This window comes from Zootoca vivipara, chromosome 12 (genome assembly GCF_965207765.1).
Source record: "Zootoca vivipara chromosome 12, rZooViv2.hap1.1, whole genome shotgun sequence".
Taxonomy (NCBI): domain Eukaryota; kingdom Metazoa; phylum Chordata; class Lepidosauria; order Squamata; family Lacertidae; genus Zootoca; species Zootoca vivipara.
Window position 1 is genome coordinate 43,403,045 of NC_142595.1, and position 124,838 is coordinate 43,527,882.

General features: G+C 41.7%; 10 protein-coding genes across 11 annotated transcripts; all 10 read left to right on the forward strand.

Moving 5' to 3' along the window:
• Positions 1-2,345: 2,345 nt before the first annotated feature.
• Positions 2,346-7,272, forward strand: LOC118078241 (vomeronasal type-2 receptor 26-like). Its single transcript, XM_088655303.1, has 3 exons — positions 2,346-2,507; positions 3,820-4,716; positions 7,216-7,272. Exons 1-3 carry the CDS (start codon positions 2,346-2,348, stop codon positions 7,270-7,272), a joined length of 1,116 nt encoding a protein of 371 aa, XP_088511429.1.
• Positions 7,273-9,960: 2,688 nt separating this feature from the next.
• LOC148684049 (vomeronasal type-2 receptor 26-like) lies at positions 9,961-10,860 on the forward strand. Its single transcript, XM_088654787.1, has one exon. The coding sequence runs from the start codon at positions 9,961-9,963 to the stop codon at positions 10,858-10,860; it is 900 nt and encodes a 299-aa protein (XP_088510913.1).
• Positions 10,861-21,045: 10,185 nt separating this feature from the next.
• LOC148684050 (vomeronasal type-2 receptor 26-like) lies at positions 21,046-32,056 on the forward strand. Its single transcript, XM_088654788.1, has 5 exons — positions 21,046-21,777; positions 24,460-24,915; positions 26,464-26,691; positions 29,616-29,742; positions 31,155-32,056. Exons 1-5 carry the CDS (start codon positions 21,046-21,048, stop codon positions 32,054-32,056), a joined length of 2,445 nt encoding a protein of 814 aa, XP_088510914.1.
• A 2,743-nt stretch (positions 32,057-34,799) lies between these two features.
• LOC132592983 (vomeronasal type-2 receptor 26-like) lies at positions 34,800-51,568 on the forward strand. Its single transcript, XM_088654789.1, has 6 exons — positions 34,800-34,975; positions 35,906-36,032; positions 37,668-38,558; positions 40,693-40,920; positions 49,903-50,029; positions 50,667-51,568. The coding sequence occupies exons 1-6, from the start codon at positions 34,800-34,802 to the stop codon at positions 51,566-51,568; spliced, it is 2,451 nt and encodes an 816-aa protein (XP_088510915.1).
• Positions 51,569-54,347: 2,779 nt separating this feature from the next.
• Positions 54,348-56,563, forward strand: LOC148684051 (vomeronasal type-2 receptor 26-like). The gene is made up of 2 exons (XM_088654790.1): positions 54,348-54,559; positions 56,242-56,563. Exons 1-2 carry the CDS (start codon positions 54,348-54,350, stop codon positions 56,561-56,563), a joined length of 534 nt encoding a protein of 177 aa, XP_088510916.1.
• Positions 56,564-57,338: 775 nt separating this feature from the next.
• LOC148684052 (vomeronasal type-2 receptor 26-like) lies at positions 57,339-64,621 on the forward strand. Its single transcript, XM_088655643.1, has 4 exons — positions 57,339-58,166; positions 60,373-60,600; positions 62,889-63,015; positions 63,689-64,621. Exons 1-4 carry the CDS (start codon positions 57,339-57,341, stop codon positions 64,588-64,590), a joined length of 2,085 nt encoding a protein of 694 aa, XP_088511769.1. The 3' UTR covers positions 64,591-64,621.
• Positions 64,622-70,482: 5,861 nt separating this feature from the next.
• On the forward strand, positions 70,483-81,299 carry LOC118095566 (vomeronasal type-2 receptor 26-like). Its single transcript, XM_088655050.1, has 4 exons — positions 70,483-71,310; positions 72,474-72,701; positions 79,597-79,723; positions 80,325-81,299. Exons 1-4 carry the CDS (start codon positions 70,483-70,485, stop codon positions 81,224-81,226), a joined length of 2,085 nt encoding a protein of 694 aa, XP_088511176.1. The 3' UTR covers positions 81,227-81,299.
• Positions 81,300-86,182: 4,883 nt separating this feature from the next.
• On the forward strand, positions 86,183-87,568 carry LOC148684053 (vomeronasal type-2 receptor 26-like). Its single transcript, XM_088654791.1, has 2 exons — positions 86,183-86,358; positions 87,247-87,568. The coding sequence occupies exons 1-2, from the start codon at positions 86,183-86,185 to the stop codon at positions 87,566-87,568; spliced, it is 498 nt and encodes a 165-aa protein (XP_088510917.1).
• A 595-nt stretch (positions 87,569-88,163) lies between these two features.
• LOC118095565 (vomeronasal type-2 receptor 26-like) lies at positions 88,164-97,432 on the forward strand. Of its 2 annotated transcripts, XM_088654965.1 has the most exons (4): positions 88,164-88,991; positions 93,000-93,227; positions 95,712-95,838; positions 96,530-97,432. In XM_088654965.1, the coding sequence occupies exons 1-4, from the start codon at positions 88,164-88,166 to the stop codon at positions 97,429-97,431; spliced, it is 2,085 nt and encodes a 694-aa protein (XP_088511091.1). In that variant the 3' UTR covers position 97,432. The 2 variants fall into 2 exon arrangements, 1 of the variants encoding a protein (XP_088511091.1); XR_015946526.1 differs by lacking the exons at positions 88,164-88,991; positions 95,712-95,838; positions 96,530-97,432 and adding an exon at positions 89,420-89,770 and having other exon boundaries at positions 93,000-93,136.
• Positions 97,433-100,971: 3,539 nt separating this feature from the next.
• On the forward strand, positions 100,972-107,039 carry LOC148684054 (vomeronasal type-2 receptor 26-like). Its single transcript, XM_088654792.1, has 5 exons — positions 100,972-101,036; positions 102,029-102,320; positions 103,055-103,642; positions 105,800-106,027; positions 106,941-107,039. Exons 1-5 carry the CDS (start codon positions 100,972-100,974, stop codon positions 107,037-107,039), a joined length of 1,272 nt encoding a protein of 423 aa, XP_088510918.1.
• Positions 107,040-124,838: the final 17,799 nt, after the last annotated feature.

Genomic DNA, 124,838 nt, shown 5'->3' on the forward strand with positions numbered 1-124,838 from the left:
CCCATCAGCCTACCACTGACCATTATTATCAAGGATGGGGGTATCCATAGTGCAACAATATCCAGAGGGAACCATATTAGACATCACTGATTTACACTTTACAAGCCTTTCAGTCTACTGAATTATATTTCTTATCTGAGTGGAACACTGGTGGCAGGGAGCATCTCAACCATGACAGATTGCCTCAGATCAGATGTGTTGTTTCTAAAGTGGTTAGACACTATTAACCAGTGTCCCTACCTCCTGGTAACATTAGAACTTTCTCCAGTATTTGTTTCCAGTATGCAGTTAGTGTGATAGCAAACAATGTCCAATGAATCTTACATAGGTGGAAGAGTGTACCAGCCCCCAGTTGTAACAAATTGGGCAAGCGGGGAAAGGATGGGGTGGGTTCAACACTAAAAATATTCTTAGGAAGGGATTTTTAGGAAGTGGATTGATGCCTGCCTATCAGTGGGTTTTATTACAGTGGTACCTTGGGTTAAGAAATTAATTCGTTCTGGAGGTCAGTTCTTGACCTGAAACTGTTCTTAACCTGAGGTACCACTTTAGCTAATGGGGCCTCCCACTGCTGCCGCGCTGCTGCCACACGGTTTCTGTTCTCATCCTGAAGCAAAGTTCTTAACCCGAGGTACTATTTCTGGGTTAGCGGAGTCTGTAACCTGAAGCGTCTGTAACCTGAAGCGTCTGTAACCCAAGGTACCACTGTATTGTGGATGTCAAGGATTGGCATGGAGTGGACTAAATGGTAGGTCCAATCCTAATCTTTGATTCTGTGATGTGACAAATACGATTGTCATCCCCTACTGCAGATGTGCCATAGACTCCAAAAGCACTGCACAAGTGGTTCTCTTCCCTGTAATTATTAAAATCACCATAATCAATTCTCCTGGCTGAAACTCCAGAAGCCAGAGTGGAAAAAAGAATCAACAAGCAAGTCTAACATGATTATATGTTATTCAGTTCTCCATATACAGCTGCGGTAATGGGGTGGGGAGAGAGGCTGGGCTCTGTTGCTTGTCAGTTATCAGCTTCCCTCTTTCAATCTACAAATCTTGAATCAAATTATGTATTTGAGGCTCCTATTTTATTTGGCATCCATGGCATTATATTGTGACAGAGTTTGAGTTAACAATAAGTTGGGTACATGTCGGTTTAAGTACCAAATTGACAGCGTCAACTGCCCCCAAATCTATCTTGTTCGAAGGAGGTGGACGATAGTAATAATTGTAGAGGGAAATAGAGAAGCCCATGTATAGAATACTGTGGCTCCTGCTGCTTCCCAATCTGGTGTCTCAAGTCCAAAGTGTTAAATGCACAACAAACCAATCTGTTCATGTTCCACACGAGTGGCATGAGCCAGGTGACCTGGTCATAGGTGCAATGGCATCTCATATCTATTACACAATCGCCAAGTTATCCTTCAAGCAACACCCTTTTCAAACCTTAATTGGCAGCCCAATGTAAGTAATTGGTACTTAATGTTATTTTATTTATTGTTTATACATTATATCTGACTGAAGAAAACTTTGATTGATTTGGCAGGGAAATAGCATTAGAACTTTAGTTTTTAAATGAATTGGGAAAAAAATTTATTAGGAATCTCCATGTACATTTGCTATGCACATATGGTCTGTTAACATTAAGTGCTTTTTTAATCCAATGCTGTAAAGACAGAGTGAAAAGAGAGTAGGAGAAAGGGAAAGGGAATAGAATTTTTTTTTTTAAAAAAAAGATAGCCCTTCTACATACAGCCAAGAAGTGAGGTACTCAGTTTTGCTTATGATACCAAAATGTTCAGGACAGAAAGAACAAACAAGGATTGTAAAGAGCTCCAAAATGATCTCTTCAAACTGGGTGCATGGGCATTGAAATGGCAAACCCAATTCACTGTAAGCGAGTGTAAAGTGATGGATCTAAAATAGTAATTTCACTTCTATGCTCATGGGGTCTCAACTGGTTGTAAGAAATCATCAATGAGATGGTGTGGTCCAATAGATAGTTTTATGAAGATGTCAAGGAAGTGTGCAGCAGCTGTAGAGAACACTTTGATATATGTTTTTAAGAAACAGCAGTGTCTGAATATTGTCTAAACAAACAAATAAACATTGCTGGCTGTGCTGTCTCATTGTTGGCAGGCAGATTAATCTCTCATATATAGGTTATGTGCACTGTTTAATTTTCCCCGTGAAATGGTAACTCACTTCATTTGCAGGGTGACGACCAAGTTTTACCAGCACATGCTGGCCTTGGTATTTGCTGTTGATGAGATCAATCAGAATCCCAGGATATGGCCCAATGTCTCTCTTGGGTTCCACATCTATGATAGCTATTTGGATTCAAGAATGACATACCGAACCACTTTGGACCTGCTCTTTAAATCACATCACTCTCTTCCCAACTACAACTGTGTTATCCAGAATAATGTAATAGGAGTCATTGGGGGACTTGGCTCTGATACTACCTGGTGCATGGCAAATGTGTTAGGCCTTTACAAGATTCCACAGGTAGATTATGGGTTTTGGAAAATGAAGATTTTGTACCATAATTCACTGTTTCCTTGCAGTAGGAATCTACTAATTCATAAATATGGAGTGTCTAAATGGAAGAAGGAAAAGGAGCTGTAATATGTGGATATATTTGGGGTGGGAGCAGCATAGTATGCATATCCAACAATGTGTGTAAGAAGGGTGATGTGTATTTAATAGATTTAATGGAAGATTGTTGCAAAGGTGCCAGGTTTGTAAATGAGGCACCTAGATGGGTCCATATTACCTCAATCCTGAAAGGAGTCCACTTGCCTACTTGTGAGCTACCAATCTCAATTTATGGCATTGATACTGGTGTACAAAGGCATAAATAACTCGGGACACATTAACTAAGAATGTTCCTATGAAATTCCCTTCCTGGGGAAGAATGATGTTATTCAGCACTGTTCACTTTCAGAGGCTAATTACAAACACTGTTTTCTTGCTATTGTTCTGTCATTTGGCATTTCAGAGAGAGAGATAGGGGTGCCAGTATTATGCTGTCGCTGCATTGCTGGATTTCATTACAGTTGTTTTGAGTTTTGCTGAAAATGGTTGGTATGGTATTTTTGTATTTTAGTGGTATTTTATATGACGTGGTTTATTGTGGCCAGAGAACAATAACATATATAATCTTATGGGTATCTTCAGGATTTCCGAATACAGTGGTACCTCAGGTTACAGACGCTTCAGGTTACAGACTCTGCTAGCCTGGAAATAGTACCTGGGGTTAAGAACTTTGCTTCAGGATGAGAACAGAAATTGTGCAGCAGCAGTGGAAGGCCCCATTAGCTAAAGTGGTATCTCACGTTAAGAACAGTTTCAGGTTAAGAACGGACCTCCAGAACGAATTAAGTTCTTAACCAGAGGTACCACTGTAGATCTTCCTGGATGAGCTCTTAGTAGATGGAGTATCAGCCTCTCTCTACAGTCACTATAAAGGTTACAGAGCAAAAGAACATGATCAACAGTTTCTGTTGCTCCACCTCCACCTTGGAATTTGGCTCAATCCACATAGCAGTACATTTAATTGAACAATGATAAATGCTGCTCTCTATCAATGTGTACAAGCATGAAGCTGTAGTGATGCCATAACAATATTAACAATACTAAATATCTACAGAAACAATTGAGCCAGGTTCTCTGTGGTTTTTATATATAAATTGAGGTTGCTGCTCTCCCTAAATTAAGCACATTTCGGGTATATAGGATTTCTATTTATATTCAAAGAAATTGGAATAGCACGAGTTCTTGTTTCCATTTGGAAAGTGTTGGCTTTTCTCTTTTTCAGATTTCATATGGCTCATTTGAACCATCCATAAATGATCAAACCAAGTTCCCTTCCTTTTACCGCATGGTCCCCAATGAAGGCCTTCAGTATCAGGGAATTATCCAGTTACTTCTGCATTTCAGGTGGAAATGGGTTGGGCTCATCACTCCAGCTAATGATGCTGGAGAGCGCTTCTTACAGACCATTGAACCAATGCTTTTCAAGAATGGAATCTGTTCAGAATTCACAGAGCGAGTTGAACCAAATATGCGTTATTCTGATAACATGGTAGAAATGATGGGTGAAAAAAGGGTTCTGTTACCAAATTTCATGAAGAGCAAAGCCAACGCAGTTCTTGTATATGGAGACAGTCTATCTATTATATGGTTGTCAAGTGCTATAAAGGCAATGGAGGTAGCTCAGCTACTATTTTCTCCTAAGAAGTCACGTGTAGGAAAAGTATGGATTACAACAGCCCAAATTGATTTCATATTATATGTCCTTCAAAAATATGTTGGCATTAATACACAAATGTTCCATGGTGCTATCTCCTTTGCGATTCAATCCAAGGAGATTCACGACTTTCAAGACTTTCTTCAGGAGATACATCCTCATTGGACAGACACAGATGGTTTTATCAAAGATTTCTGGGAACATGCATTCGATTGCTTATTTTCAAACGCCAGTGTCTTAAAAGAAACAAGTGTCGCATGTAGTGGAGAGGAAATGCTGGAGAGCCTTCCGGCACCAGTTTTTGAAATGAGCATGACTGGTCACAGCTACAGTATCTATAATGCTGTCTATGCTTTGGCACATGCCTTGAATAGCATGCACTTGGCTGGAGCTGTCCGCAAAGGAAGAGATGCTGGGGGGAGACTTGCCCTGCAATATGTAGAACCTTGGCAGGTAGGGTTTCCTGTTACAAAGTGTTCATTTTGCAAATTGTCTAGTGTTGTGTGCTGTGCTGATTTGTTATGTGAGCTAGTGTTTAATTATAAGTAAAGAAATAAAAAAATAAAGCTAAAAACAAACCTTAAGGAATGTTATTGTCACAAATGTGGGAATTAGGATATTTTTTTTAAAATACATATACCGAATGAAAAAATTGATAAGTGGGATGCCACAGGAAACTGTCCTGGGCCTGTTGTTGTTCAACGTCTTTATAAATGACTTGGACGAAGGAGGATGTTCATCAAATTTGCAGATGACACCTATCTGGGAGGGGTAGCTAATGCCACAGAAGACAGAATCAAGAGTAAATGTGTTCTTAACAGATTGAAGAACTGGGCCCAAACTAACAAAATGAGTTTCAACAGGGGCAAATATAAGGTTCTGCACTTAGACAGGAAGAACCAGCTGCACAAATATAAGATGGGGGACACCTGTACATGTGAAAAGGATCTAGGAATATTATGGACCACAAGGATAACATGAATCAACAGTGTGGTGCAGCAAAAAAAAACCAAAAAAAAACCTGACGCTATTCTAGGCTACATCAGCAGGTGTATAGGGAAGAAATGGTACCACTCTATTCTGCCTTGGTCAAACCACACCTGGAGTACTGTGTCCAGTTCAAATAAACACATTTCCAGTTCATGTCTTCCAGCCACAAGTTCAGCGCCTTCTCTGCCTTCACCAAAGCCTTGTCCTGCACCTTGCTGTCATCTTTGCAGTCAGTGCTGGACTTGCTGACACACAGCCCCATGGATCTCCTTCTCATGCACCTTGATGGCATGGATACTGGATTTGCTGTGGCCAAATTTGCATATCCCCAGCACACACAGACATGCCATCCCACAAGCAGTCAAGTGCAGCTAACATCTCTTCCAGTGTAGGAACCACCTTCCGCTTCTTTGGTTTCTCAGCAGCTAATGGTGATGACAATGATGGCTTGTGTTTGGGGACTATTCTGCAGTCTGAAGTTCTGCCAACCACCTTCTCCACATTACAAACCCCTCAGTTGTCTCTCCAACTCCTTAGCAAGTCTCTCCTCCAATTGCCCTCACCAACTCCCTCTTGCACACTCTATACTCCTCTGTTGTCACTACACACAGACACTCAAGCCTTTCTAGCCTCTGCATATCACCCTCTTGAATTGCATCTTCAGCACTCCAACCTCCTCCATTGTCTCCAAACCCCTACGGAAGTCTCTCTGACTTCCTCCGATGACTCCCCAACCACCTCTTCTGCACCCAAACACCATTATGAAAGCTGCTAAGGACTGCTGGCCATTTTTTCCTGCTCTCCGACTCACTCACTCACTCCCCGCTTCATTCCATTTTCTTATTTTTTTTCCATGTGCACACCATTTTAAAACAAATATTTTTCGCCAGACACATGAAGCTGCAAGTGTGTATGTTAAATAAGTGTAAGTGGGAGTTAACAGGTATTAATTCTTAAAGTACAGGTAAGTAACAGCAGCTATCCAAAGAGTTAGAGTTACCTACGACTGTCCCAAAAATTCAACTGCCAGAAGTTAGACCATTTTTTTTTTTAATTGGAGGGCGGTGTGCATGGCGCTATCAGAAATCCTAACCATATTTGAGTGGGGTGTGTGTGTAGAATTTTTTTAAGAAATGTGTATGGGAGCTTGCCTACTAATTTCCCCACTTGGTTTATGTCGCGGTCACTCTGACCTGCACATCACCCCCCGGACGTTTGACGGTCTATTGGTGATGTGCCTACGGCAAACAAATACGTTCAGTCACTCACACACCTCAGACCAGGATATCTTAAAATAAAACAAGATAGTTTATTTGAATGTTCTTATGCGTATTGGTTACTGTACAAAGCTTAAACGGTTTCAAATAACAGATGGTTCCTATACCGGCCTAATACCTCTAAATCTGAATTACCGGCCTATTACCTCTAAATATAACTACTAATATTTATCACTAATCTCATCACACTGTATCCTGTCTGTCTATCTCCCTGTTTAACAACCACCTCAATAGTAACCAGTTCTTATCTTCACACCAACTCTAACCTGACTGACTTCAACCAACAACTCCCTTCAACAACCACTGACTCCAGGGTTGGGGTTTTTATATTCCCCCAGAGCCCTCCCCCTTGGGTTCTTAGGGTTCTAACAGGGTTAACCCTCTACAGCCTGGCTAATTTTTAAACTGATCGCCACAGTTTCTCTTAACAGCATGAATTTGTCAAGTGAAGTGCTTGTCAAACTGTCTCAAATTATACCCTTGCAACATTCTGTAGTTTGTCAGTGCCTGTTGGCGTGTTCATGGAAATGCTTTATAGACCTTCCAATTCTCTTTCCACCTAGCTCCACTCATTCCTGCAGAGAATCTCATTCAACAACAGTGCTGGGGATGAAATCACATTAAATGAACACGGAGAATTAACAGCTGGCTTCGATATTACAAATTTAGTCACTTTCCGAAATGGATCATATGTCAGGGTCAAAGTGGGGAGGTTGGATCCTCAGGCCCCTCCTGGCAAAGAGCTCACCATTAATGAAGACAGAATCAAATGGCACAGGCGCTTCACTAAGGTATGGAAATAAATGCACAGTGGCTGAAATGCCATAATAAGTGGTAACCCACAAAATGGGTAGCAACAAAAGCACTTCACGCGTTATTAACTTTGATATTCACTATTAAAATATAGGCTTAAAAAAGAGGATTCCCTATCTAGATGGATAGTACTTGGTTGGATGGATGGTTGTATGGTTGGTTGGATGGTTGTATGGTTGGATGGATGGTTGGATGGTTGGAGGGATGGTTGGTTTGATGGTTGGATGGATGGTTGGATGGTTGGATGGTTGGATGGTTGGATGGTTGGTTGGATGGATGGTGGGATGGTTGGATGGTGGGATGGTGGGATGGTTGGATGGTGGGACGGTGGGATGGTTGAATGGTGGGATGGTTGGATGGTTGAATGGTGGGATGGTTGGATGGTGGGATGGTGGGATGGTGGGATGGTGGGGTGGCTGGGTGGCTGGGTGGCTGGATGGCTGGATGGTTGGCATCCGTCTGTCTCAGAAGACAATGGAGAAGTGCACCTTTGGGGCTGAGGTCAAACTTTTGGAAGGTTACAGCACCAGCTGTGGCTGTAGAGACCAATGTGGGTGAGATATTCTATTTGAATGACTTTTCCTGTATGTTAGCACCTTCAGCTTCTGAGGCCCTCTTTCTTGGTCTGCTGTTTTGTTGGTGGCACTTTTCTTGCACATGATATTATATTGCATGTAATACTGACATTATAAGCCATCAAGGAGAAAACATCATCCTTTAAGAAATGCTGTAAGGTCTACCAATACATGAACAGGTGACCCACAATACCAAAAAGAGCAACATGCACAGAAAACATCTCACACAAATGAGGACCAATGACTACCAGAGAGTCTACAATTGTCCAGCATTCTTGATTGTGAAATTCCTGAAGCAAAGGCTAAGCTAGCTGTATCATTGTTTGGGCTGAGAATGAACATTATAATCTTCTTGAGTTTGTATGATTCTAAGTTCAGGATATATACATCTTGAGACAGTTGTAGCTGGTGAATAAGCACTCCTTGGCACCAAAAAGAAACGTAGAAACTCCTGCTTCAGAATGAGTGCAACCCCTCCCATAACAAGTTTTGCACATAAAAGTTTTGCAGCTTGGCTCCATAACCATGGGTGCCCAGGGCTGTGGGTGTCGTGCAGTGTGAATAGCCCTGGCACCAAATTTTGTGGGTGCCCAGCCCCTTCAAGGGGAATTTTGTGGGTGCTTTCCAGCCTACAGATGACACTGTGTTCCAGATCCTAGGATATGATTCTGAAGAGTTTCATACAGATGATAAATGGCAACAAAGGACACAATGGGTCCTAAAGGGACACCAAAGCCCAAAAGCCATAGAGTGGTTCCCTAGTACTTGTTTCTCAGAGTGACCCTGCAGGTAGGAACAGAACCAGTGTAACGGGGTACCTTTAATTCCCCTCTCCTTGAGTCACAACAAAGAGCATATATAAAATCCTTATAAGGAAAATGCAGTTAGGTTGTGAGGTGAGACAAGACTGAATTCTGGTGCAGCTGTAAGGGTGGATGGTCTAGGTATGAATGTTGCAGTTTTCTTGAGTTTGTATAATGCTTAGAGGAGCAGCTCTTTACCGCACCGTATGTGACATCTGTGCGCATATGGAAGATATATTTCACACTATTAGTCCTCGTATTTACTGTTAAATCACCTGATATTGGATACTAGATAAATCCCCAAAACGTTTATCTCTACCTACCTCTTTGGATAGGTGCCACCCCCTTCAATATGTAATGACATCTGCCATTCTGGATACGGGAAGAAAAAGAAGGAGGGGAAGAAGTTTTGCTGCTATGATTGTGATCCATGTCCAGAAGGAATGATCTCAAATGAGAAAGGTGGACAATGTCATCTTAAGACAATACCAAACAATGCAATTTATTTTAGTAAGATCTGGGTTCTTCAGCAATTTTGTTGTCATTAATCTGCTGGAGGAGGGAAGGCTTAAAATATGGTGTGCTGTGTTTTCTCATTGTTTATAGATAACATCAATATAATTTTATCTTTAAAACATCTTGAAGAAAATATTTTAAAATGTGAGGTAATATATTTTACCTCCAACTTTTATAAAGTCTTGGGGGGAATAGAAGCGGTATTTTCTCCTCTAAGAACAAGGTTGTTTGAGGAGAGGGTGAAATTCTCATTAGACTCACCTTTCTGGGCCTCAGAGATTTCAGCTGTAATGTACTCTTCATTTTTCTATGGAGTATATGATTTTAGGGAAAAGGAGGGAGGGGTTTTCCTTCATGGAAAAAAAATCCAGATTGAATACATGAGCTTTATTTTTTCTTAATCTAAGGCGGTGGTTCCCAATTAGTGGTCTGTGAACCCCATGGGGTCACGTAACCAACACATAGTGTCTGTGGCACCATATGCACAATAAAAACTACTAGAGATATACCAAAATTCTCAAAAGTAGGGGGTCCATGTTTGACTTTTGAAAAACAGGGGGTCCACAGTACTTAGCTAATTAGGAACCACTGATCTAGGGCAAAAGCATTTGGGCTGGAAGTTTTGAAACATTTTGAAATGGAAAACATAATGTTGGATGGACTAATGATGAGGAAATTCTTAAGAATACTATTGGTTGCTTCAAATTGTCATGCATTGTTTGTTTGTTTTCAGAAATGGAAACATGTGTCAGTTGCCCAGCAGATCAATATCCAAACAAAGACCAGAATCTATGCATTCCTAAGATACCAAACTTCTTAGCTTTTGATGAAACGTTGGCCATTGTTTCAGCTACCTTGGCACTTTTATTCTCTCTGATCACAATTCTGGTGCTCAGCATCTTCATTAAGCATCGGGATACAGCCATCGTCAAAGCCAACAACAGAAGCCTCACCTATATTCTTCTCATCTCCCTCTTCCTGTGTTTCCTCTGCTCTTTGTTGTTCATTGGAAAACCTAATAAGGTGACCTGCCTTCTCCGACAAAACGCTTTTGGCATTGTCTTCTCTGTGGCCCTCTCCACCATCTTAGCCAAAACTATACTGGTGGTTTTGGCATTCATGGCTACCAAACCAGGATCCAGTATCAGGAGATGGGTAGGCAAAGAACTGGCTTATTCCATAGTCTTTTCCTCCTCTATGGTTCAAGTAGGAATCTGTGCCTTCTGGCTTGGAACCTCTCCTCCTTTCCCAGATTTGGACGTGCACTCAATGAATGAAGAAATTGTAGTGTTATGTAATGAAGGATCAGCCATCATGTTCTATTGTGTTTTGGGCTACATGGGCTTCCTGGCCACTGTCAGTTTCACTGTGGCCTTTTTAGCCAGGAAGTTGCCTGACAGTTTCAATGAAGCCAAGTTCATCACCTTCAGCATGCTGGTCTTCTGCAGTGTTTGGTTCTCCTTTATTCCCACATACCTGAGCACCAGAGGAAAATACATGGTGGCTGTGGAGATCTTCTCCATTTTGGCTTCCAGTACTGGTTTGCTGGCTTGCCTCTTTTTACCTAAATGCTACGTTATTGTGGTGAGACCTGACCTGAACAACAGAGAGCAGCTGACACACAAAAAAGTATAAATGACAGAATAATTTGTGGTTCTGTTGGATCAAGCTATGTGGATTTGCTTGTGGGTATCATTTTCCCTGTATCTTTCTCAGCAGGAAATTACCAGAAATTTTTATTCCCCTCCCTACCTTCTCCTGCATCTCTATAGGTGTCCCACATTTCTGCTCAAGGGGCTCTGTCTTTCCTGGGCAAGTCTGGGGCGAACATAGGTAGTTGCAGAGAGAGGAGAGGGAGAGAAACACAGGACTATTGCCTAATACTGAGAGCAGTTGCCTATCTAGAAGGATTGTGCATTGGATTTGGCAGTCCTGAGCCAAGTTCGGTCTATTTGGAAGGAGTATGGCATCAGTCAAGACGAATTGGAGCAGCTATGGATTAACTTAGATGCCCTGGATTAAGTTAGATGTGCTGGTTAACTTAGATGCCCCAGAATTGTCTGTAGTTGTCTGCCAGTGAATCAAGCAGGAAGTGTACACAGGCATCAGGCTGGAAAACTTTGACATGGTCTAGCCCTAACTGGACTCTGGATGTGTCTTCCCAGGAAAATGTAGGAGACTCAATGCTTGATTCTGCTTCTCACCTGATGCCCCACCCCACAGCAACCCTGCCTTCATGCAACAGCTATTAAGGAGAGAGAGAGGGCTCCTGTATCGTGCTTAATCAATAACAGCTTCCCCACAAATAAGTTGTTTGCAAAGGACCACCCTTCAGAATTGAAACACCTCCTCAGCTCTCAATCCTGAATAGGAAAGAGATGCAAACTCTCCCCCACCCATCCCCCTCCCAGCCATATGTTTAATTAAAGCTTTCCCCACAAATTAAGCATTAGGTCAGTTCTTGAACTAAATCAGGACTAGATCTGAGATAGTGCCAGAGGAGTTTCCTCAGGCCTTGCTGAGTGATCATGGTGTGTGGCTGGCTACTGGCTCAGGAGATGGGAGAGTTGAAATGTTCCCATCAATCCTCTTCACCAGCCAGACCTCATTGGTATTGGATAATTTGTCTGAATTATTCTGATTGCAGATTCTATCTATGTCAATAAATATAACATGTTACCAGTGTTTCTTGTCTTGAGTTTTCTTGGGCAAACGACACTGTGTTAATTACTAAGCTTACCATGCCCCCTACATAATCAAATTATTTTAAGAAATGAATGACAATTTCATGGGGACAGTAGTTCTATTAAATCATGGGCCATGTTTTGTGTGGTGCATTTTGAAGCCTCTGTATGTATTCATTTATATTATTCATAACATCTTGACAATCACCGACCCCCACTGAGCCTCAATAACCAATTGAAGCAGAGCATTTAAAAATACTCCAAACTGGAAATCACATGGTCACTCCATTAGAAATTCTAGGTGCAAAAACACTCCTCTAACTCATTTTAAAACAGGGACATCAACATTTCTAGAATCTCATACCTGGATTGACAGAGGGCTGGGAAGGAGAAAGGAAATGACTCACCTTGCCATAGATACTGCTCCAGGCTCAGAGGGGTCTAATACTTGACAAAGCCTTGACAGTTAAAGATCACACCAGACACGAGGCCCAAACCTTCCTTACACCAAGGGTTTACAATCTGTGGCCCTCCAGATGTTGCAGGACCACAGGTTCCATCAGCTTGCAATTGACCATTATTATCAAGGATGGTAGAAGCTATAGTCCAGAAACATCTGGGATGGTGCAACATTGCCTATCACTGCCTTACACAGGTGGGCCACCCTGACAGCCTTCAGAATTATCACTTCATTCCAGAGTAAGAGGGATGGCACAGACGTTCCCAAGCATGCCACTCTGCTTCAAACAATATATGTGTGCTCTTTCAAAAGTAGCTAGACTGTATCATCCAGGGTCCCAGGGCCGTCTTGAGCAGATCGCGCGCCCTGGTGCTGAGGGGCGGAGATCGCTCCGCCGCCCGCCCCACCCTCGCAGGGCGCAATTGGTTTCCGTGCGGCTTTGCCGCGCGGCGCCCTCCTTTCCAGGCTGGCGCCCAGCTTACCAGCCACGCCCCATGGTGCGCTGCGCCACCGGGGGTCTATGAAGAGCCGGCCCTGCAGGGTCCCTATATGGTTTGAACCCTTTCCATCCTTGTTCCCAAGATCCAGTAAGTGTCACAGAGTGTAGGCTTCTCTATCCGTAGGAAATTAGACAAGTGGGGAAAGGATGAGGTTGGCTTATCTCTAAAAATTATTTTGCCCAATATGGGGCTTGAACTCTGAGGGTATGCTGTATCAACTGAGTTTTTAGATGATGCCAGAGAAGTTCCCATGCATGCCAAATTGCTTCAAACAGTACATATATGTTGTTTCTAAAGTGTCTAAACTGCATTAGTCAGGGCCCGTACATTTGGATATGGTTAGGAATCTCTCCTGCATTGTACCCAAGATCTAGTTAGTGGGGTGGATAGCAGTGTCTGATCAGGGTCACCTAGTTGAAAGAGTGTATGAGACCCCAGCAAGGTATTATAGGAAGAGGTGGTGTTTTGTTTTGTTTTGTTTTGTTTTGGGTGGTTTTTTTATAGTTATGGGTGTCCTGCATTAGCAAGCAGATTGGGCAAGATGGCCTTAGAGCAGGCGTCGGCAATCTTTTTTGCCCCTGTGCCGGAGGATTCCCATGGACTATTGTCTGTGGGCTGGACATGGGCTGCACAGGCGCAGAAACGATTTCTGGTGGCGCTGCGGACATTTTGGAAATGGGCAGTCAGCACCGGAAATCGCTTCTGCGCAGCCACGGACATGCGCAGAAGTGATTTCTGGCGCTGCGGACATTTTGGAAATGGGCAGCACAGCACCAGAAATCGCTTCGTAGACACGATTTTCGGCGCTGCTCAGCGAGTCCCCGTGCCGCGCTGCGCCGGTTTACCACAGTGCGTGGGGAACTTGCCGAGTGGGCAGCTCGGTTCACGGGCGGCCTGTGGGCCGGATAAACAGCCTCCATGCCATGGGCCGGAGGTTGCCGATGCCTGCCTTAGAGATGCCTTCCTAACCTTTGATTCTGTGATGTGACAGATATGTTTACTTCAGCAGTTCTCCTACTGGTGATGCAACGTAAAGTCCAACAACATTGCATAAGTGATTATCTCCCCTGTAATTAATAAAATTATTATAATCAATTCACCTGGGAAAGCTCCAGAAGGCAAAATGGGGGGGGGGATAAATGAAAACTTAAATCTGAAATGATTTAAAGTACCCTGGTGTTCCATAGAGAGCTAAGGTAAGGGAGGAGAGGTGAGGCCAGGCTCTGTTATTTCAAAGAGTTTTGCTTTTCATTGCATTGATTAGATCTCAAATCATGATATTTTATATAGCATTTTATCAAATTTTTGACATTATTGAAGTTAATGAAAAGGTTGATACAGGTCTGTTTAAGTACTGAATTGCCAGAGTTGGCTGCCATCAAATCCATCCTGTTCAAGTCAGGCTGATGATAGTAACAATATTGTAGAGAAGCAAAGGAGAGTCTATGTGTAGAAGGATATTTGTTATCAGGATGTTGTTGCTGCTGCTTCTCCTGCTGCTTCCCAATATGGTGCCCAAAGTGCACATTGTTGTTTGCCTCAGAAATAATCCTGTGCATATTCCACATGAGTGGTATGAACAAGGTGACCTTATCATTGGTGGGATAGCATCTCATATCTTTTACATGTATCCCAAGCTTTCCTTCAATAGGCACCCTTCTCAGGTCTTTATTGATCTCCCAATGTAAGTAAAACGCCCTTAACATTATTTTATGTGTTCTTTATACATTGATATCTGACAGAAAAGTACTTTGACTGCTTTGGGGAAAAGTTTTAGATTTTAAAAAACCAAAAACAAATGGAAATTTTATATAAGAAATATCCATGCACATACCGTAGGCCAGGGGTGGCCACCTCCCAAGAGACTCTGATCTACTCACAGAGTTAAAAACTGGGAGTGATCTACCCCCTTTTGGGGGATTCAGGTCAAAGCTGTTGAGTTTTTTTAAGGAAGGGAAGCCCTGTTTTTTGGGGTTTAGGCCAAACTTGTTGAGCTTCTTTTAGGAGGGAGGGAGGCCCATTTTTGTTTAGGGCTTCAGGTCATAGTTCAGCTTTTTTTAGGGAGGAGGAAAATTTTGGGTGAGCTTTTTTTAGGGGTGCCAGTGATCTACCACAGACATCCAGTGATCTACTGGTAGATCACAATCTACCTGTTGGACGTGCCTGCCGTAGGCTATGCCTAAACTGTTAATTAGACATCAGAAAACATTCACCTTCACCAATTCTGGAAAGAGAAAGAGAAAGGAGAGTAGGTGGGTAAGATAATATAAGAACTGCTCTCCAACATACAGCCAAGCAGTTAGCCAGTCGTGTTTGCTGATGATTCTAAAATGTTTAGTTATTAAAAAAATAACACAGATTGCAAAGCACTCCAGAATAATCTCTGCATACTGGTTGCATGAGCAGTAAAATGGCAAAGGTAATTCAATTTAAGCAAGTGTAAAGTGAGGCTTATTCCGGGCGAAAAATATATTATTTTACTTATATACCTGAACTAGTGGAGAATGACCAGGAATGAGGCCTTGGGTCATAGCAAATAACACAGTGAAAATGTGGACACAGTGTGCAGCTGTGCTACAATTCCATTCTAGCAAACATCACTTAAGGAACTGCCAATATCATAATGCAGTTAAACTAATCTATGGCGTGACCACACTATGTACGGTTCTGGTTAATTCACCTAAGAAGGGATGGTGTAGAGCTGGAAAAAGCTTAATAATGAGGACCTTCTTCATGTGCCTCCTCCATGAGAGGTCTGGAGGGTGCCAAAACAACAATGGGTTTTTTTTGCAGTAGCTCCCCACTTATGGAATTCTCTCCTCAGCTGCCACCTTCGTTACATATCTTTAGGCACAAGGCAAAAACTCTTCTCCCAGGCCGTTGGCTAATTGAACAATCTATGCCATTTTAAACTGGGGGGCATTGTTTTTAGCTGGTACTATGCTATATACTTTGTGTGGTTTTTTATCCATGTGATCCTCAGATGAAGGGTGATTAATAAATTATTATTATTATTATTATTATTATTATTATTATTATTAATGACTAAACTGATGGGCTGTACCCTCTCCTTTCAGTTCAATATTTTATGCTCTGTTTAATTCTCCCATAAAACAGTAACTCACTTCATTTGCAGGGTGATGACAAAGTTGTACCAACACATTCTGGCCTTGGTGTTTGCCATTGATGAGATCAACGAGAATCCCAAGGTGTTGCCCAATGTCACTCTTGGGTTCCACATCTATGATAGCTATTATGATTCAAAGATGACCTACCGAACAACTCTGGATCTGCTCTTTAAATCACGTTACTTTCTCCCCAACTACATATGTAGCATCCAGAAAAATGTAGTAGGAGTCATTGGGGGACTTGGCTCTGAGACTTCTTTGTGCATAGCAGACATCTTAGGTCTTTACAAGATTCCACAGGTAGAATATGGGAATTAAAATAATAAAAATAATGAAATTTCACACAATAATAAACTCTCCCCCTCTCCTTCCACTAGAAACCTGTTGATGCATGAATATGGACTGGTAAAATGGGAAGAATAAAAGAGACTGCAATATATAAATATATTAGGGAGGTATAATGTGGGTGTCAAGCAATGTGTGTGAGAAGGGCAATGTTCCAAAGAATGTGTGTTCAATGCATGTAATGTAAGATTGCTTGAAAATTTCCAAGTATTGGTGGCAATGGAAAGATGAAATATAGAAAACAGACTTCCCTGGGTGGCAAGATCCAGGTTTGGGGTAAGTACTCTTTGATGAGAGAATCCCAGTAGACATTTAAAACCACAAAACATGCTGTCCAGTAAAGCACAGAAATATAAGCTGTTAGACCTTTAAAATATGTCATTGTGAGTTCCAGAATTTCCCCCTTTCCCCCCTGCATAGAAAAAGACCTCACATTTGTTAAATTAAACATGGTTTACTTATAAACTCTCTGAAGGTCAGGTTTGTGTTCTTTTCCATACAATAGTCAGAAAACACAGGCTTAGTTACAGTTGTGAAAGTTCGTAACTTGGTATGGCCTGTTAGAGTCATGTGGTGTGAGCTTGGAGTCACCAGCTCAGACCTCTCTACATGCTAAGCTTCTCTGGTAGACTGAAGGACAACAATAGGCTTGATTACTATCCTCCCAAGATGAGGGAGTGACCCAGCTAAGCCTGGCAGCACAGCTTACTCTATGATATTAACTCCTCCATGCACAGTATGCATTTGTGGGTAATTGTCTATTTGTTTGGTTGTGAGTCGTTTGGGGTTGCCCCGGGCAAGGAAAAGCAACTGACAAATTTAATAAATAATAATAAAACTAAGGATGTCTCTCCCTGAGAATAATGAAATTCACTTCCTGGGGCAAGTATGACGTTATTCAGAATTGTTGGCTTTCTGAGGTTAATTGAAAACACTGTTTTGTGCCGTTCTGCTGCATTATTTGATTTCGTCTTAGTTGCTTTTAATTTTTGCGGGGAATGATGGTGATGCTTTTTTTGGTAGTTTACTAATAATTTATATGTTGCTATGGCCAGTGGCTAATGTGAATAAAGATTATTATTATTATTATTATTATTATTATTATTATTATTATTATTATATGCTTTATTGTGGTCACAGACCAAAACCATACATACTCTTCTAGAGATCTTCCAGACTTCCCAGAAGATCTTCCCAGGAGAGTTCATAGTAGATGGAGTATCAACTTCTCTCTACAATCACTATGAGGGTTACAGAATAGAAGAAGAGGATCAGTGGTTTCTATTGCTCCAGCTCCACACGAAAGTTTTGTTGAATCCTGGCTTCCGGTGGCGGTGCCCTAGAGAGCGGGTCGGGAAGAAAGAGCTCCGCGATCGCAGGAGCAAAAACGGCGGACAAACAACTATTTGAGGGGGTAGGCGCCTGGAATCCCCCTCTATATAGAAAGCAAGGGTACGGGTCCCTTGCGGAGGAAAGAAAAGCGGCGTGAATTGCGGCGGAACTTGGCAGCGGCACCTTAAACGGGTGAAAGCTGCTGAGAGGAGCCACACGCTACGACGTTAACAGCGGCTGCATAGCTACAAGTGTCCGTTGTTCGCGGCGCCCCAAAGACTCGCCTAGGAAGCACCAGATCTCTTCGACAAAGAAGACAAAAGAAACACCGCTCCGTGAGTTCACAAAATAACTGAGAGGGTTTGACAATTCACGGGCGGGGATTAAAGTCGGAGAAACTTTTTAACATATTGCTACAGTCTTGCGGCTGACAGCCCTGTGGGGGAAGGAGAGAGGCTTGAGAAGAAAAGATCGTGGACTGTAACATTGGGGGCTACATTGTAATTGCTGAATAACTGAGTTAAAAAAGAGGGAGAAGAGCGAACCCCAGAGTTATGGACTCACAAACTTTGCTTTAAAATGGAGATTTGGACTCATGCCAAGCCACGCTGAAGGGTTCTTTTCCGGCTTAGAAGGAAAGACGGGGAGAGGAGGAGGGGAGAGGAGGGAAAGGAGACGTGACTGCTAGCACAACTAAGAAGATCAAAGAGACGGCTGTGGATAGTAACCTAGCGACAGATCTGGGAAGGTCTGGAGGCTATAGATTTACAAACTGACTGACTGCTAACTAACAGCCAGACATAAGAGAGGAATTGTGTTTTTTAAAGACCCCGCAAAGGCTCTATCCCCCTCTATCCCCCCCAGCCCGGGTCCCATCTCCCCAGTTTGATAAATCCGACCCAATATAAAAAGATGTGTGGCTAAAGGTGGGGAAGGGAGCTCCCAAACTGAGAGAGGAACAGGTCTCTGTCACAACACAGAAAGATTGTGTAACAGCTAAATAACGACAGAGAATGCCTTTAAGGAAATATAAAGAGCAGCAAGGAAACACGACAGCAATGGCAGGAATGCAGCAGAGAAGGCAATCTATATCAACACCAGGGGAAAATGATGCCTTGGCAGACTTGAAAGAATTAATTACAGGGATGAATAAATCCTTGAATGAGAAATTGGACTCTGTTGAATTTAAGATCGCATCTGTTGAATCCAAAATGACATCAGTTGAATCTAAGATCGAAGGAAATTCTAAATTGATCGAAAACCTGTCTGGCCAGATGAAAGAACTTTATGACAGAAATAAAGAATTGGATAAAGCAGTAAAGGACTTGAATGTGAGAATGAACAAACAAGACGATATAATAAAGAAAATAGCAACGGAAAATAAGGAGATGAGATCAGCGAAGGAGAAAGAAGAGGAAGAAATAAAGAAATTGAGGAAAATGCAAGAGGAACTAGCCGATCAAATTGCTCTAACTGAAATGAAGCAGAAGGAACTGATTTTGAGGATGAGAGGCGTGCCAGAGACAGCCAACGAACAGATAGAAGAGAAAATAATCAAAGGTTTGGCAGATTGGCTGCACGTAAAGGAGGAAGATCTACTGCTTGATGTGGAAAAGATTTATAGAATTCGAGTGGACAGAGCCAAAAATATCAAAGGCCCAGGAGACTGTATGCTATTTCTGAGTTCTTTGCTCTTGAAAGATAAGATTCTACAAAAGAAAAAACAAGAGAGCTTGATAATTGAGGGAAAAACTGTAGCCATTTTTAAAGAAATTCCAAGAAGACTTAGACTTAAGAGGCAGGCTTATAAGAATGTAACAGAGATCTTGCTTAAGCAAAAAATTTGGTTTGTTTGGGAGTACCCTGAAGGAATCACCTTTACTTTTAAGGGTAGGAGGAAAACATTTAGAACAGCTGAAGAGGCTGAGAGGTTCTGCAATAGAAACAGGAAAGAGTTACTCAAAGAGGGGGAGGGTGACGGAGACAACTCGGGTCAACTGAATGGTTGAAAGCTTGGGAACAAAGTGCCTTAAAAGCTTGATTTTGTATTTGGGATTTAACGATATTTTCCTCCTCTTTTCTTTTCCTTTTCCCCCAACCTTTGTATTTTCCATATAGAAAAGAGTACGGACACAACTCTATCAACCCTTCCTTGGCAAAAAGCGGTTCTTTGTTCTTCCTCTTATTTTTGAAGAATTTAGATTAGGAAATTTTAAATCAATTTAATTAATAAAGTAATGGATTTCAATATAATTTCGTGGAATATTAATGGTTTAAATAATAAGTGTAAAAGGAATAAAATTGAGCGTATATTAAAGAAGGGTTCTTGGAATATTATTGGTTTACAAGAAACCCACATTTCCCAAAAGCATGAAAGAATATTAATTAATGAGAGATTGGGAACAGAATTTACATCATTAAATAGGAAAAAGAAAAGTGGGGTGGTAATTTATGTTAAACAAAATATCAAAGCAGAAAAATTATTTCAGGATAATGAAGGAAGGATGGTAGGTGTGCGTTTGTACTTACCAGAGGGGAACATAATAGTGGTGAATATTTATGCGCCAAATGGCTGTAAAAAGGAATTTTTTAAAACATTGGGAAGGAAGATGGGAGAACATATAGGAGATGAAGGAATAATTCTATTAGGAGACTTTAATGGAGTAATACAAACTGAATTAGATAGAACAAGGACGGGTAAAAAAGATAGAGGGAGGCTACCAGAGGTTTTCTTTAATATGATACAAAATTACGAATTAGAAGACGTTTGGAGGAGAGATAACCCAAGTGAGACAAAATTTACGTATTATTCTAACGCAAGAAAATCAGCTTCTAGAATTGACATGATATGGTCCACTCCTGCTATATTACAAAGAGTAGTTAAAAGTGAAATAATGATTAAATCAATTACAGACCATAACCCAATTATGATGAAAATAAAGGGGAAGAATAGGAAGTTTAATAGATGGAGAATGGACGAAAGAATCCTGAATGATGAGACATTTGTTAAAAAAATGAGGGAATTATTAAAGGAATTTTTTAAGAACAATATATCAGAGGAGGTAGATTTAAGGACTACGTGGGACGCAGGTAAGGCCTTTGTTCGAGGCCTATATATTCAACAAAAAAATAAAGTTAGAAGGGAAAGAGAGAAAAATTTGGAAGAAATTAAGAGACAAATTAAGGAGAATGAAAGAGAATTGGCATGTAACCCAAGGAATGAGGCCCTAGTGATGAGAATGAAAATCTTACAAAGAGAGCTTTCAGTATTAGTGGGGGAAGAAATTGAAAATAAAATAAGATGGAGTAAGCAAAAAACATTTGAATGGGGAGGGAAGACAGGGAAATTATTGGCATGGAAATTAAGGAAAATGCAAAAGGGAAGATTGATTACGGGGATAATAGATAAAGGTGAAAAATTGACAAGAATCGAAGATATTCAGAAACGCCTTATACAGTATTATAAAAAATTATATGAGAAGGGGAATATTAATGAAAAGAAGCTAGAGGATTATTTTTCAAAGAAAAAAGAGAAAATAATTATGAAAGAAGAAATAGACTTATTAAACAAGCCAGTGTCTCTGCAAGAAATCCATGATGCCATTAAAAAAGCAAAAGTGGGTAAGTCCCCGGGGACGGACGGCCTGCCCAGCCAGCATTATAAAATATTCAAGGAAGAGCTCGGAGGGGTATATCAGAATTTAGTTAATAGAATTATGGAAGGAGGGCCAATACCAAGATCTTGGCAAGAGGCCTTTATTACTTTGATCCCGAAGGATGAGGAAGAATTTAAACAAGTCGGAAATTTTAGACCCATTTCGCTCCTCAATGTAGATTATAAATTATTTGCTGAGATCCTTGCGAGTAGATTAAAAGGAATTTTGAACAGGATTATAGAACAAAATCAACAAGGATTCTTGCCGGGTAGGAAAATGGCCAGGAATGTGAGGATCCTCTTAGATTTGGTAGAATATTTGGATTGGTCGCCGGGCAAGGGGGCAGCCTTTGTTTTCCTTGACATAGAAAAAGCCTTTGATTCTTTATCGTGGAAATTTATGAAGGAATCGTTAGCTAAAATGGGAATTAAGGGGAATTTTTTGGAGGTAATCAATTCGATCTATGATAGTCAATTCGCAAAATTAATCTTAAATGGGGAGGTAATGGAGGAGTTCGAGATAAAAAAGGGAACGAGGCAGGGGTGTCCCCTATCCCCCTTATTATTTATATTGTCTATTGAGTTTTTATTGGAGGATATTAAAGAAAACAGGGAAATTAGAGGAATCAAAGTTAAAAAGATAATATATAAAATTTATGCCTTCGCCGACGATATGATAGTGATGACAGAGGATCCAAAAGAATCAATTATGATTTTAAAAAAGGTTTTAAAAAGATTTGAAGACGTATCGGGATTGAAAATTAATGGGAAGAAAACTAAAATATTAGTCAAAAATATAAGAAAGGAAGGAATTGAAAATTTAGGGATATCAGTGGATTGGGAAATAGTTAAAAAAGTTAAATATTTGGGAATTGAGATTAGTGCAAATAATATAGAGCTTTTTGAAAATAATTATGGGAAAGTCTGGAGGGATATTAAAAAAGAGATGGAAAGATGGAAAGACTTAAATTTATCACTATCAAGTAGAATAGCTACGATCAAAATGGTAATATTGCCTAGGATTTTATTCCTATTCCAAATGTTGCCTATAGTGGGAAAAAAGGAGGTATTTGATAATTGGAGAAGGGATCTGAGCGATTTCATTTGGCTAGGGAAAAAGGCAAGGATTCAGTATAGATTGCTCACCGATGTTAAAGAAAGGGGAGGATGGGGGGTCCCGGACTTGAGGATCTACTATGCATCTGCATGTTTTTGCTGGCTTAGAGATTGGTTGGTACTAGAGGACGAAGAAGTTCTAGAAGTAGAAGGTTTTAGGAATGTTACGGGGTGGCACACATATCTTTTGCAGGACGACACAAAGAAATTTAAACAATTCCCAGATCATGTAATTAAAAAATCAATCCTCAAAGTTTGGCGAGAATTCAAGGATTTATTAGAACCTAAAATACCCTGGTGGATCTCCCCCTTGGAGATGACATCAATGGGAGGCAGAAGCAAAAATGGGAGATGGTTAACGTATAAAGACCTAATAGAGAAAGATGGAGAACAATTAGTGTTAAAGCCCTACGATCAAGTCAAATCAAGCTGTACGAGCTGGCTACAATATATGCAATTACAAAGTTTATTTAAAGAACATCAAAAAATTGGCTTCGGGAAAGAGGAATCTAAATTACAGGAGTTGGTATTGGGGAATACAGTTAAACCATTATCGAAGATTTACAAATTCCTTTTGGAATGGGAATTGAAGGATGAAGCAATTAAATGTGTTATGGTTAAATGGGCCCAGGACCTAGGAAGGCCAATTTATATGGCCCAATGGGATAAATTATGGAAAGTTACAATGAAGTTTACGGCTTGTGCTAGAATAAAAGAAAATATGTTTAAAATGGTTTACAGGTGGCACCTAACACCAGATAGGTTGTCTAAAATATATAAAAATGAAGAAATAAATTGTTGGAAATGTCAAAAAAAAGGGGGAAATTATATGCATTGCTGGTGGGGGTGTGTCAAGATTAAGGAATTTTGGGGGAAAGTTTATGAAGAGTTGAAAAAAATGTTAAAGACCACCTTTAAAAAGAGTCCAGAATATTTTTTATTGAGTCTGGTACCTGAAAACCTCCCAAAGGACAGGATAGATATTTTTCTTTATTCTTGCGCAGCGGCAAGATTACTGATTGGGCAAAAATGGAAAAGAGAAGAGATACCCACAATTCAAGAGTGGCAATTAAAATTAATTGAGTTTATGAATCTTGATAGAATGACAGCGGCAATTAGGAATAAATCGAAGCAAAGTTCCAAAAAGAAATGGGAATATGTAGAGGAATATTTTAAGAAACAAGATATTAAAACAGAGTTGGCGATCTGTTTCGACTAGCTGACCACAAGGAATTTGAGTGGGAATTTTGATAAGAAGGGAATCTAAATTTAATGTTTTGTTTTAGGGGAGAGTAACGCAAGTAGTAGAGAAAATTTAAAGGAAAGTGATGTGTTAAAGTTTTGGAAGTTGTTTTTTTTTTATTGATTATGGTGCAAATGAAATGTATATTTCTTTTTCTGTATAGATTTTAATATTAATAAAGATTATTTACCTAAAAAAAAAATAAAAAAAAAAATAAAAAATAAAAAAAAAGAAAGTTTTGTTGAATCCTATGCTTAGCAGTGCCAAAAGCAGTACATTACAGTGAGCAATGATAAATACTCCAAATACTTGGAGACAATCAATGTGCACAAAAGTGATGACTCAATAATATTAAGAAAGAATAGCTACAGAAATTATTGAGCACAATTATTTGTCTGCATTTTTCTATGTCCCTAAAATGAGTACATTTGAGTATATAAGTTTTGTTGTTGTTGTTGTTGTTGTTGTTGTTGTTGTTTGTTATTTATATACCACCCTATACCCGGAGCACACAGGGCAGTTCACAGAAAAGATCAACATAAAAACCACCATATAGAGTGGCAGGTGAAATATCTAGCAAGGAATGATTGTTAATAGCTTGCCTTGAATTGTGGGGAATAATAGCGAAAGCACATTCTGACAATCTTCTCAATAAACAGATACTTATCTGGAAGTAACTGGCGTGTTTACAACACTTACAACACTTATATTCAGATAAACGTGTTGTGAGTTCTTGTTTCCACTTGGACAGCTTGGTTTTCCTTTTTTCAGATTTCATATGGTTCATTTGAATCAGTCATGAATGAACAAATCAAATTCCCTTCCTTTTACCGCATGGTCCCCAATGAAGGACTTCAGTATCAAGGAATTATCCAGTTACTTTTGTATTTTGGATGGAAATGGGTCGGGCTCCTCACTCCAGCTAATGAAGCTGGAGAACATTTCTTGCGGGCCATTGAACCAATGCTTTACAAGAATCAGATCTGTTCAGCATTCACAGAAAAGATTTGGTACGATCTGCATGCCACTGGTAACATGATTGATACAGTAGATGATGTAGTGCGTGGATCAAAGCTCTTCACACGAGCTTTCATAATGAGCAAAGCCAATGCTGTTATTATATATGGAGAAAGTCAATCTATTGCATGGCTATTAAATGCGGCAAAGACAGTGAAGATAACTCAACTAATACTATATCATCCACATATGAAGTTACCTGAAGGAAAAGTGTGGATTACAACAGCTCAAATCGATTTCATATTACATACACTTCAAAAAAATACTGGTATTAACATACAAATGTTCCATGGTGCTATCTCCTTTGCTATCCACTCCAAGGAGACTCACAGCTTCCAAAACTTTCTTCAGCATGTAAACCCTTATTGGGAAGATGGAGATGGCTTTATCAAAGATTTATGGGAACAAGCATTTGGTTGTTCACTTTCAAACTCCACTGCGTCAAAATACTTTTATGTCACATGTACTGGAGAAGAGTTGCTGGAGAGCCTTCCTGCATCATTTTTTGAAATGAGCATGACCGGCCACAGCTACAGTATCTATAATGCTGTCTATGCTTTGGCACATGCCTTACAGATCATGTTTCCAGCTGGAGGCAGCCACAAAGGAACAGAGGGTGGAGAAAGACTCTCTCATCAGAATTTGAAACCTTGGCAGGTAGGGTTTCTTGTTACAAAGTGTTCAGTTTACAAAATGTTCAGTGTTGTGCACTACCTTGATATATTATGTGAATTGGCAATGCACTATAAGTAAAGAAAGAAACCTGGAGAACTAAAAATAATTTTAGTATATCAGAGATTGGAATTAGAAAAGACTTTAGATTACATAGGCATTCCTCTTACCTATGGTTAACAGCGCAAGTTAGCCAAGTGGAGTGCAAATCAAACTGCCTGAAATGACCCTTTGTAGCTTTCTGAAGTTTCTCAAAATCTGGTGGAGTGTCCATGAAAATTTCTGGTTTCCTTGGTAATTCCAGCACACATGATACAGATATCTAACAAAATTCAGGGATGCCAGAAAGTAAAGAAAATGAAAGCCAAGCACACCCTCCAATTAACAACAACAAGAAGAAGAATGTTATTATTTATACCTTGCCCATGTGGCTGGGTTTCCACAACCACTCCGGGTGGCTTACAGCATATATTGAAGCAAACTAAAACATCAAACATTAATAATTTTCCAATACAGGGCTGCCTTCGGGTGTCTTCTAAAAGTCAGTTAGCTGTTTATTTCCTTGATATCTGAAGACAAGGGAGGGCAGCACTACTGAGAAGTCCCTCTGCCTGGTTCCATGTAACTTCCCTTCTCGCAGTGAGGAAACCAACAGAAGACCCTCGAAGGAGGAATGATGGGGGTAGAGATGCTCCTTCAGCTATACTGGGCCGAGGCCATTTACGGCTTTAAAGGTCAGCACCAACACTTTGAATTGTGCTCATAAATGCACTGGGAGCCAATAAAGATCATTTAGGACCGATGTTATATGGTCCCAGCAGCCACTCCCAATCACCAGTCTAGCTGCCGCATTCTAGATTAGTTGTAGTTTCTGAGTCACCTTCAAAGGTAGCCCTACGTAGAGTGTATTGCAGTAGTCCAAGCCGGACTACTGTGCCTCCATGGATATGTAGCTGTGAGTCCAAAATGACCCCAGGCCGCACACCTGGTCCTTTACAGGCACAGTTAATACATTCAGAACCAGAGAGTCCTCCACACCTGCCCATTCCCTGCCTTTGTAGACCTTGTCGTTTTGTTTTCACCTAGGTCCACTCATTCCTGCAGAGAATCTCGTTCAACAACAGTGCTGGTGATGAAATAACATTAAATGAACATGGAGAGTTAGCAGCTGGCTTCGATATTACAAACTTGGTCACTTTCCGAAATGGATCATATGTCAGGGTCAAAGTGGGGAGGCTGGATCCTCAGGCCCTTCCTGGCAAAGAGCTCACCATTAATGAGGACAGAATCAAATGGCAAAATGGCTTCACTCAGGTGAGAAATAACTGCACTGGCTCTCAAATGGCAATATTTGTAGTTATCCATTAAGATGGGGTGTAAGGAAGGGAAGAAAGCAGTTCTTCACTTAACGCATAATTAAATTTGCAATTCACTGGAAGAGAAAAGAAAGTTTTCATAAATAAGATGGAATTCTTAGCTATGTCAAGAATTCATAAATTGGCTCCACTTCTTGGTGTTAGGGTGGGATGGCATTCCGCATAATGCCGGGTGAGACCCCAGCCACGTCAGTTTGCCAGGAGGCCAATCAGGTCGCTTGGGGGCATGGCCGGGGATAATTTAAGCCACAGTGCAACTCTGAGACTTCCTCTTTCAGCCTCGCGTCATGGATCTCCAGCCCTCCCACCCTTTTCCAGGTTGCGTCATTGGCCTTGCTATGGACTTCAGTTGGTCGCTGTTGAGCGGCCTGGTAGGACTTTTTCCAATTGGCAAATTGGCACTGGCCACTTGGTTTTCACCTACCTCATAGCAATTCGTCACAACTTTGTATGGTTTGGTTAGGCATTGGAATGGCATTGGGGGGGGTGCGGCCATCACCTGCCCCTCCATGCTTAAGGGTATTCTGTTAGAGGAATCTAGGGGTGTGGAACTTGTCTGAAGCCCAGGGAGGGGCTAGGGCCATGCCATGACCCCAGCGGGAACACAGGGGGGCTCGAGTCGATTCAAATCAGCAGGGCTCCCCCTGCAAGTGGTTTACCCTTCCAGACTTCCTGCAAGGCAGGCAGGAGTCAGATATAGTCTGTTGATGCCAATGCCTAAGCCAATACCGCTCACATTCTGTAACCAATAAAGTTGTGGCCTAAATTTTTCCCAGTAACATGTAATCTAAAATTTTGTGTCCTTGTGCTTTATTTTCCTGGGGTGGCTGGGGGGCCTTGACACACACATGGATGGACAGTATTTTAGTGGCGAGAATGTCTATTTGAAAGAGTAACTTTACTTGTATGAACATGCTTGCACCTTCAGCTTCATTCGCCCTGCTTCTAATGAATACTAAATGTTCTATCAGTAAATTAACAATTAAGCCACAATACCAAAAAGAGCAACATGCACAGAAGATGTCTCACACTAAAAAGACAAATGGCTATCAGAGAGTGTTGTCAACCATTCTTGTTTGTGAAATCCCTGAGACCCGTTTCTAGTTAGTGGCATTAGATGGAATGTCAAGCTTCCTGTAGCATTTTTTGAGCTAAGGAGGAACATGGGGTCCCTTCCCTGTAAATCTTGGGAAGGTCCCTGCCTTCCCAAAGCTGCTAAAGCCTCCTCTTCTCCCAGGTCCTTACAAAGCAATCTGCAACTCCACCAGAGCACCAGTGCTCCTCCCTCTCCATACCTCTTCTGGTTCTGGGAGATCAGGGGGGTGGGGAGATTGCGTGACAAAGCTCCCAGAAATCCCAAAATAACTCACAACTGACACCATATTTTAGGTTTGGGGTTTTGGCATTATTTTGGCCAAAACTTTATTCAAAATACATTTTAATTCTGAGTGTTGGCTTAGGCTTTGGTTAATCCATCTGTCCACTCTAAGGGACAGGACCATTTCCATCTGACCCACGTTGGGTCAGGACCATTCCATCTGCCCGGGTTGGGCAGGACCAATTCCATCTGACCCATTTGGGTCAGGACCATTTCCATCTGACCCCCTTTTGGGTCAAGACCAGCTCCGGCTTACCTAATGGTAGGTAAGTCAAGTAAACACCCCAATGGAGTGGAGGTACTGTTTACAGACAATCTCCTCTACCAAGGAATGTTCCCCAAGGCTCGGCTCTGTAATGGCCGCACCATCCTTGCCTATGGCAGGATGAATGGACTAGAGTCCCTGAGCCCCAGGATTCCTTTAATGGAATACTTCTATAAGGAGCAAGTTAGGGAGGTAGGCATTTTTATGCCATGCACCTCCTATACCAATTTTTAACCAAAGCCTAACGGCCAACCTAACAAGTTGTGACAAGTTGCTTGTCAGTAGGCAAAAACCAAATGGCAACAGCCAATCAGCCAAGTGGCAAAATTCCTACTGGGCCCCTGAATACAGGCGACCCCCACAAACGGGCAAGCAGTGTTGACTAAAGCCTAAAGGAACGGCAGCGGGTGGGTGGGAGATTCGAAGGCTTTCCAAGAGTGAGCTAAAACGAAAGCAACTGAGCGTTAAGTAAAAGGCTGCTGTCAATCAAAAACTGTGACACGCCCCATGACTCAGCCTAACTACAGCCCACCCCCTCCCAGATTTCTTTTGAGCTCTTCCGCAATCCCCACTACCCTCTATGGAGTGTAATGGGCTTTTTGGTGAAAATGCTATCAAGATCTGCCAGAACATGAGAGTGGAATGGGAAAATGGGGGCAGCAGATTATGAAATGGAGAGGACCTCCACACATGTGCCTGGAAGAGCAAAACAGACAAACAATGGAGTTGTGATGCTGGAGAAGTGAAATGAAACCATTGACAAAGGCATAAAGAAATATCTTGAGATGGGCTTTTCACAACCTCCCACATGGCCATCAGTCATACCGCTCATAGGTGAGGGATATTCACTGCCCCAGGTTGTCAGCAGCCAGGCCAGGCCACAACCACTGCTACCAGATGAATATAGTAAGTGGACTTTTAAATTCCAGTTACAGGTAGGTAGCCGTGTTGGTCTGACGCAGTCAAAACAAAATAAAAAAAGATATCTGAAGAAGTGTGCATGCACACGAAAGCTCATACCTATGACAAACTTAGTTGGTCTCTAAGGTGCTACTGGAATGATTTTTCTTATTTTGTTTTTAATTCCACTTCATGAGTCACCTGTGTACATATGGATTTTATATTCCACAATATTGGCCCTCCTGTTTACTGATAGATCACCTTATATTAATTTACTTTAAACATTTTCTCAATATTAACATCCTATATCTTCGGATAGGAACCACCACTTTCAATATGTAATGCCAATTGCCATCCTGGTTATGGGAAGAAAAAGAAGGAGGGGGAGAAGTTTTGCTGTTATGATTGTGATCCATGTCCACATGAGACGTTCTCAAATGAGAAAGGTGGGAGATAGCATGTTAAGATATACAAAGCAATACAATTTATTTTAGTAAGCTCTGCACTCCTTGAAAATTTTGTTGCCTTTGATTTCTGGAGGAGGGAAGTCTTAAATTATGGCTTGATGTGTTGTCCTTATTGTTTATAGATAAAATCAATATAATGTTATCCTTCTAGAATACATTCTTCAAGATTGTATCTTCATGTATTTTTAAAAGAACACATTTTAGAAAGGTTGGTGATGCATCTTACCACAAACATTGACTAATTTATGGTGGAATAAAAGTGGTGGCCCCTTCTCTAGAAACAAGGCTTTTTGGGAAGATGGTGAAAATATGGCAAAAGCACCTTTTTGTGGCCAATATTTCAGTGACAATATTTCTCTCGTTTAACTATGCAGTATCTGTGGTCCTGAGAAAAACAGAAAAGCACCACTGAAAGCATACTGCTTATCCACATATGCTACATGAGTTCATTTCATAAGCATCTAGGGCAAAAACATTCAGGCTAGGAGTTTTGAAACTTTCCCAAGTGGAAAACACTATGCTGAGTGGATGTCTTGTTGGGAAAGGCAATTAATCCTGAAGTCACACATGTGGGGGGGGGGGGAATTACTAACTGCCTGAATTCAATAAAACGGGCAGAGCTTGACTCACTCTTTAGCCAAAACAGCAACCAGAAGAATTTAATTATAGTGTTTGCAAAGCACAGGAAATAGAGATTATTACATATTAAAATTTAGTGCTTACAATGGAATTCTCCCCTGCCTTTTTCCCTCTCGAAGTGAATAGTCAACAACCATTAGTCAGTTTAATTACAGTTTGCATGTAGTAATCACAGGTTTCACTCATGCATCATTCAGTGCTACAGCAGAAGCAAATACAGGCAAGGTATTCTTGGTTGCAAAATAGAATCAGTATCTTCAAGCGCTAAGACTGGGCTAAGGAGCTCCAGTGTGACGCATGTGGTCAAACAGAAGGGGATGCTTCAGAAAACAAACCATACTTCCAACATGCTACAGCCCCTGGAGCGGAAAATAGGCCAGGGGGTGGCTGGTGTGCGTCCCGGGGCATGGTGCATCACCCGTGAGGGCATGGCAAGTGGTGCAGGGGCATGGCATATCGCCCGTGGGGCAGACGTCCAGGGTTGCGCAGTGTGTGGCACGTGTCCCGGGGCGGCAGCTGCAATGGCACCCTTTCCCCAAATGATGCCCAGGGTGGTGCGCTCCCATCCCCCACTTCATACGCCAGTGCATACTTCGGCCCTTCTTGGATAAGTGATATCACAGAGTCCATTCTATAATTTGCAGCTCTGTGATCCCCCTTACTTACTGGCAATAATGTACAGATATGTTTGGCTGCAAAATCTGTTTAGCAAAATCATGGTTCTTTAAAATTATTCTACATTGTATTTTCAGAGATTGAAATATGTACCAGATGCCCTGCAGGTCAGTATCCAAATGAAGACCAGGATCAATGCATTCCAAAGACAGCAAACTTCCTGAGTTTTCATGAAACGTTGGCTATCGTTTCAACTTTCTGTGCACTTTTATTCTCTCTGATCACAATTCTTGTGCTTGGAATCTTCATCAAGCAAAGGGACACTGCCATAGTTAAAGCCAACAATAGAAGCCTCACTTACATTCTCCTACTCTGCCTCCTCTTGTGTTTCCTCTGCACTTTGATGTTCATTGGAAAACCTAATAAAGTGACATGCCTTCTTCGACAAACAAGTTTTGGCATCATTTTCTCTGTGGCCCTCTCCAGCATCTTGGCCAAAACCATATCGGTGGTTTTGGCATTCATGGCTACCAAGCCAGGATCCAGGATCAGGAGATGGGTAGGCAAAAAACTGGCTTATTCCATTGTCCTTTCCTGCTCTGTGATACAAGTAGGAATCTGTGTCTTCTGGCTGGCAACCTCTGCCCCATTCCCAGATGTGGACATGGACTCAATGAGTGAAGAAATTATATTACTATGTAATGAAGGGTCAGTCCTCATGTTCTATTGTGTTTTAGGGTACATGGGCTTCCTTGCCATTATCAGCTTCACTGTGGCCTTCTTAGCCAGGAAGTTGCCTGACAGCTTCAATGAAGCCAAGTTCATCACCTTCAGCATGCTGGTCTTTTGCAGTGTTTGGTTCTCCTTTATTCCCACATACTTGAGCACCAGAGGAAAATACATGGTGGCTGTGGAGATCTTCTCCATCTTGGCGTCCAGTGCTGGGCTGCTGGGTTGCATCTTTTCCCCTAAATGCTACATTATTGTGGTGAGGCCTGAGCTGAATAACAGAGAGCAGCTGATACGGAGAAAGATGTAAATAACAGAATGGTTTGCCGTTTCTTTGTTTAGACTGTGTAGACTGTTGGCATGATAATTTAACTGTGTTTTTCCAAGAAAGGTAGTTACCTGAAAAGATCAAAATAACAGAAGAGGTTGTCCTATCATTTATGTTCTTGGTATCCAACATAGTTGCATATGAGGTGTGAATGAACTGGTATTAGGTGTATGTAAAAACTAAGGATGATATCCATAGCACCTCTGAGCACCAGAGGAAAATCCATGGTGGCTGTGGAGATTTTCTCCATCTTGGCTTCCAGTATTGGCTTGCTGGCTTCCCTCTTTTCCCCTAAATGTTACATTATTGTGATAAGGCCTGCACTGAATAATAGAGAACAGCTGATACGGAGCAAAATATAAATGACAGAAGAGATTGTAGTATATGTTGGGAGTTAGACTCTATAACCTTTCTGGCCAGAGTCAGATGTGGGGGTCAAAATAACAGAAGACCTTGTCTTATCATTTATGTTCTTGGCATTCAGCATAGTTACCGTACATATGAGGTAGAAATGAAGTAGGACTATGTGTATGATTGAAAATATGGATGAAATCCAATATATCCAACAATCTAAATGCCTACACCTTCACTTACTCTACTTTTCCGGCATCCACTTTCCCAATAGGTTCAGAAACTCCTGATAAGATGTTGTGGTTCTTAGGAAACTGCAGATAGAGGAAAGGTGAAAGGGCACTTTGTAGGCTGCCTTATATTGAGCGAGAGCATTGCTCAATCTATCAGGGCCATGCACTAGACTCTGTTGAGTCTCTGTCCAAATTATATAAGAATTTGGGCAGTTTGGGTTGTAGGACCTGTGGCTGTAAGGAAGGAATATCAGGCAAGAAGTGGAGACAGGCACTAGCCTGGGGAAATCGTGTATAGTCTGAGACCTATCTGCTCATCAGGTATGCCTTCCCCAGAGAATGCCAAAGCCCTTTGCCATCTAAGATGCTAGTGAGCTATGACCCTCCCTTTCTCTGCTCATCTCAACATTTTTATTTTTGCATAATTATTATTTCTTTAAAACTCTTCCCACCGTTGGATAAAAATAAAAAAGAGGGTCAGCTCTAATTTGAACTAATGGGAACCGAAAGAGAATGCTACCATTTGTCAAAAGGTTGGGAAATAAGGGATTTATAAGTAGCATGCTACCAACATGAGTCTGACCAAACTGCGGGAGGCAGTGGAAGACAGGAGTGCCTGGCGTGCTCTGGTCTATAGGTCACAAAAAGTCGGAAACAATTAACGACTAAACAACAACATAAGTAGCAATGTGAGGCAGAGTCGGTTTCCTTTAAAGAACGAATCTAGTCACTGTTTAGTGGGAAGGGTTTTGCTATATTTCCTTGCTTTAACTCTTCAACTGTTTTAAAATAATATTCTTTCTGAAAACATCTCCTCACAGTCAATGTTTCTTTAACTGCCTTACAAAAAATAATTATCTTAAAACTCTGAGAATAAATTGGGACTTCTACACTTCTGTAATCTTATACTTGCAATGACATGAGGCTGGGAAGGGAGGCAGGAACTGACTCGCCTTCATATGGACATTGCTTCAGGCTCAGAGGGCTCAAATACTTGGCAAAGCCCTGACAGTTCAGCAACACACCAGGCATTTTTTCAACAGCCCAAACCTTCCTTACACCAAGGGTACCCAATCTGTTGCCCTCCAGATGTTGCTGGACTACAACTCACATCAGTTTACAATTGGCTATTATTATCATGGATGATGGAAACTGTAATCCAAAAACAGCTGGAGGGAAAAATACTGCCTATAACTGCCTGAAAGTGATAGACCACCTAGTCTTCGGAATTACTACTTCTTACTAGAGTAAAAGACGATGCCACATTTGTTCCTAAGCATGCCACTCTGCTTCCAACTGTATATATGTGCTCTTTTCAAAAAGTAGTTAGGCTGTGTTCTCCAACGCCTCTATATCTTGATATGTTTTGGACCCTTTACATCATTGTTCCCAAGATTCATTAAGTGTTATCGATGTTACATATGTCAGAGAGTGTAAGGGCCAGGAAATTAATCAAATGGGGAAAGGATGCAGTTGGCTCCCTTCTAAACACATTTTGATACGGGAAATTTGGGGGGGGGGAGATGCCTACAGGTGGGGTGTTTTTCTTTTTGTTTGTAGTTCTGGATGTCCTGCATTAGCAAGCAGATAGGACTTGATGACCTTAGAAGTCTCTTCCTAATCTATGATTCTGTGATGTGACAGATATGTTTACATCGGAAATCTTTCCATTGCTGATGCACCATGGAGTCCAAAAACATTGTACAAAACTTTATCTGACCTGTAATTATTCAAATTACTATAATCAGTTCACCTGGCAAAGCACCAGAAGGCATAATGAAGAATAAAGAATCGAAAACGAAATCTGAAATGATTAAAAGCACCCCAGGCTTCCATTGACAGCTATGGTAAGGGAGGAGAGAGGAGGCCAGGTTCTGTTATTTTAGTCATTTTCCCTCTTTTATTGTATAGGTCAGGTTTCAAATCACTCTATATTATTTAGCATTCAATGCATTTCTTGGTAACAGTGAAAGTGGATACCTGCCCCTTTAAGAACAGAATTGCCAAAGTCGGCTGTCACCAAATCCATCCTGTTCAAGTCAGGCTGGTGATAGTAACAATATTGTAATGAGGTAAAGGAGAGTAGAATGATATTTGGGATCAGGATGTTGTTGTTGCTGCTTCTCCTGCTGCTTCCCAATATGGTGCCCAAAGTGCACACTATTGTTTGCAGCAGAAATAACCCTGTGCATATTCCACATGAGTGGTATGAACCAGATGACCTTATCATTGGTGGAATAGGGTCCCATATCCATTATGTATTCCGCAGCATTTCCTTCCATGAACACCCATCTTACCTCATTATTGAAAGTTCATGGTAAGTAAATGGACCTTAAGATTATTTCCTTTATTGTGTATACATTTATATCCATCTAGAAGGTACTTTTGCTTTGAAACAAAATGCTATGAGAAAATTATTTTTAATTTATTTTTAAAAAACAGTGGTAAGAATTTATAAGAATATTTTATTCTTGGCTCACCACAACCTGCTTCATGTTGGACGGTATCTCTCCATCCTCCAATGAAGCATAGATAACTCACTGAACCTCCCCAGTCAATGAGGCAGAATTAAGGTTGTGAGAGCAGTGTGCACGGATACGACACAGAGCCATGAGAGCACTGCCTCAAACTGGTTAAGCCAGGCACTGGGCTTTGGGCCATGAGGATCTGACAAGGTCCTGGTGTCCTCCTGCCTCCTTCACAAAGCCTAGTTGTTAGTAATTGTTCAGTTTTGGGAACTAGGTTGAAAGACTCTGGGACCCTGCCAAAGCCTTGCGACTCCTTCCTAAGGGAAGGCAATGCAAGGTCTAGGTGGCTGCAAATTTTCGGCCTCACACATTATGCCATAGTACCCAAATCTTCCATTATCAGTCAATCCTATAAAGCTCCATTAAAAAAGCCAAGAGAGGCAAGGATCGGATTGACAACTTCAATTCTTCAAGCGCATTCACTACATCCTCTGGCCACAATAATCAAAATTGATCCAGCAAAAATGGAACAGAGAGTGAACTACATACCATTTGACTGGCTCCATTGTATTAAGCAATTTTGTCTGATACTGATTCCATCCATAAAGATGGAAGCAACAGGCTGCAAACATTATATAGGTAAGAGAGATGCTCTCTTGCCCAGAAAACAAAAGAATATTCAACATTGAGAAGCTCTTCCAGACAGCTAGTTGTGAAAACACAATTGGCGTGAAGAAGAAAGCTGTCTTCATGACTGCCCCTTCCCTTCCACGTTCAAGGTGCAGAAATGAAACCTCAGCCATGTTTGAGCTGATTCAGTTTCAGATCAACACCACTTGCTCTCTAGCCATCGATTCTCCTGCCCACAGCAATTTAGCATTGCAGACTTGCATTGGGGAGATCTGGGTTCAGATCTCCATTTTCTTGGCCAACCTAGGGGCTTTCATGAGTATGCAAGGGGAGGGAGGAGAGCTGTGATATCCAGCTTGAGCTGCTATGTTGAAGGATATTATAAAATTGAAATCATGTCTAAAGCACATTAAAAACAATCAGGACTTTAGATGCACTTAGTAATAATTGGATGAAAGCCCTTTTACCATCATCACTACTAGCTCATCACTTGTCATTTTTCCTATTCAAAATGGCAGCTGACAATTCCTTAATTTTAATTTCATAGGAGTTTCTCTTGCTAGAGACAGCAATGTACTGACAAAGGGATATAGAGCTGATTTCAAAAACTGTAGCATAGCCATGTGGCGCAGTTCTTGTTTCTAGTGATAAACAGCAACATGGTTAAAAATATCTGAAGCTTAGTAAGTGAATATCTCTTCTCAACCTAGGTGTTAAGACAAATAAAAAACCTGACTTGGATGGAGGAGATATCCAAACATTAACTCTAAGAGCACAAAGCAATTTCAATATTTACAATAAGATTTAACAGAGGCGGTTGAATCTCTCACATCTAGATGTTGGGTACTGTTTAATTCTCTATAAAATAATAACACACTTTATTTGTAGGTTGATGAGAAAGTTCTACCAGCACATCCTTGCTTTGGTGTTTGCTGTTGATGAGATCAATGAGAATCCCAAGATCTTGCCCAATGCCACGCTTGGGTTCCACATCTATGATAGCTATTTTGATTTAAGGATGACCTGCCAAAACACTCTGAATCTGCTCTTTAAATCCCATCACTTTGTCCCCAACTACATATGTGGCATTCAGAGAAAAGTAGTAGGAGTCATTGGGGGACTTAGCTCTGACACCTCCTCATCCATGGCAGATGTCTTAGGTCTCTACAAGATTCCACAGGTACAATATACTGGAGGTTTCAAAAAATAGGTATTTCATTCTGTAGTTCACTCTACACTCCTACTAGGAATATCAAGTCAAAAAAGGGAAATGGTTGCATTGTTATTCAAATATTGTTAAATTTGAAGGGGTTAATATGTGCATAAACCAACTATTATGAGAGTGCCAAGTTCCCAAAGATATGTGTTTAATATATTTAATGGAGGTTTATTCAAAAAGTTACAGTTTGATAAATGGGGCACTTTGATGGGCTCACATTACAGTGGTACCTCGGGTTACAAACGCTTCAGATGTTAAGAACTTTGCTTCAGGATGAGAACAGAAATTGTGCTCCCGTGGCGCGGCGGCCGCAGGAGGCCCCATTAGCTAAAGTGGTGTTTCAGGTTAAGAAGAGTTTCAGGTTAAGAATTGACCTCCGGAGCAAATTAAGTTCTTATCCAGAGGTACCACTGTATTTCAATCCTGCAAGCATTATTGAAGGCAGTGCAAGGACAAACACTCTCCTGTTCCAGGAGAGAATCCATGTGTACAAGTATGCAGCTGTGATGACTCCCAAAATATTAGGAATTAATATCTACAAAAACCAATGAGCAACATTGTTTCTATGTAAAAAGGGGTCGGTGCTGTCAAAGATTAGTAAATATGGGATATACAGGATTCATATTCAGATAAATGAGTGTGTTGTGAATTCTTGTTTCCACTTGGAAAGGTTTGTCTATTTCCTTTTTCAGATTTCATACGGTTCCTTTGAATTGGCCATAAACGATCCCATCAAATTTGCTTCCTTTTATCGCATGGTCCCCAATGAAGATCTTCAGTACAAGGGGATTATCCAGTTACTTCTGCATTTTAGATGGAAATGGGTTGGGCTCATCACTCCAGCTAATGAAGCTGGAGAACAATTCTTGCAGACCATTGAACCAATGTTTCTCAAGAATGGAATCTGTTCGGCGTTCACAGAAATAACGGAATATTATGTGCAAATCCCCAGTAACGTGCTTGATATGTTGGATCAAACAAAGCTTTTCTCACAAACTTTCATGAAAAGCAAAGCAAATGCAATTCTTATATATGGAGAAAGTACATCTATTGTGTGGCTTTCATGTATTATAATCGCAAGGAATATGATTCAGCTAATATTTCCTCAATCTGTGTGGAAAGGACCTGAAGGAAAAGTATGGATTACTGCAGCTCAAATAGATTTCATATCAAATGTTCCAGGAAATCTTATGGACCCTAATATACAAATGCTGCAAGGTGCTATCTCCATTACAATTCACTCCAAGGAGATTCAAGACTTCTCATACTTTCTGCAGGGTGTAAAGCCTTCTGGACAAGATGCAGATGGTTTTATCAAGGTTTTTTGGGAACAAGCCTTTAGTTGTGCACTTTCAGAAGCCTCTCCAATGGCAGGCATTTTGGGTATATGTACTGGAGAGGAGTTGCTGGAGAGCCTCCCTGCACCGTTTTTTGAAATGAGCATGACTGGCCACAGCTACAGTATCTATAATGCTGTCTATGCTCTGGCACAAGCCTTACATATTAGTTGCTCATCTGAAGCCATCTGCAAAAGGATAAAGGGCGGAAACAGACCCTTTCCTCAGAATGTAGAGCCTTGGCAGGTACGGTTTCGTCTTACAAAGTCTTTACTTTATAACCTGCTCAGTATTGCGCACTCCATTGAAATAAATGCCAATCCATATTTTATGAGTAAATACGTACAATAATAAACCTTAATGTATCAAATTAAACATTTACCGATTTTATTGTGATCCCTTCCAACACTACACTACTTGAATTTGCCCTGCCCGACTTTCTGCAATGTAAATATTCTTTTTCAGTGGCAGGTTGTCTTTCTTATAGCAGAACATGAATTCTAGGGACATTTTGTAAGTATCTTCAACAAAGCCCCTGTGGCGAGATTCACTGGTAAAGGGCCCCCGGACGTTTAATGGTCTATTGACCCAGTACCTCCCTCGCCTATATTCTTCCCTTGCTGCCACCAACCAGTAAGTCTGTGTACTGGTACACAAAAATGGAATTCCAGTCAGATGGAAATTAAACCAAACAAATAAGTTTATTTAGGTGATGATCTTACAAGCATATAAATTCTTATTGGTTTCTTAAGTACTTTTCCTTTAGTATAGTTCCCCCCCCCTTTCCTTCCTGACTGATGTTCCCTTCTTATTACTCTTTCAGATTCTGCACCACAGCTCACCTCACTAGCTTCTCTAACCCTCTCTCTATCTCAAAATCCTCTCCACCTCTTTCATCAACTCCCATCAACATCCGTTTTATCTCCCATCAAGTCTCCCTTTCTGACTGACTGCTTCTCCGTATATACCCCTGCTTCTGCCTGGAGAGCTCCTATTGGCTATTTACCTCCCTTGCAACTTAACTCTTGCTAGACCCCTAGAGGTGAAACGCCACAGCCCCTCTCAGTTCTTATGTCCTGTGGTGTGACATGCTGTAGCCAAGAGCTGATGCCCTCCACTTGTGTTGGATATGTGATGGCTAGTGGAAGAGTCCAGTACATCTTGAGGTGTAGCCAGTGCCATTGAATGCTGTGGGAGCCCCTTCACATATCCACCTAGAACATATTTCCCTTTAGAGGTGAGGACTTTTATATGACGGAACAATTGCACACTGCTCACATTTTATTGATATAATCTAAAAAAATTCCCCATTATTTTTGATAAGTTTAGTTTCGTTGCCCTGCTGCCATATTTTTGCAGTTAAATTAGCTATTTCCATATACTCAATCATTTTCTGCTGCCACTCCTCAACTGTGGGTGTTTATTTCTGTTTCCACACCCGAGCAAGCATAATTCTAGCCCCTGTTGTCCCAAAGAGGAATAATTTTTGATTATTTTGTACAATGTCTGCCCCAACCATTCCCAGCAAAAATGCCCTGGTACTTTTTGGAAAGTATATCTGAAGATTGTTTTGAGCTCATTGTAAATGTCTTCACAGAATCTTTTGATTTTATTGCATTTCCACCACATGTGAACAAAGGCTCCCTCCTTAACTTCACATTTCCAGCAGTTCTTATTTGCCGTTTTATGCATTATGGATAGTTTCGCTGGGGTGATGGACCATCTATACATCATTTTATATATGTTCTCTTTTCATAGCTGCCAAGTCTCCCATTTTTCGCGGGAAACTCCCAGATTTTAATCCGTTTTCCGCTGTTATCCCGAATAGAAAAAAATCCTGGAAATTCCCCGGATTTCCTACCTGCCAGGGAGGCTCCATTTCGGGTGCCGCTCTGCCCATGTCTGGGCACTGGAAATCAGGCAGCGCCGGCACCGGAAGTTGCTTCTACGGATGTCCAGACATGCGTAGAAGCAACTTCTGGTGCCGCACCACTGCTGATCCCGCATTTTTCAGCAGGAGACTTGGCAGCTATGTCTCTTTTAGGAGTGTACAAAGCTAAATGTTTCCAGGTTAGCATTAATATAATATCTTGAGAAAATAAGCTCCTGGCCCTTTTCTTGCCCATCATCTCAAATCCCTTCTATAGCTTGAATCTCAACAAAGGCTACTCTGAAAGGTCTACAGCATTTATGTGTGCATCTCACGACTGTTGAGTTTACACTGATTCAGGATTTCCCTGCTGAAATTTGGGTCCCCTCCACTGGGAACTGAAGTGATGAACTCCTGGAGGAAAAGAACTTATATTCTTCCCAGAAAACTATTAAATTATCTTAGACTATTACAACACTTCATAGACCTTTTGATTCTCTTTCCACCTAGCTGCACTCATTCCTGCAGAGGATCTCATTCAACAACAGTGCTGGGGATGAAGTTACATTCAATGAACACAGAGAATTAGCAGGTGGATTTGATATTACAAACCTGGTCACTTTCCCAAATACTTCCTATGTCAGGGTCAAAGTAGGAAAGCTGGATCCTCAGGCCCCTCCTGGAAAAGAGCTCACCATAAATGGGGACAGAATCCAATGGCCCAGAGTCTTCACTCAGGTAAGGAAATCACTGCACATAGGGGTGGCATTTTGGGGCATTAGCAAAATGCCACAGAGTGCGTGCAGAGTAGACTACACAGATGGAATCACTGAAGAGATGCAAATATATCTTTGCATGGTTTAATAACAAAACTCCTGTACCATGCATCTTACATAGTGTCTATAATAGTCAGCCACCCATACAGCACATCATATACCATTCACAATTGCTGACAAAGCAAATTACAGTGACTTATCAGCACCTGCTATCACAGCTGTAAAAACTAGGTCAGGATATGCACCCTGGCTTTTAAAGTGGTACACATCCTATGAAACAATAATGAACCCTAACATTTAAAGAAACTATTCAACGGGCATGACTAGTTTTGCCACTTGAGATGAAAAGGGAATTGTTGCCCACTACTAATAACACTGCTACTATTAATTCTTATAGTAAATGTAAAATCAACCATTCCTTCAAAAAGAGCAAAATGCCAAAAAAGACATGTCAAACTAAGAAGGACCAATTGCTATCAGAGAGTGTCATCCAACATGCTTGTTTGTTCAAGGCAGCTCTCTACTTAGTGGTGTTAGATAGAATGCTAGGCTTACTGTATCATTGTGAATAAACACTGGAATTTACTAGAGCTTTTCAGATGCCACTTGAGACTCTAGTGTTGAATTGGAATGATAGAAGCAGGGGTGTATGGAGGTTTTTTTCAAGTTGGGCCCTGCAAAATCATGCCTTGCTTGGAGTGGCTTGGAGCCCGGCTGCCCATCCATGTACTCCATGGGCTGCTGGGCAAGGCATGCAGGCTCCTCTCAGTGGCTCAATGGAGGAATCCAGGTGCTTGTCATAGTCCTCTGCTGCCAGCCATGGCAGAGCTCAGTGGAGGGAGAAGCAAGCCAACCAGCCAAACCTCAGGGGGGTACTTGCCTGGAGGCAGAGTCCATATACACCCTCCACTCCAGTCCAGTCGTAAGGTCAGGAATATCTCAGTTCATGTAGTCAGACAATCTGGGGGTCAAGAAAGCCAAGGGTCAAAGGTAACGAGAAACAAGAAGCAGCAAGGTCTGGTCAGGAATGACAAAAGTTGTTTCCTGCAACTGACTGAGGACGGGAAGCCTGCTTAAGAAAGATGGAGCCAGCAGGTTCTCATCAGGAGCAAGAAGGCTGATCAGCAGCAGGTGGAGTCCCTTCACCTTCTCCTCCTTCAGGCTGCTCCTCACAGGAGAAGCCGACTCCTGACCCATGACACCACTGACATTAGTCATCAGAGGATCTGTACAGTTCCACATCCTTAGTTAGCTGTTGGCACTGTTGTAAGAGTCAGTATAGCGCCAAGCTTAGCTCAGAGGGGGGGGGGAGAGAGAATGGTGGATGGAGTTGCAAGAAATAGAAGGTGGGTGAGGGAGGAAGACTGGCAGGCAGGCAGACCAAGGAAGGCAGGAGGAGAAGCAGAGCAGACCCAACCCCGATTGCCAAGGGGGAGCACAAAAGGTGATGACAAGCAAAGTTTTAGAAGTTCTGTTCCATGGTCTCTTCCGACTTTGGAAGCACTGGTATCTCCTTGCCAATGGTGCAAGGGATGGTGGTGATTCCAAAATAGCACCTTGCCAAGGGCACAAGGGAGCCTAGGTACACCTCTACATAGAAGGCATCAATATACTCACAAGCAGATCTCAGTTTTACTAGAACTAAAAGTGGCAATATGGTTGCTCCTGCTTTGAGGATATATATTGCAAAGAAAAAGAACACTAGGTAAAGTTCAACAACAGTTGACTTGTAAAGGAGAAATCTTCACTACTTCTGCCCAGAAAGGAATTATTATTTTACAACTTCAAAATATATGTATTAAAAGGTAAAGGGACCCCTGACTGTTAGGTCCAGTCGTAACCGACTCTGGGGTTGCTGCGCTCATATCGCATTATTGGCCAAGGGAGCCGGCGTACAGCTTCCAGGTCATGTGGCCAGCATGACAAAGTTGCTTCTGGTGAACCAGAGCAGCACATGGAAACGCCGTTTACCTTCCCGCTGTAGCAATACCTATTTATCTACATACACGTTAACATGCTTTCAAACTGCTAGGTTGGCAGGAGCAGGGACCAAGCAATGGGAGCTCACTCCATCGTGGGGATTCGAACCGCCAACCTTCTGATTGGCAAGCCCTAGGCTCAGTGATTTAACCCACAGCGCCACCAGTTTCAGCCTAAATAAATAAATAAATTCCGTATGAAGTAAAGTACCATTGGAATATTGACGTAAGATAGTTCTCTTTCAGGTTCACACTAATAAACATTTTTGGAATATTTTAATGCCCACATCCATTTTGCTTTCAGGATTGTTAACCCAATATTGGCTAAATAACATTCCCATTTCCTTTTATATGGAAGATGAAGATATTCTTTTTGTTATATTGAGTATATGGATCCTACATTTAAGATTTTTTTGGCCCTCTTATTTACTGATAGATCACCTGATGTTAGATGAATCCCTGAACATTTTCTTAATCTTTTTTTAGAATAATTTTTATTGATTTTCCATAAGACTGAAATATACAAAAAGCAAGACAAAAACCAAACAACAGCAAAAATACAAAAATACAGAAAAGATTTAAAAGAAAAAAAGAAAAAAGAAAAACATCTTATTTATGACCTTTACAATATCATCTTGGACTTCCCCGACTCCCCCCACTCTGGGTCCCTTATAATAACCATATAGGCAATGTTCTCTAACTCTGCTATTTTCCTTTACACATTACAATTTTATCCTTTTTATTACTCCACTATCCATATCTAATCTTACCGAATTTCCTTTATCTTAAATTTCTTCCCTTAGCTTAATATTTTACCAGAAATGCAATTATTATTCAAATCTTAAAATTCTATTCTCCTTTCTTGATTATCTATATTTAGAAACATCCCCCCTTTTGCTGGAACCAAATTTCCCAGACATTTCAGCCAATTCCTAATATCAAGCCAGTTTCAGACCATTTAAATCCATCCAATCCAATATCCCTTTATAAATCACCCCATTCCCACCCTTTCCCACCAAACCCCTCGAATCTGTTTCCAGATCTTCAGCCGTCTCTTCCATGCTACACCTGTTGCCCAGCCCATTTCCACTGTCTTTACATTCTTTTTTGATTCTGTGGAAAGAAACCAGTCCTTTGCAATGTCCAATTCCAGAACAATTTCAATTTCTCCCCTTTTTTTATCCAGTTCCCAGTGCAGACTTTGGACTCCCTCTCTCACTAGGAGTCCATCAGTATACACTGTTTCTTTTTTGAGGCCTCCTTGTATCAAACCAAAGTCCTGTTCCACATCTCTCACTTGTGGAACAATGTATCCTTCGTCTTTTCCCTCTTCTTCCGGTATTTGTGTTTGGGCATCTTGCAGATCCTCTTTGTTCTTTAAGTTCATGTCTTTCTCTAATCCATTTTTTGCATCACAGCAGTCATTTCTTTCTCTCCACAATTTGGTAGCCTCTCTCAGTTGCTTGTTATTCTCATCCAGTTCTTGTTTAATCTCCATCAGTAACACAGAAATCCTTTGCCAAGCCAGGTCCTGTGATGGTATTGTTATGGCTACAGCCATCTTTGACATCTCAAATTTCATATAAGTCCAGCAGATTGTGCGGCCGGAAATGGCAGGGATCTTCTCTAACGCCATTTTTAAGTCCAAACTGAATATATTCTTCCTTAAACACCATTTTCCAAATAATTTCTAAAAGTCTTACTCAATCCTTTTGATATTTTTTTAATCATTCTTTGTTATTGCCAAAATCTTTTTTTAAAGATTTTTATTGAAGTATGAGAATTTTTACATACATTATATTCTCTCCTTCCAATTTTTAATTTCCCGTACCATTTTTCCTTTCCCTTCCCACCCCCTCCCCCACCCATAATCCATTGGAAGGGTTCAAACAGTTGTCCTCAGCCACCGGCACAATGTCTTTAATTTCCACTGGATGTCTTCTGGTCCAGTAGTTGTTATCCATTGAAGATAGGAGTTCCATCTGGTCCTTATCATAGTAGACTTGGCCTTCCATGTTATTTCCTGTGACGTTACTGCCACGATGTCTGACTGAATAAATTCAAACAAATAATTAGTCCAGACCTCTACTGTCCATTTTTCTCTATCTTTCCAACCTAAAGCTATTGTTGCCTTTCCTGCTAGTATCATTGCTTTGAAGGTATGCTGGTCACCTTTCTCTATGGCCGTGTTTCCTAGTATAACCATTGTCATAAGATTGAAGTCTATAGGTAGCTTCACTTTAAAAACTTCATTAATAACCTTAAGGATTTTATTCCAAAATCCCCCTACCTCTGGGCATTCCCAATACATATGGGAGAACCATCCCTTGGCTTGTTCACAGTGCCAGCAGTTAGGGTTCAATCCTGGTATCATATTGGCTAGCTGGGCCGGAGTTCTATACCATTTTAGAAAGAATTTTAGTTCGAGCTCCCTAAATTTGCTTACTTTAATCTCATTTATTCCTTTCATTATCCTTTCGACCTTTGATTCACTAATTTGTTCTTCTTTACTCCATATCTTTTGAATAAGTTGGGTTGTCAGTTCTTTATTTGTAATCAGCCTCTTATAGATTTTTCCTATCATTCCTTGTTTAGTTTTTTCCATTTGTTTATATAGTTCCTCTATTGGCTCTTCCAATCTCACATTTCCTATCTCTTGGGCTTTAAGAATTTTATTATATAACCCTCCAATTTTTAACCAGTATTGGTTACCTATGTTCTCTGTTACTTCCTGCAATGACTTTAAGGACTCTCCTCTATACATATCTTGGACTATGTGATATCCCTTAGCACTAAGAATTTCCCACCATTTGGGGTCGTCTATTGCCTCGTATATGCTTTCTAAGGGTGCCCACAGAGAGATCCTTTTTAACCATATAGGTTTCCATCTCCCCCATATGCCTAATGCCAATTTCCTGGGTCCTATTGCAGATTTCAGATCTTCCTTTACATTATTTGTGAAGATTCCAAATCTTCCTGCACCGTTGTTGGCCTCATCCTCAAATCTGATCCACTTTTGTTTATTTTTTGCTCCAATTTCTAGTAAAGTTTTTAATTGGACGGCTTCATAGTAATTATAAATGTTGGGGAGGCCCCACCCTAAATCTGATTTGTGGTTATACACAAACCTCTTTTGTGTCCTTGGTTTTTTACTTCCGAATATCCGTTGTCTTATCTCACCATTCCATTGTTCCAATTGCTGTTTTTTCATCTCTAGTGGGATGGCTTGGAAAAGATAACTTAGCTTGGGGACCCAGAACATTTTAGTAGCCTTGACTCTAGCTGTAAAGCTTAAAGTTTTGTTTCTCCATCTTTTCATATCCTTTAGTATTTTATTCCATATCTTCTTATAGTTGAATTCTGCGTTCAATACCCAGGTATTTTATTCTTTTAGAACCCAGGCCCATACCTGTTATGCTATTTATTTCTTTTTTTTTCAGGTAGATTCACATTAAAGTACATTATTTCTGATTTAGTTATATTTGCCCCTAATCCGGAGTATTCCTCGAAATCTTCTAATATTATCTTTATTTCTTTTATCCCTTCCTTGGGATTTGTTATGATTACAATAATATCATCTGCAAACAAGTTAATTATCATCTCCTCTTTCCCGATCTTATAACCCTCTATCCTTCCACAGTTTCTTATTCTTTCCGCTAGTTGTTCTATAGCCATTATAAATAGGAACGGCGAGAGAGGGCACCCCTGCCGAACGCCTCTGCGTATTGGGAAAAGTTGGGAGTGTTCTCCATTGACTCTTACCACTGCTGTTCCATCTTTATATAGTTCTTGTATCACAAACCAATAAGCCTTTCCTATTCCATATTTAGTCATTATTTCCCATAAGCATTCCTGTGAGAGTGTATCGAATGCTTTAAAGACGTCTAATTTCAATAACCCGAGCTTTTTTGATTGTCCGTGATGCAATACATTAATAATATTTCTAATCGGGTGGGCAATATTTCTACCCTTAACAAATCCATATTGGTCTTCTTTTATAATTTTGGGGGTGGCATTTTTTAACCTGTTTGCCATGATTTTGGCGAAGATTTTATAATCTTGGTTTAATAGACTAATGGGTCTATATGAACCTACTTCTTTAGGGTCTCTGTTTGGTTTTAGGATTACCGTTATTTCTGCCTTTCTCCATGTTTCTGGGGCTTTTTTCCCCTTCTAGTATACTACTAAAAAGTTGTTGTAATTCAGGGGCCAGAATTTCTACCATTTCCTTGTAGAATTCGGCCGTAAAGCCATCTAGTCCTGGCGATTTGCCATTTTTTAATTCCTTGATTATGTCCTTTATTTCTTTTATTGTAATTTTGCTATCTAGTTTACTTTTCTCAGACTGATCCAGTGTTAAATTTATATTCTCCTGAAAATTAGCTACCTCCCTTTTTTATATAGATTTTTATAAAAGCTTGCAAAGGCCTCTTTAATTTCCTTTGGGTCTTGCATTTTAATACCGTTTATTTTTATACTTTTAACTTTTTGTTTCTCTTTCCTTATTTTAAGATAATTTGCAAGCCTTTTTACTGATTTTATATTGTTCATCTGAAAATCATTTCTGACCATTACTTCCTTCTTCCACAGCAAAGTCAGATCTAATTCCTCTAATTGTTTTTTAATCTCCTTAATTTTGTTTTGGGTTTTGGAACAGTATCTAATAATTTGTTTGTTCTGTAATATTTCTAGTTCCTGAATTTTTAATTGTCTTTTAGAGTACCATTCTTTTTTTTATTAGTTTTTCTTTCATTATACAGTGCCCCCTCAAAACACATTTTGCTGCATCCCAGAGAATATCTGGAGTGACTGATCCTTTATTATCTTGGAAAAATAACCTGATCTGATTTTCCATATAATCTCTGTCCTGAACTTTAGCCATTATTAAATTATTATATCTCCAGGGCCTCTTGTCCTTACTCATTCTTAGTTCTAACTCAATACTTAAAGGGGCATGATCTGAGATTATTATTGGGTGTGTTGTAATCCCTTTCACTATCCAATTACTAGACTTTCCCAGAATAAAAAAGTCTATGCAGGATACTGTTTTGTGTCTGCTAGAGATATGTGTAAATTTGGGTTTAAAACCTAGGGTTTCATGTGCTTCTTGCAATCCCCATTTACTCAATAGAATTGTTTTATTTTTTGTGATATCCATATTCAAATCACCTGCTATAATAATTTCACCCTCTGAGAACTGGTGGATTTTTTTAAGTATTTTAATTAGGAATTTATTCTGCCTTTTGTTTGGAGCATATATGTTTACAATTGTTAGCACTTTGTTTTCCATTTTAGCTTTGACCAGCATAAATCTACCTTCCCTGTCTAGCACCATCTCTGTTATCTTAATGTCTATTCTCCTATTTACCAGGACTGCCACCCCTCTTGCTTTCGCTTTACTCCTTGCTTCTGCTAATACCTCCCAGGCTGGGTCTTTAAATAGTGGCTTTTTGTCTTTTTTTGGTTTGTGGGTTTCTTGAAGACACATTATATCAGCTCTTTGTTCTCTGGCGAACCTAGATAACCTATAGCGTTTTAGGTTGGATGTAAGACCATTGACATTCAGTGAAATAATTTTAATTGAGTTAACCATATTCTTTGTTGTTTTGATTTTTGTGACCGTTTAGCTGAGGAATTTTTTTCTTACTACTCTTTAACCCCCTCCCCCCCCCGTGGAAGAGAAAATATATTGGGGGAGAAATTTCATCCCCTCTCTCCACTTCCGAGTGTGTTCTTGGTCTTTTCTCTGGTCCTGTTGGAGCTTCTCCTGAGGGTCCTTCTCCTGGGTCCACCTCTTCCATCTCCTCCTCCATTTCCTGGATCAGCAACTCATGCACTTCGATTCCCAGCTGAGTCAGCAAAGTCCCAGCCTCTGTTGGGTTCTTAGCTATAAGCCTCTTTCCATCTTTAAAAATAAGTATAGAGGCAGGGTATACCCAGGAAAACTTTATATCGTTATTATGCAGTTTTTGTGCATAAGGTTTCATTTGGCTTTTTTGCCTTAAAGTAGCCTGGCAGAAGTCTCGCTTTACCCATACTCTTTTTCCTTGGAAACTCAACTCTTTAATTTTCTTCAAGGTCTGGAAGGCCTGTTGTTGCAACTTCTCTCTTGAAAATTTGATTATTACATCTCTGGGGCCTTTTCTTCCCTTGGGCCCTTGCAAACGATGAGCTCGTTCCACATCTTCTGGCTTCAAACTAACTCCTTGGGTGCCTAACCAGGTTCTGAATGTTTCTTCCAATTCTTTAGCCAGTATTTCCCGGAGGTTATTGCCAAAATCTAAGCACCATTCACTGACACATCCGGAAACCCGGGACCAGCTTCCAGAAGTACTTTCTTTTAATAAATCATCATTTTGCAGGATCTTCCACTTAATCAATCCTCTCCCCTGTGCCTGCTACAAAGGAGGGTTTTTGAGTCCACTTTCTGGTAAATTCGATGTATCCCATTTTACCAGCTTGGGATTATTTCATTGCTTTGCAGTCTCTCAAAGGGGGGGGGGGTAATCGACTCCCTTTTTAAATCACCCCCTGCAGCCAATTCTTGATTTTTTCAATAATTCTTTCCATATGCAGCTTTTTGCTAACAGGTTCGAATGTAAAATCCATACTTGAAAAAAGGAAGAAATCCACCGCTCTCCGCTGCCGCCACGTAGCTTCCCTTCGCAAGGGTGACCGTTTCGCTCAAGATGGCCCCTGCGACTTCCACTCAGACTCTCTCCGGTGCTCTAAGGCTTACCGGGGAGTTGAGGGGTCATGTTTTTGGGACTCCGCTGAGGTTGTTTGTCCCCAGGATGCTCAACCTGGGGCTCTTTTGGGGAGGTGAGGCGCTATCTCACCTTCCCCCCCCCCTCGCGAAGCCGGGTTGCCTCGGAGCTCGAGGCAAACCCCGCCGGTTTCAGCGCTTGCGGTGGCCGGAAGTGAACATTTTCTTAATCTTAACCTCTTCATGTCTCTTTGGATAGGTGCCACCCCTTTCATTATGTAATGCCAACTGCCTTCCTGGTTATGAGAAGAAAAAGAAGGAGGGCAAGAAGTTTTGTTGTTATGATTGTGATCCATGTCCTCGTGGGATGTTCTCAGATGAGAAGGGTGAGAGATGCCATATTAGCACATAAGAGACATTTTAGTAAATTCTGGGCAAATCAGCAGTGGGGTTTGCTCTGTCTGGTCTCAGTTTATATTGTTTATTAACAATAGTAGAATAATTTCGCTTCAATCTCAGTAAAAACTGACCCTATGAATAAATTATCTTAACCTTCAAGATTGAATACCATGAGGAAGAGAGCTTGATCTATAATTTTCCATCGCTGTATCTACGTACATTGATATTCTAAACATTACTGCATATAATATTCTTGAATGTTTAATGCAGCTCCTCCCGGTCTGATTCAATGCAACAATACATAAGATTGGTACATGCATTCTGTCCAGGACGACATTAAAGGTTTGGAGAAGGGAGCATGGAATAGAACTGGTGGTCTTTTCTCTAAGAACAAGGCACTTTTGGACTTCTTCTTCTTCTTCTTCTTCTTCTTCTTCTTCTTCACATTTTGTTGATTTTACACATTTTAATAATGCATTTTATTGTTATTAATCACTACTGTAGCTCCACCCCAATTCTGTTTTGATGCAACAAGTCATAAGCAAGAGGAATTAAAAAAAACTGTTAAGCATATTCTGGATTGTTTCCAATAGTGATACAATCTTTTTTCTTTTTCTTTTTTAGGGTTAGAAACCTGTGCCAGATGTCCTCCTGATCAATATCCAAATGAAGAGCAGGATCAGTGCATTCCCAAGAAACCGAACGTCCTAGGCTTTGGTGAAACTTTGGCCATGGTTTCAACTTTCTTTGTGCTTTTATTCTCTCTGATCACAGCTATGGTACTTGGCATTTTCATTATGCACCGGAACACTGCCATCGTCAAAGCCAATAACAGAAGCCTCACTTACATTCTCCTCATCTCCCTCCTCTTGTGTTTCCTTTGCTCTTTGATGTTCATTGGAATGCCTAATAAGGCAACCTGCCCACTCAGACAAACGGCTTTTGGCATTGTCTTCTCTGTGGCCCTCTCCAGCATCTTGGCCAAGACTATTTCAGTGGTTTTGGCATTCATGGCTACCAAGCCAGGATCCAGGATCAGGAGATGGGTAGGCAAAAAACTGGCTTATTCCATTTTCCTTTCCTGCTCTGTGATTCAAGTAGGAATCTGTGTCTTCTGGCTGGCAACCTCTGCTCCATTCCCAGATGTGGATATGCACTCAATGAGTGAAGAAATTATATTACTATGCAATGAAGGGTCAGTCCTCATGTTCTATTGTGTTTTGGGCTACATGGGCTTCCTGGCCATTATCAGCCTCACTGTAGCCTTCTTAGCCAGGAAGTTGCCGGACAGCTTCAATGAAGCCAAGTTCATCACCTTCAGCATGCTGGTCTTCTGCAGTGTTTGGTTCTCCTTTATTCCCACATACTTGAGCACCAGAGGAAAATACATGGTGGCTGTGGAGATCTTCTCCATCTTAGCTTCCAGTGCTGGGCTGCTGGGTTGCATCTTTTCCCCTAAATGCTACATTATTGTGGTGAGGCCTGAGCTGAATAACAGAGAGCAGCTGATACGGAGAAAGATGTAAATAACAGTAGAGTTTGTCATTTCATTTTTTAGATTCCTCAGACTTGTTAGCAGGGTAATTTCACTGTGGTAATTACCTGTAATGATCAATATAACAGAATAGATTGTAGCATCGTTTATGTTCTTGATATCCAGCAAAGTTGCATATGAGGTGTAAATGAACTGGGATTAGGTGTATGAAAAAACTATAGATGATATCAATAGCTCATTCTGAGCACCAGAGGAAAATGCATGGTGGCTGTGGAGATTTTCTCCATCTTGGCTTCCAGTACTGGCTTTCTATAATAATAATAATAATAATAATAATAATAATAATAATAATAATAATAATAATTTATTATTATAATGAATACAGAATTCCATCAAACATTAAAAGCTTCCCTAAACAGGGCTGCCTTGAGATGCACTCCTTGCTTCTCCAGCACAAGCTGAGGCAGGCCCCAGTCCTGCAAAGCACTACAGGCCCCAGAACCTGACTCCTGCCCATACTCCTGACAATGGCACAGTTGTTACTAAGCATGTCACTCTAAAGGTCTGGTAATTGTTGTTCTCTTTGACCTCTGGTGCGAGGGTATTCCACAGGGTGGGTGCCACTACTGAGAAGGCCCTCTGCCTGGTTCCCTGTAACTTGGCTTCTCGCAGTGAGGGAACCACCAGAAGACCCTCGGCGCTGGACCTCAGTGTCCGGGCAGAACGATGGGGGAGGAGGCGCTCCTTCAGGTATACTGGACCAAGGCCATTTAGGGCTTTAAAGGTCAGCACCAACACTTTGAATTGTGCTCGGAAACGTACTGGGATTCCCGTACTGTGAATAATAGAGACAAGCTGATACGGAGCAAAGTATAAATGACAGAAGAGATTGTAGTATATGTTGGGAGTTAGGCTCTGTTACCTTTCTGTCCAGTGTCAGATGTGGGGGTCAAAATAACAGAAGAGATTGCCGTATCATGTATGTTCTTCGTATCCAACATAGTTACATATGAGGTGGATATGAACTGGGACTATGTGTATGAATGAAACTATGGATGAAATCCAACATATCCAACAATCTGAATGCCTACACCTTCCCTTACCCTACTTTTGCTGTATCCACTTTCCCAATAAATTCTTAAACTCCTGAGCAGATGTTGAGCTGCGTACGAAACTGCAGATAGAGAAAAGGGGAAAGGGCACTTTGCAAGCTGCCTTATATTGAGCGAAAGTATTGCTCCATATATCAGGGCCATGCACTACACTCAACCAAGTCTCTGACCAAATTCTGGAAGAATTTGGACAGTTTGGGTTGTATGGTGTGTTGCTGTTGGGAAGAAATATCAGGCAAGAAGTGGAGACAGGCTCTAGCCTGGGAAAATTGTGTATAGTCTGAGACCTTTCTGCTCATCAGCTATGTCTTCCCCAGAGAATGTAAAAGCCTTGTGCCATCTAAGATGCTAGTGAGCTATGACCCTCCCTTCTCTGCTCATCTCATCATTTTTTTTGATGAGAATAACAGACGATGGCTGTCACGGTCCGGTCGGCGGGCGGTTGAAGCCCTGGCTGAGGACATCAGGACCAGAGGCAAGATGGTGGTGTAGAAGCAGGATCATGTGCAGGGCTGAGGGTCTAGCAGTAGGCAGTCGCAGGGTCAAGGAGCAACGCAGAGGCAAAGGTCTGCCTTCCAAACATTCCTTACACCAAGGGAAGCCAATCTCTTGTTCTCCAGATCTTGCTGGACTACAGCTCACATCAGCTTACAATTGGCTATTATTATCATTGATTATGGAAGCTGTAATCCAGAAATATCTGGAGGGGAAAATACTGCCTATCACTGCCTGACAGTGATATACCACCTAGGCTTTGGAATTACTACGTCTTACTAAAATAAAAGACGATGGCACAGTTGTTCCTAAGCATGTCACTCTGCTTCAAACTGTATATATGTGCTCTTTCAAAAAGTCGTTAGGCGTTGAGAGGTTGGGGTTGGCCTAGGGTGTGATTTTTCATTTGTCGTTGGCTGTGGTGGTCTTTGTTTCGTTTGTGAGGGGTGTGTGTGGGTTTTTCGGGTCAGGTTGGCCATATTGATTTCTATGCAATTCATGGGTTTTTGTCATTGTCTTGTTGGGATGTGTATGTGATAAAGAGGAACCATACCGGGATGCAGTTGGCTCCCTTCTAAGCACATTTTGACAGGGGAATTGGGGGGGGGGGAGATGGATGCCTGCCTACAGGTGGGGTGTTTTTCTTTTTGTTTGTCATTCTGGATGTCCTGCATTAGCTCAAGCCTATAGGACTTGATGACCTTAGAAGACTCTTCCTAATCTATGATTCTGTGATGTGACAGATATGTTTACTTTGGAAATCTTCCCATTGCTGATGCTCCATAGAGCCATAAACATTGCACAAAAGTTTATCAGACTTGTAATTATTAAAATTACTATAATCAGTTCACCTGGCAAAGCACCAGAAGGCACAATGAAAAATAAAGAATCAAAAACAAAATCTGAAATGATTAAAAGCACCCCAGGATTCCATTGACAGCTATGGTAAGGGAGGACAGAGGAGGTCAGGCTCTCTTATTTTACTGAGTTTCCCTCTTTCATTGTATAGGTCAATTTTTAAATCACTCTATATTATTTAGCATTCAATGCATTTCTTCGTAACAGTGAAAGTGGATACCTGCCCCTTTAAGAACTGAATTTCCAAAGTCGGCTGTCACCAAATCCATCCTATTCAAGTCAGGCTAATGATAGTAAAAATATTGTAGAGAGGCAAAGGAGAGTAGAATGTTATTTGGGATCAGGATGTTGTTGTTGCTGCTTCTCCTGCTGCTTTCCAATATGGTGCCCAAAGTGCACACTGTTGTTTGCAGCAGAAATAACCCTGTGCATATAAAACATGAGTGGTATGAACCAGGTGACCTTATCATTGGTGGGATAGGGTCCCATATCCATTATGTATCCCCCAGCATTTCCTTCCATGAACACCCATCTCACCTCTTTATTGGCAATCCACTGTAAGTAAATGGACCTTAAGATTTTTTCCTTTATTCTGTATACATTCATATCCATCTAGAAGGTACTTTTGCTTTGGAAAGAATGCTATGAGAAAATTATTTTTAATTTATTTTTTAAAAAAACAGTGGTAAGTATTCATAAGTATTTTTTATTCTTGGTTCAGAATAAAGAGGAGACACTCCACAACTTGCTTCATGTTGGACGGTATCTCTCCATCCTCCAATGAAGCATAGATAACTCACTGAACTTCCCCAGTCAATGAGGCAGAATTAAGGTTGTGAGAGCAGTGTGCACGGATCCGACACAGAGCCATGGGAGCACTGCCTCAAAGCTGGTTAAGCCAGGCTTGGGGAGAGGGCCATGAGGATCTGACAAGGTCCTGGAGTCCTCCTGCCTCCTTCACAAAGCCTAGTTGTTAGTCATTTTTCAGTTTTGGGAACTAGGTGGAAGGACTCTAGGACCCTGCCAAAGCCTTGTGACTCCTTCCTAAGGGAAGGCAATGCAAGGTCTAGGTGGGTGCAAATTTTCGGCGTCGAACATGGTGCCATAGTCAATCCTATGAAGCTCCATTAAAACAGCCAAGAGAGGCAAGGGTCAAGGGGTCAGTTTGACAACTGCATTTCTTCAAGTGCATTCACTACATCCTCTGGCCACAATAATAAAAACTGATCCAGCAAAAATGGAACAGAGAGTGAACTACATACCATTTGACTGGCTCCACTGTATTATGCAATTCTGTCTGAGACTGATTCCCTAAAGTGCTTCCAAAGATGTAGCAACAGACTGCAAACATTATACAGGTAAAAGAGATGCTCTCGTGGCCAGATAACAAAAGAATATTCAACATTGAAAAGCTCTTCCGAACAGCTAGTTGTGGACACAGCTGTACTGAAGAAGTATGTTGTCTTCATGACTGCTCCTTCCCTTCAACGTTCAAGGTGCAGAAATGAAACCTCAGCCATGTTTGAGCTGATTCAGTTTCAGATCACCACCACTTGCTCTCTAGCCATTGATTCTCCTGCCCACAGTAATTTAGCATGGCAGACTTGCATTGGGGAGATCTGGGTTCAGATCTCCATTTTTTTGCCAACTACAACCTAGGGGCTTTCATGAGTATGCAAGGGGAGGGAGGAGAGCTGTGATATCCAGCTTGAGCTGCTATGTTAAAGGATGGTATAAAATTGAAATCATGTCTAAAACACATTGAAAACAATTAGGGCTTTAGATGCACTTAATAATAATTCGATGAAATCCCTTTTACCATCATCACTACTAGCTCATCACTGGGCATTCTTCATATTTAAAATGGCAGCTGCAAATTCCTTTATTTTAATTTCATAGCTGTTTCTATTGCTAGGGACAGCTAAGTACTGACAAGGGGATATAGAACTGATTTCAATAACTGTAGCATAGCCATGTGGTGCAGTTCTTGTTTCTAGTGATAAACAGGAATATGGTTAAAAAACCTGAAGCTTAGTAAGTAAAGATCTCTTCTAAATCTATAGGTTCAGATATATTAAAAATCTGGATCAGGTGGAAGAGAGATCCAAACATTAATTCTAAGAGCACAAAGCAATTTCAATATTTACAATAAGATTTAACAGAGGCGGTTGAATCTCTCACATCTAGATGTTAGGTACTGTTTAATTCTCTATAAAATAATAACACACTTTATTTGTAGGGTGGTTAGAAAGTTCTACCAACACATCCTCGCCTTGGTGTTTGCTGTTGATGAGATCAATGAGAATCCCAAGATCTTGCCCAATGTCACTCTTGGATTCCACATCTATGATAGCTATTTTGATTCTAGGATGACCTACCGAAACACTCTGGATCTGCTCTTTAAATCCCATCACTTTGTCCCCAACTACATATGTGGCATTCAGAGAAAAGTAGTAGGAGTCATTGGGGGACTTAGCTCTGACACCTCCTCATCCATGGCAGACGTCTTAGGTCTCTACAAGATTCCACAGGTACAATATACTGGAGGTTTCAAAAAATAGGTATTTCATGCTGTAGTTCACTCTACACTCCTACTAGGAAGATGTTGATTCATAAATATCAAGTCAAAAAAGGGACATGGTTGCAATATATTGTTATATTTGAAGGGGTTAGTATGTGCATAAACCAACTATTATCAGAGTGCCAAGTTCCCAAAGATATGTGTTTTATATATTAAGTGGAGGACTATTCGAAAAGTTCCAGTTTGATAAATGGGGCACTTTGATGGGCTCAAATTACAGTGGTACCTCAGGTTACAAACGCTTCAGGTGTTAAGAACTTTTCTTCAGGATGAGAACAGAAATTGTTATCCAGTGGCGTGGAGGCAGGAGGAGGCCCCATTAGCTAAAGTGGTGTTTCAGGTTAAGAAGAGTTTCATGTTAAGAACGGACCTTTGGAACGAATTAAGTTCTTAACCAGAGGTACCACTGTATTTCAATCCTGCAAGCATTATTATTGAAGGCAGTGCAAGGACAAAAGCTCTCCTGTTCTGGGAGAGTATCCATGTGTACAAGTATGCAGCTGTGATGACTCCCAAAATATTAGGAATTAATATCTACAAAAACAAATGAGCAATATTGTTTCTATGTAAAAAGGGGGTCGGTGCTGTCAAAGATTAGTAAATATGGGATATACAGGATTTATATTCAGATAAATGAGTGTGTTGTGAATTCTTGTTTCCACTTGGAAAGGTTTGGCTATTTCCTTTTTCAGATTTCATACGGTTCATTTGAACTGGCCATAAATGATCCCATCAAGTTTGCTTCCTTTTATCGCATGGTCCCCAATGATGATCTTCAGTACAAGGGAATTATCCAGTTACTTCTGCATTTCAAATGGAAATGGGTTGGGCTCATCACTGCAGCTAATGAAGCTGGGGAACAATTCTTGCAGACCATTGAACCAATGTTTCTCAAGAATGGAATCTGTTCAGCGTTCACAGAAAGAACGGAATACTATGTGCAATTCTCCGGTAACGTGCTTGATATGGTTGATCAAACAAAGATTTTCTCACAAACTTTCATGAAAAGCAAAGCAAATGCAGTTGTTATATATGGAGAAAGTACATCTATTGTGTGGCTTACAAGTGTTATAATTGCAAGAAATATGATTCAGCTAATACTTCATCAATCTGTGGGGAAACAACCTGAAGGGAAAGTATGGATTACCGCAGCTCAGATAGATTTCATATCAAATATGTTAGGAAAACTTATGGACCCTAATATAAAAATGCTCAAAGGTGCTATCTCCATTACGATTCACTCCAAGGAGATTCAAGACTTCTCAGACTTTCTGCAGGGTGTAAAGCCTTCTGGACAAGATGCAGATGGTTTTATCGAGAATTTCTGGGAACAAGCCTTTAGTTGCTCACTTTCAAACAACACTGCAATGGCAGACACTATGGGTACATGTACTGGAGAGGAGTTGCTGGAGAGCCTCCCTGCACCGTTTTTTGAAATGAGCATGACCGGCCACAGCTACAGTATCTATAATGCTGTCTATGCTCTGGCACAAGCTTTACATATTAGGTGCTCATCTGAAACCATCTGCAAAAGGATAAAGGGCGGAAACAGACTCTTACCTCAGAATGTAGAGCCTTGGCAGGTAGGGTTTCCTGTTACAAAGTCTTTACTTTATAACCTGCTCAATTTTGCGCACTCCATTGATATAAATAAATGCCAACTCATATTCTATAAGTAAATAAGGAAAATTATAAACCTTAATACATTAAAATAAACATTAGCTGATTTTATTGTGATCCCATCCAACACTACATTTATATGATCCTATGATTCTGGAAAATATTTCCTTGAATTTGCCCTGCCTGACTTCCATTAAAGTAAAGATTCTTTTTCAGTGGGAGGCTGCCTTTCTTCCAGGAGAACATGAATTCTAGGGATATTTTGTAAGTATCTTCAACAAAGCCCCTCTCACTTCTTATGTCCTGTGGTGTGACATGTTGTAGCCAGGAGCTGATGCCCTCCACTTGTGTTGGATATGTGATTACTAGTGGAAGAGTCCAGTACATCTAGAGGTGTGGCAAAGGTTGTAACCAATCTGCCATTGAATGCTGAGCCCCTTCACATATTCACCTAGAACATATTCCCTTTAGAGGTGAGGACTTTTATATGAGGGAACAATTGCACACTGCTCTACTGTGTGTCCTAAATAAATCTTATTACCCAGGAACCTATACTCACACAACACTGCACAAAAAGAGGTTTGTTGGTTATCAGAAGAGGGCATACATTGACTAAATGCAAAGTAACTAATACAGAGCAACATATAGCTACACTCATACAGAAATCATGGATGCCCTGAATTAATAAACTCAAGCGCCTAACATGTGGGCTATAGCTAAATGTGTTTTATTTGGGTTTTTTATTGGTTTTCAATTTTATACATACTAGGATACAATTTCTATTTACAAATTATATTTCTCTTCCTCCTTAGAGCTGGCTTCCTTTCCTCCGTCTTTTGTCTTCTTTATATCGTCACTTCTTTTTGCACATTGTTTTACAATTTACATATATTTAATTACATCTCTACGCACCGTTTCTGTACAAAAATCAATCTGTTTTACATTGTTTGTTAATTAAATTCATAAATCATAAAGTCTGTTTATAGTATTTTACCTTGCTATTATCCTTATTATAATGAATAGAATTTTCAAAATCTGTTGTGAGGTTTGATTCATTCCACTTGCAATCTTTCTATTAACACGTTTTATTGATATAATCTAAAAAAATTCCCCCTTCTTTTTGATAAGTTTTGTTGCCCTGCTGCCGTATTTTTGCACTTAAATTAGCTATTTCCATATACTCAATCATTTTCTGCTGCCAGTCCTCGACTGTGGGTATTTGTTTCTGTTTCCACACCCATGCCAGTATAATTCTCGCCCCTGTTGTCCCATAGAGGAAGAATTTTTGATCATTTTTTTCAATGTCTGCCCCAACCATTCCCAGCAGAAATGCCTCTGGTACTTATTTGAAAGTATATCTAAAGATTGTATTGAGCTGATTGTAAATGTCTTTCCAGAATCTTTTGATTTTATTGCATTTCCACCATATGTGGACAAAGTCTCCCTCCTTAATTTCACATTTCCAGCAGTTCTTTATTTGCCATTTTATACATTATGGATAGTTTGGCTGGGGTGACGGACCATCTGTACATCATTTTATATATGTTCTCTTTTCATAGCTGCCAAGTCTCCCGTTTTTCGCGGGAAACCCCCGGATTTTAATCCGTTTCCCGCTGTTATCCCGAATAGAAACAAATCCCGGAAATCCCCCATATTTCCTACCTGCCAGGGAGGCTCCATTTCGGGTGCCACTCTGCCCATGTCTGGGCACTGGAAATGAGGCAGCGCCAGCACAGGAAGTTGCTTCTATGCATGTTCAGACATGCGTAGAAGTGACTCCGGTGCCGTGCAGCTGTTGATCCCGCATTTTTCAGCAGGAGACTTGGTCTTTTAGTAGTGTACATAGCTAAATGATTCTACGTTGCATTAATATAATATCTTGAGAATGTAAGCTCCTGGCCCTTTTTTTGCCCATCATCTCAAATTGCTTCTATAGCTTGAATCTTAACAAAGGCTACTCTGAAAGGTCTACAGCCTTTATGTGCATATCTCATGACTGTTGAGTTTACACTGATTCACGATTTCCCTGCTGAAATTTGGGTCCCCTCCATTGGGAACCGAAGTGGTGAACTCCTGGAGGAAAAGAACTTATATTCTTCCAGGAAAACTACTAAATTATCTTAGACTATTATAACACTTCATAGACCTTTTGATTCTCTTTCCACCTAGCTGCAATCATGCCTGCAGAGGATCTCATTCAACAACAGTGCTGGGGATGAAGTTACATTCAATGAACATGGTGAATTAGCAGGTGGATTTGATATTACCAACCTGGTCACTTTCCCAAATAATTCCTATGTCAGGGTCAAAGTAGGAAAGCTGGATCCTCAAGCCCCTCCTGGAAAAGAGCTCGCCATAAATGGAGACAGAATCCAATGGCACAGAGTCTTCACTCAGGTAAGGAAATCACTGCACATAGGGGTGGCATTTTGGGGCATTAGCAAAATGCGACAGAGTGCGTGCAGAGTAGACCACACAGATGGAATCACTGAAGAAATGCAAATATATCTTCTATTATTATTATTATTATTATTATTATTATTATTATTATTATTATTAAAATGCCAAAAAAGACACTGTCAAACTAAGAAGGACCAATGGCTATCAGAGAGTGTCATCCAACATGCTTGTTTGTTCATGGCAGCGCTCTTGAACAACGCTCAGGGTTAGATAGAATGCTAGGCTAACTGTATCATTGTGAATAAACACTGGAATTTACTAGAGCTTTTCAGATGCCACTTGAGACTCTAGTGTTGAATTGGAATGATAGAAGCAGGGGCGTATGGAGGTTTTTTTCAAGTTGGGCCCTGCCACGGGCCCAGGCCCAGGAGGAGCCCCTGCAAAATCATGCCTTCCTTGGAGTGGCTTGGAGCCCGGCTGCCCATCCATGTACTCCATGGGCTGCTGGGCAAGGCATGCAGGCTCCTCTCAGTGGCTCAATGGAGGAATCCAGGTGCTTGTCATAGTCCTCTGCTGCCAGCCATGGCAGAGCTCAGAGGAGGGAGAAGCAAGCCAACCAGCCAAACCTCAGGGGGGTACTTGCCTGGAGGCAGAGTCCAGATACACGCTCCAGTCCAGTCCAGTCGAAAGGTCAGGAGTATCTCAGTTCATGTAGTCAGACAATCCAGGGGTCGAGAAAGCCAAGGGTCAAAGGTCACGAGAAACAAGAAGCAGCAAGGTCTGGTCAGGAAAGACAAAAGTTGTTTCCTGCAACTGACCATAGCTGCCAAGTCTTCCCATTTTTAAAGGGAAATTCCCTTATGCTCTATAGGCTTCCTCGTGAGAAAAGGGAAAACTTGGCAGCTATGCAACTGACTGAGGATGGAAAGCCTGCTTTGGAAAGCTGGAGCCAGCTGGTTCTCATCAGGAGCAAGAAGGCTGATCAGCAGCAGGTGGAGTCCCTTCACCTTCTCCTCCTTCAGGCTGCTGCCCACAGGAGAAGCCAACTCCTGACCAATGACACCACTGGCGTTGGCCATCAGAGGAGCTGTGCAGTTTCACATCCTTAGTTAGCTGTTGGCACTGTTGTAAGAGTCAGTATAGCGCCAAGCTTAGATCGGAGGGAAGAAAAGAGAGCCTGGTGGATGGAGTTGCACGCGATAGAAGGTGGGCGATGGAGGAAGAATGGCAGGCAGACCAAGGAAGGCAGGAGGAGAAGCAGAGCAGACCCAACCCTGATGGCTGAGGGGGACCAAAACAGGTGATGACAAGCAAAGTTTTAGAAGTTCTGTTCCATGGTCTCTTCTGACTTTGGAAGCACTGGTATCTCCTTGCCAATGAGGCAATGGATGGTTGGGATGTCAAAGGTACCTTGCCAAGGGTACAGGGGAGCCTAAGTACACCTCAACATAGAAGGCATGAATATCCTCCCAAGCAGATCTCAGTTTTACTAGAGCTAAAAGTGGCAATATGCTTGCTCCTGCTTTGAGGATATATACTGTAAAGAAAAAGTTCAACAACAGTTGACAACTTCAGTATTTATCCCCAGAAAGAATTTATTATTTTACAACTTCAAAATATTGAAAGATAAAAGGACCCTAGACCGTTAGGTCCAGTTGTGACCGACTCTGGGGTTGCTGCATTCATCTCGCATTATTGGCCAAGGGAGCGGGCATACAGCTTCCAGGTCATGTTGCCAGCATGACTAAGCCGCTTCTGGCAAACCACAGCAGCGCACAGAAATGCCGTTTACCTTCCCACTTGGAGCGGTACCTATTTATCTACTTGCACTTTGACGTGCTTTCGAACTGCTAGGCTGGCAGGAGCAGGGACCAAGCAATGGGAACTCACCCCGTTGTGGGGATTCGAACCACTGACCTTCTGATCGGCAAACCCAGTGCCAGTTTCAGCCTACATAAATAAATAAATAAATTCTGTATAAAGGAAAGTACGATTGGAATAATGATTTAAGAGAGTTCTCATTCAGGTTCACACTATTAAACTTTTTTGGAATGTTTTAATGCCCACATCCATTTTGCTTTCAGGATTGTTAACCCAATATTGGCTAAATAACATTCCCATTTCTTTTTATATGAAGGATGAAGATGTATTCTTTTGCATATATTGAGTATATGGATCCTACATTTAACATTTGTCACCCTCTTATTTACTGATAGATCACCTGATGTTAGATGAATCCCTGAAACATTTTCTCAATCTTAACCTCTTCATGTCTCTTTGGATAGGTGCCACCCCTTTCCTTATGTAATGCCAACTGCCTTCCTGGTTATGAGAAGAAAAAGAAGGAGGGCAAGAAGTTTTGTTGTTATGATTGTGATCCATGTCCTCGTGGGATGTTCTCAAATGAGAAGGGTGAGAGATGCCATATTAAGATATAAAAGACATTTTAGCAGTGGGATTTGCTCCGCCTGGTCTCAATTTATATTGTGTATTAAGAATAGTAGAATAATTTCCCTTAAGTCTCAGTAAAAGCTGACCCTATGAATAAATCATCTTAACCTTCAAGATTGAATTCCATGAGGAAGAGAGCTTAATCTATAATTTTCCATCGCTGCATCTACGTACATTGATATTCTAAACATTACTGCATATAATATTCTCGAATGTTTCATGCAGCTCCTCCCGGTCTGATTCAATGAAACAATACATAAGATTGGTACATGCATTCTGTCCTGGAAGACATTAAAGGTTTGGAGAAGGGGGCATGGAATAGAACTGGTGATCTTTTCTCTAAGAACAAGGGACTTCTGGACCTCTTCTTCTTCTTCTTCTTCTTCTTCTTCTTCTTCTTCTTCTTCTTCTTCTTCTTCTTCTTCTTCTTCTTCTTCTTCTCATTTTGTTCGTTTTACACATTTTAATAATGCATTTTATTGTTGTTAACCACTACTGTAGCTCCACCCCAATTCTGTTAAAATGCAACAAGTCATAAGTAAGAGGAATTTTTTTAAAAAAACAACAACAACTCTTAAGCATATTCTGGATTGTTTCCAATAGTCATACAATCTTTTTTTCTTTTCTTTTTTAGGCTTGGAAACCTGTGCCAGGTGTCCTGCAGATCAATATCCAAATGAAGAGCAGAATGAGTGCATTCCCAAGAAACCTAACGTCCTAGGCTTTGGTGAAACGTTAGCCATTGTTTCAACTTTCTCTGTGCTTTTATTCTCTCTGATCACAGCTATGGTACTTGGCATTTTCATTAAGCACCGGAACACTGCCATCGTCAAAGCCAATAACAGAAGCCTCACTTACATTCTCCTCATCTCCCTCCTCTTGTGTTTCCTTTGCTCTTTGATGTTCATTGGAATGCCTAATAAGGCAACCTGCCCACTCCGACAAACGGCTTTTGGCATTGTCTTCTCTGTGGCCCTCTCCAGCATCTTGGCCAAGACTATTTCAGTGGTTTTGGCATTCATGGCTACCAAGCCAGGATCCAGGATGAGGAGATGGGTAGGCAAAAAACTGGCTTATTCCATTGTCCTTTCCTGCTCTGTGATTCAAGTAGGAATCTGTGTCTTCTGGCTGGCAACCTCTCCCCCATTCCCAGATGTGGACATGCACTCAATGAGTGAAGAAATTATATTACTATGTAATGAAGGGTCAATCCTAATGTTCTATTGTGTTTTAGGCTACATGGGCTTCCTGGCCACTGTCAGCTTCACTGTGGCCTTCTTAGCCAGGAAGTTGCCTGACAGCTTCAATGAAGCCAAGTTCATCACCTTCAGCATGCTGGTCTTCTGCAGTGTTTGGTTCTCCTTTATTCCAACATACTTGAGCACCAGAGGAAAATACATGGTGGCTGTGGAGATCTTCTCCATCTTGGCTTCCAGTGCTGGGCTGCTGGGTTGCATCTTTTCCCCTAAATGCTACATTATTGTGGTGAGGCCTGAGCTGAATAACAGAGAGCAGCTGATACGGAGAAAGATGTAAATGACAGTATAGTTTGTTATTTATTTATTTATTTATTTAGATTCTGTAGACTTGTTAGCAGGGTAATTTCACTGTGGTTTTTCACGAACGGAAGTTACCCTAAATGATCAAAATAACAGAAGAGATTGTCTCATCATTTATGTTCTTGATATCCAGCATAGTTGCATATGAGGAACAGATGAACTGGGATTAGGTGTATTTATACTGTTTTGATCCCACTCCTATCCCGTTAACCTCACTGTCCTTTCTCATTTTGTTCAGTAGGACTTCCAGTACCGTTATAAAAAGTAGAGGGAAAAGTGGGCACCCTTGCCTGGTACCGTTTTCAATTCTAATTTCTTCTGATACCACATTGTTCACAATGATTTTCGCTTTTTTCTCTGAATAGATTCCATTTATAAACCCTTGCCCAACCTCCATATTTTCCAATTTTTTAATCATAAAATTCCAAGAAACATTGTCAAATGCTTTCTCAGCGTCTATAAAAATTAAAGCTACTCTGGTGCTCTTTTTTACTTCTAACATTTCCAACACGCCCACATTCATGCTACATTATTTTGATGAGGCATAAACTGAATAATAGAGAACAGCTGATACGGAGCAAAGTATAAATGACAGAAGAGATTGTACTATATGTTGGGAGTTAGACTCTATAACCTTTCTGGCCAGTGTCAGATGTGGGGGTCAAAATAACAGAAGACCTTGTCTTATCATTTATATTCTTGGTATCCAGCATAGTTGCATATGAGGTGAAAATGAATTGGAACTATGTGTATGAATGAAACTATGGATGAAATCCAAAATATCTAACAATCTGAATGCCTGCACCTTCCCTTACTCTACTTTTGTTGTATCCACTTTCCCAATAGGTTTTTTAACTCCTGAGCAGATGTTCGGGTGCATAGGAAACCGCAGATAGAGAAAAGGGGAAAGGGACCTTTGTAGGCTGCCTTATGTTGAGCGAGAGCATAGCTCCATCTAGCAGGGCCATGCACTAGACTCAATGAAGTCTCTGTCCAAATTATGGAAGAATTTGGGCAGTTTAGGTTGTATGACCTGTGGCTGTTGGGAAGGAATATCAGGCAAGAAGTGGAGACAGGCACTAGCCTGGGGAAATTGTGTATAGTCTGAGACCTATCTGCTCATCAGGTATGTCTTCCCCAAGAATGTAAAAGCCTTATGCCATCTAAGATCCTAGTGAGCTACAACCCTCCCTTTCTCTGCTCATGTCATCATTCTTTGATTTTTGCTCTATTTCTTTGCTCTAACTATTCAATTGTTTTAAAATAGTATTCTTTCTTAAAATATCTCTTCACAGTCAATGTTTTTATAACTGCCTTACCAAAAAAATCTTAAAACTCTGAGAATAAACTGGGACTTCTACACTTCTGGAATCTTATACATGCAATGACATGGGGCTGGAAAGGGAGGCAGGAACTGACTCGCCTTCATATGGACAGTGCTTCAGGCTCAGAGGGCTCAAATACTTGGCAAAGCCCTGACAGTTCAGCAACACACGAGGCATGAGGCATTTTTTCGACATTCCAAACCTTCCTTACACCAAGGGTACCCAATCTGTTGCACTCCAGATGTTGCTGGACTACAGCTCACATCAGCTTACAATTGGCTATTATTATCATTGATTATGGAAGCTGTAATCCAGAAACATCTGGAGGAAAAAATACTGCCTATCACTGCCTGACAGTGATAGACCACCTAGTCTTTGGAATTACTATGTCTTACTAGAATAAAAGACGATGGCACAGTTGTTCCTAAGCATGTCACTCTGCTTCAAACTGTATATATGTGCTCTTTCAAAAAGGAGTTAGGCGTTGAGAGCTTGGGGTTGGCCTAGGGTGTGATTTTTCATTAGTCGTTGGCTGTGGTGGTCTTTGTTTCATTTGTGAGTGGGCTGGGTGGGTGTTTCGGGTCAGGTTAGCCATATTGATTTGTATGCTGTTGATGGGTTTTTGTCATTGTCTTGTTGGGTTCCTTCTATTGCACATATTTCTGTAAATCAAGAAAATCTTTAATAAAAACAAACAAACAAGTAGTTAGGCTGTGTTATCCAGGGTCTCTATCCTGATATGGTTGGAACCTTTCCATCATTGTTCCCTGATATGGCGACATGATTGTACTGGCCAATTTGTTTTTAATGTTTCTTGATGATGCCAATAAAGGTTTTGATTGATTGAGTGATTGCTTGATTGATCATTCTTCCCAAGATTCAGTAAGTGTAATCAATGTTACATATGTCAGAGAGTGTAAGGGCCAGTAGCAGTAGGAAATTAGACAAATGGGGGAAGGATGCAGTTGGCTCCCTTCTAAACACAGGTGGGGTGTTTTTCTTTTTGTTTGTCATTCTGGATGTCCTGCCTTAGCTCAAGCCGATAGGACTTGATGACCTTGGAAGACTCTTCTAATCTATGATTCTGTGATGTGATAGGTATGTTTACATCGGAAATCTTCCCATTGCTGATGCTCCATAGAGCCAAAAACATTGCACAAAAGTTTATCAGACTTGTAATTATTAAAATTACTATAATCAGTTCACCTGGCAAAGCACCAGAAGGCACAATGAAAAATAAAGAATCAAAAACGAAATCTGAAATGATTAAAAAAGCACCTCAGGGTTCCATTGACAGCTATGGTAAGATAGGGGTGAGGAGGCCAGGCTCTGTTATTTCAACGAGTTTCCCTCTTTCATTGTGTAGGTCAGGTTTCAAATTACTCTATATTATTTAGCATTCAATGCATTTTTTGGTAACAGTGAAAGTGGATACCTGCCCCTTTAAGAACAGAATTGCCAAAGTCAGCTGACGCCAAATCCATCCTGTTCAAGTCCAGCTGGTGAAAGTAACAATATCGTAGAGAGGGAAAGGAGAGTAGAATGATCTTTGGGATAAGGATGTTGCTGCTTCTTCTTCTGCTGCTGCTTCCCAATATGGTGCCCAAATTGCACAGTGTTGCTTGCAGCAGAAATAACCCTGTGCATATTCCACATGAGTGGTATGAACCAGGTGACCTTATCATTGGTGGAATAGGGTCTCATATCCATTATGTATTCCCCAGCATTTCCTTCCATAAACACCCACCTCACCTCTTTCTTGGCAATCCAGTGTAAGTAAATGGACCTTAAGATTATTTCCTTTAATCTGTATACATTACTATCCATCTAGAAGGTACTTTTGCTTTGAAAAAAATGCTATGAGAAAATTATTTTTAATTTATTTTTTTTTAAAAAAATTAAATGTATATTTTATTCTTGGTTCAGAATAAAGAGGAGACACTCCACAACTTGCTTCATGTTGGACGGTATCTCTCCATCCTCCAATGAAGCATAGATAACTCACTGAACTTCCCCAGTCAATGAGGCAGAATTAAGGTTGTGAGAGCAGTGTGCACGGATCCGACACAGAGCCATGGGAGCACTGCCTCAAAGCTGGTTAAGCCAGGCACTGGGCTTTGGGCCATGAGGAGCTGACAAGGTCCTGGAGTCCTCCTGCCTCCTTCACAAAGCCTAGTTGTTAGTCATTTTTCAGTTTTGGGAACTAGGTGGAAGGACTCTAGGACCCTGCCAGAGCCTTGTGACTCCTTCCTAAGGGAAGGCAATGCAAGGTCTAGGTGGCTGCAAATTTCCGCCTCGCCTATCATGCCATAGTACCCAAGTCTGCTACTTTCAGTCAATCCTATGAAGCTACATTTAAAAAGCCAAGAGAGGCAAGGGTCAAGGGGTCGGTTTGACAACTTCATTTCTTCAAGCGCATTCACTACATCCTCTGGCCACAATAATAAAAATTGATCCAGCAAAAATGGAGAGTGAAGTGCATACCATTTGACTGGCTCCATTGTATTTTGCAATTCTGTCTGAGACTGATTCCAACACTAAAGGGTTTCCAAAGATGTAGCAGCAGGCTGCAAACATTACAAGAAAAATGCTCTCTTGGCCAGATAACAAAAGAATATTCAACATTGAGAAGCTCTTCCAGACAGCTAGTTGTGGACACAATTGTACTGTCTTCATGACTGCTCCTTCCCTTCCACGTTCAAGGTGCAGAAATAAAACGTCAGCCATTTTTGAGCTGATTCAGTTTCAGATCACCACCACTTGCTCTCTAGTCATCAATTCTCCTGTCCACAGTTATTTAGCATGGCAGACTTGCATTGGGGAGATCTGGGTTCAGATCTCCATTTTTTTTGCCAACTACAACCTAGGGGCTTTCATGAGTATGCAAGGGGAGGGAGGAGAGCTGTGATATCCAGCTTGAGCTGCTATGTTGAAGGATGGTATAAAATTGAAATCATGTCTAAAACACATTGAAAACAATTAGGGCTTTAGATGCACTTAATAATAATTCGATGAAATCCCTTTTACCATCATCAATACTAGCTCATCACTGGGCATTCTTCATATTTAAAATGGCAGCTGCAAATTCCTTTATTTTAATTTCATAGCAGTTTCTATTGCTAGTGACAGCTATGTACTGACAAAGGGATACAGTACTGATTTCAATAACTGTAGCATAGCCATGTGGCGCAGTTCTTGTTTCTAGTGATAAACAGGAATATGGTTAAAAAACCTGAAGCTTAGTAAGTAAAGATCTCTTCTAAATCTATAGGTTCAGATATATTAAAAAATCTGGATCAGGTGGAAGAGAGATCCAAACATTAATTCTAAGAGCACGAAGCAATTTCAATATTTACAATAAGATTTAACAGAGGCGGTTGATTCTTTCACATCTAGATGTTGGGTACTGTTTAATTCTCTATAAAATACTAACACACTTTATTTGTAGGGTGGTTAGAAAGTTCTACCAACACATCCTCGCCTTGGTGTTTGCTGTTGATGAGATCAATGAGAATCCCAAGATCTTGCCCAATGCCACTCTTGGATTCCACATCTATGATAGCTATTTTGATTCCAGGATGACCTACCGAAACACTCTAGATCTGCTCTTTAAATCCCATCACTTTGTCCCCAACTACATATGTGGCATTCAGAGAAAAGTAGTAGGAGTCATTGGGGGACTTAGCTCTGACACCTCCTCATCCATGGCAGACGTCTTAGGTCTCTACAAGATTCCACAGGTACAATATACTGGGGGTTTCAAAAAATAGGTATTTCATGCTGTAGTTCACTCTACACTCCTACTAGGAAGCTGTTGATTCATAAATATCAAGTCAAAAAAGGGACATGGTTGCAATATATTGTTATATTTGAAGGGGTTAGTATGTGCATAAACCAATTATTATGAGGGTGCCAAATTCCCAAAGATATGTGTTTAATATATTTAGTGGAGGATTATTCGAAAAGTTCCAGTTTGATAAATGGGGCATTTTGATGGGCTCATATTACTGTGGTACCTCGGGTTACAAATGCTTCAGGTGTTAAGAACTTTTCTTCAGGATGAGAACAGAAATTGTTATCCAGTGGCGTGGAGGCAGGAGGAGGCCCCATTAGCTAAAGTGGTGTTTCAGGTTAAGAAGAGTTTCGTGTTAAGAACGGACCTTCGGAACGAATTAAGTTCTTAACCAGAGGTACCACTGTATTTCAATCCTGCAAGCATTATTGTTGAAGGCAGTGCAAGGACAAAAGCTCTCCTGTTCTGGGAGAGAATCCATGTGTACAAGTATGCAGCTGTGATGACTCCCAAAATATTAGGAATTAATATCTACAAAAACCAATGAGCAACATTTTTCCTATGTAAAAAGTGGTCGGTGCTGTCAAAGATTAGTAAATATGGGGTATACAGGATTTATATTCAGATAAATGAGTGTGTTGTGAATTCTTGTTTCTACTTGGAAAGGTTTGGCTATTTCCTTTTTCAGATTTCATACGGTTCATTTGAACTGGCCATAAATGATCCCATCAAATTTGCTTCCTTTTATCGCATGGTCCCCAATGAAGATCTTCAGTACAAGGGAATTATCCAGTTACTTCTGCATTTCAAATGGAAATGGGTTGGGCTCATCACTGCAGCTAATGAAGCTGGAGAACAATTCTTGCAGACCATTGAACCAATGTTTCTCAAGAATGGAATCTGTTCGGCGTTCACAGAAAGAACGGAATATAACGTGCAATTCAACGGTAACGTGCTTGATATGGTGGATCAAACAAAGTTTTTCTCACAAACTTTCATGAAAAGCAAAGCAAAAGCAGTTGTAATATATGGAGAAAGTACATCTATTGTGTGGCTTACAGGTGTTATAATGGCAATGAATATGATTCAGCTAATACTTCATCAATCTATAAGGAAAGAACCTGAAGGGAAAGTATGGATTACAGCCTCCCAAATTGATTTCATATCACATGTTGTAAGAAAACTTGTGGACCTTGATATACAAATGCTCCAAGGTGCTATCTCCATTACGATTCACTCCAAGGAGATCCAAGACTTCTCAGACTTTCTGCAGGGTGTAAAGCCTTCTGGACAAGATGCAGATGGTTTTATCAATGATTTCTGGGAACAAGCCTTTGGTTGTTCACTTTCAAACAACACTGCAATGGCAGACACTATGGGTACATGTACTGGAGAGGAGTTGCTGGAGAGCCTCCCTGCACCGTTTTTTGAAATGAGCATGACCGGCCACAGCTACAGTATCTATAATGCTGTCTATGCTCTGGCACAAGCTTTACATATTAGGTGCTCATCTGACGCCATCTGCAAAAGAAAAAAGGGCAGAAACAGACACTTTCCTAAGAATGTAGAGCCATGGCAGGTAGGTTTTCCTGTTACAAAGTCTTTACTTTATAACATGCTCAGTATTGCACATTCCATTGATATAAATAAATGCCAACTCATATTCTATAAGTAAATAAGGAAAATTATAAACCTTAATATATCAAAATAAACATTATCTGATTTTATTTTGATCCCTTCCAATGCTACAGTTACATGATGCTATGATTCTGGAAAATATTTGCTTGAATTTGCCCTGCCTGACTTCCATTAAAGTAAAGATTCTTTTTCAGTGGCAGGAGAACATGAATTCTTGGGACATTTTGTAAGTATCTTCAACAAAGCCCCTCTCACTTTTTATGTCCTGTGTAGAGCACAGTGGTGTGACATGCTGTAGCCAAGATCTGATGCCCTCCACTTGTGTTGGATATGTGATGGCTAGGGGAAGAGTCCAGTACATCTAGAGGTGTGGCAAAGGTTGTAGCCAGTCTGCCATTGAATGCTGAGGGAGCCCCTTCACATATCCACCTAGAACATATTCCCTTTAGAGGCGAGGACTTGTATATGAGGGAACAATTGCACACTGCTCTACTGTGTGTCCTAAATAAACCGTATTACCCAGGAACCTATACTCACACAACACTGCACAAAAAAAGAGGTTTGCTGGTCATCAGAAGAGGGCATACATTGACTAAATGGACGGTAACTAATACAGAGCAACATATTGCTACACACATACAGAAATCATGGATGCCCTGAGTTAATAAACTCAAGCGCCTAATATGAGGGCTATAGCTAAAGTGAAGTGACTTCCGGTGCCGTGCAGCTGCTGATCCCGCATTTTTCAGCAGGAGACTTGGTCTTTTAGTAGTGTACATAGCTAAATGTTTCCACGTTGCATTAATATAATATCTTGAGAACATAAGCTCCTGGCCCTTTTTTTGCCCATCATCTCAAATCCCTTCTATAGCTTGAATCTTAACAAAGGCTACTCTGAAAGGTCTACAGCCTTTATGTGCATATCTCATGACTGTTGAGTTTACACTGATTCACGATTTCCCTGCTGAAATTTGGGTCCCCTCCATTGGGATCCGAAGTGGTGAACTCCTGGAGGAAAAGAACTTATATTCTTCCCGGAAATCTATTAAATTATCTTAGACTATTACGACACTTCATAGACCTTTTGATTCTCTTTCCACCTAGCTGCACTCATGCATGCAGAGGATCTCATTCAACAACAGTGCTGGGGATGAAATTACATTCAATGAACATGGTGAATTAGCAGGTGGATTTGATATTACAAACCTGGTCACTTTCCCAAATAATTCCTATGTCAGGGTCAAAGTAGGAAAGCTGGATCCTCAGGCCCCTCCTGGAAAAGAGCTCGCCATAAATCGGGACAGAATCCAATGGCACAGAGTCTTCACTCAGGTAAGGAAATCACTGCACATAGGGGTGGCATTTTGGGGCATTAGCAGAGTGCGTGCAGAGTAGACCACACAGATGGAATCACTGAAGAAATGCAAATATATATTTGCATGGTTTAATAACAAAACTCCTCTAACATACATCTTACATAGTGTCTATAATCGTCACCCACCCATACAGCACATCATAAACCATTCACAATTGCTGCCCACTACTAATACTGCTACTAATAACTCATTCCTCAGTCCCTGGTCATGGGACCGAGACAGCTCTGGTCGCCTTAACAGATGATCTCCGTAGACAGCTGGATCAAGGTGGGTCGGGACTGCCAATTCTTTTAGATTTGTCAGCAGCCTTTGATATGGTCGATCACGAACTTTTAGACCACCGCCTTGCCGACGTGGGGATTCAGGGCACAGTCCAACAATGGCTGCATTCCTTTATCTTAGGTTGGGGACAGAGGGTGGCGCTAGGGAGGGAGTTGTCGCCGCGGCACTCCTTGGTGTGTGGAGTCCCGCCAGGTGCAATCCTTTCCCCGATGCTTTTTAATATCTTTATGCGCCCCCTTGCCCAGATTGTCCGGAGTTTTGGGCTGGGTTGTCATCAATATGCTGATGACACCCAGATCTATCTGTTAATGGACAACCACCCTGCCTCGGCCCCGGACACACTGACCAAGTCCTTGGAAGCTGTGGCTGGATGGCTACGTGGGAGCCGGTTGAAGCTAAATCCTTTGAATACAGAGGTCCTCTGGCTGGGTCGGGATGATGTGGGGTTGGGGGGCCAACTCCCATATCTGGCAGGGGCTAAATTAGTGCCAGCATCTTCTGTCAAGAGTTTGGGTGTAACCTTCGACGCCTCCCTTTCCATGGAGGCGCAGGTTGCTGCCACAGCTAAGGTGGCATTTTCCCATCTCTGCCGTATCAAGGAGTTGGTCCCTTACCTCTCTTGCCCTGATCTGCCCACAGTGATCCATGTGACGGTCACCTCCAGGCTTGATTATTGTAACTCGCCCTACACGGGGCTGCCCTTGAAGCTGACCCAGAAACTCCAGCGGGTGCAGAATGCCGCGGCGAGGCTCCTTACGGGGTCCCGGCCACGGGATCACATTCATCCAGTGCTTTAACAGCTGCACTGGCTCCCGGTGGAGTACAGGATCAGGTTTAAGGTGCTGGTTCTGACCTTTAAAGCCCTATGCGGCTTGGGACCCCCGTACCTACGGGACCGCCTCTCCTGGTATGCCCTGTGAAGGACCTTAAGGTCCACAAACAACAATATTCTGGAGATCCTGAGCCATAAGTTGGCTAGATTGGCCTCTACTAGGGCCAGGGCCTTTTCAGTATTGGCCCCAACTTGGTGGAATGCTCTTTCACAGGAGACCAGGGCCCTGCGGGATTTGTCATCTTTCCGCAGGGCCTGCAAGACAGAGCTGTTCTGCCTGGCCTTTGGGCTGGACTTAGTCTGACCCCTGTGTTTTCCTCCCTCGTGGCTGGATTTATGGATTACTTAAAATGAGGCTGCATTTTAAATTTTAATATTGTATTTTAATATTGTATTTTAATCTGTATTTTAATTAATTGCTTTTTATGTTTTATTGTAATTTTATTGGTGGTACCCGCCCTGAGCCCGGTTCTGACAGGGGAGGGCGGGGTATGAATAAAAATTTATTATTATTATTATTATTATTATTATTATTATTATTATTATTATTAAAATGCCAAAAAAGACACTGTCAAACTAAGAAGGACCAATGGCTATCAGAGAGTGTCATCCAACATGCTTGTTTGTTCATGGCAGCGCTCTTGAACAACGCTCAGTGTTAGATAGAATGCTAGGCTAACTGTTGTTGTTGTTTAGACGTTTAGTCGTGTCCGACTCTTCGTGACCCCATGGACCATAGCACGCCAGGCACTCCTGTCTTCCACTGCCTCCCGCAGTTTGGTCAAACTCATGTTCGTAGCTTCAGAAACACTGTCCAACCATCTCGTCCTCTGTCGTCCCCTTCTCCTTGTGCCCTCCATCTTTCCCAGCATCAGGGTCTTTTCCAAGGATTCTTCTCTTCTCATGAGGTGGCCAAAGTATTGGAGCCTCAGCTTCACGATCTGTCCTTCCAGGGAGCACTCAGGGCTGATTTCCTTAGGAATGGATAGGTTTGATCTTCTAGCAGTCCATGGGACTCTCAAGAGTCTCCTCCAGCACCATAATTCAAAAGCATCAATTCTTCGGCGATCAGCCTTCTTTATGGTCCAGCTCTCACTTCCATACATCACTACTGGGAAAACCATGGCTTTAACTATTCGGACCTTTGTAGGCAAGGTGATGTCTCTGCTTTTTAAGATGCTGTCTAGGTTTGTCATTGCTTTTCTCCCAAGAAGCAGGCGTCTTTTAATTTCGTGACTGCTGTCACCATCTGCAGTGATCAAGGAGCCCAAGAAAGTAAAATCTCTCACTGCCTCCATTTCTTCCCCTTCTATTTGCCAGGAGGTGATGGGACCAGTGGCCATGATCTTGGTTTTTTTGATGTTGAGCTTCAGACCATATTTTGTGCTCTCCTCTTTCACCCTCCTTAAAAGGTTCTTTAATTCCTCCTCGCTTTCTGCCATCAAGGTTGTGTCATCTGCATATCTGAGGTTGTTGATATTTCTTCCGGCAATCTTAATTCCGGCTTGGGATTCATCTAGTCCAGCCTTTTGCATGATGAATTCTGCATATAAGTTAAATAAGCAGGGAGACAATATACAACCTTGTCGTACTCCTTTCCCAATTTTGAACCAATCAGTTGTTCCATACCCAGTTCTAACTGTAGCTTCTTGTCCCACATAGAGATTTCTCAGGAGACAGATGAGGTGATCAGGCACTCCCATTTCTTTAAGAACTTGCCATAGTTTGCTGTGGTCGACACAGTCAAAGGCTTTTGCATAGTCAATGAAGCAGAAGTAGACGTTTTTCTGGAACTCTCTAGCTTTCTCCATAATCCAGCGCATGTTTGCTATTTGGTCTCTGGTTCCTCTGCCCCTTCGAAATCCAGCTTGCACTTCTGGGAGTTCTCGGTCCACATACTGTCTAAGCCTGCCTTGTAGAATTTTAAGCATAACCTTGCTAGCGTGTGAAATGAGCGCAATTGTGCGGTAGTTGGAGCATTCTTTGGCACTGCCCTTCTTTGGAATTGGGATGTAGACTGATCTTCTCCAATCCTCTGGTCATTGCTGAGTTTTCTAAACTTGCTGGCATATTGGGTGTAGCACCTTAACAGCATCATCTTTTAAAATTTTAAATAGTTCAGCTGGAATATCATCACTTCCACTTGCCTTGTTATTAGCAATGCTTTCTAAGGCCCATTTGACTTCACTCTCCAAGATGTCTGGCTCAAGGTCAGCAACCACACTACCTGAGGTGTACGAGACCTCCATATCTTTCTGGTATAATTCCTCTGTGTATTCTTGCCACCTCTTCTTGATGTCTTCTGCTTCTGTTAGGTCCTTGCCACTTTTGTCCTTGATTATGGTAATCTTTGTACGAAATGTTCCTTTCATATCTCCAATTTTCTTGAACAGATCTCTGGTTTTCCCCATTCTATTGTTTTCCTCTATTTCTTTGCATTGCTCATTTAAGAAGACCCTCTTCTCTCTCCTTGCTGTTTTTTGGAAATCTGCATTCAGTTTCCTGTATCTTTCCCTATCTCCCTTGCATTTTGCTTGCCTCCTCTCCTCCGCTATTTGTAAGGCCTCGTTGGACAGCCATTTTGCTTTCTTGCATTTCCTTTTCCTTGGGATGGTTTTCGTTGCTGCCTCCTGTATAATGTTACGAGCCTCCATCCATAGTTCTTCAGGCACTCTGTCCACCAAATCTAAATCCTTAAACCTGTTCCTCGCTTCCACTGTGTATTCATAAGGGATTTGATTCAGATTGTATCTTACTGGCCCAGTGGTTTTTCCTACTTTCTTCAGTTTAAGCTGGAATTTTGCTATAAGAAGCTGATGATCTGAGTTACAGTCAGCTCCAGGTCTTGTTTTTGCTGACTGTATAGAGCTTCTCCATCTTTGGCTGCAGAGAATATAATCAATCTGATTTCGATGCTGCCCATTTGGTGATATCCATGTGTAGAGTCGTCTCTTGTGTTGTTGGAAGAGAGTGTTTGTGATGACCAGCTTGTTCTCTTGACAGAACTCTATTAGTCTTTGCCCTGCTTCATTTTGAACTCCAAGGCCAAACTTGCCAGTTGTTCCTTTTATCTCTTGATTCCCTACTTTAGCATTCCAATCCCCTATAATGAGAAGAACATCCTTCTTTGGTGTCATTTCTAGAAGGTGTTGTAGGTCTTCATAGAATTGGTCAATTTCACTTTCTTCAGCACCGGTAGTTGGTGCATAAACATGGATTACTGTGATGTTAAAAGGTCTGCCTTGGATTCGTATCGAGATCATTCTGTCATTTTTGAGATTGCATCCCATTACAGCTTTTACCACTCTTTTGTTGACTATGAGGGCCACTCCATTTCTTCTACAGGATTCTTGCCCACAGTAGTAGATATGATAGCCACCCGAACTGAATTCACCCATTCCCTTCCATTTTAGTTCACTGATGCCCAGGATGTTTATTCTTGCCATCTCATTTTTGACCACATCCAGCTTACCTCCATTCATGGTTCTTACATTCCAGGTTCCTATGCAATATTTTTCTTTACAGCATCGGACTTTCCTTTCGCTTCCAGGCATATCCGCAACTGAGTGACCTTTTGGCTTTGGCCCAGCCGCTTCATCAGCTCTGACTCTACTTGTACTTGTCCTCCGCTCTTCCTCAGTAGCATGTTGGACGCCTTCCGACCTGAGGGGCTCATCTTCCAGCGTCATAACTTTTATATGCCTGTTGTCTTTGTCCATAGAGTTTTCTTGGCAGGGATACTGGAGTGGCTTGCCAGTTCCTTCTCCAGGTGGATCACGTTTAGTCAAAACTCTCCACTATGACCTGTCCATCTTGGGTGGCCCTGCATGGCATAGCTCATAGCTTCTCTGAGTTATTCAAGCCCCTTCGCCACGACAAGGCATTGATCCATGAAGGGGTAACTGTATCATTGTGAATAAACACAGGAATCTACTAGAGTTTTTCAAATGCCGCTTGAGACTCTAGGGTTGAATTGGAATGATAGAAGCAGGGGCATATGCAGGAGATTTTCAGGTTGGCCATGCCACGGGCCCAGACCCAGGAGGAGCCCCTGCAAAATAATGCCTTGCTTGGAGTGACTTGGAGCCCGGCTGCCCATCCATGTACTCCATGGGCAGCTGGGCAAGGGATGCAGGCTCCTCTCAGTGGCTCAGTGGAGGAATCCAGGTGCTTGTCATAGTCCTGTGCTGCCAGCCATGGCAGAGCTCAGTGAATGGAGAAGCAAGCCAACCAGCCAAACCTCAGGGGGGTACTTGCCTGGAGGCAGAGTCCATATACACGCTCCACTCCAGTCCAGTCGAAAGGTCAGGAGTATCTCAGTTTATGTAGTCAGACAATCCAGGGGTCGAGAAAGCCAAAGGGTCAAAGGTCATGAGAAAGAAGCAGCAGCAAGGTCTGGTCAGGAATGACAAAAGTTGTTTCCAGCAACTGACTGAGGATGGAAAGCCTGCTTAAGAAAGCTGGAATCAGCTGGTTCTCTTCAGGAGCAAGAAGGCTGATTAGCAGGAGGTGGAGTCCCTTACCCTTCTCCTCCTTCAGGCTGCTGGGAAGAAAAGAGAGTGTGGTGGATAGAGTTGCAAGAAATAGAAGGTAGGCAGGTGGTATGTAAAGCGAGGGAGGAAGACTGGCAGGCAGGCAGACCAAGAAAGGCAGGAGGAGAAGCAGAGCAGACCCAACCCTAATGGCCGAGGGGGAGCACAAAAGGTGATGAAAAGCAAAGTTTTAGAAGTTCCTGTTCCATGGTCTCTTTGGAAGCACTGGTATCTCCTTGCCAATGATGCAATGGATGGTTGGGATGCCAAATATCACCTTGCCAAGGGCACAGGGGAGCCTAGGCACACCTCAACACAGAAGGCATCAATATCCTCCCAAGCAGATCTCAGTTTTACTAGAACTAAAAGTGGCAATATGCTTGCTCCTGCTTTGAGGATATATATTATAAAGAAAATGAGCACTAGGTAAAGTTCAACAACAGTTGACATCTTCAGTACTTCTGCCCAGAAAGGAATTATAATTTTACAACTTCAAAATATTGAAAGGTAAAGGGACCCTTGACCGTTAGGTCCAGTCGTGACCGACTCTTGGATGGCTGCGCTCATCTCGCATTATTGGGCAAGGGAGCCGGTGTACAGCTTCCATGTCATGTGGCCAGCATGACTAAGCCGCTTCTGGCAAACCACAGCAGCACACAGAAATGCCGTTTACCTTCCCGCTTGGAGCGGTACCTATTTATCTACTTGCACTTTGACGTGCTTTCAAACTGCTAGGCTGGCAGGAGCAGGGACCAAGCAACGGGAGCTCACTCCGTCGTGGGGATTCGAACCGCCGACCTTCTGATTGGCAAGCCCTAGGCTCAGTGGTTTAACCCACAGCGCCACCCGCGTTAACTCCGTTCTACATCCAACAGTGCCTGTTTCAGCCTAAATAAATTCCGTATAAAGTAAAGTACCATTGGAATATTGATGTAAGATAGTTCTCTTTCAGGTTCACACTAATAAACATTTTTGGAAAGTTTTAATGCCCACATCCATTTTGCTTTCAGGATTGTTAACCCAATAATTGCTAAATAACATTCCCATTTCGTTTTATATGGAAGATGAAGATATTCTTTTTCTTATATTGAGTATATGGATCCTACATTTAACATTTTTGGCCCTCTTATTTACTGATAGATCACCTGATGTTAGATGAAATCCCCTGAAACATTTTCTTAACCTCTTCATGTCTCTTTGGACAGGTGCCACCCCTTTCCTTATGTAATGCCAACTGCCTTCCTGGTTATGAGAAGAAAAAGAAGGAGGGCAAGAAGTTTTGTTGTTATGATTGTGATCAATGTCCTCGTGGGATGTTCTCAAATGAGAAGGGTGAGAGATGCCATATTAGCACAGATGAGACATTTTAGTAAATTCTGAGCAAATTAGCAGTGGGGTTTGCTCTGTCTGGTCTCAATTTATATTGTTTATTAACAATAGTAGAATAATTTCACTTCAGTTTCAGTAAAAGCTGACCTTATAAATAAATTATCTTAACATTCAAAAGTGAATACCATGAGGAAGGGAGCTTAATCTATAGTTTCCCAACACTGTATCTATGGACATTGATATTCTAAACATTACTGCATATAATATTCTCGAATGTTTAATGCAGCTCCTCTTGGTCCAATTCAATGCAACAATACATAAGAATGGTACATGCATTCTGTCATCGAAGACACTAAAGGTTTGGAGAAGGGAGCATGGAATAGAACTGATGATCTTTTCTCTAAGAACAAGGCACTATGGAGATTTTACACATTTTAATAATGCATTTTATTGTTATTAACCACTACTATAGCTCCACCCCAAATCTGTTTTGATGCAACAAGACATAAGTAAGAGGATTTTTTTTTTTAAAAAAAAAAACCTGTTAAGCATATTCTGGATTGTTTCCAATAGTCATACAATCTTTTTTTCTTTTCTTTTATAGGCTTGGAAACCTGTGCCAGGTGTCCTGAAGATCAATATCCAAATGAAGAGCAGAATGAGTGCATTCCCAAGAAACTGAACATCCTAGGCTTTGGTGAAACTTTGGCCATTGTTTCAACTTTCTCTGTGCTTTTATTCTCTCTGATCACAGCTGTGGTACTTGGCATTTTCATTAAGCACCGGAACACTGCCATCGTCAAAGCCAATAACAGAAGCCTCACTTACATTCTCCTCATCTCCCTCCTCTTGTGTTTCCTTTGCTCTTTGATGTTCATTGGAATGCCTAATAAGGCAACTTGCCCACTCAGACAAACGGCTTTTGGCATTGTCTTCTCTGTGGCCCTCTCCAGCATCTTGGCCAAGACTATTTCAGTGGTTTTGGCATTCATGGCTACCAAGCCAGGGTCCAGGATCAGGAGATGGGTAGGCAAAAAACTGGCTTATTCCATTGTCCTTTCCTGCTCTGTGATTCAAATGGGAATCTGTGTCTTCTGGCTGGCAACCTCTCCCCCATTCCCAGATGTGGACATGCACTCAATGAGTGAAGAAATTATATTACTGTGTAATGAAGGGTCAGTTCTCATGTTCTATTGTGTTTTAGGCTACATGGGCTTCCTGGCCATTATCAGCTTGACTGTGGCCTTCTTAGCCAGGAAGTTGCCTGACAGCTTTAATGAAGCCAAGTTCATCACCTTCAGCATGCTGGTCTTCTGCAGTGTTTGGTTCTCCTTTATTCCCACATACCTGAGCACCAGAGGAAAATACATGGTGGCTGTGGAGATCTTCTCCATCTTGGCTTCCAGTGCTGGGCTGCTGGGTTGCATCTTTTCCCCTAAGTGCTACATTATTGTGGTGAGGCCTGAGCTGAATAACAGAGAGCAGCTGATACGGAGAAAGATGTAAATAACAGCATCGTTTGTTATTTAATTATTTAGATTCTGTAGACTTGTTAGCAGGGTAATTTCACTGTGGTTTTTCACGAATGGAAGTTACCCTCAATAATCAAAATAACATAAGAGATTGTCTTATCATTTATGTTCTTGATATCCAGCATAGTTGCATATGAGGTACAGATTAACTGGGATTAGGTGTTTGAAAAAACTATGGATGATATCCATTGCTCATTCTGAGCAGCAGAGGAAAATCCATGGTGGCTGTGGGATTTTCTCCATCTTGGCTTCCAGTACTGGCTTGCTGGCTTCCCTCTTTTCCCCTAAATTTTACATTATTTTTATACTGCCTGAACTGAATACTAATACTAATACTAATAATTCATTATTATACCCCGCCCATCTGGCCGGGTTCCCCCAGCCACTCTAGGTGGCTTCCAACAAAATATTGAAATACAGAAATCCATCAAACATTAAATGCTTCCCTAAACAGAGCTGCCTTAAGATGCCTTCTAAAGGTCTGGTAATTGTTGTTCTCTCTGACCTCTGGTGGGAGGGCATTCCACAGGGTGGGTGCCACCACCGAGAAGGCCCTCTGCCTGGTTCCCTGTAATTTGGCTTCTCGTAGCGAGGGAACCGCCAGAAGGCCCTCGGCGCTGGACCTCAGTGTCTGGGCAGAATGATGGGGGAGGAGATGCTCCTTCAGGTATACTGGACCGAGGCGGTTAAGGCCTTTAAAGGTCAGCACCAACACTTTGAATCGTGCTTGGAAACATACTGGGATTCCCGTACTGGGAATAATAGAGACAAGCTGATACGGAGCAAAGTATAAATGACAGAAGAGATTGTAGTATATGTTGGGAGTTAGGCTCTGTTACCTTTTTGGCCAGTGTCAGATGTGGAGGTCAAAATAACAGAAGAGATTGCCATATCATTTATGTTCTTCGTATCCATCATAGTTACATATGAGGTGGATATGAACTGGGATTATGTGTATGAATGAAACTATGGATGAAATCCAACATATCCAACAATCTGAATGCCTACAACTTCCCTTACCCTACTTTTGCTGTATCCACTTCCCCAATAGATTCTTAAACTCCTGAGCAGATGTTGAGGTGCGTAGGAAACTGCAGATAGAGAAAAGGGGAAAGGACACTTTGTAAGCTGCCTTATATTGAGTGAAAGTATTGCTCCATATATCAGGGCCATGCAGTACACTCAACCAAGTCTCTGTCCAAATTATGGAAGAATTTGGACAGTTTGGGTTGTATGATGTGTTGCTGTTGGGAAGTAATATCAGGCAAGAAGTGGAGACAGGCACTAGCCTGGGGAAATTGTGTATAGCCTGAGACCTTTCTGCTCATCAGCTATGTCTTCCCCAGAGAATGTTAAAGCCTTGTGCCATCTAAGATGCTAGTGAGCTATGACCCTCCCTTCTCTGCTCATCTCATCATTTTTTTTGATGAGAATAACAGACGATGGCACAGTTGTTACTTTTTTTTTTTTTTAGATTATATTTTATTGATTTTATAATATAGAAAGAAAAAAGGAAAATAGACAGGCATACAAAAGAACTACTACATAACATATTTACCACTGGCTTCCGCCCACCCTCCCAGAGCCCTCTCCTCCCACCAGAGGGACTCCCGAAAGACAGGCAGCCGGCAGTGTTTCCTTTTGTAGTTGAATTTCTCCCCCACCCCTCCCTCCCCACCCCAGGGCCCCCCCCGCCACCGAGAGGCTCTAAGAGAGAGAACGAAGGGGGGGCATCCGTCCAACCAATTTCCAAACAGAAGAAAAAAAGAGAGAAAAAAGAAAAGAAAAGAAAAAGAGAAAACCAAAACAGAGAAAAAAATGGAGGGATCCCCCTAAAAAAGAAAATAAAAGAAAAAATAAAGGAAAAAATAAAACTAAAAACTAAAAAGGAATAAAAAGAAAAAACAAAAGAAAAAAGGACTTCCCCAAACCTCCCCCCTATCCCGACTTCCATTTTCAATTCTTAATTAGCAGTATTCTTAATCCCATTCTATTACTACAGAAAAAAAGAAAAAATACCTTATATTATAAAAGCTATCCCAATTTTTAAATCCTCTTAATCAAACTAAATTTATATTTCCGAATCTTTTCATAATCAAATCTACTCATTACCTTTTTTTTTTGACCAGCCTATCTTTTTCCCCCCTCCAAAGAACCTCTTTATTATTCTTACTTTCACAAATTTTTAAACATCGTTATCATCCCCTCCCCTCCCCGGTCACGGCCTTTCCCTTCCAGTCCAGCAAGTTCCAAAGTCGTCAGTCCAGTTATCAGTCCTTTTTGTCTATCCTGAATATTTAAATATTCAATCTTCCTTCAACCCACCCCCTTCCTAACCTGATTCAAAATCCAAACTCCTCTATCTCCCCCTCCCCAGTCTCCTTTTCTTCTTTGCCGTCCATTTTTCTCATGGGTGTTCTGTCTCTCCTGTGACTCTTGCATTGTTGACTCCTGTGATCCATCTTTATTCTTTTGATTTTCCTTTTTCCCGTCGCTCAGATCATACAGCCATTTCCCATCCTGTACCCTTTTTCCAGTTAAGACCTTTTCCTGTAATTCTTGTGTTCTTTCTTTAACCAAATCCTCTTTTTGCAAATCTTGCTTCTTTTCATTTGGTAAGTCCCGTTCTCTGAGCTCCTGTAAGTCTTGGTTTATTTCCAACAGTTGTTGCTGAGTCTTGTGCGTCTCTATTCTGAGTTCCCATAAGAGTCTTATCACTTTGTCCTTGAACGCTGATATATGTTCTTTCGTTGCCATTTTTCCAGCTTACTGTGGGTGGAGTGAGGCTTGAAAGCCAGGCGATGGTTATAAAAGACATATATTGTCACAAATACAAACTGGAAACTGTATATAATCCGCAATATATAACTTCAACTTTAAAATTGTTTCAAACAGTCCGTCAAAGAGTTTTTAAGTATCAAATCCTTGTTAACATCCATCTTCGCAAACAGCTTACTGTCCTCTCCGGGCTGCCGATTTCGGGGTGGAGAGAGGCTATCCCTTTCTTGAAGTGCAGGGAATATTAACCTTGAAATAACTCTCCCCCCTGTACCCTGCCTCCGGAGGTAATTCTTTAAAATAGTCTCTGAAGGAATTCAGATAGTATACTGCTTTTCGTCGGCACTGGTCTCCCTTTTTGTTACACTGCTTCTTAAATCAATCAGTGGGAGAAGGTGGCTTCCGTTTTTTCCCTTACTCCCGTTTGCCAAATTGTAATCCAATATCATAATGTAATATATTGAAGCTTTACTCACGGGTTCCAATTTTTCCAAATCTGCTAATTTGGAAGAATCTGCCGCCCACCAAAATGGCCCCCGCGACTACAACCCTTTCACTCCGGGGCTCTTATTAGAGCTCACCAAAGGATCGGGGAGTCGCTAAAAAATGGGGCACCGCTGGAGCTTTGTTTCCAGAACTCTCTATCTGGAACTCTTTTGGGGCGCTGCGGCGCTTTCGCAGCCTTCCCCCCCCCCCTCAGCAAAGCCGGGCTGTCTCAGCGCTCGAGACAAACCCCGCCGGGCCAGATCGGGCGACAAACCGGAAGTCCCGGCACAGTTGTTACTAAGCATGTCACTCTACTTCAAACTGTATATATGTGCTCTTTCAAAAAGTAGTTAGGCGTTGAGAGGTTGGGGTTGGCCTAGGGTGTGATTTTTCATTTGTGGTTGGCTGTGGTGGTCTTTGTTTCATTTGTGAGTGGGGTGGGTGGGTGTTTCGGGTCAGGTTGGCCATATAGATTTCTATGCTATTCATGGGTTTTTGTCATTGTCTTGTTGGGCTGTGTATGTGATAAAGGGGAACCATACCAGGGTGAAGCCGTCTTCTTCTATTGCACATATTTCTGTAAATCAAGAAAATCTTTAATTAAAAAAAACAAGTAGTTAGGCTGTGTCAGGCCGGCTCTAGGTAAGGTCCCGCTGGTGCGGGGTGGCAGGGCGCCGGGCTGGGAGGCAGAAACCGGGTGGGACGCTGCGAGGGCGGGGTCGTAAGAGCGATCTGCGCGTCTCAGCGCCAGGGCGCCCAACCTGCTCCAGACTGCCCTGGGCTGTGTTACCCCGGGTCTCTATATCCTGATATGGTTGGACCCTTTCCATCATTGTTCCCTGATATAGCGACCTGATGGTACTGCCCAATTTGTTTTTAATGTTCCTAGATGATGCCAATAAAGGTTTTGCTTGCTTGCTTGCTTGCTTGCTTGATCATTGTTTCCAAGATTCAGTAAATGTATTCGATGTTACATATGTCAGAGACTGTAAGGGCCAGTAGCAGTAAGAAATTAGACAAATGGGGAAAGGATGCAGTTGGCTCCCTTCTAAACACAGGTGGGGTGTTTTTCTTTTTGTTCGTAATTCTGGATGTCCTGCATTAGCTCAAGCCTATAGGACTTGATGACCTTGGAAGACTCTTCCTAATCTATGATTCTGTGATGTGACAGATATGCTTACTTCGGAAATCTTCCCATTGCTGATGCTCCATTGAGCCAAAAACATTGCACAAAGCTTTATCAGACTTGTAATTATTAAAATTACTATAATCAGTTCACCTGGTAAAGCACCAGAAGGCACAATGAAAATAAGGAATCAAAAACGAAATCTGAAATGATTAAAAGCACCCCAGGGTTCCATTGACAGCTATGGTAAGGGGGGAGAGAGGAGGCCAGGCTCTGTTATTTCACTCAGTTTCCCTCTTTCATTGTATAGGTCAGGTTTCAAATCACTCTATATTATTTAGCATTCAATGCATTTTTTGGTAACAGTCAAAGTGGATACCTGCCCCTTTAAGAACAGAATTGCCAAAGTCGGCTGTCACCAACTCCATCCTGTTCAAGTCAGGCTAATGATAGTAACAATATTGTAGAGAGGCAAAGGAGAGTAGAATGTTATTTGGGATCAGGATGTTGTTGTTGCTGCTGCTTCTGCTGCTTCCCAGTATGGTGCCCAAAGTGCACACTGTTGTTTGCAGCAGAAATAACCCTGTTCATATTCCACATGAGTGGTATGAACCAGGTGACCTTATCATTGGTGGGATAGGGTCCCATATCCATTATGTATTCCCCAGCATTTCCTTCCATAAACACCCACCTCACCCCTTTCTTGGCAATCCAGTGTAAGTAAATGGACCTTAAGATTATTTCCTTTAATCTGTATACATTCATATCCATCTAGAAGGTACTTTTGCTTTGGGGAAAAATGCTATGAGAAAATTATTATTATTTTTTTTATTTATTTTTTAAAAACAGTGGTAAGTATTTAAATGTATATTTTATTCTTGGCTCAGAGTAAAGAGGAGACACACTACAACCTGCTTCATGTTGGACGGTATCTCTCCATCCTCCAATGAAGCATAGATAACTCACTGAAATTCCCCAGTGAAGGAGGCAGAATTAAGGTTATGCAAGCAGTGTGCATGCATCCGACACAGAGCCATGGGAGCACTGCCTCAAAGCCGGTTAAGCCAGGCACTGGGCTGCAATGTTGAAGGATGGTATAAAATTGAAATCATGTCTAAAGCACATTGAAAACAATTAGGGCTTTAGATGCACTTAATAATAATTCGATGAAATCCCTTTCACCATCATCACTACTAGCTCATCACTCATTCTTCATATTCAAAATGGCAGCTGCAAATTCCTTTATTTTAATTTCATAGCAGTTTCTATTGCTAGGGACAGCTAGGTACTGACAATGGGATATAGAACTGATTTCAATAACGGTAGCATAGCCATGTGGCGCAGTTCTTGTTTCTAGTGAACAAACAGGAATATGGTTAAAAAAAACCTGAAGCTTAGTAAGTGAATATCTGTTCTCAATCTATAGGTTCAGATATATTTTAAAAATCTGGTTCAGATGGAAGAGAGATACAAACATCAATTCTAAGAGCACAAAGCAGTTTCAATATTTACAATAAGATATAACAGAGGTGGTTGAATCTCTCACATCTAGATGTTGGGTACTGTTTAATTCTCTATAAAATAATAACACACTTTATTTGTAGGGTGGTTAGAAAGTTCTACCAACACATCCTCGCCTTGGTGTTTGCTGTTGATGAGATCAATGAGAATCCCAAGATCTTACCCAATGCCACTCTTGGATTCCACATCTATGATAGCTATTTTGATTCAAGGATGACCTACCGAACCACTCTGGATCTGCTCTTTAAATCCCATCACTTTGTCCCCAACTACATATGTGGCATTCAGAAAAATGTAGTTGGGGTCATTGGGGGACTTAGCTCTGACACCTCCTCATCCATGGCAGACGCCTTAGGTCTCTACAAGATTCCACAGGTACAATATAATGGAGGTTTCAAAAAATAGGTATTTCATGCTGTAGTTCACTCTACACTCCTACTGGGAAGCTGTTGAATCAAGTCGAAAATGGGACATGGTAGCAATATACTGTTATATTTGAAGGGGTTAGTATGTGCATAAACCAACTATTATGAGAGCGCTAAGTTGCCAAAGATTATGTGTTTAATGTGCAAAAGTGGTGTTTCAGGTTAAGAAGAGTTTCATGTTTAGAATGGACCTTGGGAATAAATTAAGATCTTAACCAGAGGTACCACTGTATTTAAATCCTGCAAGCATTATTGTTGAAGGCAGTGCAAGGACAAAAGTTCTCCTGTTCTGGGAGAGTATCCATGTGTACAAGTATGCAGCTGTGATGACTCCAAATATATTAGGAATTAATATCTACAAAAACATATGAGCAATATTGTTTCTATGTAAAAAGGGGTCAGTGCTGTCAAAGATTAATAAATATGGGATATACAGGACTTATATTCAGATAAATGAGTGTGTTGTGAATTCTTGTTTCCACTTGGAAAGGTTTGGCTATTTCCTTTTTCAGATTTCATACGGTTCATTTGAACTGGCCATAAATGATCCCATCAAATTTCCCTCCTTTTATCGCATGGTCCCCAATGAAGATCTTCAGTACAAGGGAATTATCCAGTTACTTCTGCATTTCAGATGGAAATGGGTTGGGTTCATCACTGCAGCTAATGAAGCTGGAGAACAATTCTTGCAGACCATTGAACCAATGCTTTTCCAGAATGGAATCTGTTCAGCGTTCACAGAAAGAACAGAATACTATGTGCAATTCTCCGGTAACGTGTTTGATATGGTAGATCAATCAAAGTTTTTCTCACAAACTTTCATGAAAAGCAAAGCAAATGCAGTTGTTATATATGGAGAAAGTACATCTATTGTGTGGCTTATATATACTATTATTGCAAGGAATATGATTCAGCTAATACTTCATCCATCTGTGAGGAAAGAACCTGAAGGGAAAGTATGGATTACAGCAGCTCAAATAGATTTCATATCAAATATGTTAGGAAAACTTATGGACCCTAATATACAAATGCTCCAAGGTGCTATCTCCATTACGATTCACTCCAAGGAGATTCAAGACTTCTCAGACTTTCTGCAGGGTGTAAAGCCTTCTGGACAAGATGCAGATGGTTTTATCGAGAATTTCTGGGAACAAGCCTTTAGTTGCTCACCTTCAGAAGCCTCTCCAATGGCAGGCATTTTGGATACATGTACTGGAGAGGAGTTGCTGGAGAACCTCCCTGCACCGTTTTTTGAAATGAGCATGACCGGCCACAGCTACAGTATCTATAATGCTGTCTATGCTCTGGCACAGGCCTTACGTATTACTTGCTCACCTGAAGCCACCTGCAAAAGGATAAAGGGTGGAAACAGACTCTTTCCTCAGAATGTAGAGCCTTGGCAGGTAGGGTTTCCTGTTACAAAGTCTTTACTTTATAACCTGCTCAGTATTGCACACTCCATTGATATAAATAAATGCCAACCCATATTGTATAAGTAAATAAGGAAAATAATAAACCTTAATATATCAAAACAAACATTAACTGATTTTATTGTGATCCCTTCCAACGCTTCCCTCCACTTGTGTTGGATATGTGATGGCTTGTGGAAGACTCCAGTCAGGGCCGGCGCCTCCATTTAGGCGAGCTAGGTCGTTGCCTAGAGCACTGAAATGGAGGGGGCGCTGGCCAGCCTGCCCGCCGCCCGCCGCCGCCCGGGGAGGGCTCCACTGGATCGTGGAAGGGGAGTGAGGGATGCCGAACGAGGCAGCGCTTCTTCGGCCGCTCAGTTCCAAGCGAGCCCCGGTGCCTCGGCTGCTGCTGCTGCCCTTTGTCCCTGCAGCGGCAGCGCCCCGTCCTCGGAGCCCCCCAAAACGCTGGCCGCCCATCCACACCCCACTCCTCCTCCTGCGCTTGGAAGGGATTGCAGCAGCCGTGAAAGGTGAGCGAGGCGCAGCTGTAGGCAGGCTCTCCTCCGGGCAGCAGCGTGCAAAGTTCTCTCAGGAGGGCTGCCTTCCGGGTTCCTCTCCCGCCTCCCGGAGTGGTGAGAGTTCCCCACTGCGCCGCGCCCTCCCTCCAGCTCCTCGTCACGCCCTGCAGCAAGGCCATGCGCGGCGGGGAGCCAGAGAGCACGGCGGGAAGCTGGAGGGCACAGCGCGGCGGGTGGGAATGCCGAACTCAAAAGGTAAATATTGTGAGGAAAACACCACACACTCCCGTTCATCCCTTCGGTAAACTTTCCACTTTCTGTGGGAAGATTTGTGATAACGGGGTGGGGGGGGAGGAAGGCAGGAAGGAAGGGCGAGGGCGCAGTAGTTCGCCTCTCTCGAATGCCCCTTTCGGGCAAGCGGCTCCTCGCCCGCCGACCTGGGCTACCCCGCCGCAATCGCGCACCTCTTCCGGGCGCATGGCTTTCGGTAAGAGCACAGGGCACCCGCACGGGTGGGGTGTGCCCAGTCGGCCTCCCCAGGGCTTTTTCTGGTTGCGCTCCGCAGGCGTCGCTCCCCGCCCTTGCTCCTCCTCCTCCTTCTCGCCGCAGCTGCTCCTGCAACACCTCGGCAGCTGAAGGGTGGCATGAGGACGGTGGGGTGGAGCGAAACTGCGAGTGGCTCCCAGGCTCAGAGTCTGTGCACGAACCTGGTGGGTTTATGAGGCCACAGCGGCTGGAAGGCTGCACAGGAGCAGAGCCGAGTGTCGCCCTTTGTGCTTTGGCTGCTACAGCAGCTGCTGCTGGAGACTGCGCTGCTGGGCACATCTTCCTTGCGCGGCACCCAGGCGGGAGGGCTTCCAGCCCAGCGTGTTGTTAATTAAGTTGCCCAGTATGAATAATGGCTGCACAAAGATGAAGGACAGCACTCTCCCTCTTGTGACACTGGCCCGAGGAAGGCGCGAGTCGCCCCGCCCAGCGCTCTTGCGGGCCGGGAGAAGGATCAAGCCGAGGGCACAGAGAAAGACGGGGGGGGAGCAAGGAGGGCTGGGGAAGATGTGGAGTTGCGCCCCAAGCCATGGTGGAGAGGGGAGCCAGGGGGCTGCAAAGTTCTTGGGGGCAGCTTGCACTTTGCTTATTATTATTTATTACATTTATATACCACCTTATATTCAAAGGATTTCAGTGTGGTGTACATGTCTATCACCATCCCAATTTCATCCTCACAACAACCCTGCTAGGTAGGTTAGGCTAAAAGATGGTGTCTGGCCCAAGGTCCCCCAGTGAGCTTCATGGCTGAGTGGGGATTCGAATCCTGCTATCCCAGGCCCAACTGGACTCCAGGTTCTCCGCCCAGCCCAACTTTCGAAGTAAGATGTGAACATTGCAAACTAAAAAGAGACCCCGCTCCACCCGTCCCTAAGTTCAGTAAACCCAAGAGTCTTTCGCGTTTCCTAACTGGACAGCATGGAGAGGTGTGAGAGAGAGGAACAGCCTGTATTTTGGAGTTAGTTATTGGGCACATTAGTGGCTTAAAACACCATGAGATTGCTTCCCCCTTGCTGTTGTAAACGACAGAGGGGATTGGGATGTCTGTGCATTTATCTGTTTGGTTTCCCTACACCTGTATGCACACCCAGCTCCTATTCTTGAAGCCGTCATCTGTGATTGGTGTGGGGGTGGGGCGGCAGAAGGTGATCTCGCCTAGGGCGCAAAAAACCCTAGCAGCGGCCCTGAGTCCAGTACATCTAGAGGTGTGGCAAAGGTTGTAGCCAGTCTGCCATTGAATGCTGTGGGAGCTCCTTCATGTATCCACCTAGAACATATTTCCTTTAGAGGTGAGGACGTTTATATGAGGGAACAATTGCACACTGCTCTACTGTGTGTCCTAAATAAACCCTATTACCCAGGAACCTATACTCGCACAAGATTGCTCAAAAAGAGGTTTGTTGGTTATCAGAAGAGGGCATACTTTGACTAAATGCACAGTAACTAATACAGAGCAACATATAGCTACACTCATACAGAAATCATGGATGCCCTGAATTAATAAACTCAAGATCCTAACATGGGGGATATACCGTAGCTAAATATATTTTTCTTTTTCTTTTTATTGGTTTTCAATTTTATACATACTAGGATACAATTTCTATTTACAAATTATATTTCTCTTGCTCCTTACAGCTGCCTTCCTTTCCTCTATCTTCTTTATATCATCACTTCCTTTTGTGCATTGTTTTACAATTTACATATATTTCATTACATCTCTACACACTGTTTCTGTAGAAAAAAATCAATCTGTTCTACATTGTTTGTGAATTCCATTCATAAATTATAAAGTCTGTTTATAGTATTTTACCATGTTATTATCCTTATTATAATGAATAAAATTTTCAAAATCTGCTATGAGGTTTGAATAACAAATTTCTATTAACACGATTTCTTGATATAATCTAAAAAAAAACCTCCTTCTTTTTGATGTTTCATTGCCCTGCTGCCGTATTTTTGCAGTTAAATTAGCTATTTCCATATACTCAATGATTTTCTGCTGCCACTCCTCGACTGTGGGTGTTTGTTTCTGTTTCCACACCCAAGCCAGTATAATTCTCGCCCCTGTTGTCCCATAGAGGAAGAATTTTTGATCATTTTTTTCAATGTCTGCCCCAAACATTCCCAGCAGAAATGCCTCTGGCACTTTTTTGAAAGTATATCTAAAGATTGTATTGAGCTCATTGTAAATCTCTTTCCAGAATCTTTGGATTTTATCGCATTTCTACCACATGTGGACAAAGTCTCCCTCCTTAACTTCACATTTCCAGCACTTCTTATTTGCTGTTTTATACATTATGGATAGTTTGGTTGGGGTGATGGACCATCTGTACATCATTTTATATATGTTCTCTTTTCATAGCTGCCAAGTCTCCCGTTTTTCATGGGAACCCCCCAGATTTTAATCAGTTTCCCGCTGTTATCCCGAATAGAAAAGAATCCTGGAAATTCCCCGGATTTCCTACATGCCAGGGAGGCTCCATTTGGGTGCTGCTCTGCCCATGTCTGGGCACTGGAAATAAGGCAGCACCGGCACCGGAAGTTGCTTCTACGCTGCGCCGCTGCGATCCCACATTTTTTAGCGGGAGACTTGGCAGCTATGTCATTTTAGTAGTGTACATAGCTAACTGTTGCATTAATATAATATCTTGAGAACGTAAGCTCCTGGCCCTTTTCTTGTCCATCATCTCAAATCCCTTCTATAGCTTGAATCTTAACAAAGGCTACTCTGAAAGGTCTACAGCATTTATGTGAGCATCTCATGACTGTTGAGTTTACACTGATACAGGATTTCCCTGCTGAAATTTGGGTCCCCTCCATTGGGAACCGAAGTGGTGAACTCCTGGAGGAAAAGAATTTATATTCTTCCCAGAAAACTATTAAATTATCTTAGACTATTACAACACTTCATAGACCTTTTGATTCTCTTTCCACCTAGCTGCACTCATGCCTGCAGAGGATCTCATTCAACAACAGTGTTGGGGATGAAATTACATTCAATGAACATGGAGAATTAGCAGGTGGATTTGATATTACCAACCTGGTCACTTTCCCAAATAATTCCTATGTCAGGGTCAAAGTAGGAAAGCTGGATCCTCAGGCCCCTCCTGGAAAAGAGCTCGCCATAAATGGGGACAGAATCCAATGGCACAGAGTCTTCACTCAGGTAAGGAAATCACTGCACATAGGGGTGGCATTTTGGGGCATTAGCAAAATGCGACAGAGTGCGTGCAGAGTAGACCACACAGATGGAATCACTGAAGAAATGCAAATATATATTTGCATGGTTTAATAACAAAACTCCTCTAACATACATCTTACATAGTGTCTATAATAGTCACCCACCCATACAGCACATCATTAAACCATGCACAATTGCTGCCCTCTACTAACACTGCTACTATTAATTCTTTTAGTAAATATAAAATGAACCATTCCTTCAAAAAGAGCAAAATGCCAAAAAAGACACTGTCAAACTAAGAAGGACCAATGGCTATCAGAGAGTGTCATCCAACATGCTTGTTTGTTCATGGCAGCGCTCTTGAACAACGCTCAGGGTTAGATACATAGCTGCCAAGTTTTCGCTTTTCTCGCGAGGAAGCCTATTCAGCATAAGGGAAAATCCCTGTAAAAAAGGGATAACTTGGCAGCTATGGTTAGATAGAATGCTAGGCTAACTGTATCATTGTGAATAAACCCAGGAATCTATTAGAGTTTTTCAAATGCCGCTTGAGACTCTAGGGTTGAATTGGAATGATAGAAGCCGGGGCATATGCAGGAGATTTTCAGGTTGGCCATGCCACGGGCCCAGACCCAGGAGGAGCCCCTGCAGAATAATGCCTTGCTTGGAGTGACTTAGAGCCCGGCTGCCCATCCATGTACTCCATGGGCTGCAGGGCAAGGGATGCAGGCTCCTCTCAGTGGCTCAGTGGAGGAATCCAGGTGCTTGTCATAGTCCTGTGCTGCCAGCCATGGCAGAGCTCAGTGGAGGGAGAAGCAAGCCAACCAGCCAAACCTCAGGGGGGACTTGCCTGCAGGCAGAGTCCATATACACGCTCCACTCCAGTCCAGTCGTAAGGTCAGGAGTATCTCAGTTCATGTAGTCAGACAATCTGGGGGTCAAGAAAGCCAAGGGTCAAAGGTCACAAGAAACAAGAAGCAGCAAGGTCTGGTCAGGAATGACAAAAGTTGTTTCCTGCAACTGACTGAGGATGGAAACCCTGCTTTGGAAAGCTGGAGCCAGCAGGTTCTCATCAGGAGCAAGAAGGCTGATCAGCAGCAGGTGGAGTCCCTTCACCTTGTCCTCCTTCAGGGTGCTCCTCACAGGGGAAGCTGACTCCTGACCCATGACACCACTGGCGTTGGCCATCAGAGGAGCTGTGCAGTTCCACATCCCTAGTTAGCTGTTGGCACTGTTGTAAGTGTCAGTAGAGTGCTAAGCTTAGCTCAGAGGGGGGGGGGGAGAGAGAATGGTGGATGGAGTTGCAAGAGATAGAAGGTGGGCAGGTGGTATGTAAAGCGCGGGAGGAAGATTGCCAGGCAGGCAGACCAAGGAAGGCAGGAGGAGAAGCAGAGCAGACCCAACCCCGATTGCCAAGGGGGAGCACAAAAGGTGATGACAAGCAAAGTTTCAGAAGTTCTGTTCCATGGTCTCTTCCGACTTTGGAAGCACTGGTATCTCCTTGCCAATGGTGCAAGGGATGGTGTTGATGCCAAAATAGCACCTTGCACAGGGCACAAGGAAGCCTAGGTACACCTCTACATAGAAGGCATTAATATACTCACAAGCAGATCTCAGTTTTACTAGAACTAAAAGTGGCAATATGATTGCTCCTGCTTTGAGGATATATATTGTAAAGAAAAAGAACACTAGGTAAAGTTCAACAGCAGTTGACTTGTAAAGAAGAAATCTTCAGTACTTCTGCCCAGAAAGGAATTATTATTTTACAACTTCAAAATATATGTATTAAAAGGTAAAGGGACCCCTGACCGTTAGGTCCAGTCGTTACCGACTGTGGGTTTGTTGCACTCATTTCGCATTATTGGCCAAGGGAGCCGGCGTACAGCTTCCATGTCATGGGGCCAGCATGACTATGCCACTTCTGGAGAACCAGAGCAGCGCACAGTAAGACCGTTTACCTTCCCGCTGTAGCAATACCTATTTATCTACATGCACGTTAACATGCTTTCGAACTGCTAGCTTGGCAGGAGCAGGGACCAAGCAATGGGAACTGACCCTGTCGTGGGGATTCGAACTGCCGACCTTCTGATTGGCAAGCCCTAGGCTCAGTGATTTAACCCACAGCGCCACCAGTTTCAGCCTAAATAAATAAATAAATTCCGTATGAAGTAAAGTACCATTGGAATATTGATGTAAGATAGTTCCCTTTCAGGTTCACACTAATAAACATTTTTGGAATGTTTTAATGCCCACATCCATTTTGCTTTCAGGATTGTTAACCCAATATTTGCTAAATAGCATTCCCATTTCCTTTTATATGGAGGATGAAGATATTCTTTTTCTTATATTGAATATATGGATCCTACATTTAACATTTTTGGCCCTCTTATTTACTGATAGATCACCTGATGTTAGATGAATCCCTGAAACATTTTCTCAATCTTAACCTCTTCATGTCTCTTTGGATAGGTGCCACCCCTTTCCTTATGTAATGCCAACTGCCTTCCTGGTTATGAGAAGAAAAAGAAGGAGGGCAAGAAGTTTTGTTGTTATGATTGTGATCCATGTCCTCGTGGGATGTTCTCAAATGAGAAGGGTGAGAGATGCCATATTAGCACATAAGAGACATTTTAGTAAATTCTGAGCATATCAGCAGTGGGGTTTGCTCTGTCAGGTCTCAATTTATATTGTTTATTAACAATAGTAGAATAATTTCGCTTCAATCTCAGTAAAAGCTGACCCTATGAATAAATTATCTTAACCTTCAAGATTGAATACCAGGAGGAAGAGAGTTTAATCTGTAATTTTCCATCGCTGTATCTACGTACATTGATATTCTAAACATTACTGCATATAATATTCTCGAATGTTTAATGCAGCTCCTCCCGGTCCAATTCAATGCAACAATACATCAGATTGGTACATGCATTCTGTCCTGGACGACATTAAAGGTTTGGAGAAGGGGGCATGGAATAGAACTGGTGATCTTTTCTCTAAGAACAAGGCACTTTTGGACCCCTTCTTCTTCTTCTTCTTCTTCTTCTTCTTCTTCTTCTTCTTCTTCTTCTTCTTCTTCTTCTTCTTCTTCTTCTTCTTGACATTTTGTTCGTTTTACACATTTTAATAATGCATTTTATTGTTGTTAACCACTACTGTAGCTCCACCCCAATTCTGTTAAAATGCAACAAGTCATAAGTAATAGGAATTTTTTTAAAAAAACAACAACAACTCTTAAGCATATTCTGGATTGTTTCCAATAGTCATACAATTTTTTTTTGTTTTTTTAGGGTTGGAAACCTGTGCCAGATGTCCTCCAGATCAATATCCAAATGAAGAGCAGAATGAGTGCATTCCCAAGAAACCAAATGTCCTAGGCTTTGGTGAAACTTTGGCCATGGTTTCAACTTTCTCTGTGCTTTTATTCTCTCTGATCACAGCTGTGGTACTTGGCATTTTCATTAAGCACCGGAACACTGCCATCGTCAAAGCCAATAACAGAAGCCTCACTTACATTCTCCTAATCTCCCTCCTCTTGTGTTTCCTTTGTTCCTTGATGTTTATTGGAATGCCTAATAAGGCAACCTGCCCACTCCGACAAACGGCTTTTGGCATTGTCTTCTCTGTGGCCCTCTCTAGCATCTTGGCCAAGACTATTTCAGTGGTTTTGGCATTCATGGCTACCAAGCCAGGATCCAGGATCAGGAGATGGGTAGGCAAAAAACTGGCTTATTCCATTGTCCTTTCCTGCTCTGTGATTCAAGTAGGAATCTGTTTCTTCTGGCTGGCAACCTCTCCCCCATTCCCAGATGTCGACATGCACTCAATGACTGAAGAAATTATATTACTATGCAATGAAGGGTCAATCCTCATGTTCTATTGTGTTTTGGGCTACATGGGCTTCCTGGCCACTGTCAGCTTCACTGTGGCCTTCTTAGCCAGGAAGTTGCCTGACAGTTTCAATGAAGCCAAGTTCATCACCTTCAGCATGCTGGTCTTTTGCAGTGTTTGGCTTTCGTTTGTTCCAACTTATCTGAGCACCAAAGGGAAATACATGGTGGCTTTGGAGATCTTCTCCATCCTGGCTTCCAGTGCTGGGCTGCTGGGTTGCATCTTTTCCCCTAAATGCTACATTATTGTGGTGAGGCCTGAGCTGAATAACAGAGAGCAGTTGATACGGAGAAAGATGTAAATAACAGTATGTTGTTGTTGTTTAGTCGTTTAGTCGTGTCCGACTCTTCGTGACCCCATGGACCATAGCACGCCAGGCACTCCTGTCTTGCACTGCCTCCCGCAGTTTGGTCAAACTCATGTTCGTAGCTTCGAGAACACTGTCCAACCATCTTATCCTCTGTCGTCCCCTTCTCCTAGTGCCCTCAATCTTTCCCAACATCAGGGTCTTTTCCAAGGATTCTTCTCTTCTCATGAGGTGGCCAAAGTATTGGAGCCTCAGCTTCAGGATCTGTTCTTCCAGGGAGCACTCAGGGCTGATTTCCTTAAGAATGGATAGGTTTGATCTTCTTGCAGTCCATGGGACTCTCAAGAGTCTCCTCCAGCACCATAATTCAAAAGCATCAATTCTTCGGCGATCAGCCTTCTTTATGGTCCAACTCTCACTTCCATACATCACTACTGGGAAAACCATAGCTTTAACTATACGGACCTTTGTCGGCAAGGTGATGTCTCTGCTTTTTAAGATGCTGTCTAGGTTTGTCATTGCTTTTCTCCCAAGAAGCAGGCGTCTTTTAATTTCGTGACTGCTGTCACCATCTGCAGTGATCAAGGAGCCCAAGAAAGTAAAATCTCTCACTGCCTCCATTTCTTCCCCTTCTATTTGCCAGGAGGTGATGGGACCAGTGGCCATGATCTTGGTTTTTTTGATGTTGAGCTTCAGACCATATTTTGCCCCTTCATGGATCAATGCCTTGTCGTGGCGAAGGGGCTTGAATAACTCAGAGAAGCTATGAGCTATGCCATGCAGGGCCACCCAAGATGGACAGGTCATAGTGGAGAGTTTTGACTAAACGTGATCCACCTGGAGAAGGAACTGGCAAGCCACTCCAGTATCCCTGCCAAGAAAACTCCATGGACAAAGACAACAGGCATATAAAAATAACAGTATAGTTTGTTATTTAATTATTTAGATTCTGTAGACTTGTTAGCAGGGTAATTTCACTGTGGTTTTTCACGAACGGAAGTTACCCTAAATGATCAAAATAACAGAAGAGATTGTCTTATCATTTATGTTCTTGATACCCAGCATAATTGCATATGAGGAACAGATGAACTGGAATTAGGTGTTTGAAAAAACTATGGATGATATCCATAGCTCACTCTGAGCACCAGAGGAAAATCCATGGTGGCTGTGGAGATTTTCCATCTTGGCTTCCAGTACTGCCTTCCCTCTTTCCCCCTAAATGTTACATTATTTTTATACTGCCTGAACTGAATAATAATAATAATAATAATAATAATAATAATAATAATAATAATAATAATTTATTATTTATTATTTATACCCTGCCCATCTGGCCGGGTTCCCCCAGCCACTCTAGGCGGCTTCCAACAAAATATTGAAATACAGAAATCCATCAAACAGTAAAAGCTTCCCTGAACAGGGCTGTCTTGAGATTCCTTCTAAAGGTCTGCTAATTGTTGTTCTCTTTGACCTCTGGTGGGAGGGCATTCCACAGGGTGGGTGCCACTACCGAGAAGGCCCTCTGCCTGGTTCCCTGTAACTTGGCTTCTTGTAGTGAGGGAACCGCCAGGCGGCCCTCGGCGCTGGACCTCAGTGTCCGGGCAGAATGATGGGGGAGGAGAGGCTCCTTCAGGTATACTGGACCGAGGCCGTTTAGGGCTTTAAAGTTCAGCACCAACACTTTGAATTGTGCTTGGAAACATACTGGGATTCCCGTACTGGGAATAATAGAGACAAGCTGATACGGAGCAAAGTATAAATGACAGAAGAGATCGCAGTATATGTGTATGAATGAAACTATGGATGAAATCCAACATATCCAACAATCTGAATGCCTACACCTTCCCTTACCCTACTTTTGCTGCATCCACTTTCCCAATAGATTCTTAAACTCCTGAGCAGATGTTGAGGTGCGTAGGAAACTGCAGATAGAGAAATGGGGAAAGGGAACTTTGTAAGCTTCCTTATATTGAGTGAAAGCATTGCTCCATATATCAGGGCCATGCACTACACTCAACCAAGTCTCTGTCCAAATTATGGAAGAATTTGGACAGTTTGGGTTGTATGATGTGTAGCTGTTGGGAAGAAATATCAGGCAAGAAGTGGAGACAGGCACTAGGCTGGGGAAATTGTGTATAGTCTGAGACCTTTCTGCTCATCAGCTATGTCTTCCCCAGAGAATGTAAAACCTTTGTGCCATCTAAGATGCTAGTGAGCTATGACCCTCCCTTCTCTGCTCATCTCATCATTTTTTTGATGAGAATAACAGAAGATGGAACAGTTGTTACTAAGCATGTCACTCTACTTCAAACTGTATATATGTGCTCTTTCAAAAAGTCGTTAGGCGTTGAGTGGTTGGGGTTGGCCTAGGGTGTGATTTTTCATTTGTGGTTGGCTGTGGTGGTCTTTGTTTCATTTGTGAGTGGGGTGGGTGGGTGTTTCGGGTCAGGTTGGCCATATTGATTTCTATGCTATTTGTGGGTTTCTGTCATTGTTTGTTGGGCTGTGTATGTGATAAAGGGGAACCATACCGGGGTGAAGCCGTCTTCTTCTATTGCACATATTTCTGTAAATCAAGAAAATCTTTAATAAACAAAACAACAAGTAGTTAGGCTGTGTTATCCAGCGTCTCTATATCCTGATATGGTTGGAACCTTTCCATCATTGTTCCCTGATATGGCGACGTGATTGTACTGGCCAATTTGTTTTTAATGTTTCTAGATGATGCCAAAAAAGGTTTTGATTGATTGATTGATTGATCATTGTTCCCAAGATTCAGTAATGTAATCGATGTTACATATGTCACAGAATGTAAGGGCCAGTAGCAGTAGGAAATTAGTCAAATGGGGAAATGATGCAGTGGGCTACCTCATAAACACATTTTGACAGGGGAATTTTGGGGGGAAAGATGGTTGTCTCCCTACATGTGGGGTGTTTTTCTTTTGTTTGTCATTCTGGATGTCCTGCATTAGCTCAAGCCGATAGGACTTGATGACCTTAGAAGACTCTTCCTAATCTATGATTCTGTGATGTGACAGACATATTTACTTCGGAAATCTTCCCATTGCTGATGCTCCATAGAGCCAAAAACATTGCACCAAACTTTATCTGACCTGTAATTATTAAAATTACTATAATCAGTTCACCTGGCAAAGCACCAGAAGGCACAATGAAAAATAAAGAATCAAAAACGAAATCTGAAATGATTAAAAGCACCCCAGGGTTCCATTGACAGCTATGGTAAGGGAGGAGAGAGGAGGCCAGGCTCTGTTATTTCACTCAGTTGCCCTCTTTCATTGTATAGGTCAGATTTTAAATCACTCTATATTATTTAGCATTCAATGCATTTTTTGGTAACAGTAAAAGTGGATACCTGCCCCTTTAAAAACAGAATTGTCAAAGTCAGCTGTCACCAAATCCATCCTCTTCAAGTCCGGCTAATGATAGTAACAATATTGTATAGAGGCAAAGGAGAGTAGAATGATATTTGGGATCAGGATGTTGTTGTTGCTGCTGCTTCTGCTGCTTCCCAATATGGTGCCCAAAGTGCACACTGTTGTTTGCAGCAGAAATAACCCTGTACATATTCCACATGAGTGGTATGAACCAGGTGACCTTATCATTGGTGGGATAGGGTCTCATATGCATTATGTATTCCCCAGCATTTCCTTCCAACACCCACCTCACCTGTTTCTTGGCAATCCAGTGTAAGTAAATGGACCTTAAGATTATTTCCTGTAATCTCTATACATTCATATCCATCTAGAAGGTACTTTTGCTTTGGAAAAAATGCTATGAGAAAATTATTATTATTTTATTTTATTTTTTTAAAAAACAGTGGTAAGTATTTAAATGTATATTTTGTTCTTGGCTCAGAGTAAAGAGGAGACACACTACAACCTGCTTCATGTTGGACGGTATCTCTCCATCCTCCAATGAAGCATAGATAACTCACTGAAATTCCCCAGTGAAGGAGGCAGAATTAAGGTTATGCAAGCAGTGTGCATGCATCCGACACAGAGCCATGGGAGCACTGCCTCAAAGCCGGTTAAGCCAGGCACTGGGCTGCAATGTTGAAGGGTGGTATAAAATTAAAATCATGTCTAAAGCACATTGAAAACAATTAGGGCTTTAGATGCACTTAATAATAATTGGATAAAATCTTTTACCATCATCACTACTAGTTCATCACTGGACATTCTTCATATTTAAAATGGCAGCTGCAAATTCCTTTATTTTAATTTCATAGCAGTTTCTATTGCTAGGGACAGCTACGTAATGAAAATGGGATATAGAACTGATTTGAATAACTGTAGCATAGCCATGTGGCACAGTTCTTGTTTCTAGTGATAAACAGGAATATGGTTAAAAAACCTGAAGCTTACTTACCTGAAGATCACTTCTCAATCTATAGGTTCAGATTTATTAAATAATCTGGTTCAGATGGAAGAGAGATCCAAACATTAATTCTAAGAGCACAAAGCAGTTTCAATATTTACAATAAGATTCAACAGAGGCGGTTGATTCTTTCACATCTAGATGTTGGGTACTGTTTAATTCTCTATAAAATACTAACACACTTTATTTGTAGGGTGATTAGAAAGTTCTACCAACACATCCTCGCCTTGGTGTTTGCTGTTGATGAGATCAATGAGAATCCCAAGATCTTGCCCAATGCCACTCTTGGATTCCAAATCTATGATAGCTATTCTGATTCAAGGATGACCTACCGAAACACTCTAGATCTGCTCTTTAAATCCCATCACTTTGTCCCCAACTACATATGTGGCATTCAGAGAAAAGTAGTAGGAGTCATTGGGGGACTTAGCTCTGACACCTCCTCATCCATGGCAGACGTCTTAGGTCTCTACAAGATTCCACAGGTACAATATACTGGAGGTTTGAAAAAATAGGTATTTCATGCTGTAGTTCACTCTACACTCCTACTAGGAAGATGTTGATTCATAAATATCAAGTCAAAAAAGGGACATAGTTGCAATATATTGTTATATTTGAAGGGGTTAGTATGTGCATAAACCAATTATTATGAGGGTGCCAAATTCCCAAAGATATGTGTTTAATATATTTAGTGGAGGATTATTCGAAAAGTTCCAGTTTGATAAATGGGGCATTTTGATGGGCTCATATTACTGTGGTACCTCGGGTTACAAATGCTTCAGGTGTTAAGAACTTTTCTTCAGGATGAGAACAGAAATTGTTATCCAGTGGCGTGGAGGCAGCAGGAGGTCCCATTAGCTAAAGTGGTGTTTCAGGTTAAGAAGAGTTTCGTGTTAAGAACGGACCTTTGGAACGAATTAAGTTCTTAACCAGAGGTACCACTGTATTTCAATCCTGCAAGCATTATTGAAGGCAGTGCAAGGACAAACACTCTCCTGTTCTGGGAGAGAATCCATGTGTACAAGTATGCAGCTGTGATGACACCCAAAATATTAGGAATTAATATCTACAAAAACCAATGAGCAATATTGTTTCTATGTAAAAAGGGGTCGGTGCTGACAAAGATTAGTAAATATGGGATATACAGGATTTATATTCAGATAAATGTGTTGTGAATTCTTGTTTCCACTTGGAAAGGTTTGGCTATTTCCTTTTTCAGATTTCATATGGTTCATTTGAACTGGCCATAAACGATCCCATCAAATTTGCTTCCTTTTATCGCATGGTCCCCAATGAAGATCTCCAGTACAAGGGAATTATCCAGTTACTTCTGCATTTCAGATGGAAATGGGTTGGGCTCATCACTCCAGCTAATGAAGCTGGTGAACAATTCTTGCAGACCATTGAACCAATGTTTCTGAAGAATGGAATCTGTTCAGCATTCACAGAAAGAACGGAATACTATCTGCAATTCACTGGTAAAGTGCTTGATATGGTGGATCAAACAAAGATTTTCTCACAAACTTTCATGAAAAGCAAAGCAAATGCAGTTGTTATATATGGAGAAAGTACATCAATTATATGGCTTACAAGTGTTATAATTGCAAGGAATATGTTTCAGCTAATACTTAATCAATCTGTGAGGAAAGAACCTGAAGGGAAAGTATGGATTACAGCAGCTCAAATAGATTTCATATCAAATGTTCCAGGAAATCTTATGGACCCTAATATACGAATGCTGCAAGGTGCTATCTCCATTACGATTCACTCCAAGGAGATTCAAGAATTCTCAGACTTTCTGCAGGGTGTAAAGCCTTCTGGACAAGATGCAGATGGTTTTATCGAGAATTTCTGGGAACAAGCCTTTAGTTGCTCACCTTCAGAAGCCTCTCCAATGGCAGGCATTTTGGGTATATGTACTGGAGAGGAGTTGCTGGAGAGCCTCCCTGCACCTTTTTTTGAAATGAGCATGACCGGCCACAGCTACAGTATCTATAATGCTGTCTATGCTTTGGCACAAGCTTTACATATTAGGTGCTCATCTGAAGCCATCTGCAAAAGGATAAATGGTGGAGACAGACTCTCTTTTCAGAATGTAGAGCCTTGGCAGGTAGGGTTTCCTGTTACAAAGTCTTTATTTATAACCTGCTCAGTATTGCACACTCCATTGATATAAATAAATGCCAACTCATATTCTATAAGTAAATAAGGAAAATTATAAACCTTAATACATCAAAATAAACATTAGCTGATTTTATTGTGATCCCATCCAACACTACATTTATATGATCCTATGATTCTGGAAAATATTTCCTTGAATTTGCCCTGCCTGACTTCCATTAAAGTAAAGATTCTTTTTCAGGGGCAGGCTGTCTTTCTTCTAGGAGAACATGAATTCTAGGGATATTTTGTAAGTATCTTCAACAAAGCCCCTCTCACTTCTTATGTCCTGTGGTGTGACATGCCGTAGCCAAGAGCTGATGCCCTCCACTTGTGTTAGATATGTGATGGCTAGTGGAAGAGTCCAGTGCATCTAGAGGTGTGGCAAAGTTTGTAGCCAGTCTACATGCACTTTGATGTGCTTCCGAACTGCTATGTGGGCAGGAGCTGGGACTGAGCAATGGGAGCTCACCCCATTGCAGGGATTCGAACCGCTGATTTTCTTATCAGCAAGCCCTAGACTCTGTGGTTTAACCCACAGTGCCACCTGGATCCCGAGGACTTGTATATGAGGGAACAATTGCACACTGCTCTACTGTGTGTCCTAAATAAATCCTATTACCCAGCAACGTATACTCACACAACACTGCTCAAAAACAGGTTTGTTGGTTATCAAAGAGGGCATACTTTGACTAAATGCACAGTAACTAATACAGAGCAACATATAGCTACACACATACAGAAATCATGGATGCCCTGAGTTAATAAACTCAAGATCCTAACATGAGGGATATAGCTAAAAAAAAATTCTTTTTTTTCTTTTTATTGTTTTTCAATTTTATACATACTAGGATGCAATTTCTGTTTACAAATTATATTTCTCTTGTTCCTTAGAGCTGGCTTCCTTTCCCCCGTCTTCTGTCTTCCTTTTGCACATTGTTTTACAATTTACATATATTTAATTACATGCCTCTGGTACGTTTTTGAAAATATATGTAAAGATTGTATTGAGCTCATTGTAAATGTCTTTCCAGAATCTTTTGATTTTATTGCATTTCCACCACATGTGGAAAAAGTCTCCCTCCTTAACTTCACATTTCCAGCAGTTCTTATTTGCCGTTTTATACATTATGGATAGTTTGGCTGGGGTGATGGATCATCTGTACATCATTTTATATATGTTCTCTTTTCATAGTTGCCAAGTCTCCCGTTTTTCGCGGGAAACCCCCGGATTTTCATCTGTATCCCGCTGTTATCCCAAAACAAATCCCGGAAATCCCCCAGATTTCCTACCTGCCAGGGAGGCTCCATTTCGGGTGCCGCTCTGCCCATGTCTGGGCACTGGAAATCAGGCAGCACCGGCACCGGAAGTTGCTTCTATGCATGTCCAGACATGCGTGGAAGTGACTTCCAGTGCCGCACCACTGCTGATCCCGCATTTTTCAGCAGGAGACTTGGCAGCTATGTCTCTTTTAGTAGTGTACATAGCTAAATGTTTCCATGTTAGCATTAATATAATATCTTGAGAAAATAAGCTCCTGGCCCTTTTCTGGCCCATCATCTCAAATCCCTTCTATAGCTTGAGTCTTAACAAAGGCTACTCTGAAAGGTCTACAGCCTTTATGTGCATATCTCATGATTTACACTTATTCACGATTTCCCTGCTGATATTTGGGTCCCCTCCACTGGGAACTGAAGTGATGAACTCCTGGGGGAAAAGATCTTATATTCTTCCCGGAAATCTGTTAAATTATCTTAGACTATTACAACACTTCATAGACCTTTTGATTCTCTTTCCACCTAGCTGCACTCATGCCTGCAGAGGATCTCATTCAACAACAGTGCTGGGGATGAAATTACATTCAATGAACATGGAGAATTAGCAGGTGGATTTGATATTACAAACCTGGTCACTTTCCCAAATACTTCCTATGTCAGGGTCAAAGTGGGAAAGCTGGATCCTCAGGCCCCTCCTGGAAAAGAGCTCGCCATAAATGGGGACAGACTCCAATGGCCCAGAGTCTTCACTCAGGTAAGGAAATCACTGCACATAGGGGTGGCATTTTGGAGCATTAGCAAAATTCCACAGAGTGCGTGCAGTGTAGACCACACAGATGGTATCACTGAAGAGATCCAAAAATATCTTTGCATGGTTTAATAACAAAACTCCTGTAACATACATCTTACATAGTGTCTTTAATAGTCACCCACCCATACAGCACATCATATACCATTCACAATTGCTGACAAAGCAAATTACAGTGACTTATCAGCACCTGCTATCACAGCTGTAAAAACTAGGTCAGGATATGCACCCTGGCCTTTAAAGTGGCACACATCCTGTAAAACAATAAGGAACCCTAACATTTAAAGAAACTATTCAATGGGCATGTCTAGTTTTGCCACTTGAGATGAAAAGGGAATTGCTGCCCACTACTAATAACACTGCAACTAATTTTTTTTTAGTAAATATAAAATGAACCATTCCTTCAAAAACAGCAAAATGCCAAAAAGACATGTTAAACTAAGAAGGACCAATGGCTATCATAGAGTGTCATCCAAAATGTTTGTTTGTTCAAGGCAGCGCTCTACTTTGTGGTGTTAGATAGAATGCTAGGCTAACTGTATCATTGTGAATAAACACTGGAATCTTCTAGAGTTTTTCTCTTGCCACCTGAGCCTCTAGTGTTGAATTGGAATGATAGAAGCAGGGGCATTTGCAGGAGTTTCTCTGGTTGGCCCTGCCACGAGCCCAGACCCAAGAGGAGCCGCTGCAAAATCATGCCTTGCATACAAAATTTCATATTCTTAACCTCTTATCTACTCATTGTACTGCGACTTCCTCGGATCCTCCTTACTGCGATTCACTGCTAATCCACTTTAGCAATTTTTACTTCATAATCCTTTTATCCTTATATAAATTGTACTTATTCTTAATTCCAAAGAAAACCATTATCTATCGTATTTCATATTTTCCTTTACCACCAAGCCAGATCTTAAACTACAGCATTGTATATACGTCAAAATCCATTTCTTACTATTAAATTACAATACTATTCTTCTTCAGATAAACTTTAAAATTCTTCCAATCTTCTTCCACTGATTTTTCTCCCTGGTCGCGAAGCCTCCCGGTTAGATCAGCTAATTCCATATATTCCATCATTTTCATCTGCCACTCTTCCACCGTCGGTATTTCATGTGTTTTCCAATATTTTACTATCAAAATTCTAGCTGCTGTTGTGGCATATAAAAAGAATGTGATGTCCTTTTTTGGGATTTCATTCCTGACTATCCCCAATAAAAAGTCCTCTGGTTTCTTTATAAAAGTGTTTTTAAACACTTTCTTCAATTCATTATAAATCCTTTCCCAGATGTCTTTTATTTTGGGGCAAGTCCACCACATATGTTAAAATGTTCCTTCCACTGCTTTACATTTCCAGCACTTATTGTCATGTGTGTGATACATCTTTGCTAATTTGACTGGAGTTAAATATCACCTATACATCATTTTTATAACATTTTATTTCAAAACATTACATGCAGTGAACCTGACAGATTTTTTCCACAACCTTTCCCAATCCTCAATCATTATATTATGCCCAACATCTTTAGCCCATTCGATCATTACCAATTTTGTTTGCTCATCCTTTGTTTGCCACTCCAGCAGTAAATTATACATCTTAGAAAGATTTTTAGATTTTGAATCCAGTAGCAGTGTTTCCAATTTGGATTCTTCCATTTGGAAACCTATTTTTTTAATCGATCTTAAAAACCTCTTTGATTTGATGATATTGGAGCCAATCACTAAGAACATCCTTCATCTGTTCATATGCTTTCATCTTATAATGGCCTCCTTCTTGTAACAAAATATCTTTGTATTTTGGCCACCTGGCTTCCATGTTTAGCCTTTTGTATGCCTTAGTCTCTAACGGTGAAATCCACCTGGGTGTTTTTCTTTCTAACAAATCCTTGTATGTAACCCAAACATTAAATAATGAATTTCTGATTATATGGTTTTTAATACCTTTGTGCACTTTTATCTTATCATACCTGTCACAGTGACCGGAGTGGGCTACTTCAGAGTAACGACTCTACACAGCTCTGCATTTTATCTTTTTATTGGTGCTGCGTATTTACAGTGCTGAAGGCAATGCTATTTACAGGAACACATCTTATCCACTTGAATCAGAACCTCCAAATGGCGTTTGGCGCGTTTTTCTCCAGCATAATAACTTGGGGAGACCCATCCTCTTTCCCCTACGTTTTCTGGGCAATTCCGGAGTTGGGGGGATGGGTCTGCTCCCCTTGCTTGCCCCTTCCTGTCCCACCTGGGACGCTGGCTCCGCTACCTTGCCAGAGCCTCGGACACGACTTCCTGCTTCCCCACTTGAATCGGAACTCTCCCTGCTTTCCCCTGCGCTCGGGGATGGGCTGGAACTCAGGAGGGGAGGGACTTCGCGATACCCCCTGTCCCTCACAATACCATACATATGCATGCCAACCAAAAGCATTATCAAATCCTTCCAAGTCTAATACATCTGTAATATCTAACAAAAACCATTCTTTCATCCAGCAAAAGGCTGCAGCTTCAAAATAAAGTTTCAGGTCTGGCAAGGAGAATCCCCCTCTATCTTTCGTGTCTGTTAATATCTTATACTTAATTCTGGGGTTTTCCCCCCTGCCAGATAAATTTAGATAAAGCCTTTTGCCATTCTTTGAAACACTTATATTGTCAATTATTGGTAGTACCAGGAATAAAAATAGCATTCTCGGCAATACATTCATCTTAATAACTGATATTCTACCCATCAAAGACAGTTTCAAATTAGACCATATATCCAAATCTCTCTTAATCTCGTTTCACATTTTTTCATAATTATCTTTGTACAAATTCAGATTTTTTTGCAGTCATATTTACACCCAAGTACTTCACCTTCTTTACAAACATCAAGCCAGTAGTCTCCTGTAACCTATTTTCCCCCTCTAATGTAAGGTTTTTTTCTAAGACTTTCATTTTAGTCTTATTCAATTTAAATCCTGCAACTTGTCCGAACTCCTGTATTATATCCAGCGCTTTAATAACGCTGGTTTCTGGGTCCTGCATTGTCAATACTAAATCATCCGCAAAGGCTTTTAATTTGTATTGCGTTGCCCCCACCACAATTCCTTTGACCTTTTATTCATCCCTAATCATAGTCAGCAAGACTTCCAGAACTGTTATAAACAATAAAGGAGAAAGTGGGCACCCTTGCCTAGTTCCTTTTTCAATTCTTATTTCCTCAGTCACCACATTATTAACTATAATTTTTGCTTTTTGCTCAAAATAAATTGCATTCAAACCATTCATGAAATTTTGCCCAACTCCCAAATTTTCCATATTTTTCTTCATAAAACTTCAAGAAATAGTATCAAAGGCCTTCTCTGCATCTATGAACATCAATATCGCCTCCGTATTCCTCTTGGCCTCTAAAAATTCCAAAACATCTACTATATTCCTGATATTATCCTTCGTATGCCTAGCAGGTAAAAACCTGCTTGGTCATGGTGTATAAAATCATTAAGTACCTTCTTCAACCTTGTAGCCATAATATTTGCAAAAAAATTGTAATCCACATTTAATAATGAGATTGGACGATAATTCTTAACTTGACCTTATCCGCATCCGGTTTAGGTATCAATGTGATGAATGCATATCTCCAGGACTCTGGTGCCCTGTCCCCACCTAATATTTTGTTGCAAACATCCATCAAAGGCTGCTTCAACCAGTCTTTTAAAGTCTTGTAATACTTTGCAGTCAACCCGTCTGGTCCTGGTGCCTTGCCTACTTGCAATTGATTAATTGCTATCTCCACTTCATTCCTTGTAATCTGGTGATTGAGTAGGGTTTTCTTTTGCATCGGAATTTTCTGCAGTCCATTATTGACCAAAAACTGGTCCATTTCTCCTAAATCTTCTTTATCTTTCTTATACAATTGTTTATAATGTTTCTGAAAACATTTTCTGATTTCTGCTGGGTTCTCTATTATCTTTTCCTCCTGTATTACCTTACTTATTGTATTTTGCTTTTGCCTCTTTTTCAACTGCCATGCCAACAACTTTCCACATTTGTTTGCAGATTCAAAAGATTCATCATCTTCACTTTCCACTCAATTTCCTGGTTGATTAGCTGAGAATATTGTATTTGTAAAGCCTTCATTTCCTTTTGAACCTGTTGATTTTTCGGGTTAGACCTTAACTTTCTCTCTTCCTCTTTCATTTGATTTATAATATTCTCTTTTCTTGCCTCTTGTGCTTTTCTCCTTATTGCATTCTGCTGAATCAAGAATCCTCTCATCACCGCTTTACTGGCGTCCCATATGACCCTTCTTTCAGTTTCATTATTTAAATTTATTTCAAAATAATCTTTTAGGGTCTTTTGGGCCTTCTCAACAATCTGTTCATTCCTCAACAAGGCATCATTCATTCTCCATCTATGCGAACCCTGTACAAATAATTTTAATTCCATCAGCACTGCATTGTGATCAGAACAAGTCTTTGGGCAAATTTCTGCTTTAATTATTTTTGGAGCCAAGTCTCTTGTAATCCAAATATAATCGAGTCTGGAACCTGTTTGATGTACATCTGAAAAGAACGTGAACTCTTTTTCTAATGGGTTTTTTAATCTCCAAGTATCAATCATATCGAAATTTTCGACCAACTTGAAGAAAGCCTTTGGTAATCTCCCATCGTTTGATAATCTTTGCCTTTGTGTTCTGTCCATCATTGTGGAAACCACTGCATTCATGTCCCCCATCAGAACAATTTTATAATCCATATAGTCCAGCAATACATCGTGTAACTTCTTGTAAAATTTGGATTTGGCATCATTTGGTGCATAAATTCCGACCATTAGAAACTTCTCCCCATGCGCCTTTACTTCAACCGCAACATATCTTCCTTCCTCGTCTTTAAATATCAACTTTGCGTCAAAATTTTCTTTCACATAAATTACTACTTCTCGTTTTTTTAACCTTTCCCAATGAAATAAAATCCTGGCCCAATTTTTGATTTTGTAATATTTGTCTATGAATTCTCGTCACATGTGTTTCTTGTAAACATCACATCCAAATTCTGTTTTTGTAACACATGATATACCTGATTTCTTTTAAATTTTGAGTTCAAACCATGAATATTCCAGGAAAGTATTCTCAATGCCATCTTGCTTACTAAGTTGCGGATTCTGCTCCTGGTCCAGCTCCTAGCAGTTTCAAGTCAAAGAAAGGTGGCGATATTGGTTGTGGTGCTGCTCCTGCTCCCGTTTCCGCTTCAAAATCCTTCACGTTTTTCCCCAGGAATCTTATCTTGTCATCCACTGATTTAATCCAAATCTTCTTCTGTTGATATTTTAAAAAGAGCCCTTCTGGATATTCCCACCGGAAAAATATTCCTTTCTTCCTCAGGAGAGTTGTCAAGTCTGTATATCTTTCCCTCAGGCTCAAAATAAATTTCGGGGTGTCTTTAAACAGGATGATCTGCTTGCCTTTTACTTTCAAATTCTTCTGGTAATTTAGGCCCAAAATTTTATCTCTTTGTTCTTTTGTCTGGAACACTACCATACAATCACTTATGAATTTTGAATCTGTCTTCTTTGATTTCACTCCAAATCTATAGGCATTCACAATTATTGCATCCAATTCTTCTTTTGTCAATTCCCAAGCTGTCATGAACTCCTGGATTAAGGTTGCTTTCAAATCTTCTTTCTCTATCTCCGGAAAACCGTGAATTCTCAAGTTCATCTGTCTCTCCCGCATCTGTAAAAACGCAATTTGGACCTGTGTTTGGTAGTGCTGACTTTCCAAATCCTGTACTCTCACATTCTCCAAATGCGTCACTTTAGTCTCTATTCCAGCCACCTCTGTCTTCACCTGTTGAACATCTTGGGTCAGCATTCCAATTTCCTTTTTAAAATCTTTAAATTCTGCTGTATGTTTATCCTGCCCACAGGAGAAGCCAACTCCTGACCCATGACACCACTGACATTGGTCATCAGCGGAGCTGTACAGTTCCACATCCCTAGTTAGCTGTTGGCACTGTTGTAAGAGTCAGTATAGCGCCAAGCTTAGATCGGAGGGAAGAAAATGTAGCCTTATTTGCTGATAAGGGGCCTTAGTTGCACCCAGGCAAGGACAAAAGAAAGTCAAAACGACACCAGGGTTGAGTTCTTCCAGAGAAAGAATTTTATTTCTTATTAATAAGAGACTCAAGGTGGCTAGTTCCACGACATGAGTAAAGCAACACAAATTGCAAAGCTCTCTTATACCCTTCTTTTGGGCTCTTTTCCCCTCCCTGTAACTGTGCGCACGCAAGGGGGTCACGCACGCAAGGGGGTCACTAGTACATGTTCTGTGCGTAAACATATTCTGGCTTAGGCAACGGTAACATAAACAGGACTATAGGGGACAATGGTGATTTGCGCATCTTTTCCCCCCCCCCTTCACATCGTCTATGCATATTGTCAATTACTGTTGAATTCATATCTCTGGGTGTAGACTCTAAACACATGCTGGCTCAACAGCCTTGAATATCTTGCTGCTCTTTGCGTCAGACTGTTAGCATCAGACAAGACAGTCATTTGGCCTTGATAGCTTAGCTGGGCATCCTGTTTTGTTTACATTACCCTTTGGCACACAGAGAGAGGCAAAGGAAAAAGGATTTTACGCAAGACATCCCAGGGCTACAGCCTATACAGTCAGAATTCATACAATGCAAGCAATGCAAACTATAGGATCCGATCTAGCTCAATAATACAATTTGCAAATCACTCTCTTCATTCCCCACTTTTCCTTTTCGGACCGACGGAGCCTTTTTTGCTCCATCGCGTCCATGATGGTACTGGTTGATATTCTCATACCATTCAATACACCATCTTATGCATCATATTTCGCACACATTGCAAATCAGGGGATACACAAGCAAATGAGCAATAAGATTAGCAGAGAAACCATCCTAAATTGGGGAACCAGTCAGTCAATCCAGACATATCCATACGTTCCAGGTTTGAACCCGCATATGGGACTATCTGTTGGAGACCACTGATCTTTTCCCCACTGCTGAGCGCTTTCTCCTGCAACTGCTGCTACGTCAGCTGATCTTATGGGTTAGGTCTGAGCCTTCCCAAGGATGGTGGTGGCATCGGGCGTTGGGCAAGCAGGCCACGAGGCCGGCCTGCTGCTGGGCTGCTACCCGCCCATGGTTGGTGGTGGCATTTGGCATCTGGTTACTCTGAGATTGCTCTCCATATGGGGTGCCCTTTCCATATGTTCCAAATACTGGGTATGGTCTCATTCTATGGCTCCAGCACAGCGCATTCACAGGCTCCAAGGTACAGACTGTGCAGTTGGTTTGGCTAGCTGAATAAGCCACCATTTCTGCCATTTATAGCCACTTATTATAGGCTCTAGAAACCATTCTCTGGGGGTTGGGCTCTCATTAACTGTTGTTGGGCCCCATGTTGCCCCCCCCATTAACTGTTTGGTTACTGTGAGCGATGTCGGCACACAAATAGCCAGTGGGAGCATTTCAGAATCAATAACATCAGGGGCAGCTGATGAAAACCCCGTAGCAATGGTGCAAGGGATGGTGGTGATGCCAAAATAGCACCTTGCCAAGGGCACAAGGGAGCCTAGGAACACCTCAACATAGAAGGCATCAATATGCTCACGAGCAGATCTCAGTTTTACTAGAACTAAAAGTGGCAATATGCTTGCTCCTGCTTTGAGGATATATACTGTAAAGAAAAAGAGCACAAGGTAAAGTTCAACAACAGCTGACTTGTAAAGAAGAAATCTTCAGTACTTCTGTCCAGAAAGAAATTATTATTTTGCAACTTCAAAATATATGTATAAGATCTGCATTAATTCCTTTTATATATCCAGCAGTGCCAGTTTCGGCCTAAATAAATAAATAAATTCTGTATGAATTCTGTTCCAGTGAGCACTCAGGGCTGATATCCTTAGGAATGGATAGGTTTGATCTTCTTGCAGTCCATTGAACTCTCAAGAGTCTCCTCCAGCACCATAATTCAAAAGCATCAATTCTTCGGCGATCAGACTTCTTTATGGTCCAGCTCTCACTTCCATACATCACTACTGGGAAAACCATACCTTTAACTATATGGACCTTTGTCGGCAAGGTGATGTCTCTGCTTTTTAAGATGCTGTCTAGGTTTGTCATTGCTTTTCTCCCAAGAAGCAGGTGTCTTTTAATTTTGTGACTGCTGTCACCATCTGCATGGAACCAAAGAAAGTAAAAACTCTCACTGCCTCCATTTCTTCCCCTTCTATTTGCTAGGAGGTGACGGGACCAGTGGCCATGATCTTGGTTTCATTAATGTTCAGCTTCAGACCATATTTTGCGCTCTCCTCTTTCACCCTCATTAAAAGGTTCTTTAACATTTAACATTTTTGGCCCTCTTATTTACTGATAGATCACCTGATGTTAGATGAATCCCTGAAACATTTTCTTAATCTTAACCTCTTCATGTCTCTTTGGACAGGTGCCACCCCTTTCCTTATGTAATGCCAACTGCCTTGCTGGTTATGAGAAGAGAAAGAAGGAGGGCAAGAAGTTTTGTTGTTATGATTGTGATCCATGTCCTCGTGGGATGTTCTCAGATGAGAAGGGTGAGAGATGCCACATTAGCATATAAAAGACATTTTAGTAAATTCTGGGCAAATCAGCAGTTGGGTTTGCTCTGTCTGGTCCCAATTTATATTGTTTGTTAACAATATTAGAATAATTTCCCCCCAGTCTCATTAAAAGCTGAACCTATGAATAAATTAACTTAACGTTGAAGAGTGAATACCATGAGGAAGCGAGTTTAATATATAATTAACCATCGCTGTATCTACGTACATTGATATTCTAAACATTACTGCATATAATTTTCTCTAATGTTTAATGCAGTTTCCCATTGCCAGTGGTTCACTGCTGTACTGCCACATTTGAATAATACCTTTTAATATTATAAACCATGAGTGTAGCTCCTCCCGGTCTGTTTTGATGCAACAAGACCTAAAATCTGTACATGCATTCTGTTCTGGAAGACACTAAAGGTTTGGAGAAGGGAGGATGGAATAGAAGTGGTGGTCTTTTCTCTATAAACAAGGCACTTAGGGGACTTCTTCCTCAAGACATTTTATTGGTTTTACACATAATCATTATGCATTTTATTTTTATTAACCACTACTGTAGCTCCACCCTAAGTCTGTTTTGATTCAACAAGACATAAATTTGGTACATGGTAAGGGGATTTTTTTAAAAAAACAAAAACAAAACAAAACCTAAAGCATATTCTGGATTGTTTCAAATTGTCATACCACCTTTTTCAGGGTTGGAAACCTGTGCCAGATGTCCTCCTGATCAATATCCAAATGAAGAGCAGAATGAGTGCATTCCCAAGAAACTGAACGTCCTAGGCTTTGGTGAAGCTTTGGCCATGGTTTCAACTTTCTCTGTGCTTTAATTCTCTCTGATCACAACTGTGGTACTTGGCATTTTCATTAAGCACCGGAACACTGCCATCGTCAAAGCCAATAACAGAAGCCTCACTTACATTCTCCTCATCTCCCTCCTCTTGTGTTTCCTTTGCTCTTTGATGTTCATTGGAATGCCTAATAAGGCAACCTGCCCACTCAGACTAACGGCTTTTGGCATTGTCTTCTCTGTGGCCCTCTCCAGCATCTTGGCCAAGACTATTTCAGTGGTTTTGGCATTCATGGCTACCAAGCCAGGATCCAGGATCAGGAGATGGGTAGGCAAAAAACTGGCTTATTCCATTGTCCTTTCCTGCTCTGTGATTCAAGTAGGAATCTGTGTCTTCTGGCTGGCAACCTCTCCCCCATTCCCAGATGTGGACATGCACTCAATGAGTGAAGAAATTGTATTACTATGTAATGAAGGGTCAATCCTAATGTTCTATTGTGTTTTGGGCTACATGGGCTTCCTTGCCATTATCAGCTTCACTGTTGCCTTCTTAGCCAGGAAGTTGCCTGACAGCTTCAACGAAGCCAAGTTCATCACCTTCAGCATGCTGGTCTTCTGCAGTGTTTGGTTCTCTTTTATTCCCACATACTTGAGCACCAGAGGAAAATACATGGTGGCTGTGGAGATCTTCTCCATCTTGGCTTCCAGTGCTGGGCTGCTGGGTTGCATTTTTTCTCCTAAGTGCTACATTATTGTGGTGAGGCCTGAGCTGAATAACAGAGAGCAGCTGATACGGAGAAAGATGTAAATAAAGTGTAGGTTTTTTTATTTATTTATTTAGATTCTGTAGACTTGTTAGCAGGGTAATTTCACTGTGGTTTTTCAAGAAAGGAAGTTACCTGAAATGATCAAAATAACAGAAGAGATTGTCTTATCATTTATGTTCTTGATATCCAGCAGAGTTGCATATGAAGTACAGAGGAACTGGGATTATGTGCTTGAAAAAACTATGGATGATATCCATAGCACCTCTGAGCACTAGAGGAAAATCCATGGTGGCTGTGGAGATTTTCTCCATGTTGGCTTCCCGTATAGGCTTGCTGGCTTGCCTCTTTCCCCCTAAATGCTACATTATTTTGATAATGCATAGACTGAATAATAGAGAACAGCTGATACGGAGCAAAGTATAAATGACAGAAGAGATTGTAGTATATGTTGGGAGTTAGGCTCTGTTACCTTTCTGGCCAGTGTCAGATGTGGAGGTCAAAATAACAGAAGAGCTTGTCTTATCATTTATATTCTTTGTATCCAGCATAGTTACATATGAGGTGGATATGAATTGGGACTATATGAATGAAACTACAGTGGTCCCTCGCTTCACGAATGCCCTGCTTAACAAAATTTCCGCTTAACGAAAGGATTTTTCGAGCGGAGGTTGCCTCGCTAGACGAAGTCGTTTTATGAAAAATTCATCTAGTGAATCACGGTTTCCCATAATTGAAATTCAATTAATGTGTTCCTATGGGCAAAAAAAAAATCCAAAAGAAATAATCAATGCATTCCTATGGGATTCGCTAGACGAATTTTTCGTTATAAGAAAAGACCCGTGGTACGAATTAAATTCATCTAGCGAGGCACCACTGTATGGATGAAATCCAACATATCCAACAATCTAAATGCCTACACCTTCCTTTATTCTACTTTTACGGCATCCACTTTCCCAATAGGTTCTCAAACTCCTGAGCATGTGTTGACGTGCGTAGGAAACTGCAGATGGAGAAAAGGGTAAAGGGAACTTTGTAGGCTGCCTTATGATGAGCGAGAGCATTGCTCAATCTATCAGGGCCATGCACTAGACTCAACCAAGTCTCTGACCAAATCATGGAAGAATTTGGGCATTTTGGGTTGTATGACCTGTGGCTGTTGGGAAGGAATATCAGGCAAGAAGTGGAGGCAGGCACTAGCCTGGGAAAACTGTGTGTAGTCTGAGGGCTCAAATACTTGGCAAAGCCCTGACAGTTCAGCAACACACCGGGCATGAGGCATTTTTTCGACAGCCCAAACCTTCCTTACACCAAGGGTACCCAATCTGTTGCCCTCCAGATGTTGCTGGACTACAGCTCACATCATCTTAAAATTGGCTATTATTATCATGGATTATGGAAGCTTTAATCCAGAAACATCTGGAGGAAAAAATACTGCCTATCACTGCCTGACAGTGATAGTCCAACTAGTCTTCGGAACTACTACTTCTTACTAGAATAACAGACGATGGCACAGTTGTTCCTAAGAATGTCACTCTGCTTCAAACTGTATATATGTGCTTTTTCAAAAAGGAGTTAGGCGTTGAGAGGTTGGGGTTGGCCTAGGGTGTGATTGTTCATTTGTGGTTGGCTGTGGTGGTCTTTGTTTCATTTGTGAGTGGGGTGGGTGGGTGTTTCGGGTCAGGTTAGCCATATTGATTTGTATGCTGTGTTCGGGTTTTTGTCATTGTCTTGTTGGGCTGTGTATGTGATAAAGGGGAACCATACCGGGGTGAAGCCGTTTTCTTCTATTGCACATATTTCTGTAAATCAAGAAAACCTTTAATAAAAAGTTAGGCTGTGTTATCCAGGGTCTCTATATCTTGATATGGTTGGACCTTTCCATCATTGTTCCCTGATATGGCAACGTGATTGTACTGGCCAATTTGTTTTTAATGTTTCTCGATGGTGCCAATGAAATTTTTGATTGATTGATTGATTGATTGATTGATCATTGTTCCCAAGATTCAGTAAGTGTAATCAATGGGGGAAAGGATGCAGTTGGCTCCCTTCTAAAACTGTTGTAGGTGTCAGTAGGAAGGACAGATCCTGAAGCTGAGGCTCCAATACTATGGTCATCTCATGAGAAGAGAAGACTCCCTTGAAAAGACCCTGATGCTGGGAGAGATTGAGGGCACTAGGAGAAGGGGACGACAGAGGACGAGATGGTTGGACAGTGTTCTCGAAGCTACCAACATGAGTTTGACCAAACTGCAGGAGGCATTGGAAGACAAGAGTGCCTGGCGTGCTCTGGTTCATGGGGTCACGAAGAGTTGGACACGACTAAACGACTAAACAACAATACATATACAGTCATACCTCGGTTTAAGTACACTTCGGTTTGAGTACTTTCAGTTTAAGTACTCTGTGGACCCGTCTGGAATGGATTAATCCACTTTCCATTACTTTCAATGGGAAAGTCCACTTCAGGTTAAGTATGCTTCAGGTTAAGTATGGACTTCCAGAACCAATTACACTGGTGCCTCAACTTACGAATTTAATCCGTTCCGAAGGCACCTTCGTAGGTCGAAAAATTCGTAAGTCGAAAAGCGCCATTGGAAATGCGATTTCCCATAGGAACGCATTGGAAACAGAAAAAATCGTAAGTCGAAGCAACCCCATCTAAAATTTTGTAAGTCTAAAACCACCACGGTTTCCGTTTGGATGTCGAGAAATTCGTAAGCGTGCAGCCATTTGCCCCACTTGTAAGCGTGCGGACATTTGCCCCAGCCTCTCTTTTCTTCCCTCCGAGCTCTGCTTGGCGCTCTACTGACACTTTGTTGTTTATTTTACATCTTGTTGCATCAAAACAGACTTCTTTGCACCAGGGGTAATCAGTCTGTGGCCCTCCAGATGTTGCTGAATGACAGCTCCCATCAGTTTAAAACAGACCATTATTAACAAGGATCATGGAAGCTGTAGTCCAAAAACATCTGGATGGCATAACAGTGCCTATCACTGCCTTACACTGATGCCTCCCCTCTGACAGTCTTCTGAATTAACGCTTCCTACCAGAGTAACCAGTACCCAGAGTAACCAGGACCCAGGTGGCGCTGTGGGTTAAACCACAGAGTCTAGGGCTTGCTGATCAGAAGGTCGGCGCTTCGAATCCCTGCAATGGGGTGAGCTCCCATTGCTTGGTCCCAGCTCCTGCCCACCTAGCAGTTCGAAAGCACATCAAAGTGCAAGTAGATAAATAGGGACCGCTCCAGCGGGAAGGTAAACGGCGTTTCCGTGTGCTGCTCTGGTTTGCCAGAAGCAGCTTTGTCATGCTAGCCACATGACCTGGAAGCTGTCTGCGGACAAATGCCGGCTCCCTCGGCCTATAGAGCGAGATGAGCGCCGCAACCACAGAGTCGGACACGACTGGACCTGATGGTCAGGGACCCCCTTTACCTTTACCTTACCAGAGTAAGAGAAAGATGTCTTAAACTAGTAGTTTTCAACCAGTGTGCCATTGCATCCTGGGGTGCCTTGAATGGTGGTCAGGGGTGCCGCGGACAACACTGGCCACTGGCCCTCTTTGCTTCCCTCTCTCCCCTGATGCCCTCTTGCAACTCGGCCTCTCATAGGCATGTAGAGCCTTGGTAAAAGTTCCCCAGGTGAATGGTGCACTGGGGGCTTCCAAGGCCCCTGTGGGGCAGTGTTAGGAGGTACCTCTCTTTGGGGTAAGAAGGCAGCTCAGAGACCAGAGGTGGCAGCAGCAGCTGACCAGAGGACTCCCAAGGAGAGGGGAGAGGAGAGGAGGCTGAGGGAACACTCCACAAAACAGGTGTTTGAAAGGAAGGCTGCCAGCTCTACGGGCAAGGGGTGACATATGTGGGCTCTTGAGCCCCACAGCGGTGCCACAGAAAGAATGTATTTGGCAAAGGGAGCCGTGGACTCAAAAAAGCTGAAAACCTCTGTCTCTCAGGCTGTCATGAAAAGCCCTTCCATCAGTTGCAGAAGCTAAATTCCTGCCCCTTTCATATTCTATTTATACCTCCATTCTTAATTGTTGCAGCCTTTTCTCGACTCTTTGTTCCTGCGCTAAGAATGGGGAAGGGGAAGGAGATGAATCAGTTTTGTATGGCAAAGCAGAAGACACACACCCTACTCCTTCTCTATCAGCACCTGCGGCTACCTCAAGCCTCTCCCTTTCACCTTCACTCTCCGCTGATGATTCTTCTATGTCCCTGAACCAGTCTGGATCTGGTTCAAAGTCTCCATCCCCCTCACATCCCTCCTGTGCCACTGGCTGCCACTACTCTTCCTCGTCCAGTAGTCCGTGACACTGTCTTAGGTGTCCTAAGCATGTCACTCTGCTTCAAACAGTAGATATGTGTTCTTTCAAAAGTATCGGGACTGTATTTTCCAGGGTCTCTATATCCTGATATGGTTTGGACCTTTTCCATCACTGTTTCCAAGATCCAGCAACTGGAATCAATGTTACATATGCCAGAGAGTGTCAGAGCCAATAGCAGTAGGAAATTAGACAAATGGGGATGGCTCACCTGTAAAGACAATTTGATAGAGGATTTGTTAGGGGAAAAATAGATGCCTGCCTACAGGTGGGGTGTTTTTCCTATTCTTGGTTTGTTTGTAGTTCTGGATGTCCTGCATTAGCAAGCAGACAGGACAAGATGACCTTGGAGGTCTCTTCCTAACCTTTGATTCTGTGATGTGACAGATATGTTTACTTTGGCCGTTCTCCTACTGGTGATGCAACATAGAGTCCAAAAACATTGCACAAATCGTTATCTCCCCTGTAATTTTTAAAATTATTGTAATCAATTCACATGGAAAAGCTCCAGAAAGCAGAATGGAAAATGAGAAATAAATAATAAAATATGAAATGATTAAAAGCACCCTGGTGTTCCATAGACAGCTACGGTAAGGGAGGAGAGGTGAGGCCAGTTTTTTCTTTTCATTGTATTGGTTAGATTTCCAAGCACAGCATTCAATGAATTTTTTGTGACAGTGCTGAAGTTAATGAGGAAGTGGATACCTGCCTCTTTACAGTAAGTATAGAATTGGCAGAATCAGCTGTCACGAAATACATCCTGTTCAAGTCAGGCTGATGATAGTAATAATATTGTAGAGAGGCAAAGGAGAGTAGAATGATATTTGGGATCAGGATGTTGTTGCTGCTGCTTCTCCTGCTGCTTGCCAATATGGTGCCCAAAGTGCACACTGCTGTTTGCAGTGGAAATAATCCTGTGGATATTCCACATGAATGGTATGAACAAGGTGACCTTATCATTGGTGGGATAGTGTCCCATATCCTTTACATACTCCCCAGCATTTCCTTCCATGAACACCCATCTCAGGGCGTTATTAAGAACCCAATGTAAGTAAACAGCTCTTAAGATCATTTCATTTATTCTTCCTACATTTATATCTGACTAAAATGTTCTTGGTTTTCTTTGAAGATTAAATCCAATAGTCAGATTTTATAAGACTATTTCATTTACGGTTCAGAGCAATACTTAGAAAGCGGGAAAACACCATAACCTGCTCCAAGATACATGGTATCTCTCCATCCTCCAATGAAGCATAGATCACTTGTTAGACCTCCCCAGTCACAGGGGCGGCGATGGGGTTCTCTGAGAAGTGGCCACGCATTGGGCGCAGAGCCATGCAAGTGCTGTCTCAAACCCTGTTAAGCAAGGCGCTGGGCTTTGGGAAAGAGGCATGGGCTCTGATAAGGTGCTTCCCAAAGCCTAGATTAGCACTTTCCCAGCTTTGGGAACCAGGTGGGGAGCTCTAGGACCCTATCCAAACCTTGCGTTTCCTTCCATAAACCGGGCAAGGGGTCAATTGGACAGCTTCATTTCTTCACGTGCATTGACTACATTCTCCAGCCACAATAATTTAGACTGTTGTAGCAAAGGTGGAATTCCAGAGGGTGCACTGCATAGCATTTGACTGTCTTTAATCATGTTAAAGGTAAAGGGACCCCTGACAGTTATGTCCAGTTGCGAATGACTCTGGGATTGTGGCTCTCATCTTGCTTTAGAGGCCAAGGGAGCTGGGGTTTGTCCGCTTCCGCAGACAGTTTTTCCGGGTCATGTGGCCAACATGACTAAGCCGCTTCTGGTGAAGCCAGAGCAAAGCACGGAAACACTGTTCACCTTCCCAACGGAGCGATACCTATTTATCTACTTGCACTGTGTGCTTTCGAACTGCTAGGTTAGCAGGAGCAGGGACCAAACAACAGGAGTTCACCCCATTGTGGGGCCTCGAACCGCCAACCATTCAATCAGCAAGTCCAAGTGGCACAGAGGTTTAAACCACTGTACCACCCCGTGTCCCCCTTAAACATGGTATGCAACTCCAAATCTGATTGATTCCATCTCTAAAGTATTTTTAAAGTTATAATAGCAAGCAGCTACAGTTATTTACCATGGCAGACTTGCATTGGCGACATCTGGGTTCAAAACTCCATTTTTTGGGTCACCTATAACTTAGGCACATTTCTGAGTATGCAAGGGGAGAGAGGAGAGCTATGGAGGCCAGCTTGAGCTTCTTTAGTGAAGGATGGTATAAAATGGAACAGAGCACTGCACATCATTTGACTGGCCCTAATGATGGCATTCAACTCTGAATCTGATTGATTTCATTGCTTTCTAGCCATGATCCTCCTGCCCACAGTAATTTAGCATGGCAGACTTGCATTGGGAACATCTGGGTTCAATTCTCCATTTTCTTGGCCAACTACAACCTAGGAGCTTTCATGAGTATGCAAGGAGAGAGAGGAGAGCTGTGAAACCCAGCTTGAGATACTTTAGTGAAGGGTGGAATAAAATTGAAGTCGTGTATAAAGCACATTGAAAACAATCAGGGATAAGTTTTAAAGGTACTTATTAATAATTGAATCAGTGTCATTCTACAATCATCACTCCCAGATCATCACTGGGCATTATTCATATTCAAAATGGCAACCTCCAATTCCTTTATTTTCATTTCATACCAGTTTGTCTTGCTAGGGAGAACAAGTGACAAAGCGCTGTAGTAATGATTTCAAGTGACAAAGCGCTGTAGTAATGATTTCAATAACTGTTTCTAGTAATAAAAAGCAACAAGGTTAAAAAAACTGAAGCTTAGTAAGTGAAGAACTCTTCTCAATCTATGTTTTCAGACAAATAAAAAATCTAACTTGGATGGAGAAGACATCTAAACATTAACTCTAAAAGCACAAAGCAATTTCAATATTTACAAGAAGATTTAACAGAGGTAGTTGAATCTCTCACATCTAGATGTTATGCACTGTTTTATTCCCCATAAAATAGTAACACACTATTTTTGTAGGGTGATGAGAAAGTTCTACCAACACATCCTCGCCTTGGTGTTTGCTGTTGATGAGATCAATGAGAATCCCAAGATCTTGCCCAATGCCACTCTTGGATTCCACATCTATGATAGCTATTTTGATTTAAGGATGACCTGCCAAAACACTCTGGATCTGCTCTTTAAATCATATCACTTTGTCCCCAACTACATATGTGGCATTCAGAAAAATGTAGTAGGAGTCATTGGAGGACTTGGCTCTGACACCTCCTCATGCATGGCAGATGTCTTAGGTCTTTACAAGACTCCACAGGTAAAAAAATTAGGTATTTCATCCCGTAGTTCTCTCTAAACTCTACACCCCTTTCACTAGGAAGCTGTTGATTCATAAGTATCAAGTCGAAAAAGGAAAATGTCTATTGATATATTTGAGGGGGTTAGTATGTGCATAAACCATGTGTGTGTGAGAGAGACATGTTCCCAAAGATGTGTGTTTAATATATTTAGTGGAGGATGGATCAAAATGTTCCAGTTTGATATTTGGGGCACTTTGATGGACTCACAGTATTTCAATCCTGCAAGCATTGTCATAGCTGTATGAAAAGTACCAATCCCAATTCATGGTATTGATAATCACTTGCACAGGCATAAATAACTCAGGACAAGAATGGCCCTCTCCCTAGGAATCATGAAATTCCCACCTTTTTGAAGTACAATCATACCTCTGGTTACGTTCGCTGCGGGTTGCGTACATAACGGGATACAAACAACCTGAACCCGTAAATACGGGAACGGGTGTTTTCCAGCTTTGGCGATTTGTGTATGCGCACAAGCGCTGAATGACACCACGTGCATGCACAGCAGCGGCGCTTCGGCACTTCTTGTTGCGCACTGCTCAGGTTGCGAACGTGGCTCTGGAACGGATCCCGTTTGTATCCAGAGGTACCACTGTATAATGTTATTCAGCATTGTCCACTTTCAGAGGCTAAATAAAAGTATTTTTCTTGTTATATTTCTGGCATATGGGGAGAGAGAGATAGTGGCGCCAAATTTGTGTTGTTCTGCTAAATTTCTGACTTCATTTTAGTTGCCTCAATTTTACTTACATTTTATATGATATGGTTTATTGTTGATCACAGAAGAATAAAATGTTTAATAGCCAGGAAAGCTACAGGAGAACTCCCATGAGAATTCTTAGTACATAAACCATTGTGCTATAAAGGTTTTAGACTAAAGGAACATGATCAATGGTTTGTCTCCCTCCATTTCCAGAATTGTGTTTTGTTGATTGATCTAGGGAGTATGATG

Coding starts and splice junctions, on each gene's coding strand:
- LOC132592983 (XM_088654789.1), top strand. CDS start 34,800: ATGGTGCCCAAAGTGCACACTATTGTTTGCAGCAGAAATAACCCTGTG. Junction 38,559..40,692: donor AGAATGTAGAGCCTTGGCAG/GTACGGTTTCGT, acceptor CTTTCCACCTAG/CTGCACTCATTCCTGCAGAG. Junction 50,030..50,666: donor GATGTTCTCAGATGAGAAGG/GTGAGAGATGCC, acceptor TTTCTTTTTTAG/GGTTAGAAACCTGTGCCAGA.
- LOC148684054 (XM_088654792.1), top strand. CDS start 100,972: ATGGTGCCCAAAGTGCACACTGTTGTTTGCAGCAGAAATAACCCTGTA. Junction 102,321..103,054: donor GTCTCTACAAGATTCCACAG/GTACAATATACT, acceptor TTCCTTTTTCAG/ATTTCATATGGTTCATTTGA. Junction 103,643..105,799: donor TCTCAGACTTTCTGCAGGGT/GTAAAGCCTTCT, acceptor CTTTCCACCTAG/CTGCACTCATGCCTGCAGAG.
- LOC118078241 (XM_088655303.1), top strand. CDS start 2,346: ATGACATACCGAACCACTTTGGACCTGCTCTTTAAATCACATCACTCT. Junction 2,508..3,819: donor GCCTTTACAAGATTCCACAG/GTAGATTATGGG, acceptor TCTCTTTTTCAG/ATTTCATATGGCTCATTTGA. Junction 4,717..7,215: donor CTTGGCAGGTAGGGTTTCCT/GTTACAAAGTGT, acceptor ATCATATGTCAG/GGTCAAAGTGGGGAGGTTGG.
- LOC118095566 (XM_088655050.1), top strand. CDS start 70,483: ATGGTCCCCAATGAAGATCTTCAGTACAAGGGAATTATCCAGTTACTT. Junction 72,702..79,596: donor GGCACAGAGTCTTCACTCAG/GTAAGGAAATCA, acceptor CTCTTTGGACAG/GTGCCACCCCTTTCCTTATG. Junction 79,724..80,324: donor GATGTTCTCAAATGAGAAGG/GTGAGAGATGCC, acceptor TTTCTTTTATAG/GCTTGGAAACCTGTGCCAGG.
- LOC118095565 (XM_088654965.1), top strand. CDS start 88,164: ATGGTCCCCAATGAAGATCTTCAGTACAAGGGAATTATCCAGTTACTT. Junction 88,992..92,999: donor AGAATGTAGAGCCTTGGCAG/GTAGGGTTTCCT, acceptor CTTTCCACCTAG/CTGCACTCATGCCTGCAGAG. Junction 93,228..95,711: donor GGCACAGAGTCTTCACTCAG/GTAAGGAAATCA, acceptor CTCTTTGGATAG/GTGCCACCCCTTTCCTTATG.
- LOC148684051 (XM_088654790.1), top strand. CDS start 54,348: ATGTTGTTGTTGCTGCTTCTCCTGCTGCTTTCCAATATGGTGCCCAAA. Junction 54,560..56,241: donor CTCTTTATTGGCAATCCACT/GTAAGTAAATGG, acceptor CTTTATTTGTAG/GGTGGTTAGAAAGTTCTACC.
- LOC148684053 (XM_088654791.1), top strand. CDS start 86,183: ATGGTGCCCAAAGTGCACACTGTTGTTTGCAGCAGAAATAACCCTGTT. Junction 86,359..87,246: donor CCCTTTCTTGGCAATCCAGT/GTAAGTAAATGG, acceptor CTTTATTTGTAG/GGTGGTTAGAAAGTTCTACC.
- LOC148684049 (XM_088654787.1), top strand. CDS start 9,961: ATGGAAACATGTGTCAGTTGCCCAGCAGATCAATATCCAAACAAAGAC.
- LOC148684050 (XM_088654788.1), top strand. CDS start 21,046: ATGCAAAAGGGAAGATTGATTACGGGGATAATAGATAAAGGTGAAAAA. Junction 21,778..24,459: donor TTAAGGGGAATTTTTTGGAG/GTAATCAATTCG, acceptor TCCTTTTTTCAG/ATTTCATATGGTTCATTTGA. Junction 29,743..31,154: donor GACGTTCTCAAATGAGAAAG/GTGGGAGATAGC, acceptor TTGTATTTTCAG/AGATTGAAATATGTACCAGA.
- LOC148684052 (XM_088655643.1), top strand. CDS start 57,339: ATGGTCCCCAATGATGATCTTCAGTACAAGGGAATTATCCAGTTACTT. Junction 58,167..60,372: donor AGAATGTAGAGCCTTGGCAG/GTAGGGTTTCCT, acceptor CTTTCCACCTAG/CTGCAATCATGCCTGCAGAG. Junction 63,016..63,688: donor GATGTTCTCAAATGAGAAGG/GTGAGAGATGCC, acceptor TTTCTTTTTTAG/GCTTGGAAACCTGTGCCAGG.